The 121,896-nt window shown below is 48.7% G+C and overlaps 9 protein-coding genes, 1 long non-coding RNA gene and 8 other non-coding genes across 32 annotated transcripts; 15 read left to right on the plus strand and 3 right to left on the minus strand.

The window, feature by feature from the left end:
* The first annotated feature begins 15,284 nt into the window (after nt 1-15,284).
* Chrm1 (cholinergic receptor muscarinic 1) lies at nt 15,285-29,391 on the plus strand. Of its 2 annotated transcripts, XM_090347483.1 has the most exons (4): nt 15,285-15,772; nt 16,223-16,316; nt 25,604-25,712; nt 26,815-29,391. In XM_090347483.1, exon 4 carries the CDS (start codon nt 26,885-26,887, stop codon nt 28,265-28,267), a length of 1,383 nt encoding a protein of 460 aa, XP_090203609.1. In that variant the 5' UTR covers nt 15,285-15,772; nt 16,223-16,316; nt 25,604-25,712; nt 26,815-26,884; the 3' UTR covers nt 28,268-29,391. The 2 variants fall into 2 exon arrangements, with proteins under 2 accessions (XP_090203609.1, XP_090203610.1); XM_090347484.1 differs by lacking the exon at nt 25,604-25,712.
* Nucleotides 29,392-42,891: 13,500 nt separating this feature from the next.
* On the minus strand, nt 42,892-60,596 carry Slc3a2 (solute carrier family 3 member 2). The gene is made up of 10 exons (XM_090347485.1): nt 60,339-60,596; nt 51,270-51,695; nt 50,734-50,907; nt 50,125-50,219; nt 45,244-45,312; nt 45,070-45,128; nt 44,760-44,943; nt 44,551-44,688; nt 43,507-43,590; nt 42,892-43,407 (listed from the first exon to the last, which is right to left on the minus strand). The coding sequence occupies exons 1-10, from the start codon at nt 60,448-60,450 to the stop codon at nt 43,045-43,047; spliced, it is 1,704 nt and encodes a 567-aa protein (XP_090203611.1). The 5' UTR covers nt 60,451-60,596; the 3' UTR covers nt 42,892-43,044.
* A 186-nt stretch (nt 60,597-60,782) lies between these two features.
* On the plus strand, nt 60,783-63,444 carry LOC150052434 (uncharacterized). 3 transcript variants are annotated; one of them, XR_016538119.1, is made up of 7 exons: nt 60,783-60,840; nt 61,495-61,539; nt 61,749-62,054; nt 62,254-62,533; nt 62,735-62,767; nt 63,035-63,079; nt 63,312-63,444. It is a non-coding gene; the product is annotated as an uncharacterized LOC150052434 (long non-coding RNA). The 3 variants fall into 3 exon arrangements; XR_016538118.1 differs by lacking the exon at nt 60,783-60,840 and adding an exon at nt 60,849-61,081; XR_016538120.1 differs by lacking the exon at nt 60,783-60,840 and adding an exon at nt 60,849-61,071.
* Nucleotides 61,599-61,673, plus strand: LOC150052435 (small nucleolar RNA SNORD26). Its single transcript, XR_016538218.1, has one exon. It is a non-coding gene; the product is annotated as a small nucleolar RNA SNORD26 (small nucleolar RNA).
* LOC150052436 (small nucleolar RNA SNORD27) lies at nt 61,868-61,937 on the plus strand. The gene has a single exon (XR_016538214.1). It is a non-coding gene; the product is annotated as a small nucleolar RNA SNORD27 (small nucleolar RNA).
* Nucleotides 62,111-62,185, plus strand: LOC150052437 (small nucleolar RNA SNORD28). Its single transcript, XR_016538169.1, has one exon. It is a non-coding gene; the product is annotated as a small nucleolar RNA SNORD28 (small nucleolar RNA).
* On the plus strand, nt 62,368-62,432 carry LOC150052438 (small nucleolar RNA SNORD29). The gene has a single exon (XR_016538168.1). It is a non-coding gene; the product is annotated as a small nucleolar RNA SNORD29 (small nucleolar RNA).
* On the plus strand, nt 62,595-62,667 carry LOC150052439 (small nucleolar RNA SNORD30). The gene has a single exon (XR_016538217.1). It is a non-coding gene; the product is annotated as a small nucleolar RNA SNORD30 (small nucleolar RNA).
* LOC150052440 (small nucleolar RNA SNORD31) lies at nt 62,817-62,884 on the plus strand. Its single transcript, XR_016538212.1, has one exon. It is a non-coding gene; the product is annotated as a small nucleolar RNA SNORD31 (small nucleolar RNA).
* On the plus strand, nt 63,119-63,243 carry LOC150052441 (small nucleolar RNA SNORD22). Its single transcript, XR_016538216.1, has one exon. It is a non-coding gene; the product is annotated as a small nucleolar RNA SNORD22 (small nucleolar RNA).
* Nucleotides 63,445-64,720: 1,276 nt separating the features above from the next.
* Nucleotides 64,721-64,911, plus strand: LOC150052442 (U2 spliceosomal RNA). Its single transcript, XR_016538209.1, has one exon. It is a non-coding gene; the product is annotated as a U2 spliceosomal RNA (small nuclear RNA).
* Nucleotides 64,912-66,044: 1,133 nt separating this feature from the next.
* On the plus strand, nt 66,045-71,159 carry Wdr74 (WD repeat domain 74). The gene is made up of 11 exons (XM_090347490.1): nt 66,045-66,152; nt 66,232-66,338; nt 66,485-66,606; nt 67,642-67,717; nt 67,810-67,956; nt 68,062-68,163; nt 69,814-69,914; nt 70,008-70,063; nt 70,330-70,475; nt 70,621-70,677; nt 70,946-71,159. Exons 1-11 carry the CDS (start codon nt 66,089-66,091, stop codon nt 71,117-71,119), a joined length of 1,152 nt encoding a protein of 383 aa, XP_090203616.1. The 5' UTR covers nt 66,045-66,088; the 3' UTR covers nt 71,120-71,159.
* A 103-nt stretch (nt 71,160-71,262) lies between these two features.
* Tex54 (testis expressed 54) lies at nt 71,263-71,757 on the plus strand. Of its 2 annotated transcripts, none has more exons than XM_090347493.1 (2): nt 71,263-71,395; nt 71,497-71,757. In XM_090347493.1, the coding sequence occupies exons 1-2, from the start codon at nt 71,317-71,319 to the stop codon at nt 71,703-71,705; spliced, it is 288 nt and encodes a 95-aa protein (XP_090203619.1). In that variant the 5' UTR covers nt 71,263-71,316; the 3' UTR covers nt 71,706-71,757. The 2 variants fall into 2 exon arrangements, with proteins under 2 accessions (XP_090203619.1, XP_090203620.1); XM_090347494.1 differs by having other exon boundaries at nt 71,263-71,371.
* A 217-nt stretch (nt 71,758-71,974) lies between these two features.
* Nucleotides 71,975-88,339, plus strand: Stx5 (syntaxin 5). 2 transcript variants are annotated; one of them, XM_090347491.1, is made up of 11 exons: nt 71,975-72,124; nt 72,787-73,027; nt 75,272-75,342; nt 75,496-75,551; nt 75,791-75,861; nt 80,070-80,186; nt 82,559-82,615; nt 82,785-82,866; nt 83,349-83,455; nt 83,582-83,703; nt 87,624-88,339. In XM_090347491.1, exons 2-11 carry the CDS (start codon nt 72,806-72,808, stop codon nt 87,781-87,783), a joined length of 1,065 nt encoding a protein of 354 aa, XP_090203617.1. In that variant the 5' UTR covers nt 71,975-72,124; nt 72,787-72,805; the 3' UTR covers nt 87,784-88,339. The 2 variants fall into 2 exon arrangements, with proteins under 2 accessions (XP_090203617.1, XP_090203618.1); XM_090347492.1 differs by having other exon boundaries at nt 72,936-73,027.
* A 1,354-nt stretch (nt 88,340-89,693) lies between these two features.
* On the plus strand, nt 89,694-104,130 carry Nxf1 (nuclear RNA export factor 1). 3 transcript variants are annotated; one of them, XM_090347487.1, is made up of 21 exons: nt 89,694-89,840; nt 93,192-93,378; nt 93,522-93,675; nt 94,275-94,358; nt 94,478-94,582; nt 94,687-94,767; nt 94,852-94,921; nt 95,046-95,134; nt 95,257-95,364; nt 95,506-95,615; nt 97,423-97,459; nt 97,699-97,767; nt 98,196-98,251; nt 98,357-98,464; nt 98,562-98,620; nt 98,710-98,825; nt 98,957-98,999; nt 100,573-100,645; nt 102,272-102,472; nt 103,590-103,650; nt 103,767-104,130. In XM_090347487.1, exons 1-21 carry the CDS (start codon nt 89,813-89,815, stop codon nt 103,803-103,805), a joined length of 1,878 nt encoding a protein of 625 aa, XP_090203613.1. In that variant the 5' UTR covers nt 89,694-89,812; the 3' UTR covers nt 103,806-104,130. The 3 variants fall into 3 exon arrangements, with proteins under 3 accessions (XP_090203613.1, XP_090203614.1, XP_090203615.1); XM_090347488.1 differs by having other exon boundaries at nt 102,290-102,472; XM_090347489.1 differs by lacking the exon at nt 89,694-89,840 and adding an exon at nt 90,157-90,174.
* Nucleotides 104,131-104,241: 111 nt separating this feature from the next.
* Nucleotides 104,242-105,807, plus strand: Tmem223 (transmembrane protein 223). Its single transcript, XM_090347505.1, has 2 exons — nt 104,242-104,561; nt 105,515-105,807. The coding sequence occupies exons 1-2, from the start codon at nt 104,246-104,248 to the stop codon at nt 105,805-105,807; spliced, it is 609 nt and encodes a 202-aa protein (XP_090203631.1). The 5' UTR covers nt 104,242-104,245.
* A 233-nt stretch (nt 105,808-106,040) lies between these two features.
* On the minus strand, nt 106,041-108,225 carry Tmem179b (transmembrane protein 179B). Of its 6 annotated transcripts, none has more exons than XM_090347500.1 (5): nt 108,040-108,225; nt 106,998-107,188; nt 106,824-106,916; nt 106,558-106,636; nt 106,041-106,375 (listed from the first exon to the last, which is right to left on the minus strand). In XM_090347500.1, exons 1-5 carry the CDS (start codon nt 108,133-108,135, stop codon nt 106,184-106,186), a joined length of 651 nt encoding a protein of 216 aa, XP_090203626.1. In that variant the 5' UTR covers nt 108,136-108,225; the 3' UTR covers nt 106,041-106,183. The 6 variants fall into 6 exon arrangements, with proteins under 6 accessions (XP_090203626.1, XP_090203624.1, XP_090203628.1 ...); XM_090347498.1 differs by having other exon boundaries at nt 106,782-106,916; XM_090347502.1 differs by having other exon boundaries at nt 106,782-106,916; nt 107,968-108,052.
* On the minus strand, nt 108,167-120,234 carry Taf6l (TATA-box binding protein associated factor 6 like). 3 transcript variants are annotated; one of them, XM_090347495.1, is made up of 11 exons: nt 120,160-120,234; nt 116,528-116,681; nt 116,047-116,133; nt 115,214-115,364; nt 115,013-115,063; nt 113,978-114,072; nt 112,776-112,850; nt 112,418-112,638; nt 111,807-111,939; nt 109,153-109,281; nt 108,167-109,038 (listed from the first exon to the last, which is right to left on the minus strand). In XM_090347495.1, exons 2-11 carry the CDS (start codon nt 116,672-116,674, stop codon nt 108,262-108,264), a joined length of 1,866 nt encoding a protein of 621 aa, XP_090203621.1. In that variant the 5' UTR covers nt 116,675-116,681; nt 120,160-120,234; the 3' UTR covers nt 108,167-108,261. The 3 variants fall into 3 exon arrangements, with proteins under 3 accessions (XP_090203621.1, XP_090203623.1, XP_090203622.1); XM_090347497.1 differs by lacking the exon at nt 120,160-120,234 and adding an exon at nt 119,740-119,982; XM_090347496.1 differs by lacking the exon at nt 120,160-120,234 and adding an exon at nt 119,616-119,982.
* Between the last annotated feature and the right edge of the window lie 1,662 nt (nt 120,235-121,896).

A 121,896-nucleotide genomic window follows, 5' to 3' on the forward strand; every position in this document is an offset into this window, starting at 1 on the left:
CTATGTATGTGGTACTGAGGAATCGAACCCGGGTCTTCGTGCATCCTAGGCAAGCACTCTAGGCCAAACTCCCGGCCCCTGTGTGACTTTTTTAAAGAGTTAATTTAAACATTAATGATGATTACTGAGTTAATTTTTTGTACTCCTTTTTTGTTGTTGTTTTGTTTTGGTCAGTCATGGGGCTTGAACTCAGGACCTGAGTACTATCCCTGAGCTTTTTCACTCATGGCTGGTACTCGACTAGTCTGGGCCACAGCACCACTTCACCTTTTCCGGTGGGTAATTGGAGGTAAGAATCTTACAGGAACTTTTCTGCCCAGGCTAGCTTCAAACTGTGATCCTCAGATCTCAGCTTCCTGAGTAGCTAGGATCTGAGGTATGAGCTACCAGCACCTTTTTGTACTCCTTTAAATTCTGCTCCTAATCTTACTTCGTCCTAACCTTCCCTTGCATACACACCTTCCTTGACTCCTCCTGCATTCAGAAATTTATATAATCTGGATTCTCTATACATCCCACTGCCTCAACTTTTAGCCCTTTGCACAATCTCAATCATTTTCTTTCTTTTTTCTTTTGTTGCAAGCCTGGGACTCAAACTTGGTATCTGACTCTTTGCTCATTGGCTGGTTTTCTACCAACTGAGCCATACATCCATCCCCAAATCTCCATCATTTTATCTGTGGAAATATGATGCTTTATTTCCTCTCATCTGGACAAGAGTAACAGTAGTGCAACATCCTAGAAGCCAGAAAACGCTTGGCATGCGGTAGAAATAGCAAGGCCAGGGTGGCTGGGACAGAGTGAGAGGCAATGGCTGAAATGAGGAGACAGAGGCTGCTCCTAGAACTGTGCAGGTCATATGGACTCTGAGAAAGACAGGGAGTCAGATCAGAGGAGAACCATGACTTGTCTATCAACAAAGAACCTTCTGGATGCTGCCTTGAGAACAGATGTGTTGATGGGTATGGGTAGACACCGGGAGACAAGAAGCAGATGCAGTAATCCGAGAGAGAGAGAGAGAGAGAGAGAGAGAGAGAGAGAGAGAGAGAGAGAGAGAGAGAGAGAGAGAGAGAGAGAGAGGAGAGAGAGAGAGAATGAGGCAGAGACCAGAGACCACACTTTGTATGTGGTAAGGAAGAGGCAACAAGATTTCTTAATGAATTTGATTTGGGACTGGAGAGCAGGAATAAAATCAGGATAATTCCAACATATTGGACCTGAGCTGCTGGAAGGACAAAACTTCCCTCTATTGAGACAGACAATGCTAACTGCAGATCATGCAAGTAAGCGCAAGGGTTGGGGATGAGTCATGGCTGAGATGATTCTAGACGTCCAGATGAAGCTGGTGAGCTGAAAACGACAACAGTGATTGCAGCTGAGCCACAGACTGACTCTCTCGGGCTGGGGGAGTGGAGGAGGAATGGATAGCTCAGAGTAGAATATTTGCAGAACATGTGTGAAGCCTGGGGTTTGGTCCCCAGCACTGCAAACACCCCAAAAAGAAGAAAGAAGAAAGAATGCACACTCTGAACCAGGCACTTTTCCAACACTTGGTATGACTGAATGCACTGATCTTTATAACGGTCTTATGTCATACATCTATTATTAGTCCCATTTAACAGATAAGGAAATCTGAAAATCTGGTTTTCAGCGGAAAGCCCAGGCTAGAGATATAAATAGGAGAGCCACCAGCCTGTAGATAGCATAAGCTCACCTGGAAGTAGGTGTGTGGCGTCCAAGACTGAAGTCAGACACTGGGGAATTTAGAAAGAGGGAAGATGAGTAGCATACAGCCAAGGAACCAGGAGTTTCTAACAGGAAGAAACGATGTGAGATGGGAGGGAGAGGAAAGCAGGCAGGTGGGTGGGAGGGAGGGAGGGGAGAAGGAAGGGAGGGAGTAGAAGGGGATAATGGAGGGAAGGGAAAGGAAGGGAGGGGGAGGGAGGGAGGGGAGGGAAGAGAGAAAGAAATATTAAAAGGAAAAAGAAAGCATTTAGCTGAGTGCCAGTGGCTTATACTTGTAATCTTAGCTACTCAGAAGACGGGGACTCTGAGGACGGTGGTTCAAAGGCAGCCTTTACCACCAAAAAAGCTAGAAGTGGTGCTGCAGCTCAAGTGGCAGAGCACTAGCCTTGAGCCAAAAAAAAAAAAAAAAGTACAGGTACAGTGCCCAGGCCTGACCAGCGCGCGTGCGCGCGCACACACACACACACACACACACACACACACACACACACACACACACGCACACACACAGATGTGTGTCTTGGAGATTTAGTCTCCACACTGGGGATGTGAGAGTTGCAATCTTGGAGAGATGGCGTTAAGTAGGAAGTTCTTCCAAGGGTACTGGAGAGACTACCCACCAGAGAGATGAAGACCTTCTCACAGGACGCCAGTGAGATGGCTGCTGTTTAAGCTTCACTCTGAACCAGCCACTCTCCCCCTGGCTTCTCATCTGGCAATGTGATCTCTCCCCCTCATACAGAATCCTGCCATTGCTACTCACTAAGAAATTATGCTAGCCAGGCACTGGTAGCTCATGCCTGTAATCCTAGCTTCTCAGGAGGCTGAGATCTAAGGATCATCTGGTTCAAAACCAGTCTGGGTACTAAAGTCCACGAGACTGTTATCTCCAACTAACCACCAGAAAACCGGAAGTGGTACTGTGGCTCAAGTGGTAGAGACTTAGCCTTGAGTTGAAGAGCTCAGGAACAACACCCAGGCCCAGAGTTCAAGCCCTACAAGTGTGTGGGGGCGGGGGGAAGGAATGATGCTAGATGTGGAGGGGAAATATGCCACCCTGCTTGGATCATCAGCATCTAGAACTATTTAGTTTTAAGAAGTATCTTTTTTGTGGGCCAGGAGTTTGGCCTACTGGTAGAGTGCTTGCCTAGCATGCATGAAGACCCAGGTTCAATTCCTTAGTACCACATACATAGAAAAATGCCAGCAATGGTGCTGTGGCTCAAGTGATAAAGCACTAGCCTTGAGAAAGCCCAAGGACAATGCTAAGACCCAGAGCTCAAGCCCCAGACTGGCAAAAAAAAAAAAAAAGTGTCTTTTCTGGCCTGGGGTGGAGGAAAGTATGACTCAAGTAGTATAGCATTTGCCTAGTAAATATAAGGCCCTGAGTTCAAATCACTCCCCCCCAAAAAAGCCTCTTCTTTGAGTTGGTGGTGGTAGTGGTGGTGGGGCTTGAACTCAGGGCCTGGGTGCTGTCCTGAGCTCTTTTGCTCAGGGCCAGTGGTCTACACTTTGAGCCACAGTACCTCTTCCTGTTTTCTGGTATTAATTGGAAATAAGAGTCCCAGACTTTTCTGCCCAGGCTAGCTTTGAACCTTGATCCTTAGATCTCAGCTTCCTGAGTAGCTAGGATTACAGGGGCAAGGCACCAGTGCCAAAAAGAAAAAGGGAGGGGGGGAATTCTTTTCTTTATAGTATTAGCCTGCCTCTGGTATTCCATGATAATAAGAAAAACCCGACTAAATATAGAAAATCAGTAAGAGAAGTAAGGCTGTCGCTAATAATAAATGCCTGAACACATAGAAGTATCTTTGAACTGTGTTACAGGCAGTGGTTGGAAGAGTGTGGAGCCTAGAAATAAAAAACCTAGAATGCTGGGAATGGAGTATTATGGGTAATTTCAATGAGAGCGAGGAAGACAAGGACACTGGGGACCTACTCTCAGATGCAAATGAGGATTCTACTGGAAGGTGCACTAGAGGGAATTCTTGTTACACATAGCAAGTTCCTTGGATGCATTGCCTCCATGCCTAAGAATTCATGGAAGACCTAACTGAACAATCAACTAGGCCACTTAGCAAAATTTCAAAACAACAATCAGGCTATAGCTGGGATATTACTGGCTTCTTATAGTTGGAACTTCAACTACAAGAGATGAAAAGCAAGGAGAAAATCTTTAGAAAACTCACACCTTAGCCAAGGGAAAGTGGGCAGGAAGTATATTCAAAAGGCTGAGATCTAAGAATCATGATTCAAAACCAGCCTGAGCAGGAAAGTTCCCAAGACTTCTATCATTGATTAACAACCAGAAATAGAGATGTAGCTCAAGCCATAGAGGAATAACATTGGGAGAAAAGTACACAGGTTCTGAGTTCAAGCTTACGCACACACACACACACACACACACACACACACACACACACACACTAAAAAATTTTTTTAATTCAGAACAGGAGGCTTCCCACATACTAAATGAAAAGACCATTAGATAAAGAATTCAAAGGTGAATCAGAAATTTTCAAGGCTATCTGCTCCTCCCATCACAGTCCCCAGAGGCATAGAAATATACTTTCCTATCAAGGACTGACTGAGCCCTGGTGCGTCTGGCAGCCTCGCTGCCCCCTGATCACAGCTTTTCAGAACAGTGCTGTTACTTCTGCATCCATGATTCAGACAGGCCCAGGTGAGTGTGCACAGGCCACCGACTTTGGTTTTTAGATGGAGGCTCACAGAATGCCAAGAGCCAGGGGGTCATGGCAGCTTCCACCTAGATTTCACAGGAAGGCCAAACCAAAGTGTGCGACATGGATGTGGAGCTGTGGCTCAGAGTGGTAGAGGGCTACAATGCTTAAGCAAAAAGAACTCAGCAACACTGCCTAGCCCCTGCATCCCCACGACCAACTTAACAAAAGCACATGAGTTTACCACAATGTTGGTGCAGAGAGCTGCCAATAAAGGGTGAAAATGGAGGCATAATGGGGAACTCCAAAAAATAGGATGCACAACAACATACCACACCCACCCAGAAGACCACTGACGTCACCAGGCAACCCCAGATAATAAGTAGCCATGCCGCACTGTAGGGGTCCACCCGTGGCCACAGCGGAGACAAGAAACCACACTTGGGACATCTGCTCTGCTAGATGTCAGTCTGACCGAGGGTGACTATGCCTTTCTACTTACCTTTTTAGTCTTCTCTTGGGATGGGAATGTATGCCTTGGGCTTGTTCTCTCATTCACTACTGGAAGTAGATAACGTTGACTATTTTTTAACCTAATTAGCTCTACTAGGAGATAGTTCATGATGACACTCTCACATACGTGTGTACACAATGTATTCCAGTCACTCCTCTCCCCTCACTCCCTCATCCTCAACTGATCTGTCGTACAGTCTCAAGAACTGAAAGATGATTGCCTTGAGTCTCAGTCTCCTGAACTGATACTGGAACAAGTTAAGACATAAGGCCGTCCCCAAAGAGTTTGTACTTGAGTGGGGTGACAGTGAGGAATGTCTGGAGACAATGAGGAGGTAGTAGATGCCATAAAGAAGCTGTTGATGAGCTGGGAGCTGGTGGCTCATGCTTGTTGATCTTTTGTGTTCGAGGCTAGTGCTGTACCCCTTGAGCCGCAGATCTACTTCTAGCTTTTTGGTAGTTAGTCAGGTTGTATTATGAATAAGCTCAATTGCTTAGTTTTTTTCTGATACAGCTTATTATCATTATTATTATTACTATTAAGCTATTTTCTTGCTTGCTAGACAGGAGTTATACCTCCTTCAATTTCAACCCTCCCATTCAGCCATGACTTAATTTGATAAATTCATGATCTTATTTTTCTGATGGACAGCTGGGTTTATTCATATAAAGAAGATGCAGTCATTTGGCTGGAGAGTTTGCACTCAAAATGAAGTATAGGGTAGAGGGAAAGTGGGAGAAAATGTAGGAGGAGGGTCACAATGTTCCAGAAGAAATGTACTCACTATCTTGTCCTGGGGCTTGAACTCTACCAGTTGAGCCACAGCATCATTTCTGGCTTTTCCTGTGTATGTGGTACTGAGGAATCAAACCAGGGGCTTCATGCATGCTAAGCAAGCACTCTACCAGTAGGCCATCCTCCAGACCCCTCACTATCTTATGTATGTAACTGTAACCCCTCTTTACATCATCTTGACAATAATTTTCGTTTCTTGGGTCAATGGTGGGGCTTGAACTCTGGGCCTGGACGCCATCCCTAAACTCTTCAATTCAAGGCTACTGCTCTACCACTTGATCCACACTGCCATTTCTGATTTTCTGGTGGTTAATTGGAGATAAGAGTCTCAGGACTTCCCTGCCTGGGCTGACTTTGAACTGCAATCCTCAGATCTCAGTCTTCTGAGTAGCTAGGATTATAGGCGTGAGCCACCAGTGCCTGAGCCAATAATTAAAAAGAAAATGCAGTCTAGTCACTCAGGACAGGGAATCTTGATCTCTATAGCATCCTTGCTTGACCACAAAACTCCTTGTCTAGTCTGTCTTCCCTACTCTACCATGTAACCTATGCTCTGTATTACAAAAAGAAGGAAAGGGCTCACAAGGCACTTGACTTAATTCCTCAAATCAAAGCTATTTTTGATTATTAAAAGACAGCCTAGGGCCGAGAGTTTGGCCTAGTGGTAGAGTGCTTGCCTAGCACAAAGACCCAGATTCGATTCCTTGGTACCACATACATAGAAAAGTGGTGCTGGGGCTCAAGTGGTAGAGCTCCATCCTTGAGAAAGTCCAAGGACAGTCAGTGCTCAGGCCCTGAGTTCAAACCCAGGACTGGCCAAAAAAACAATAAAGACAGTCTAAATTTAACCAGGAATGGTAGTGTATTCCTATATCCCAGCTATCAGGAGGCTGAAGAAAGTTTGAGATCAAACTGTGACATAACAAGACCCAGCTGGAAGGAAGCAAGGAAGGAAGGAGAGAGAAGAGGAAGGAAAAGAAGGGGAGAAAGGAAGGGACAAACAGATGTGGCCGCTAGACCACAGAAACATGACCTTCAGAAACATGAGCCATTTTCTTTGTTATTCATCCATTTTCTGACACCAGAAAATGGACTAATATACCTCCCACTAATATACCACCGCTTACCTCCCGGGAACATTCCTGCTTGTAATCTGTGCTTTCATCTCTGAGGGGATCCCTCACCTGAAACCAGCATGGGGGATGGGGCAACAGTACTGTAAATACTTGTCCTCCTCTCCTGGGGTTCACTCCTCATCCTGCCAATAGCCCGATTGCTCTTCTCTGGCCCAAACTCCTGGCTCAGGCCCAAAAATCAAGTAGGTTGCAGCTGCAGCTGGAGAGTGGAAAGGGGCTTCCTCTTAACCCTTGAGAACCCAGAATTTCAGAAACTGCTTTGGAGAGGAAGCATGGAAGCTATGAGTGGGAATTGACTTGGAGCTGCAGTTAAGACGCAAGACCTAGTGACTTAGGAGGCTGAGATCTGACAATTATATTTAAAGCTGGCCCATGCAGAAAAGTCCATGAGACACTTATCTCCAATTAACTAGCAAAAAAGTTAGAAGTGGAAAAGTGGTTCAAGAAATAGACTACCAGCTTGCTAGAAGTATGGGGGTCATGTGAAAACCCACCATGTGGCCAAGATGGCAAAAAAAAATCAGGGGGTACAAAAATTTGGTGGAGCTGAGCATGGTGGCTCAGGCCTGTAATCCCAGCTACTCAGAAGGCTGAGATCTGAGGGCACTAAAGTCCATGCGACTCTTATCGCCAATTAACCACTAGAAAAGCAGTAGAGACACTGTGGCTTAAGGGGTAGGGTGGTAGTCTTGAGTTGAAGAACTTAAGGATAGCGTGCAGGCCCAGAGTTCAAGCCCCATGACAGACAAAACTAAAAATAAATTGGTGGAGCTTTATTAAGTAAACAAGTGAGCAGACAGGCATCAGACAAACAGACGAGCAGGAAGGCCAGGGCACACAGTCACAGTGAGAGTGCTCTGAAGCAGAGACAGAGAGAAACGGTTTAGCTAAGAGAACTCAAGCCAGGATGGCTAGCCTTTAAAAAGGAACTCACTTTCAAGGTCACAAGCAGAGAGAAAGATGGGGGAAAGGAAGGGAAAGGGAGAGAGGAGATTGAACTTCTACAAGACAAGCAAAGCTTCTAGAGGAGATGCCTGGGAGGTTTCTGAGGCAAGAGACAGACAGAGGACAAGCAAGCATAGCCTGAACATAAAGAACTTTTACCACTGCATTAGCAGAAACTGTAAGATGTTTGAGCTTTACGGAGTCCTTTAGTGAAAAGAACATCTGGAGAGCACAGGAGAAACCCCAAAGGAGTGTCCCAGCTTGGAAAGGAACAAAAAACACGGGGAGTCTGGTGAGTGTAAAGAGGTTATAGATGGAAGGTGTCTCTATCTATCCATTGTGCCTCTTTTAGAGTGCGGGTCAGATTCGCAGATTTCCCTGAAGCAGGAAATGATCCGCCAACAAGGTATAGGAACTCACTGGCACAGCACCATATCTGGAGAGGGAAAGTCAGAGGGCTTGAAGAATAGACACCAAAAGTAGAGAGAGGGTGGTGGGAGACCAGTGTGGCATGGATACAAGGCCAGCAATGGTAAAGGTGGGGAGTCCGGCATAGAGTTCCTAGGGCAGTTCGGTTAGTAAAGAATGGTCAGGATGGGAATTCGCCCTCAGAAAAGGAAAAGCAGAGGGAATCCTGCCATTCCTGACACTGGCCCTTTCTAGGTATTTGGCACCAGATCTAAGGTTTGGTGAAGGGAAACTGCCACGTAGTTCAGACAGAAAAGAATTTTTTCGGGGTAGAGCAGACTGCCAACATTACGGAGGTGTGCAGGGGATACAAGAGATGTGGGGAAGGGAATTAGGGAAAGAGGCAAGGGGCAAGGGACAGACTGCAAGCAGGGCCAGGGGGAAAACAAGAAGGGGTGGAACAAATGATAGAGACTGATATATAGGGAGAGGGCAGAGGGGAGGTATGGCCACAGAGAAAATCTCAGAGCCTAGGGAACCTCCCACTGCCTCCAGGTGACCAGTTACCTGGGTTACCAGTGCTAGGTGGGGATTTCTAGGGAAGGGCGACATGTACGCCCAGCAAGAATAAGGAGACGGAGCACAACTAACACCTGTCCCATAGCCTCTGGACTATGGCTTCTCCTATTCCCTTCCCAATATTGAATCCAGTATCGGACATAGGCTCCAGGTCAATCAGAAGGAAGTTAAACACTCTATAGGACTTTCATCTTACTGACATTCTGGAAGCCTGTATCCCAGAACCCGTGTCAAAGGGCAAAGAGTCCCCAGAAAGAGGACTGGAGATGGGGAGTTGTAGAATCACCCCCCTAGCTGTTGTGGCAAGAAAGCAAAATCATACCAGGAAATGTGCTTAAGAGGGAAGCTGTTCACAAGCCTAGGGAGAAGACACAGAAACAAACTCACCCCAGAAAGTAAGTGGGAGGCTGAGAGTTTGGCCTAGTGGTAGAGTGCTTACCTAGCATGCACAAACACCCGGGTTTGATTCCTTGATACCACATACATAGAAAAAGCCGGTATGGTGCTGTGGCTCAAGTTGTAGAGCTCTAGCCTTGAGAAAGCCCAAGGACAGTGCTCAGGCCCTGAGCTCAAGACCCAGGACTGGCAAAGAAAGAAAGAGAAAGAAAGAAGAAAGAAAGAAAGAAAGAAAGAAAGAAGGAAAGAAAGAAAGAAAGAAAGAAAGAAAGAAAGAAAGAAAGAAAGGAAGAAAGAAAGGAAGAAAGAAAGGAAGAAAGAAAGGAAGAAAGAAAGAGAAAAGTTGGGGATGCAACTAGATTCATCTCACACCTTCTAAATCCAGACAGACACGGCAGCTCCCTATCTCTCTCCCTGCCCTTGCTGTCAAATCCTGTTGAGAGATCATCCTCAGGAAAGGGTTTCTGTCCTTTCTTGGAGATGGGCCTGGAACACACACAAACCCAGCCCCAGATCTATGTTAGAAGAGTTGGGGAGTCCCCTCTGTGCTGGCTGAGCACAGACCTTCTTAGGACCCCCAGCCTCTTGAAAACCCAAAGCAGCCGCAGGAAGCCTCAGCTCCAGCTGCCAGGCCTTTCCCTCCCCTGACTCCAGCCTGGGAGCTGGGGCCCTAACTTAATTGTACAGGGATAATCATGGTATGTATGGACAGCCAGGGTAAACAGGAGAGCTGAGGTCCTCTTGGTCTCATCAATCCCTGCCCTGGTCAGGCTTGTGTCAGCACTGAGGACATCAAGTGGCGCCAAGGGAGGGAGGAAGTTGTGGGGGGAGGCAGGGCAATAGGACAAGAGTCTCTTGGGCTTTAGTAAAATGGCTTGTGACCCCAGTTGGGGTTAGAGAGGAAGAGGAAGAAGGGCAGGTGATGTGAATACATTGACAAAGGAAATAGCTGGGACTCAACGAGATTTGTTTCTATACCTCTCCTGTGTGATCTTTGTACATGTCTGAACCTCTCAGTGCCTCAATTTCCTTTTAGAAAGCAAAAAGAGTACTTCTACGTACTCCATTAGGTTATTAAGAAAAGAAATGAGATGAATTAAGACCTGTAAAACACCTAGCCAGTGCATTGTAGATATCTTACAAGTCTTTTGTTAATTAAAGGCTATCTCCCAGAATATCCTTCTCTTACAGGTGGCCCAGAGGGCGTTCAGCTAGCTTCACAACTCACACAAGAGCAGATGGAAGCCAGGCTCAGAAGACTTAAATTCATCATCCTATCTACTCGGGAGATTGAGACCTAAGGATCACAGTTCAAAGCATGCCTGAGCAGGAAAGTCCATGAGACTCTTGTCTCTAAGAAAACTAAGGAGTGGTGCTGTGGCTCAAAGGGGTAAGTGCTAGCTTTGAGCAAAAAAAAAAAAAAAAAAGCTGAGAGAGAGCACTCAGACCCTGAGTGACACACACACACACACAGAGAGAAGATGGAAAGCCAGGACATTGGAGGAAAACCCCCTGCCACTCCACCCCTAACCCCACTAACCTTCAAAAGGTGAGATATGAAGATCTCAAGTCTAGGGTCAACCTGGACTACACTGGGATAAGACAGAGAGAAGGAGTTAACCTAACCTCCCTGGGCCTCAGTTATCTGTTTAGGAACAGGGATTATAATTAGCCCTCTATCATGAGACTGTTGAAAACATTAAATTAGAGGGTGCAGCTGAGAACTTCAGCAATGCAGTAGCCAGTGCTACACCCAATAAAGGGTTAAACTGCTAGAACATTCTGAGTAAGGAAGCACCCTTTATCACATCTACCAAGAAAAGGCCTGCATTGTAAGGCCTTGAGGGAGTGTGGGTCACTTCTTTCCCTCTGAAGGGAATGGGTGCTTGGTACTACATCCTCCAACTCCTATGGGCAGGAAGCTGAGGAGGCCAACAGCAGGCAATGTGGGAAGCCCAGAGGGTCTCCCCACACCTCTGGAGCAGCTGCAGGCCTTAGACAAGAGGCCAAGAATCACAGGACGACAATGGTCACAGGCAGGGTGAGGAAGCCAGCGCCCATAATCCTAGCTACTCAGGAAGCTGAGATCTGAAGATCACAGTTGGAGACCAGCTGTTAAGTCTGTGAGATTCTTATCTCCAATTAACCAGGAAAAAGCCATGCCTGGTGGCCCTCCAAGCTTCAATCTCTACTTTGGTGGGGTCTCAAGAACAGAACATCCACAGAAGCAGGTGGGAGGGAGGGGAGTTAGGGGAGAAGGGGAGTATGAAGAAAGGAAGCAAACACGGCTGGAGCCAGGGCAATGCTCCAGGTAGCAATCCTTCAAGCCACACATCATGCTTCTGGATGCAAGACTGCTATGCACAGTCAAGGAGGAAGCTTTGGGTTGCAGGTTGAGACTCAGGTGAAAATTCCCACCCCTGAGGCACCAAGGGAGTCTTTTTTTTTTTTTTACAAGTCCTGGGGCTTGAACTCAGGGCCTGAGCACTGTCCTTGGACTCTTTTTTTTTTTTTTTTGCCAGTCCTGGGCTTGGGCTCAGGGCCTGAGCACTGTCCCTGGATTTTTTCTCAAGGATAGGGCTCTATCACTTGAGCCACAGCACCACTTCTGGCATTTTGATAGTACCGAGGAATCGAACCCAGGTCTTCGTGCATGCTAGGCAAGCACTCTACCACTAGGCCAAACTCCCGGCCCACCAAGGGAGTCTTGTCCCACAATTCCACCCATGACTGAGCCCGAGCCAGGACACGGCTACCCTGTGTGGAAACTTTGGGTGCCTAATGTCTGCTGGCCAAGCAAAATGAACTCTGAAGTCTTGTCCTCAGAGGCCAGGAGAGAGGATGATTAGGAACTGGCTGTGGAAACACAGAATTTCACTGAGGTCCTGTTTGATATTTAGCTCCATTTCCACATCCTGGGACCCCCTGGAATTGGATCCCAGGTGCCTCATCAACTCAGCAGGAACTTAAAATGAACAAGATGTTCACGGATCTGGCTGCCTCATTGTTATCCTTCCATCCCAAATCTCCCTGTGCAAGACCCCAGCCTCCATGACCGGGTAAGAGCACAACCAGCAAAAATGAACTGTGTCTACCTACAGCTGACTCAACTGAGCAACCAGACTGGAAAGCTTCGATTTCCTGTCCCAAGAAGAAGGTTTTAAGGCTGTATATGTCCTAACCCTCCACAGCAGGGACTCTGAGCCCCCTTGCTGGACTAGCTCTTTCCTCTTCCCTGTCCTGGATTATACTTTCTCCTTTTAAATAGGAGAATTCTTCTCTTGCAGGGGAAAGTGGAGTGGCACAGAATAGGACTGAAGACCTAAAGGCAAAGGAGAAGTGTCTTTTAGGCTGCCTGGATGCCTTCTAGCCTGTCTCAGATTGGAGATGATTTCTTTTCTTTTCTTTTTTTGGTACTGGTCATGGGACTTGAACTCAGGGCCTGGGCACTGCCCTTGAGCTCCCCCCCTCCCCTTCAATGTTAACACTCTAACACTGGAGCCACAGCTCCAGCTTCCAGCTTTTTGGTGGTTAATTGAAGATAAGAGTCTCAGATTTTTCTGCCTGGGCTGGCTTCCAACTGTAATCCTCGGATCTCAGCCTCCAGAGTAGCTAGGATTAAAGTGGGAGCCGCCCAGTGTCCTGCTTCTATCTGGCTCTTTGAAATCTGCCTCCAGACAGCCAGTCCGTAAACAGCCAGCCCTTCCAAAGGTTTCATTTTTTATTTATTTTTTACATCCCCCCCACCCCTGTCCCTGAGAAACTGAGCACTCACTTGCCTAGGGTGGATTCCACTGATCAAAGTAAATGTGGATTCAGCACTCAGGGCCCCAACAACCGCTCTTCCACCCCTAGAGGGACGAGAGGAAGCCAAGCCGCCCAACGGCGGTGACCCCAAGTCCCCTTAGTGGCCTGAAGGGCCTGGGCACCTGGCCGGGGAGGGAGCCCCACAGCTGGGGGGGCGGGGAGGTGATCAGGGCGGCCGGGCGGGGGGGGGCGCTGGGCGGGGCCGGACCCCCACGTGCCGCCTGCCTGGTCTCCACGAAGCCCTTTGTCGCCAGCAGCCGCGTTCGTGCCGCACTCGGCGGCTTAAAATAAAGACAATGTTCCCAGCCTCCCTGCGGCTAAATCGGGCGCGGGTGCGGGGGTGGCGAGCGCGCCGGGCGGCAGCGCTCCTCCCCCCCGCCGCTCCCTCCCTGCCTCCCCCCCCCGGCCTCAGTTTCCCCATCTGGTAAGGGGACCTAGCCAAGTCTAGGAAAGGAGGAAAAGCGGGGTGGGAGGGGGGATAATAACCAGATTGAAGGAGGGGGGGCTGTTGCACCCCTGCCTCCGCGCGGCTGCACAGACTTAAGGACAGAGCAGGGCGGGTGGAAGGCCCTGGCAGGAGACGGGCCGGGGGGGCGCTGGACACCCTCCCCTCCCGCCCACAAAATAAGTGTCTTTATTTCTAAAGGGACGTGTGCAGAGGCGGTGGGAGAAATGAAAAGGGAGCCCAGGAGATGGAGGGTGGGGGTGGGGAGAAGGGGCCACGAGGGAGCCTGATTCAGACTCGGAAATGGGTGTCGAGCGTGGAGGCCTGACACCCCCACTCTCGGCCGCGGGGACGCGCGCGTGCGCACGAACCCCACGCGGAAATCCCCCACGGCCTGGCCGGCGGACAGCCAGCCCATCCTGGGGCCGGCCCCAGGTCTGATCCCGCCTGGACCCCTGGAGTGGCCCTGGGGTGGGACAGGGAGCTGCTCAGACCCTCCCAAACTACAACTCTCTGTCCAACCTCAGAAAAGGGCGCCCTGGGTGACTGCTTGAGCCCTGACTTCTCAAGAAGTTTGTGTACCTGCCACCGGCGCCCACCTCTGGGGGACCCCCCTCCTGTGGCGCTGCCCCAGGAGGCATCAACATTACAAAGGGGTATTGGGTGGGAGATGAGAAATGGCAGTGAGACAGAGTCCTGACCCTGAGCCCCAAACTCCAGAACTCTGGGCTTAGCACGGCAGACCAAATAGCTCCCCATCCAGAGTTTATTGACACTTTTGCCTTCGGGTTTTCTCCTTTCTCCTCTACACAAGGAAGATGAGGATTTCAGTCCCTCTCAAAGCTTCAGCCCCGGTCCAAGGGGGCAAAGAACCACACCTCAGACCCAGTGGGTAGCCTCCCCAAATTCTGCCTCTTGGTCTGCTCCGCAGGAGGTCTCTAGGACCTGTTAAGGTTATCTGAGTCTCCATGGCAAATGGCCCCCCAAGGGCTCCATCTCCCCGGAAACTCAACACAGAAATCCAAACCTGCCTGGGGGGGAGGAGGGAGAATGCGAGGGGGGAGAGGAGGGGAGAGGAGGAAGAGTGGCTCCTTCCATCCAGGTATGCACACCTGTGAGCTCTGAGTGGGAGTCAAGGGAGACAAGAGTTTGACAAGCTGGGAGGAGAGCTTGTCTGTCTGCCTGTCTGTCTGTCTTCCAAGGGGAAGCTGGGGGTGGAGCAGGCAGGGAGGTAGAGGCTGTTTCACTTATCCGAATGAACAAATTCCACAGTTGGGCAACAGTCAGACATACATTAAATAGAGATGCAAGGTGCACAAGCATGCATGCACGCATGCGTCCTTCCTTGAGATCCGCAGGCTCTCACCTGTATTTATGCAAGCCAGCTGCAGATGAGTACACAGGGACACATGCATGCCGAGATCTCCAAGCACACACACACACACACACACACACACAGAGGCTCATCCCCCACTACCCCCAACCAGACACCCATATACTCCTGGCCCCAGGGCTTTGCCGAGCTCCACAGATGAACCGTCCGTCAGCCCTAGGGCAGGCGTGCCAGCCCTCTGGGTCTGTTCCAAGTTAGAGCCTCTCACGTGAGACCCAATGTGTCATTTCCAAACAGAAGGAATCTAGCTTCCTTGCAGCAGGGAGGAAGAGCAGGGTGTGTGGCTGGGTGGGTGGGCGCGTGGGCGCGCGGAGAAAGCATGTGTGCGAATGAAGCGGGCATGTGAATACCAGGGCATGGGTGTTGGGACCTGGTGCACATGGGTTGTTTTTTTTTTTTTGCAGGGGGGGGCTCTAAAGGGACAGAGCCCAGAGAAACAGAGTGTGCCTTTGTGCTGGGGTGTGTCTGTGTGTGTGTGTGTCTGTGTGTCTGTGTGCAATGGGTGTGGGTGTTTGTCTCCCTGTATCCGCCTTCTCTCCCCATCCTGGACTTTCAGTCTTCCGGGGCTCACCCCTCCTGGTATCTTGCCTTCTCCCTCTCGGGGTTCAAAGTGGGTGCCCCGGTGGATGAGAGGGACACACTCCAGGACCTGTTCCAACCCCAGATGCTGCCTGAGGCTTCCCTCCAGCTCCCCCTCCCTTCCTTTCTCTCCTTTCCTCCCTCCCTCCCTCTCTTTCTCTTCCTCCTCCCCCCCCCAGGCTGGCGTGCCAGGGGGTGGGACATGCCAATCACTGGCTGTGCCTCTCCTGCTGCCAGCACAGGGTGCAGCTCCCCCCGGGAGCCAGGTGTTTGGGTCCCAGAAGACACCACCGGCCCCCCGAGGCACAGATGAACTGAAGCCCCTACAGACCCCTCTTCAACCCCATGGTGAGTACATTTTGGAGGGCTTGGGAGGGGCTTTGCGGAGCCCAGGAGCAGGAGGAGCAGGGTCCACAAGAGTAGGGACCAGCGAAGAGAGAAATGGGGTGAGCCCTGGAGAAAAGAGGCAGTGAGAAGAAGTCTGGAGGCCAAGAGGGCTCGGTAGGACTGCACATTTGCCATCCGAGCTCTCCATCTCTTGGTTTTTGAGTGGATGCATCTGATGTTTTTCTGGGTTTCAGCTGGCACAGGAGATGGAAAGCAACCCCCCCATTAGAAAACTGGACCTGGAGCCCAGAGGGGATTAGGCTGTTAGGGAGTGGGCACAGAGCACCCAGTAGCCCAAGAGCAGAGTGGAAAGGACAGGTAGCAGCCTTGAGCTCTAGGATCTTGTGAAAGGTTGACCCCCCCACACGCTCTGGGAGGGGCACCAGTCCCAGTTCCTCCTTCTCTCCTCAGGGTACTCCAGATCCCACCACCCCAAACCACCTTCAGCCCCCCCCAAGATGGACTGAGCCAAGCTGCTGACCAGATGGATGAGCTGGATACCAAGGTGGGTGTTGGGCCAGGAGCCAGGAAGAGACCAGGCACAGAGCTCCTGGGTTCCTTAGGGACAAATAAGCACATGACCGCCACACCACCCAGGGAATGTGGTCCTGACATGTGCGGGGCCCCAGAGGCCCCTCCCTATGTTTTTTAGTATGATACACTCACAAGGGCCCAAGGTCCAAGCAAGAGAGGGATACTAGGACATAAGGATTCTGTGACTGGCCATGCTGATTGTATTACCAGCACCCGGACAGATAGCTGGGGAAGGGGCTGTCAGCACCCACTAGATCATTTGGACTTGGGTAGTTTGGGGGTCCTTCCCTTCCCATAAAATCCACCTGCAGCCCTCCTACTCAACTGGCTGGAGGGAATCAGGCAGTCTCTGGCAGTGAGATAATCTCTCAAATGAGAGTTCTCTGCCTCAGCTACTTTAGCAAAGATCAAATGATCCAAGCTGAATGAAATATGAAAGGGAAGGAGATGGTAAAATGGGGGTAACAGGTGTGATTCTTGGCTCCCTTGCTGGGCTGGTGGCTGGAAATCTGAGAAGTGGATCTTGAATGCTATGAGATATTCAAAGTGTCAAGGAAGGAAGCGAGGTAGTACCTGCCCATTGTGTGGATGAAGAAACTGAGGCTGAGAAAGGGGAACAGACAAATTCATGACCACAGAAGGGGGATTTAGAAATCCTCGTGGGGCTTGGTCCCTATTCTCTTCATTCTCAGCACAACACTATGCTACCACCTCCATGAGCCGGATGGTAGAATGGTAGAGAAGGGGGCGCAGCAAGCTTTGGGAGGCAGAAGCTTAGGCTGCAGGCAGGCAGGCAGGCAGGCAGGCAGGCAGGCAGGCGGGCGGGTGGGGAAGAGGTGGGTGAATCTCCCTGGGTTTCTGCTGTGCTGTGATGCCATGGTGATGCCTAGGAGAATGGGGGAGGAGGGAGAGAGAAGAAAGGGAAAGGGGAGGGAGTACAAGGACTGAGGATCTGGGGGTACATGGAGAAGAAAATGAGGTTGTCACACCAGCCTAGAGAAGTCCAGGATCCAGCCTGCTCAGGGACAGATTTTGACATGATCTGGCTAAAGATGGGCCATTGTCAAAGGTACATCCAGGGTGCAAAGATTTGGCAATGGTTCTAGGACAAAGAACCTCTTCTAGCCCAGCAGTGTATTCCTAAAGCATTTAACAGATGATACCTGCTGCCTACCACAGCAGGGCAGCCTGGCACCCCTACTGGCGAGTTGGCACTGAAAATAGGGTTCATTCTTTTTTTTTTTGCCAGTCCAGGGCTTGAACTCGGGGCCTAGGCATTGTTCCTGAGCTTCTTTTGCTCAAGGCTAGCGCTCTACCACTTGAGCCACAGCTCCATCTCCAGCTTTTTGTGTGTCTGTGGTACTGTGGAATCAAACCCAGGCTTTGTGCATGCTAGGCAAGCTCTACCACTAAGCCACATTCCCAGCCCTGAAAATGGCATTTGTTCTGTTTGTCTGCTCCCTCATTCCCAAGGCCAGGTATCAAGGCTGGAAGGCTTGTGCATCCTTATGGATCAGAGAGGGAAAGAGGTACCTGGGAAGATGGTTTCTGGACTAAGGCACCAGCAACAGAGACCAGTGAGAAGCTGGGCACTGGTGGCTCACTCCTATAATTCTAGCTACTCAGGAGATTGAGCTCTGAGGATCCAGGTTCAAAGCCAACCCAGGCAGGAAAGTCCATGTGACTCATATGTCCAATTAACCACCCAAAAGCCAGCAGTAAAATTGTATTTCAAGTGATAGAATGCCAGCCTTGAGCAAAAAAGGTCAGAGACAGCATCCGGCTCTGAGTTCCAAGCTCTAGTAATGGCACAAAACAAAGCAAAATACTGTGAGGCATGCCCAGGGGTGACGTGCCCCCCTCCAAGTATTGTCCTTTGCCTCAGTCAGGGTTGTCTGCCAGCTTCCATGCTCAGAATGGCAAGATGGCTCCACACCTCTCTCCTAAATCCCTTCCCCAACAGACTACTGTCCTCCCAATCTCCCCTGTCTACTCTCCCAGAGGAACAGGGGCTCAGGAAGGCCAATCTCATTCCTGCCTCCCCGAGCACTTCTCTTCCCTCCCCCTTCCTGGCACCAGCCAGATCCCCGCCCTGAGGGATTGGTCCAGGGCGCTGTGGTCAACAGCCTGCCTGGCTTGCCTGGTGGAATGGACTCTGACTTCATCCCTTAACTCTTTTAGCCCAAGCTGACTGACTTACACACACACAACACACACACACACACACACACACACACACACACACACACACACACACTGACAGGACAGGTACCATCCTACATCCACACACATTCTGAACCCCACCTGGCTCCCCTGCATGTCAGGTAAGGCAAGGTTTCCTTGGTCCACTCCTACAGATAAGGATGCCTTGGTTTCTTCTCCTGTGTTTTCATGCCAGGCAGGGCCTCATCAACCCACAAACAAAACCTAGAGGTATGGCAGATGAGGGACTAGAGGAACCGAGAGGAGTCCCTAGACCCTACTCTGGAGTGGACCCTGAGACCTCTCAGGCTCATCGTCATGCGCCCAGGCCTGAAGTCAATAGGAAGATCCCATGTACACACTTACATAGTTAGTCCACAAATATTTATCAAGCAACTACTATCTGAGCCCTGCAATAAAGCAGCAGGAGAAGCCAACTGAATCTTTACCCAGCCTCTTACTCACAGAACTATGGCTAGCCCTCTCCCATGCTCAGTGCTGTCATCTTACATCACATGGATAGATGGCAGACACACGCAGGCAGGCAGACACACACACGCAGACACGCAGACACACACACACACACACACACACACACACACACACACGCCTGATTTGAAAGGAAAAACTGATTCCTCATTGTCGACTGATTCAAACTAAGATTTAGCCAAGTCAGTGGAGATAGACAAAGAGACTGAAGAGCCCCTCCTCCATGCTCTCAAGAACAGTTTAGAGGGGGGTGGGAGAGGCGCATCCTCAGGGACAGACTGATGGGGTCCAGATCCTGCCTGCATTGCTGCTGGACTATAAGGTCTTAAGGTCTAGAACTTTAGTCGCCTCTTTTCCAAATTGGGGGTAATAGAACGCATTGCATAAGGAGATGTAACAGGTAAATTAAATCATGTACATAATGCATAGAGCCATGTCTGGTATATTCAGGCAGTCAGTAAATAGCAGTTGCTATGATAATATTAGTAATGCTATTAAAAAGCTCCCAGCAGTCTTCATCAGGAGGCCAGAGTCCTGGACAGAAAAGCTTCTTCCTGCTTCCTTGACAACTTCCTGTGACCCCAGACATGACACCCTCCAAGAACAGAGTCTCATCCTATCCGGACAAAGCAATGGAATCACCCCCACCACTCCCTAGTCTTGCTCAGCAATGCACACACTCTCACACACAAACATTAGTGCTAGGAGTTTGTACCCATCCATTCCAAGGGTTCCTGGGGCAGACTGATTTGCCCAAGGTCAACCCAAGGTCATATGTGAGACAAGAGCTCGAAGCTCAGAATAGCTTTGGGGTGTCTTCCTCCAACCCAGTGTCCTCCCGCTGGACCTTGCAGATTTTCTTTTGTATGTGTGCCAATACTGGGATTCGAATTCAGCATTTGGATACTGTTGCTTGGCTTTTTCATTCAAAACTGGCAGTCTGTCCAACAGGTTCTGTTACCCCCATTCAAAAATGAAATTATCCCAGGTATGGTGCTGTGTCTGTAATCCAAGCTACTCAGGAAGATTACAGTTGGATGCCAACCCAGGCAAAAAGTTCATAAACCCATCATCTCAACAAATAAAAGCTGAGTGTGGTGATATGTGTCTGTTGTCCCAGCTATATAAGAAGCTTAAATAGGGAGAAATCACAGCTCAGGCATAAAATTAAGACCTTGTCTTAAAAATAACGGGCCAGGAGTGTAGCCTAGTGGTAGAGTGCTCGCCTAGCATGCATGAGCCCTGGGTTCTGTTCTTCAGTACCACATACTCAGAAAATGCCAGAAGTGGTGCTGTGACTCAAGTGGCAGGGCGCAAGCCTTGAGCAAAAAGTGTTCAAGAACAGTGCCCAGGCCCTGAGTTCAAGCTCCAAGACTGGCAAAATAAAATAAGTAAATAATAACTGCAAAAAGGATGGAGGGTATGGCATAAATGTTCAAACACCTGCCTGGCAAGCACAAGGACCCTGAGTTCAAACCCCAAATCCAACATTAATTAATTAATTACCTTCCAGCTCTCTTCATGAATTAAAGAGAGCTGGAAGGTATTTCTAGCCATCAAGAAAGGCAAAGAATTGCCAGCCTCCTTACCTCAAAGGATCCTTGGGTTACTTTTTCTCACAAATTCTCCTGTCCTGAAAGCATTTGCTTAATAGATCACTGCTGTCGCTAATACCCAGCAAGAGCTTGTGTTCTTATGTAGTTAATGTTACTCCACCTTGAGTGAGCCCAAGTAAATCTCCAGCCACACCTCAGGGTAGCATCTAGGGATGGTGGTTTCAGGACTCCTCAGAAGTTAGGCTGGTCTAACACATTGGAGCAGGCAGAGAACTAGGGAGGGCCTGGGCTAGAGCTGGGGACTGGAAAGACCTTCAGAAGTGGATCAGGAAAAATAGCAGAGGCCTTTAATTGCGCATGTCTGCTTTGGAACCTCATGCTCATTGGCTGCGGGCAGATTGGGAGGGCGGGATGACAGGGAAATAAAAGGTTGAGTGGTTACACCTGGTCACACAGCTAAGCAGGAACAACACTGGGCTTCAGCATCAGGACTGGGTGAGAGGCACACATACCACACAGAGACTGGAAGTGTAGCTGTGTGGTAGAATATAGTCTCAGGAGGCATGGGGCCCTGGGTACCTTCAGTACCCTCAAAAAGAAAAGAGAAGGAAAACAAAGAACCCTTCACTTACCTGGAGAAATATATCTTTTTTTTTTTTTTTTTTTTTTGCCAGTCTTGGGGCTTGAACTCAGGGCCTGAGCACTGCCCCTGGTCTTCTTTTGCTCAAGGCTAGCACTCTACCACTAGAGCCACAATGCCATTTCCAGCTTTTTCAGTGTATGTGGTACTGAGGAATCAAACCTGGGTCTTCGTGCATGCTAGGCAAGCACTCTACCACTAAGCCACATTCCCAGCCGCATTACATCATTTTTAAATTAAGTAACAGACTACACAGGGTGACACATGCCTGCAATCCCAGCACTTGGGAGACTAATGCAGGAAGATGGTGAATTCAAGACCAGCCTAGGCTATATAGTGAGAGCTTTTCTCAGAAAATAATAATAATAATAATAATAATAATAATAATAATAATGCCAGGTGTTGTAGTCCTCGCTACTCACGAGACTGAGATCTTGTGATCAAGGTTCAAAGAAAAGTCTATAGAAAAGTCTGCAAGATTTTATTTCCACACATGAGAAGGGGTATCAATGTGTGAGAAGTAATGCACCTTCTATCTGGTGATTATAACTGTAACCCCTCTATACATTAAAATAAAAAATAAAGAGAAAAAATGCATTTGCAATTACCTAGCAAAAAGCAGGAGGTGGAACTGTGTCTCCAAGTGGTAGAGCACTAGCCTTGAGTGAAAAAAATCAAGTGAGACTGAAGCTCTGAGTTCAAACCCCCGTACCAGCACACCAAAAAGACAAAGAAAAGAGAATAACATCATCAAATAACAAATTACAACCCACAGGCTGGCTGTCTCTTTTTATAAATAAAGTTCCATGGGAACAAGTACTGAATGTACAAGGGTAAAATAATTGAGACAGGGCTGGGTCCTATCTTTTTTTTTTTTTTTTTGCTAGTCCTGGGGCTTGAACTCAGGGCCTGAGCACTGGCCTTGGGCTTTCCTCAAGGCTAGCACTCCACCACTTGAGCCACAGCACCACTTCCGGCTTTTCTATATATGTAGTACTGAGGAATGGAATCCCGGTCTTTGTGCGTGCTAGGCAAGCACTCTCCCACTAGATCAAACTCTGGGCCTGGGTCTTATCTTTGACACTGTGGTAATCATTCATTTTTGCACTGATTCCTTTTGTTGTTGTTAATATTAGTTTTTTGATTACTGAAATTTTGTAGTGACTCACCACACTCTAAGTCCTAACCTAGGCTGGACTAAGGGTCAACCTTCGAAGCAGACAGAGGCCCCTGCTATCTGGAGATGCAACCTCTCACCCCACAGAGCAATCCCTTCCCCCATCTGGCTGTGTTTTTGCAAGTCTTTGTCTAGGGCCCATGGGGCAGCAGACCCCTTGGTACCTGGGAGAAGGGGTATGATATGGGGTCGGTGGTCAAGGGATCAAGAAACTTTGAGCTAGATGAAGACTTCTTATCCTCCTTTTCCGTGCACCTCAGTTACTCCCTTTAGACAATGGATATTAAACAGCCCTTATTTCAGAAAACTTAAGGGACAACTGTTGGGCAGAACAAATACTGATGGGAAGTTCTCCCAGTAGCTTCCCCTGAGAAAGCCTGGTCATAGTCTCTAGCCCCAGGTCTGACTTTTAGTTAGGGGAGAATGCAACAACATTCAGTAATCAAGATAAATTATATTCTAAGTCAATGTGGCTTTTTTTTCTAATACAAATTGGTAAACTCCAGCCTCCTCACCAGTCAGTCCTCAGCTCTTATAAATGAAGTTTCATTGGGACAAAGTACTTGGGCTCTCAGCCCAGCCCCTCCCTCACTTGTACCATCCAGGGCAAACTGTCTTGCTTTAACTTGGCCTCTGCTTCTTCATCTATAAAACAGTCCTAGTCCCTGTTAACATCAAATGTACTATCTGGCTTGGAAAGGGAGTGTTGGAGATCAAATCTAGTGTCTTACAAATGTTAGGTAAGTGCTTTACCACTGAGCCCTCTATCACAGACTCACTTGCCCCACTGTGGGTATTAAACCCGGGACATGTCTGATGCTCAGGTTTGTTTGGTTTGTGCCCATACTGGGACTTTAACTCAAGGCCTCATGCTCTTGCTCTGCTTTTCCTTTTCAAGATGTGATCTACTATTTGAGCCACAACTCCACTTCCAGGGTTTGTTGCGGTTTTTGTTGTTGTTTTATTTTATTGCTGGTTAATTGAAGATAGAGTCTCACAGCCTGAACCCATGCTGGCTTCAAGCATTGATCCCTAGTGGGAATGTGGTAGAGTGCTTGCCTGGCATGCATGAAGCCCTGGGTTCGATTCCTCAGTACCACAGAAACAGAAGTGGCCAGAAGTGGCACTGTGGCTCAAGTGGTAGAATGCTAGCCTTGAGCAAAAGAAGCTCAGGGACAGTGCCCAGGCCTGAGTTCAAGCCCCAGGACTAGCAAAAAAAAAAATGATCCTAGATATCATCCTCCTGAGTTGTTAGCAACTAGGATTTGGACCTAAGCCACTAGCACCTGACCACAGGGGTGTGTGTGTGTGTGTGTGTGTGTGTGTGTGTGTGTGTGTGTATGCATGCGTGTGCATGTGTGCAGAGCTTGCTGCAGCCTGAACTCAGTGCCTGGGCACTGTCCTTGAGCCTTTTTGCTCAAGGCTGTTCTTTCTACCACTTAAACCACAGTGCCACTTCTAGCTTTTTGGCGGTTAAGTGGAGAGAAGGATTTCACAGACTTTCCTGCCAAGGCTGGCTTTGAACCTTACTCCTCAGATCACAGACTTCTGAGTAGCTAGGATTTATAGGCATGAGCCACCAGCACCAACCACAGATATTTTAATAAAAGTAAAAACTGCAGTAGACAACTCTGTTTATCCCTACATACACAAAGAATTAATGTGCGTCAGAGACTATTATAAGCATTTGACATTTATTCACTCATTTAATTCCCCCAATAATTTCTAAAGATATTAGCTACAAGCTGATAGGCATTATCATTACAATTAAGGAAACTGAGACATAAACCTGTTACATCACTAGCAACAATCATATATCCAGTAAATTGTGAAGCCTGAATTCAAATCCGGACAGTCTGGCTTCAGAATGCCTTTTTTTGGGGGGGAGGTGTTATTGTTTGGAATTTTTTGTCTTGTTCCAGGTTTTTGGTTTATTTTGTGGTTTTTGCCAGAATCAGGGCTTGAATTCAAGGGGTCTTAGGTTTGTTCACTCACAACTGATACTCTACCCCTTGAACAATTCTCCCAGGCAAGCATTTTGGCAATGGAGTCTCTCAGACTTTTCTGCCCTGGCTGGCTTCAAACCATGGTCTTCCAGGTCTCAGCCTTATGAGTAGCTACGATTATAGGTATGAGCCCCTGGCTTCCCACCAAAGCTGAACCCTTCTTTTCACCCCAGTACTCAAGTATGGACTCAGGCCCTTGTGCTTCCTAGCAGGCGCTCTACTGCTTGAGCCAGGCCCTTCCACCAAGATGTTACTCGTGCCTCCTCCCAGGGGAACTATCTGGACACAGCAATGCACACTGACATCCATGGCCTTTGCATGTGCTGTCACACGCTGGCTCCTCTACACTGAGAGCTCATTGCTCTTGGTGAACTGCTGACAGTTCACCCGGCCACACACACTGCCCACATCCTCTGTCACAGGGACAATACCATCATCCAGGTTCCCCAAGGAGCACCAGGGCTTGGTAGGCCCTTACCTAAAAATCTCTTCCTGGAAATTGTTCTAAAAATACAACCCTGCACCAGTGGCTCACGCCTGTCATCTTAGCTATTCAGGAGGCTGAGATCTGAGGATCATGGTTCAAAGCCAGCCTGGGCAGGAAAGTCCCTGAGACTCTTATCTCTAACCACCAAAGAGCTGGAAGTGGAGCTGGAAGTGGCTTAAAATGGTAAGAGTACTAGACTTGGGGGGGAGGGGAGGGGGGAGAGGAGGGGGGAGGAGGTTGCTCAGAGACAGCTCCCTGGCTCCAAGTTCAAAACAAAACAAAACAAAAAGCCTTGAAGGCCATACATGTGGGTTGCGAGGATGCCCAACCTCTCCAATGGATGGATATCTGAGGCCAGAAAGGAAGCAATGCACAAAATCACTAAATCACAGCCAGCCCATGGCTCAGGTGGCACATCAGTTTCAGCCTGGCTCTGCCTTGGCCTGGCCGCGGGATCTTCCCCAACCACTCAGGAGGTTGCTGTCCTGGGTGTTCCTTTTCTGCAGCCTTCGTTTCTGGGCCAGATGCCAGATCCCAGAAAAGTCTGGGGGATCGTCCCGTTCCCCTTGCTACCCCCTCCTCAGCTGGGACAAAGCTGGGAGATGGAAGGGGGCCACCCACGACCCATCTGGGGCCAGCCCCTCCCACACACTTAGCTTAGGAGCTGAGGCCTTCATCCCTGTTGCCTGTTTTTCCTTCAGACCGAACACACCACCAGCGTATGGGGACCCAGCATAACCTGCCCCCCACTCCCTGCCCCCTGCCCGCTGCTGCCACCGAAGAGTTCCAATACATGCTCGCAGATAAAAGGTATGGGTATAAACAGACATACATTCTGCCCCCCCCCCACTTCCTTCTCTTCTCTTTTCTCTAAAGTTCTGGCTTTTCTTATGAAGTTCTTATCTATCTATGGAAGGATGGATAGATAGATTTTTTTTTTGCCAGTCCTGAGGCTTGAACACTGCCCCTGAGCTTCTTTTGCTACCATTCTACTACTTGAGCCACAATACCACTTCCTTTTTTTTTTCTGTTGAAGTAGTACTGAGGAATCAAACCCAGGGCTTCATGCATGCTAGGCAAGCCCTCTACCACTAAGCCAAATTCCCAGCCCTATCTCTCTATATTTGATGGAAGAATCTCACTGGATTAAACTCAGGGCCTGGGGCTGTCCCTGACCTCCCTCCTCACTCTGTGTCTCCTCCCCACCCACCCCAAGATTAGAGTTCTCCATGCACATTAAAAGCAAAATCTGAGTTTTGATCCTATTCACCACTTTGTCCTGGTATCCAAGAATTAGAACCATCACCTCCTCCTGTGAAATGAACGAAATAAAGACCCGCCTCTATGAGATGCACCTCCATTAAATTAGATAACCCCATTAAGTGCTTTAGCACTGTGTCTGGCTGTCAGTCATCAAAGGTTTTAATAAGGTTGGATGAAATGCTTTGGAAATTTGGCAGGACTGTGTAAATAAAGTGAGTCTCTTCATGAGCCTTGAGCAAAAAGAAACTCAGAGACAGCACCCAGGCCCTGAGTTCACGCCCCAGGTCTGGAATAAAAAATTAAATTAAATTAAAAAAGTGAGTCTCCCGGTTTTTGCCCACATGCGTTAAGTAAGACAGGAACTAGGAATCATCTTCCAACGACAAAATGGAGGTCCAGCATGTGAATGGTGATGCTGGAATGAGTGAAAAGTGAGATGTCAGGATCTCCAAGCTACCCCGTGATGCTGGGAAAGCTCCTGATGGCTCACGAAGTACACCGGAAATGACCTGGGTGTAGGCACCAGAGGGAAGGAAGGGTGATGGTATCTGTCTCCAACAGGGCTCTAGGGTCAAGTCCTCTGCCCTTCCACTTGGGTCAACCAGAGATGCCCAGGGGCTCAACCAGAGTTCATGTTCTCTGTCTGCAGGTGAAGCCCCTTCTCTGAGGAACCGCTTACCTTGACCGAAGGAAGGAGCCCTCCCTCTCACCCAACCATCATGAACACCTCAGCGCCCCCTGCTGTCAGCCCCAACATCACCGTCCTGGCCCCGGGAAAAGGTCCCTGGCAAGTGGCCTTTATTGGAATCACCACAGGCCTCCTGTCTTTGGCCACAGTGACAGGCAACTTGCTGGTTCTCATCTCCTTCAAGGTCAACACTGAGCTCAAGACCGTCAATAATTACTTTCTGCTTAGTCTGGCCTGCGCAGACCTCATCATTGGCACCTTCTCCATGAACCTCTACACCACATACCTGCTCATGGGCCACTGGGCCCTGGGCACCCTGGCCTGTGACCTCTGGCTGGCCTTGGACTATGTGGCCAGCAACGCCTCCGTCATGAATCTGCTGCTCATCAGTTTTGATCGCTATTTCTCGGTGACCCGGCCCTTGAGCTACCGTGCAAAGCGCACCCCTCGTCGGGCGGCTCTTATGATTAGCCTGGCCTGGCTGGTTTCCTTTGTCCTCTGGGCTCCAGCTATCCTTTTCTGGCAGTACCTAGTAGGAAAGCGGACAGTACTGGCTGGGGAGTGCTATATCCAGTTTCTCTCCCAACCCATCATCACCTTCGGCACAGCAATGGCCGCCTTCTACCTCCCTGTCACCGTCATGTGCACACTCTACTGGCGCATTTACCGGGAGACAGAGAACCGGGCACGGGAGCTGGCAGCCCTGCAGGGCTCCGAGACCCCAGGCAAAGGGGGTGGCAGCAGCAGCAGCTCAGAGAGATCTCAGCCAGGGGCTGAGGGCTCCCCAGACACCCCTCCCAGCCGCTGCTGCCCATGCTGCCGCACCCCCAGGCTGCTGCAGGCCTACAGCTGGAAGGAAGAAGAGGAAGAGGATGAAGGCTCCATGGAGTCCCTCACGTCCTCCGAAGGGGAGGAGCCTGGCTCCGAAGTAGTGATCAAGATGCCCATGGTGGACCCCGAAGCCCAGGCTCCCACCAAACAGCCCCCCAAGACCTCCCCAAATACAATCAAGAGGCCCACCCGGAAAGGGAGGGATCGATCCGGCAAAAGCCAGAAGCCCCGTGGGAAGGAACAGCTGAGCAAGCGGAAGACTTTCTCCCTGGTCAAGGAGAAGAAGGCGGCTCGGACCCTGAGCGCCATCCTGCTGGCCTTCATCCTCACCTGGACACCCTACAACATCATGGTGCTGGTGTCCACTTTCTGCAAGGACTGTGTCCCCGAGACCCTGTGGGAGCTGGGCTACTGGCTGTGCTATGTCAACAGCACCATCAACCCCATGTGCTACGCACTCTGTAACAAAGCCTTCCGGGACACTTTCCGCCTGCTGCTGCTCTGCCGCTGGGACAAGCGACGCTGGCGCAAGATCCCCAAACGCCCTGGCTCTGTGCACCGCACCCCCTCCCGCCAGTGCTGATTGGGGGGGATTCCCCCCAATACACACTCTCTCCTGGCATCCCTCCACCCCAGCCTCAGGGAGAGGCCGGTGGCAAGTGGGCAGGTGGCTGGGTGTCCTCAGACCCAGAGTCCCTGCTCAGGTCTCACCCAGCCCCCACCCCGCTTCCCCTGGGTCACCTTCTTGAAACAGACCTGCCAACGTTTTCAAACTTTGCTGTTCCCAAGCAGGGAATGTAACCCGGGGAACTGGCTTGCTTTTTTTTTTTTTTTCTTTTCTTTTCTTTTTTCTTTTTTTTTCCTTCTGTTCCCTGCTGTGTGGGAATAGACATTGCCAGGAAGAAAGCCTGGGAGGAGGATCCGGGCTTTGCACTCCTTGTTTGCAGTTTGCAGAGTTAAGGCAGGAAGTGAGGAGCCGGCAGGACGGGCCAGGAGATTAAAGCGACAATCTTCCTTCCCCCAGCAGGGAGTCCAGAGTGGAGGGAGAGAGGCTGCCCCTCTCACCTAGGGCTAGAGAGGGGGTACTGAGAAGAGCCAGGGAATGCCTTGCTGGAGAGTCTCCCTGCACAGGCTCCGCATGTCTAGCGAGACCCCCTAGATGCTTTCTTGGGAAGTGTCTGCCCCCCCTACAAACGTCCTCCAGAACATCTCCAAAGCAGATGATCCACTGCACATCAGCCAGAGAAAGGCACCAGATCAGCTTAGCTGATCGCACATCGAGTCCCAAAACTAGGCAGCAGCAGGACTAGTCACCAGGTGTCCCAACTGTCCCACTCTGTCATTTCCCTGGGTGGGGAGGGGGGAAAGGGCTGCCTGCTATTTGTCTCACACCCATCCACCACCCTTCTCCCTCGGCCCCAGAATAACCTCAGCCCCTCCCTCCTGGCTCACAGCCCCCACCTGGGTGGATTTGCTCCGTGCGGATCTAGTCAGGGCCTCCTGCATGCTGCCTGCCTCCAGCCGTGCCCCACACAGGCCTGGCCCAGCCAGCAGCTTCTCCTCCTGTGAGCTCCCCCTCATCCAACCTCTGCATGGCCTCCTAAGCCACCCTGCACTCCAGGCCCAGCCTTGCCCCCAAATGTTCTTTCCTTCCATCCTCAGCGTGTGCTGAGTCTGTGAATAAACCACATAACCAGCAGGCACTAAGCAGCCTTCCTCCCTGTGTTGGCTCAAGGCCCTGACCTCAAGGCCAGGTCAGGATCGGGCAGGGAGGGCCCAAGTACTGTGGAATGCGGGCTGCTGCCCTGAGGTGGTTCTTGGAGGGGGAACACGGAATGGCTAGATCTGTCAGAGCCTGTGCGATCCAGGACCCCAGGGCCTGTGGCTCAGCAAAGGAGGCTGCACCAGGGAGAACCTGGAATGGGGCAACTGGGTGAAATGGACTACTCAGGGTCTGGTGGGTCCCTGCACATTCTCTGATGGTGCTGCCAGAAGTGATTTCTGCAGGCCCTTGTCATACCCCGGGAGAACAGAAATGTCTCCAAGCCCCCATCTGAAAATGAGGAAATAGCTGGGTTCTACGAGTCCACGCCTGTAATTCTACCTACTCAAGAGATCTGAGGATTGTGGTTCCTAGCTAGCCTGGGCAGAAAAGTCAGCGGCACTCTTATCTCCAATTAACCAGCAAAAGCCAGGAAGTAGATCTGTGCTTCAAGTGGTTGCCCATCAGCCTTGAGTGAAAAACCATGCAAGGCAGCAAGTTCCTGAGTTCAAGCCCAAGCCCCAGTACCAGCAAGGAGGGATGGGGAATGAAGAGGGGGGAGGAGTAGAAAAATGAGGAAAGTGAAGCTCAGAGACCCAGGAGAACTGTTCAGAATTAACACCACCAAACAATACCTAGACAATTCACAGCCTCCTGACCCCTAGTCTGTGGAGACAACAGGCCTGGGGTACTCTAGGCCACTCTAGGCCAAAGAGCTCCTTCAGTGGAGCTCATTGGTGAGAGGTCCCCAAAGCCCCACATAAAGGAACCTAGAGAAGTTAATCACACAGCCTAGAGCAGTGCCTTATTAAAGGATTAGGTCAGTGAATGGGAGATGGGGGGAAGGGTGCTCCCAAATTGTTAAAGGAAACCACAGAACTCAGCAAAGAGTCAGTTACAGTTTATTAGAGTAAAGAAACTCAAAGTAAAAGAGCACCGGGAGAGAAGCACACAGGACAGAGTCCAGGAGAGGGCAAGTGCAAATCTCCAGCTGCCCTGGCTATGTGGAACCACTTAGGCAGGGCCTTATTCTCCCAGCCATGAGGTGTGACAAATATAGGACATGCTGGCAACCCCTCCCCCCAGCTCCTGTGCCCAGGGTTAAGAATACTAGGGGGCCAGGAGTTTGGCCTAGTGGTAGAGTGCTTGCCTAGCATGCACGAAGACCTGGCTTGATTCCTCAATACTACAAACATAGAAAAAGCCAGAGGTGGTGCTGGGCTCAAGTGGTAGAGCTCTAGTCTTGAGAAAGCCCAAGGACAGTGCTCAGGCCCTGAGTTCAAGCCCCAGGACTGGCAAAAAAAAAAAAAAAAAAGAATACTAGAGATTCGGGCCAGGCTCATCAGCTGTAATCCTAGCTACTCAAGTTGCTGAGATCTGAGGTTCAAAGCCAGCCTGGGCACTATAAAGTCTGTGAGACTCTTATCTCCAATTAACCACCAGAAAACTGGAAGTAGTGCTGTGGCTCAAGGGGTAGGGTGGTAGCCTTGAGCTGAAGAGCTCAGGGACAGCACCCAGGCCCAGAGTCAAAGGCCCACGACCAACCAAAAATAAAACCCAATACTAGAGATTCTCTGGGTTACTTCTAGGGGTCTCCAGCAACTTCCACAGGTTAAATGAGCACGGTACAACCTAAGCCTTCTCCTTGGAATTGACATTTGTTAGCACAGATGACCTGGTGTAGTCCAAGATGCACAGGTAAGCAAAGGCTGTCTTCCTGCCATTATCAACCAGGTAGCCAGACAAGGCCCTACTTTTCTTTAAACTATGCAGGGCTTGAACAACATGCTGTGGGAACCGTGGTCTAGAGCAGCAGCACAGCTGTCACCTGAAAAGCCTGATGGCTAAGTTACATCTTGGTGCCATCCCTGATTGGCTAACATGGAAACCAGCCATCCATTTTGATTTTTGTCTTTGTTGTTGTGAACGGGACTCAGGTTTGGCTGCAAGTCCTCATGACAGGCCGGTGTTCTACCACCAGAACTACAACCCCAAGGCCTTTGTGCTTTAGTTATTTTTCAAGTAGACACTTGTTGCCTTTGGGGATTTTGTGTGTGTGTGTGTGTGTGTGTGTGTGTGTGTGAGAGAGAGAGAGAGAGAGAGAGAGAGAGAGAGAGAGAGAGAGAGAGAGAGAGAGAGCGCTTTAGTGCTCAAGATTAGCATTCTAGGGGCTGCGAGTTTGGCCTAGTGGTACAGTTGCTTGCCTCGCATGCATGAAGACCTGGGTTCCATTCCTCAGTACCACATACATAGGAAAAAAAAAAAGCCAGAGGTGGTGTTTTGGCTCAAGTGGTAGAGCTCTAGCCTTGAGAAAGCCCAAGGACAGTACTCAGGCCCTGAGTTCAAGGCCCAGGACTGTCCAAAAAAAAAATAAAAGATTAGCATTCTACCACTTGAGCCACAGCTCCACATCCCATTTATTGGTGGTTAACTGGAAATAAGTCTCATGAACTTTCCTGTCTGGTCTGGCTTCAAACCCTGATCCTCAGATCTCAGCCTCCTGAGTAGCTAGGATTACAGGCGTGAGTCACTGGCGCCCAACTTATATCTGGTGCAGAACTGGACTCCTATAATCCTCCTACCCATCTGTGGTTACCAGCATAGCTGGGAATACATCTTTATTGAGAGAAGTCTTACTTTTAGGCAGCATTAGTCTCCCTCATACTACATTTCTCCTAAGCTATGCCTCCTGAATAGCTGGGATTACAGAGATAAACGGCCACACCTGGCCTCAAACTTCTCTTTTAATATCATACTCTCAGTGATTATAAAGTCAGATCGAGTTTGAGGAAAAACTCACCTCGGATGAGATCCTAGGTGGAGCTTAACCCTTTCAGAATGAGTGGCAAGAAGTCACCCCACACACGGCTGCCAAAGATTCCCAGAAGCCTTTGCGAAGGAATTTTCCAATACCGTGGGCCAGGGAAATCCATTGAAGAGGTGGACAGGAGAGGCTAGCCAGAGCCAGCAGGAAGTGCTGCAAAGACAAACCCTGTTCCTGTCCCTACAGCACAGCTCTTTGATTGCCAGCACAACCCCTCCCTTCCTCCTGCTCCTTCATGGACCTGTGCCCCCTTTAGAACAGGAGAGTCAACTGACTGAAGCCCAGCAGTGGACGGGTGCAAGCCAGTACTAGCATCAGGAAAAGGGGCTAGCAGCTCACGCTTGTCCTACAGGCCTCCCAGAGCATCGTGCCTGCCACATCCCACAGCCTCAGGCCTGTCTCCTAGCCTCTGAAAGAAGAATGGTCCCTTGCCCAAGAGCCAGGAGGATGACACGGACTAGGGAGGGGGGGAGGTGGAGGAATGGGTGGCTCTCTGGTATCACCACAGGTATAGGCCAAACCCAGCTCTTTTTCTCCACATCCATCCTAGTTTTGGAAATCCCAGACACAAGAAACCTGAATCTTGACATGACTGGACAGGAGAGGGTACACAAAGAGAGGCTTCCCAGAATTGGGGTCTGTGCCCTGAAGGCCTCTGAAGTAGGATTTCTACAGACCCAGAGGCCAGAAAATGGAGGAAATGACAGAAGCTGAAAGGGAGGAGGGCTGCACGGGTACCCCTCCACTCCAGATACCACATCCACCCTTGCCCTGAAGGAGTCTTTGCCCCAGAAACAAAGGCCTATTCTTCCCTAAACACGCAGTACAGAGAAAGACATGGATGCCACCCCCTTTCCTGCTACTACCACCTGGTTGAAACAGAACTGAGCCTCTCACCTCCTTCACCCCTAACTCAGCCTCTGCCTCTACTCCCACCATGGCACTTTAGCGCCACCTGCTGACAAACAATGGCATAGCCTTGCCAAGAAGCCTGCATCCCAAGGCAAACAGGCCAGGAGAAAAATGATGATGCTTTTAGCCACTCCAACTCTGCCCCAGAAGTTTATCAGGAACCTAAAGCCCCAGAAGTGTCTTTTTTATTCAGTTTCTGTCCTAAACATACACAGTAGGCCAATCTCACCAACTAAGCAACATTCAAGGGGCCTCAGCTCCTACACAGCTCCATTTTGGAAACAGTGCTTTCTCTTCCTCCCAGTCCCTGCCTTTCACCAGCTGCTGAGTTCCCCTATCCTCCCGGTTGTTCTTGGACTGCCTGGCATCAGTATTTACACAGTTGCTCACACCAGAGTGCTAGGAGTCTGCCTAGACTCCTTTGTCCTCCATGTACTCAGTCTACCTCTGAACAATTCTCAGATTCATCCGGTTTGCTCCAGCCCACACTGCTGTTATCCCATGGCAGGCAGTTCTAAAACTGTGCCGGAAGTTCTAAAACAATCCCTTCTTTAAAGGCAAGTAGTTTAGATTCTACAAGCCAAGAAAGAAAATCAAGACTATTGTGTCAGAGCCCACACAGTGTACTAAGTGTGTAGTCTGCCATTGCAGTCCAAGCAGAAATCAGGAAGGGCCTATCTGGCAGAAGGAAGTCCTAAAGGTTATCTGAGTATCAGATGGCCTCACCCATCTTACCAACCAAATCACTGTCTACAGATTAGGAGTCCCTGAACGAACATGATCACGTGTATTTAACCCAGCCCAGAGTGTAAAGGCTATACCCAGGAACTGCTGCTCTGAATCTTTTACCCCCATAGCTTGAGTGGGAAGCAGGAAATGTTTCTCTTTTCCACTTCTCCCTACTTTTACCTGCTTTAGTAAATTTTTGCTCAAGTTTGTGTGTGTGTGCACACACGCACACATCAGTGGGGAGGGGGTGTTGAAGTCAGAGCCTAGGGGCTTTCCTTTATCTTTTTCACTCAGGGCTAGCACTCTACCACTTGAGCCACAGCAATAATTCTGGATTTTTGGTGGTTAATTGGAGATAAGATATAATCTCATGGATTTTCTTGCCTGGATTGGCTTCAAGCTACAATTCTCAGACCAAAGTCTTCTTAGTAGCTAGGATTGGAGGCATGAAGCACTGTCACCTGTCCCTAGAAAAGAGGTGGGGGGAGAAGGGGAGGGAAGGAGGGAGAATAATTTAAGCTATATATATAAGCTAATGAACAACATACCTGTATTTCAGTACAATTTGTTTGAATTTCACATGATTTTCATGAGTCACCAAATTTTTTTTTTGATTTTTTTTTTGATCATGGGGCTTGAACTTTGGGTCTGGGTGTTATCTTTGAGCTCTTCCGCTCAAGACTAGTGCTCTACCACTTGAACGACAGCACACTTCTGGTTTTCTGGTGGTTAACTGGAGATAAGAGTCTCCCGGACTTTCATGCCTGGGCTGGCTTTGAACTGTGAGGATCCTCCGGTCTCAGCCTCCTGAGTAGCTAGGATTACAAGCAAGAGCCACTGACACCTGGCTATTCTTTTATTTGTCAACCCCTTTCCTCCTCTTTTGTTTTGGGGGCATCATGGTAATACAGCATCTGCCTAACAAGCACAAAGCCCTAAGTTCAAAACCCAAGTTCTGCAAGATGAAATAAATACAAAGCCCTGCCTGTAATTCTAGCTACTCAAGAACCTAAGATCTGAAGATACTGATTCAAAGCCAACCTTTGCAAAAAAAAAAAAAAGTTCAGGGACAGTGTCTAGGTCCTGAGTTCAAGGCTCAATACTGGCACATACACACAATCAGCGGGGTGCAGTGGCATAGGCCTATAATCTCAGTCATTTGTGACACTGAGACATAAATTGGAAGCCAGTCTGGCTACCTCATGACATTTATATCCCCAAAATAAAGAAATAAATGTAAAACCCATTTTAGCTCACAACTGATGCAGAAACAGGCCCAACAGCTATTATTGTCAACATTTTTTTTTTTTGCCAGTCCTGGGCTTAAGCTCAGGGCCTGAGCACTGTCCTTGGATTTTCTCAAGGCTAGAGCTCTACCACTTGAGCCTCAGCACCACTTCCAGCTTTTTTCTATGTATGTGGTACCGAGGAATCAAACCCGGGTCTTCATGCATGCTAGGCAAGCACTTTAACCACTAGGCCAAACTCCCGGCCCTATAGTCAACTTTTGCATTAATCATCCTCACTCTCATTCCTTCCCCAAGCTCCAGCCAAAGTGATATGGCAACACACAGATTTGATACTTTCAGTTTCTTGTTTTAAAATGTTTTCAAAGCAATCCTGTTGAAGGGTGTGGTTCAATGGTAAGGGACTTGCCAGGGGCAGATCCAAGATGGTAGCCCTAGCATGCAAGAGAATCTGGGTTTGAGTCCTAAGCCAAAAGCTTTCACAGTCAACTTCTTCAGTGACACTTCTTCACAGAGACCCTGAAGTTCTCTTGGTCCTCCAAGAGCTCACTCCATACTTTTCCAGTTCTTTTGGAATATTTTTGTCCCATTTAGAGCCAAGTATCAGTATTCACACCTGTAATCCTAGTTACCCAGGATGCAAAGATCTGAGGATCTTGGTTTATAGCCAGCTTGGGCAGAAAAGTACATGAGACTCTCACTTCCAATTAATCTGGAAATGACATTATGGTTCAAGTGGTAAACCATTAACCTTGAGTGAAAAATCCAAGGGAGAACACAAGACCTTAAGTTCAAGCCATAAGTATTGGCATTAAAAAAAAAATCCCCCCCCCCCCGAAAAGATCCAAAGAGAGAAAGAGAAGAAAATAGCACCAGTAAACACACTACCTTAGTACCGACCTAAGGGCTACCTTAGTAAGTAGTTGAAGGCCATGGGTAGAGGAAGTGGTCAGAGGAAGCTACGAAGCAGGAGCAATGAAAGGCCACTGAAGAGAGAGGGGATGGTGCAGTGTTCTGATAGGAAGGGCCAGGCAGAGCAGGGAGATGATGTGTGAGATGGTAGGGAGATGGCAGTTTAAGGAGAGATAGTTTCCCAGAACCTCTTTTCCTCTTTTCCTCTACTGGCCTTCCTTGAAGACCTGTCCTGAGGAGTTTGGTATGTTGGGCTAGCTCCTGAGTCATGGAGTTTGTCTTCTCATGGCTCTTCATTCCTCTGCTTCACCCCCAATGACATTCTGTCACATTTCCTCAGGCTTTCTCTGGGGCCAGAAGGAGTCTGGTTACCAGGAGGGACACCTGCTAAGGTAATCACCCAAGGGTGCACACCTGGATAGCATAGAGTCCCCAGAGGCGTTCCCTGACTCAACAGCAGTGGTGCCTTCTTGGAACCAGACTAGTCATGGCAGGACTCGGAGTCAGAGCCAAACGAAAGTTTTATCTCAGTTCTAATTCCCCTACCTAGGAGCTGGGTGATTTGGGGTAACTTATTAAACATCCCTGAAGTTTCTTACCTGGAAAGTAGAGTTGTTATATCTACCTGGCTGGCTGGAAGTTCAATTACAGTTAGACACTGGCTGAGTCACTCTTCTGTTCTACGGGCTAGAACAGATTCAGAAGTAAATTGGGAGGTGATCTGCTATCCTCTAAGACAGTTTCTTTCCTTCTTCCTCTCTTTCCTTCTTTTCTTTAATCTTTTTTTTTCTTTTTTTGGCCAGTCATAGGACTTGAACTCAGGGTCTGGGCACTGTCCTTGGACAGTTTTTGTTCAAGATTAGTGTTCTGCCTCTTGAGCCACAGTGCCACTTCTGGCATTTCCTGTATATGTGATACTAAGGAATCAAACCCAGGGCTTTATGCAAGCTAGACAAGCACTCTACGTCTACACCACACTCCCAGCCTGCCTTTCTTTCTTTCTTTCTTCCTTTCTTTCTTTCTTCCTTTTGTTTTGCCAATCCTGGACTTGGGCTCAGGGCCTGAGCACTGTCCCTGGGTTTTTCTCAAAGCTAGAATTCTACCACTTGAGCCACATCTGGCTTTTTTTTTTATGTATGTGGTACCGAGGAATCAAACCCAGGTCTTCGTGCATGCTAGGCAAGCACTCTACTACTAGGCCAAACTCCGGGCTTAGCCCTCTTTCTTTTTAAGATATGTTTGTATTAGGGCTTGAACTCAGGGCCTTGCACTTTTGCTTGTTTTTGTTTTTTTGCTCAAGATTGTCACCAAGCCACTTGATCCATACCTTCACTTCTGGCTTTTTGGCTGGTTAATTAGACATAAGTGCCTCACAGACTATTCTGCTAGGGCTGGCTTAAAACAGTGATCCTCAGATCTCAGCCTCCCGAGTAGTTAGGAATAAGGGCATAAGACCCCGGTCCTCAGCTGTAGAGTACTTCAAATGGTGGTATACAGCACAGGGAGTTTTGAAAAGCTCTGGCAAAGAATCAGGGTCACAGCTCACTTCCCTAGGACTGCTGTAACAAAGCACCACACACACAGAGTGTTTTAGAACAACAGAAGTTGATTGTCTCACAGCTCTGGCTGCCAGAAGTCTAAGCTGAAGGACTGGCAGGGCCTAGCTCCCTCAAAGCCTATAGAGAAGAATCCTTCCTTTTTTCTTTTCTTTTTTTTCCCCCAGCTTCCAGTGGCCCCAGGCACTCCTTGTCCTGAAGCTGTAGCCTGCTGACCTCTGTCCTTCCCTGCATTCTACCCTCCTGTACCTGCCTCTGTTTAATCCTTTTCTCACAGGGACACCAGGTGTCCTGGATTGGAGGCCACCTCCTCCAGTACGACCCCCATCCTAAGAGAGGACATAATTCAATCTGTAACAGTACAGGTCAATGTGCAGCATCGTGCCAGGCTTCCAGGGAGTCCATCAGGACTGTCTCTTCAGGGAGCCACCTGGGAATGAAGATGGAGAGGACTCCAGAGCTTCTAGTCTGGGTGTCTCAAGCAGGGACATCTCAAAGCACCAGGACCTCAAGTTTCCCCTTCTGATTGCCTATTGTAAAATCCTCACTGGGCACAAAGCATTGTGCCATGATGCCCTTCAAAAAGCACATCATATCTTGAGGCTCTTTTGCCTGAGTACAAGCTTCTTATGTCAAACTTCTCTGATACTGGCTCCCCTCTTTTTCCTCTCTGCTTCTGGTGTTAGCAATACGTCAGTGGCAGGAGCTAGGCACTGGTAGTTCATAGCTATTCAAGAGGCTGAGATCTGAGGGTCTCAGACTCAGCCCAGGCAGAAAAAATGTAGACTTTTTTTTGTTTTGTTTTGCCAGTCCTAGGGCTTGAACTCAGGGCCTGGATACTGTCCCTGAGCTTCTTTGGGAATTTTTGTGTGTATGTATGCCAGTCCTGGGGCTTGAATTCAGGACCTAGGTACTGTCCCTGAGCTTTCTCAAAGCTAGCACTCTTACCACTTGAGCCATAGCACTAGTTCTAGCTTTTTCTGTTATGTGGTATTGAGAAATTGAAGAGAGAAAACAGACAGAAGAAAGGAAGAAAGGGAGGGAGGAGGGAGGAGGGAGAACAGAGGCTGACCTCAAGCGACTGCCCTGCTATCCACTGCCTGGCAATCCATTTTAACAGTTCCCTCAAATAGTAGTTCTTGGGGATGGGAGTTTGGCCTAGTAGTAGAATGCTTGCTTAGCAGGCACAAAGACCTGGGCTGGAAGAGGTGCTGTGGCTCAAGGGGTAGAGCTCTAGCCTTGAGAAAACCCAAGGACAGTGCTCAGGCCCCTGAGCTCAAACCCGGGACTGGCAAAAAAAAAAGTGGTTCTCTACTCTCCCACATCAGAGCTCATCCAATTCAGCGCACATCCACTGGGTTTTGGGTGAAATGCAGATTTTGATTCAATAGGTCTGGGGCAGACCCGAGAGTCTGCATTTCCAACAAGTTGTTGCCAAGGTTACACACGAACACTGGCCTAAGAAGATCCTCTCTCCTTAAACTTCCAACACTTAAGAGGCATGAATCCTCACTCTCAGCTGACAACCTTGTCTCCTGCTTCATGGAGAAAATACAAACCATCTGAAACTTGTATAGATAATGTTTGTATCCCATAAACATAGTTATTAGTTATCAATTTTTAAAAAGTCCTGTGTCCATGGCTCATAAATATAATCCTAGCTATACAGGGGCTGAAATCTGAAGATAGCATTTTAAAGCCAGCCTGGGCAGGAAAGTCCGTTAGATCCTATCTCTAATAAACTACCATGAAAGCCAGAAGTGGCACTATGACTTAAATGATGAGCAGCAGCCTTGAGCGAAGAAGCTCAGGAACAGTGCCCAGGCCTACCCACACCACACTAGTATGCCCAGCGAATCTCTTCTCATTCCCACCCTAAATTCTCCAAGACATTCTAGCCTAAACTGAGCTGTGGCTTCCTCTCTAATCCCACTCCTGCAGTTATGCCATCATTTTAAATGGCAAAGTCCATTCTTCTATTGGACTTACTTTATTCTATTGGATTTTTTTTTTCTCCAGCGAAAAGTCCTTAAAATTCACTTCTGATTCTTCCATTTCTAGGGCAAGCTAATCTCACCCCTACCATGATGTGAGTTGGAACAGGCGCCCCTCCACTGGGACGGAACATGCCCTTAGTCCCGGGATTCAGGATGCACCAGGATGGTGACAAGCAGAACACGTTGTAAATCTCAGCACTTCCCACACCCCACCCAGGACAGCCGATGCCTTTGTGCCCAGCCACACAAATCTTGGCAGCATGGCCCCCTGTGGCAGCATCCCAGGCTGTTCCAGTTAAAATACAATTGTACTTCCTGCTTCTTGGCGCCTGCTTCCTGCCTATTTTCCAAATCTGGTCCAGCTTCTTCTGGCAGAAAAGTTCTTTTGCTGCTTAAGGTCAGGTTCTCCAACTGACACCATCTAGAAACATACCCAGATAGTTCTGTGTGTATGGGCAGGTGTGTGGGGAGTGTTATGCGCTCATCCTGGGGCTTGAACCTTGGACCTGGGCTCTGTCCCTGAGCCTCTCTGTGCTCAAGGCTAGAGTTCTCCCACTTGAGCCATAATGCCACTTCTGGCATTTTCTGTGTATGTGGTACTGCAGAATCGAACCCATGCATGCTAGGCAAGCACTCTACCACAAGGCCACATTCCCAGCCCCTTCCCTTACATCTTAGAAGCAAAATATAGGCATGTACATAAATACCGCAGTGATAGCCACTGCAATTTATACAATTTAAAAAATTAATGATAATGAGCTGGAGTCAGTGATTCACACCTGTGATCCTACTCAAAAGGCTGAGGCCTGAGGATCAGGGTTCAAAAGTCTGTGACTCTTAACTCTAATTACCAAAAAGCTGGAAATGGAGCAATAGCTCAATACCAACTTTGAGCTGAAAGACAGCACCCAGGCCCTGAATTCAAGTTCCAGTACCAACATTAAAAATAAATAAAAGCCAGGTGCTGGTGGCTCCCAGTCTGTAGTCATAGCTACTCAGGAGACTGAAACCTGGGGGGAAAGAGCCATTAGAGTTGTAGCTCAACTGACTCACATGAGTGCTTATCTTGAGCAAAAAACTTCAGGGACAGTGCTCAGGCCTAAAAAAAGGAACTGTCATGAAAGAAGAAAGAAAGAGAAAGAATGAAAAAAAGAAAGAGAGAGAGAGAGAGAGAGAGAGAGAGAGAGAGAGAGAGAGAGAGAGAGAAGGGGGGAGGGAAGGAGGGAAGGAGGGAAGGAAGGAAGGAAGGAAGGAAGGAAGGAAGGAAGGAAGGAAGGTAGGAAGGAAGGAAGAGAAAGAGAGAAAGGGAAGGAGGGAGAGAGAAAAGAAATTAGGGAAAAAAGAAAGGAAGGAAAGAAGAAGCAAGCAAACAGGCTGAAAATGTAGCTTGGTAATAAGAGTGCTTCCCTACCTAGCAGGCATGAAGCCCTGGGTTGGATTCCTCAGTAAACATAAACAGAAAAAGCCAGAAATGGTACTGCAGCTCAAGTGGTAGTGTTAGTCTCAAGCAAAAGAAGCTCACAGACAGAGCCCAGATCCTGAGTTCAAACACCAGGACTGGCAGAAGAGACAAAGAGAAAAGCAAAAAGCAAACTATCCAAATTCCACTATACTCCTTATCAACCTATGTGCAGTCAGGATTGACCCTTGCCCGTCTGGCCTTTGTCCTCAGCTGCAAGGTATCTCTAGGTCCCAGGAATGTACTAACAGCTGCCTCAGTCTGACCTTGAGTCCTCCTCCCGCTCCACCCATACCAGCTAACAACCATTAGGTTCCTAAGAGCTTCCAGATAAGAAGCCTCCTCAAGAAATGGAGTCTCAAGTATTAGCCCCCAGGGAGGGACTAAAGGTCAGCTACACAGGTGCTGTGATTAGTCTGCAAAAGCTGTAAGTTTCCTACCCTCAGGTATCAGTCAGAAGGTGCTGGATGCTGGATGCCACTGGAAGAGGACAACAGATTCCACTTGGACGCCACCAGGCTGCCCTTTGCCTGGCCATGTAAACACTGAAACATTCTCACCCGAGGGTGCTCCTGGGCTTACAGTGCATGTGTGAGGGGCAGACAGTCTCTTAGGAATTGTGCCTCCTAATCCTACAGTTCATTTATTTGGGGTTGGAACTCGGGAATGGGCAGTCTTCCTTTGCTTTTTTGCTCAAGGCTGGTTTTCTATCACTCGAGCCATACCTCCATATCCAGATTGTTGGTGCTTAACTGGAGTCTCATGGACTTTTCTACCCAGGCTGCGTCCCACCTCCATCGTAGCTAAGATTGCTGGTGTGAGCCACTGGTGCTTAGTAACCCTAGTTTAGTGAAATCCCTGTCCTATGCCCCTCATGACCCGACAGTTTGCTGATTAGACTTCTTACACTCCCACTGCAGGGCATTTCATAGGTCTTCTCAACACACCAACCTGATTCCCTCACTCTAGGCCTTTTATTCAAATCTGGTCCACCAGAGATCTTCTCTGTCTCCACATCAGACTCTCCCCAAACATGTTTCCTCTTTCATCTTTTCCTCCTTAAGCATTCATTGCTCATCGCGCTCCTCATACTCTTAAATGTCTATTTTGTGCCAGTACTGAGGCTTCCATTTAAAGCCTTCCATTCTTTGTCAATCAGGGGGCTTGAACTCAGGGCCTGAGCACTGTCCTTGGGCTTCCTTTTGCATAAGGCTAGCACTCTACCACCTGAGCCACAGCACCTCTGGCTTTTTCCGATACTGAGGAACTGAACCCAGGGCTTTGTGGCTGCTAGGCAAGCTCTCCATCACTAAGCTACATTCCCAGCACACAGACATTGTTTTGGGGAGGTGAGGTGGACTTGCAGTGCTTCACTGGTATGAGGGTAACACCCTACCACTGAGCTTTCCCCTAAGGACAGGGCCTTCTGCTCTGGGCTCCCGGTACTATTGCTGATGAAGGATCTGATCACTAGTGTGGTATAGGTGGACCTCTAGGAAACCAGGGCATCCTCTCTCCATTCTATCTCCATGAAAAGCCAAGTCCAAAATACAAGAATTTGAACACACCTGGCTGGTTATTTTCCCTGAGGAGATGTGTAAGAGCTAGTGAGGTAAAACCTATGACTTCCAGAATAACTCCAGCCCGAGTGCAGAGCCACCGATGCTGCTCTTGACCTTGGCTGGGCCTTTCTCTGGGCTGTGGTCCCTAAGTGACAAATGTAGGCATTGGACACTTTGGCTGAGATGAGTATGGGAAAGTCCCGGGAGAGAAGAGAAATCCCTGCTGTGACAGATGGGAAATGAGACGTCACCAGACAGGTGTACATTTATTTCATGGCAGAAAACACCCTATTAGGAAGTTCATCTGTAATCTGCAAAGTTTATAAAAAGAGAAGGAAAAGCCAGCACTCAAAAGGGCCTGGGAAGGACGGGGAGAGTGACAGGTCCTGGCTAGGTGGGCTCAGGCTACATAAGGGAAACGCAACAGTAGCCCCTCATGAGGATTCAGGTTCAACTTCTCCAGCTCAAGGGAGATGCCTTCCTCACGGTCTGGCTGGGTACTGAGCAACAGCTCAGCCGTGGCTGGTAGGCTGGTGCTAGCTGGCAGGTTGTAGGCTCTTAGCTGGGCTGGCAGGCCCACATTGCCAAAGTTGAGGACCACCAGGAAACGCTCGTTCTGATCCCAGTGGCGGACGTAGGAGAAGAAGCCAGACCCTGAGGAGATGACGTGGAAGTCCCCGTGTAGCAAGGAGCGTTCCTTACCCCGCTGGTCACTTAGCCTCCGGAACATGGAAAGGAGGGAGGCAGGGTCTTCACTCTGGCCCTGAGAATGATGGAAACACAGGAAGAACAGGTGAGGTACTGTCCTGGGTACAGACTTCTACAAGCCTCCGCGCCCTCTCTGGTCATCTAACCCCCTTACCTTCACAGTCATGTTAGCAGTCACAAGCCCTGTGGTGCCAGGGAGGCTTGACTCGTTCCACAGCATGATGGGAGCCTCCATAGGCTGAAGAACAGAGAGAAGAGGACTTTTACAAGACCAGTTCAGGGCTGGGAGCATGGCCTAAAGATAAGAGTGCCCACCTAGCTTGCCCGAAGCCCTGGGTTTGATTCCTTGGTACCACATACACAGAAAAAGTCAGAAGCGGCACTGTGGCTCAAGTGGCAGAGTGCTAGCCTTGAGCAAAATGTGTCCAAGGACAGTGTCCAGGCCCCGAGTTCAAGTGCCAGGACTGGCAAAAAACAACAACAACCAGGTTCAGGGCCGGGAGTTTGGCCTAGTGGTAGAGTGCTTGCCTAGCATGCACAAAGAGCCAGGTTTGATTCCTTGATACCACATACATGGAAAAAAAGCCAGAAGTGGTGCTGAGGCTCAAGTGGTAGAGCTCTAGTCTTGAGAAAGTCCAAGGACAGTGCTCAGGCCCTGAGCTCAAGCCTAGGACTGGCCAAAAAAAAAGAAAAAGCTTAGGGAGATTGTTTAGGGGCCCTGAGTTCTAGCCCCTGGACCAGCACACATGCACATATGGGTACACGCACACACATACACACTTCAAAACAACCAAACGAGGTCAAGAACAGTCAGATACCGCCAGACACAGTGGCTCACGCCTATAATCTTAGCTACTCAGGAGGCTGACTTCTGAGTATCAAAATTCTAAGCCAGCCCAGGCACAAACAGACCTGAGACCATTACCTCTAATTAACCCCTAGAAAATGGGAAATGGGGCTTGGCTCAAGGGTAGGGCGGTAGACTTGAGCTGAGGAGCTCAGGGACAGTGCCCAGGCTGAGTTCAAGTCCTATGACCCACAAAAAAAAAAAAAAAAAAAAAAAGATAGTGACAAGGAGATTGACTAAGAATTAAAAATATTTGTGCCCAAAGCCTGGTGTCTGCTGCCATCCACAGAACCATCACAGCCTCACAGATACCATCTCCCCCACCTACACTGGGCAAAGAGCAAGCAGTACCTGTCCTGGAGCTGCTTGCAGGCCAATCTCATCCCCATAGCTGAAAACAGGGGTCCCAGGCAGGGTAAAGAACAGCAGCTGGTAGAGTCGGAGGAGCGGAGCCGGGATGAAGGTGGTCATGGGTCCTGCCTGAGACAACTGCAAAGACAGACAAACTCACGACCCTTTCCTTGCAGAGGACCCTCGCCCCCAGCCAGCATAGTACTTACACTCCAACTGCACCAGCGATTATCAGTGGCATTCAGGAACTGGGTAACTAGGAATCTGGCATTCGCCACTGTATCACTGGGCTGTGACAGGTATGAGCTAGTCAGCAACAGATGATCCTTGGTGTCATCCAGCAGGCTCACGATCTGCTGCAGGTTGGAGGACTGGGTTCCTGCAATCAACAGTCTGCACAGGGCAGGGGCAGGGGTGTCAGGTCCTCAGAATGGAATAAACTTCCTTTCTCAGATTCTAACACTTGAAGGCAGGGTCCCACAATGGAAGCTGGGTCAGGGAAAGGGGCCTGGCACTTACTTGTCTTCACTGAAGCTCTTAGTGATATTATGCCATTCAGTCAAGTGTGAGGATGCATCCTAGAACAGGGAAGAAGAAAAAAAACAGGCCTCAGACCGGAAAGGAACATTATACCATCTGGCCCAATCCCTCTGTTCTCACTCAGGCTTTGCCTATCAAGTAAAGTGTGCTCACCGTCAGATTCCCCACATCGAGAACCTGGAACCCATCCACACCTTCCTTCAGCCAAAATTCTAGAGCTTCCTGGAAGAAGTGTGAGAACAAAGAAAGATCAATACCCAGGCAGGCACCACCCACTCACTTCCCCATCTCCAGCCTTGTCTGGGTCTCTCTCCCCCGAAGTCACAAGGGCTCAGCAATCCCTCCAGTTCTAACCCCCTAGCGTGCTACAGTGTTTCACTTTTTTTATAATGTTTTACTTCTCTAATAGTACAGGAAAAGCTTAAACTACACTTCCAAGTATGTAACACCATTTAACACTTAGCATCTAGAATAACCTCTATTTTTTTTTTCTTTTGGTCATGCTTGAATTCTGGACCTGGGCGCTGTCCCTGAGCTCTTCAGCTCAAGGCTACCACCCTACTCCTTGAGCCACAGCACCACATCCAATTTTCTAGTGGTTCACTGGAGATCAGTCTCACGGACTTTAGTACCCAGGCTGGCTTTGAACCTTGATCCTCAGATTTCAGCCTCCTGAGTAGCTAGGATTACAGGCGGGAGCCACCACACCTGGCAATAGCCTCTATTTTGGAAAAGAGGAATGCATCTCAGAGAAGCAAAGAGACATGTCTAAGATCACAATATGTAGCAGAGACCAGCTAGTGAAGACCTCAAAAGAAATATACTTGCTCCCCTCCTACCTTCCTGAGGCCTGGGGAGAGCTGGAGCACAAAAGCTTGTGGGCTATAAGGCCAAGAAGAAAATTCAAAGCACAGCCCCAGATTTGAAAGGAGTGTAGGTCTGTAGAACAGGCCCCAGGCTGAACCTCTGGATTCTTCAGCATACATTATGAAGTTCCCTCCACCTTTTCTTCCCTTTCTCAGTTCTACCTGACCTCTCCTTTGGTTTCCATTTCCATCTGAGGTTTATCTTCTCTCCCTGAAACTAGCATACTTTCATTGTAACTTAGGATAGGAATCTGTTTTCATTATTCAATATTGCTCCCATTGCTTGGCCAACTGTCTTCCCTTCCCCTAGGGGATTTTCCCCATACTTTCCCCACAGCCCCAGGCAATAGGCACCTGAACTCCTTGCCCCATAAGTCCTAGAGACTTTCAACTCACCAAACTCTGAACCTTCAACTTCCTGTGACCCTGCTCCCTAGCCATTACTCTCCTTAAGCCCCTCCATCCCTGCTGCCATTGCTCATGCCTCAAGTCTCCCCAGCTCTCTCCAGGAGTCTCTCAACTCTCCACTCAAGTTGAGCTGGTCTGTTGAGATTATTTTCTGCTTTCTTTCTTTTTATGGTCGGGCATGGGGCTTGAACTCTGGGGCCTGAGCACTGTCCCTGAGCTCTTCAGCTCAAGGCTACCACCCTACTCCTTGAGCCACAGCACCACATCCAATTTTCTAGTGGTTCACTGGAGATCAGAGTCTCACAGACTTTAGCACCCGGGCTGGCTTTGAACTGTGATGCTCAGATCTCAGCTTCCTGAATAGTTAGGAGTACAGGCGTGAGCCACTGTGCCCAGCATTCATCATTCCATTTTCATACATGCAAATAAACTATCTGGATTGCATATCCCCATTTCACCATCTCCAACTGGTAGACACATCAACCCTCAACAGAGCTTGGTTTACATTTTTCTGTTATTCTTATTCCCGTGTGTATCAATTGTACCTAGGGGTTTCTCATGGAATTTGAGATGTGTATGTATTATATTTTGATCAGAATAGTTCTATTTCTTTTTGCCTGTTCTTCCCCTCCCCACCAAAACTTTTTTTTTTTCCCTAGTCCTGAGGCTTGAACTCAGGGCCTGAGCACTGAGCACTGTCCTTGGGCTTTTTCCTCAAGGCTAGAGCTCTACCACTTGAGCCACAGCACCACTTCCAGTTTTTTCTATGTATGTGGTACCAAAGAATTGAACCTGGGTCTTCGTGCATGCTAGGCAAGCACTCTACCACTAGGCCACACTCCTGGCCCCACCAGTAATTTTTGCAAGATTTGCCTCAACTGGAGACAGTTACCAACTAAAGGTCCAGATCTGCCTCCCTCTTTTGTTCTGCCCTTTAAGGACCCATAAGTGCCGTAGACTTCAGGCTACAACAACTGAGGTGACACTACTCTGGAGGCTAGAATCTCAGAGTTGAGGTTCAAAGTCAACTCGGGCCAAGAAAGTCCAAGAGTTCTCCCCCTCGCCCCCAATTCCTGAGGCTTGAAGTCAAAGCCTGTGCCCTGCCCTTGGTAGAGTACTCAAAGCTAGCACTCTACCACTTGAGCCACAGGGCCACACTTCTGGGCTTTTCTGTTTATATGGTACTGAAGAATTGAACCCAGAGCTTCATACATGCCAGATAAGCACTCTACCACTAAGCCATATTCCCAAGCCCAAGTTCAAGACTCTTATCTCCAATTAAGCACCAAAAGAGCCAAGAGTATAATTGTGGCACAACTGGTAGAGTGCTAATCTTGAGCAACAAAGCTCAGGAACAACATCTAGGTCCTGAGTTCAAGCCTCAGAATACAGCAAACAAACAAAAGGGAGTGGGGCCAGAGGGGAAAATTAGCAGTACAAAGGAGTGACCCTGTCCAAAAAGAAATGTAGTCATTTCCTGACTTATGAAACTGTAACTCCTGTGTATATCACCTTTATAGTAACTATTTTAAGCTTAAAAAAAATAAAGTGTTGGGGCTGGGAGTTTGGCCTAATGGTACAATGCTTGCCTAGCATGCATCAAGAGCCAGGTTCGATTCCTCAGTACCACATACATGGAAAAAAGCCGGAAGTGGTGTTGAGGCTCAAAGTGGTAGAATGCTAGCCTTGAGAAAGTCCAAAGACAGTGTTCAGACCATCAGCTGAAGTCCAGGACTGGCAAAAAAATAAAATAAAATAAAATAAATAAAGTACTCCACTTCTTGACTATTCTATCTTTTAAGAGATCAGGGCTGCAAAGGAGATAGATTATGTCAAGTAGTTGTATAAAGGGATTCTTACTTTGACAAGTCTGTGGACAAGGCACCATTTAAGGTGATAGAGCAGCCAAAGAATACCAAGGTCCAGGTGGAATGAGGCTTGGAACAGACCAGATGGAACTTGGATATGAAACCCAGGGTTCAAGGCACTGTCATAGGAGATTTTAATCATGATGTAAAAAAGAGACAGCCAATAGCTAATCAAAAGTTCTAACCAGGGCTGGGAATGTGGCTTGGTGGTAGAGTGCTTACCTAATATGCACAAAGCCCTGGGTTCAATTCCTCAAAATCACATAAACAGAAAAGGTCAGAAGTGGCACTGTGACTCAAGTGGTAGAGTGCTAGCCTTGAGCAAAAGAAGGCCAGTTCAAACCCTAGGACTGGCAAAACGAAAGTAATCTAACCACTGGGTGCTGGTGGCTCACGCCTACAATCCTAGCTACTCAGGAGACTTAGATCTGAGATCTAAGGAGTATAGAGCACGGTTCTAAGCCAGCCAAAACAGAAAAGTCCATGAGATTTTAACTACCAGAAAACTGGAAGGAGAGTGCCCAACAGGGAGTCCAAGCCCCATGACTAATCAAAACAATTTTTGAAAAGTAATCTAACCAAAGACCCACTCCCACCCGGCTGTTGTTGGTCGTTGCGCTCATTTGCCTGGGTAGCCTCCTCCTTTCTCTCTCTTGTGCCAGTGTTCAAAAAATAAAGAAAGAAAGAAAAAGTAAGTCCCACTGTCTGGGTTGGAAACATGGCTTAAATGGTTCAAGAGTGAGTACCTGAGTTTAAAGCCAAAGATTGGTTAGAGGAAAAAGAAAAAAAAAGGCCCATACTCAGCCCAGTAAGTAAAAGTTTGAGCCACCATTTGTGTGTGTGTGTGTGTGTGTGTGTGTGTGTGTGTGTGTCTGTCTGTCTGTCTGTGTGCACTTGTGCGCGCATAATGGTCCTAGAGCTTGAACCCTAGGCCTATGCACTGTCATTTAGCTTTAACACTCCAGACTGGCACTCTACCACTTGAGCCACAGTTCTACTTCTGGTTTTTGGTGGTTAACTGGAGTTAAGAGTCTCTAGGCTGGCTTAAAACCATAATCCTCAGTTCTCAGCCTCTAGGTAGCTAGGAAGAGAGCCACCAGCACCCAGTTTAACCTTAACTATCCTGAGAAAGGCAGGTTAGAAGGTAGGACTTCTTGGAACTTCAAATCTTGGGCACAAGAAGCTCCTGACCCTCACTCAGCTTCCTTATTTATAGATTAGGGATAATAAAAGTTGCTTGCTCTGGTTATAAAAAGAATTAGAAAACATCTGTAAAATACTTGGCATAGTCCCAGACAGAGTAAGACCCCAGTGCTTACCATCTCAGACTGGGCTCCACTCCAACCACATCAAACAAGAACTGGGAAAGCAGTTGGGACATGATTCCCACAGAGAAAGAAAGGACTTCCTATCCCAGAAAGAATAAAAGAATCAAACTTCAGACTGACATCTGAGAAATTCCTTTCTGGAATGGTCTTATTTCAAGTCAAAGAAATAAGAAAAATGAACAATGAAGAAAAGAAAGCCAGGACTGGGAAGGTGGTTTAGTGGTAAGAGTGCTTGCCTAGCATGCATGAGGCCCTGGGTTCTATTCTTCAGTACCACATAAACAGAAAAAACGAGAAACAGCTCTGTGGCTCCAAGTGGTAGTGATAGCCTTGAGCAAAAGAAGCTCAGGGACAGTGCCCAGACACTAGTTCAAGCCCCAGGACTACCCTCCTTCCCCTCACCCCCTCCCCCCAAAAAAGAAAGTCACAAGATATACAGTTCCTATCCTGGCTATGACAGATGGTCCTCCTCAGAACCAGGCTTGCTGTACAGATATTGATGTGAAAGGACTGGCACAACTCCAGCACATGGTCACCATCAGCCATTACCTCCAACATACTCACCTTCACCTTGATGGCCACTGTATTAACCTCAGTGGGGAGGAACCATGAGTTCTGGCCCCTATAATTGGGAGTGAGGTCCAGAATGATGCGAATGCCTAGAATAATGGAAGAAGAGGCAGTTGTGAAAAAGGGAGAACACATAATTCTGCTGAGTGTTTCCTCTTGTGTCTGAAAGAACACTGCCAAGTGGTTTGCTGCATAAGCAGAGAAGGTCCAGCTATAGGCCCTGGGCTTCTAGCCCCCACAGCCAACCCTTTCAAACATGTTTCTACAGAGTTGCATCACAGTATTGGCACTTTTTTGCTACAGGAAGGACCCAAAGTTTTACAAGTTTCAACACCAGTAAGTTGGGGGATGAGAAGGGATGGTGGGAAAATCCACAAACTTAGAAGAAAAAAAAAACTTACAAATTGCAAATAAAGGCACTAAAACCTAGAAATTCAATGGTCTGTCTGCTCAAGACTGTCCAGGCAAGTTAAAACCTCCTGTTCTAGCATGAAAAGCTAATCTCCCTCATGCCTGCCCTGGGGAAGTTCTGAGCCAGTTTTTCTTCTGGTCACATAGCCAAGTCCTTTCCTATTGTTTTCTTGGGGAGGCCAGGACACCCACTCTTTTTCTTGGCAGATTGTAGCAGGCTGTTAAAGTCTTCCTGGGTGCCGAAGGCAGGGTCGATCTGTTCCAAGTTGGTCGCAGCGAGATCATCTCTGTGGTTCTTGTGAATTGGGCCCAGCACGAGGCCCTTCACCTTCAGAGTGCTCAGGTAATCAAGATGCTTCTTCAGACCTGAGTTGGGAAAGGGAGTAATTCTAACTAGAGAGGCCACTCTGAGAGGTCCCCACCACCCCCATTCTTTCCCCCACCTTCCACCTAGAGGGTGTAAGGGGGGAGGGGTGGATCACAAGACCCAGAAGCTGATGCAAGGAGCCTGGCTGGTTACTTCAAAAACCGGTTGTAGCTGGTTGTGAGGCAGGGAGGGGTTGGGGGATGCTGAGTCAGCCCTCTGGGTGGAATAAAGGCGGAGTTGAGTTCCTTCAAAGAAAGGAGGGCACAGGGGAGGGGTAGTCCTGAGTAACCTGGTGCGGGGAGAAGGAGCACGCAGGAAGGGCCAGCGGGGAAGGGGACAGGGGGTAGGCGCGGGGACTCACCCTCCAGGTTGCCCGACTGGCCGGCCTCGAAGGCCTGCAGGCTGCCCACCCGATAGAGGGCGCCCTTGTGCCACCAGCGCTGTGTCGGCAGCTCGCGGCAGCGCGGCGCCCGCACGATGATGACCACGGCGCCCGCCAGCATGCCCAGCCAGCCGACCCAGAAGAGCACGAGCAGCGCCCAGCGCGTGCGCACCCAGCCGGGGCTGCTGGCCACCTTCAGCAGCTCCTCCTTGGACAGGCCCGTGAACTTGGACGCCGCCTCCGCGTCGTCCTCGGCCACCTTGATCTTCACCAGGCCATTCTTCTCCCCGCCGCCCGGCACGGCCACGGCCACGCCCGCCGCCGCATTCATGGGCTGCTTCTCGGGCTCCAGCTCGTTCAGCTCCACCTCCTTCAGGTCCACCTCGGCGTCTTGGCTCATGGTGCCTGCGGGATCACAGGACGAAGCAGGCTGCAAACGAGCGATCGAGTGGCAGCTAGACCACACCAGGACCTCTGCACTCGCCGGCGCGCGCGCGGGGATAGAGCCGCTCCTCGCGCTTCCGCCCGCCTCTGCCGCCAGACGGGTGCGGCCGCGGGGAAGTGGCGCGGAGCTCCGCCCCGGCCCGCCCCTCGGGGCGGAACCCCGGGAGCTGCCCCTGTATGGAAAACGAGCGCAGAGCCGGCTCTGCTCGCCGCCGGGTCGTTTCCGGGCTGGAAAGCCGTCTGCCCCAAAGGCCCCTTCAGCGGGAGTCCGGGAAGGCTGAGCGCGCGGGTGGCCGCCCCGTCCCCAAGGCCTCGCGCTGGCCTTCAGGCCCCTATCAGCCCATCCCGTAGACCGGCCGCCGCCTCCACATGGCCATCCACGACCACTGTAGTCAGGGCCTGTCAGGTCCAGCTTCTGTTCTACCCCAATCCCAGTCTACTTGGCGCTGGGCTTCACTTCCTCTCAGGGGTTAATTATTGGTCTTTCAACATTCATCCAGAGTTTCTGCTAATTCCTCATGCAGCAACTATTTACCAAGCATCCATTATAATCCTTTGCTTCATGAGCATTGCTGACTTACACTAATTCATTCTTCTCTGTGATTTAGGACGGATGTGTCTGGACAGGAGAGTTGAGGTGGATGCCCCCTCCCTCCCAGTTGCTGGCGCCAGGATGTCGGGTGGCTAGGAATCAGGCATCCAGAAGATACTAGACATGTACTAAACATTCTAATACTTCCAAGGCACCTTCTTCTAGAAGGGATCAGAGATTACAGCTAGACTTCTTCACCATCCTGGACCTGCCAATCACCCCAGGGGGCCAGAGTCCCCCAACCAAATTCCCTCCCAGAGGTCCCTGGGATGTGGGAAGGAGACACAGTTCCAATAGGACAACTGGACATCAACACTACCAGGTGCCAACACTCTCAGGAACTACTTGTTCCTGAGCAGAGTCAGCTGGGCTATTTTCAGAGCCAGGCTGAAGGAAATCAGTCCTTTCTCCCTCTCCCACCTAGGCTGGAAGCCAGGATTGCTGTGTATTTGGAGAAAATAGAACGTAAGATCTGACTAGCCAAGAAATGGATGTGAAAAGGCTTGTATTCACCCATTCCATTCTGCATTCTAAAGGATCCTCTCAAGGAGTTAGGTTTCAGACCAACCCTAACCCCCAGAACAGTAGATTATCTGCAACTAACCACCAGAGGCCCAACATGGAGCTGTGGCTACAGTGCTGGAACACCCAGGCTTAAGTGGAAAAGCTAAAGGACAACAGAGAATTCAAGCATCAACACAATAAATAAATAATCCTCTCCCACATTGTCCTAGGAAAGCTGACACTAGCTCCTAAAAGAAAAAGACAGGCTATGCTTCACCCTAGGGCTCAAATATAAGACATTGTCATTCAGGAGTTAAGACTAATCTCACAGCAGGACAACTATGGAGCCAAGAGGCACTGATGGCTCACGTCCATAATCCTAGCTACTCAAATCTGAGGACTATAGTTCAAAGCCAGCCTGGGCAAAAAAAATCTATGAGACTCTTCGCTCCAATTCACTAGCAAAAAACCAGATGTAGAGCTGTACCTCCAGTACAGCTCTTGTACAAAAAAGCTAAGGGACACCCAGGTCCTGAGATCAAACCCCAGTACTGGCACACACGCGCACACACACGAAAAAACTGTGAGATAAACTATCCTAGAGAAGGTTCAACATAAACACCTAGAAACAGTCATCTCACAGGTCCCCAGGGCTCTGGATGGCTGAAGCCAATTCCTTAAAGCACCTCAATTATCTTCCCCATCTTATCACCCGCAGCACCCTGCACAGGAACTGCCATCCAGCCACATCAGCCCTCAAACATCTGCCTCTCTCACCACTTGTTAGTAAGCCGCTGACCAGGAGTAATGGCGAAAAGAAAAGGGAACCTAAAAATGTATGATGACATCACAAGGTCTCAGAAATGAAATATTATAACCAAACTTCCTGACTCACAGGCAACCTCAGCCCTGTAGTTTGTAAAGAGCAATCTAAAAGCTGCTAGTAGGATATGAGCTAGGCAGCCAGCCTTCCCACTTTGCCATCTGTGCACTTTGACCTAAACTATTTTCTGCCATAGATCCTTGGGCCCAGGAAACACTGAATAAGCATCTCTGGCAAAGGGCAAAAGTATAATAAAGAAAGAAAGAAGACAAGAAGCTCAGGAGAACACTCACCTGGCTACTTGTTTCTAGGGTAAAGGACTGACAGACTCAGGAACTCCACAGAGATAAGGACTGCCCAAGTCACAAGGGTGATTTGGAACTGCTTTATCTATGCAAAAATTCCCCCAATTCTCCGTATTTAATCCGAGACCAATGTCTGTATCCCCACTCAAAACAGCCAAGGATGCCCATGGCCACCATGTGATAAAGCTCCTCAATCTTATGCCAAGTCTATTTGGCATATGAGGAACAGTGACAGGGGCTGGCATGAGACTCCTAGACTTGGGGATGGAATCTAAAAGTTTGGTTTCAGAATAGGAATAGAAATAGGAATTTCTGTCAATCTCAAGTATTCTGTTTTCACAGTAAAGCCAACTCACTTTAGGTGTGTTAAAACGGTGTTCTGAGTCAGCACCAGTGGCTCATGCTTGTAATCCTATCTACTTAGGAGGTTGAGATCTGAGGATCATGATTCAAAGCCAGACCAGGCAGCAAAATCCATGAGATTATTCAATTGGCCAGCCAAAAGTGGGGCTTTGAGCCAAAAAATAGCACTGAGTTAGACTCAGTACTGGCATACACAAACATACAAAAAAAAGTGTAAAGTATATAATTTGTCAAGCTTTTAAGATAAGAATGGAGCTGGTGCTGGTGGCTTGAACCTGTAATCCTAGCTACACAGGAGGCTAAGATCGAAAGCTTTGCTTGCCTAGCATGCACAGAGACCTGAGTTTGATTCCTTAGTTCCACATATATAGGGGGAAAAAAAGTAGGAAGTGGTGCTGTGGCTCAAGTGGTAAAGCACTAGCCTTGTGAAAGCCCAAGGACAGTGCTCAGGCCCTGAGCTCAAGGACCAGGACTGGCCAAAAAACTAAGACTTGTGGTTCCAAGCCAGCCCAAACAGGGAAGTATATGAGACTCTTTTCTCCAATTAACCAGAAAACCAGAAATGGAGCTGTAGCTCAATGTGGAAAAGCTAAGGGACAGTGCCTAGGCCCAGAGTTCAAGCTCCATGACCGACCAAAAAAAAAAAAAAAGCCAGGCACCGGTGGCTTACACCTGTAATCCCAGCTATTCATGAGGCTAAGATATGAGGATATGATCTGAAGCCAAACTGGGTGGAAGTCTATGAGACTCTTATCTCCAATTAGCCATCAGAAAACCAGAAGTGGCACTGTGGCTCAAGTGGGAGAGCAGTAGCTTTGAGCTGAAGAGCTCAGGCTTTTTCTGCACTGACTCACAGTTCCTTCCCAGTCAAGTACCACTCACTTGCATACTTCTTGTCCTTCACTTACAGGTAGTACCTCTTGTTACCATGAGGGGGCAGAGTTGCTCTTTCAACATACTAGCCTTTAAGAAAGCTCATCTGTTAACCTGACAATGTTAACTGAAGCTGGAAAAAGGTCATTCAGAAATATAGAAAACAACCTGTGGCTCAGGCCTGTAATCCTACCTACACAGGAGGTTGAGAAGTGAGGGTCAAGGTTCAAAGCCAATCCAGGCACCAAAGAACCTGAGGCTCTTATCTCCAATCAACCTCTAGAAAACGAAAGTGGGACTTGGGTCAAGGGCAGGGTGGTAGCCTTGAGCCTGAAGAGCTCAGGGACAATGCCCAGGCCCAGGGGTAGGGTGGTAGCCTTGAGCTGAAGAACTCAGGAACAGCCACAGGCCAAGTTCAAGCCTCATGATCCACAATGGCCCACACACCTATAATCCTAGCTATTGATAAGGCTGAGCTATAGAGGATCAAGGTTCATAGCTAGCACAGATAGAAAAGTCAATTGACTAGCACAGAAGGGACCAGCCTGGAGAGAAGTCAATTAACCAAACAGGAGAGAACAATATAAAGCTGAGTGATCCCAGCAGCACTCAGAGGCTGAGGTAGGAAAACTGACAGTTCAAGACCAGCCTAGGTTATATAGTAAGGTTCTGACTTAACCAAGGGTAGGGAGTTTGGCCTAGTGGTAGAGTGCTTGCCTAGCATGAATGAAGACCCGGGGTTCAGTTCCCCGGTACCACATATATAGAAAAAAGCTGGAAGTGGTGCTGAGGCTCAAGTGGCAGAGTGCTAGCCTTGAGGAAAAAGACCAAGGACAGTGCTCAGGCCCTGAGTTCAAGCCCAAGAATGACAAAAAAAAATTAAAAACAAACCAACCATGTGTCAGGGATTTTATGCCTATAATAAAAGCTACTTGGGAGGTTGAGATCTGGAGAAGCATGGTTCCAAGCCAGCCCAAATATATATATATACACACACACACACACAAGATCTCTCCTCAGCTAAGAGCTGGTATAACATGTCTGTCATCAGAACTGCAGTGTAGGCTGAAAATCGAGAGGACTGCAGTTCAGGCAGAAAAGTCCACAAGACGCCATCTCAATGGGAACTGTGCCACATGGCAGTGTCCTGTGACCTCAAATAGGTCAAGTATAGTCCAGGCACACACACCCAGGCAAGAGTCAAGACATCTCATCTAAGTAATAGCCAGTTCAGGCTAGACCACTGGTTTGTGCAGGCCTGTAATCCTGGTCTACTTAGGAGGCTGAAATCTGAGGTTCAAGGTTTAAAACCAGCCCAGGCAAGAAAGTCATACCTCCAATTACTCAGCAAAAAGCCAGAAGTGGAGGTGTGACTCCAAGGGTAGAGGATCAGCCTCCAGCAAAAGAGCTAAGTAGAGCCCTGAGTTCAAGTTCTAGTACCAACACACACGAAATACCTAACTAGTGCAAAACAAACAAACAGAGACTGGAGATTTGCTTGTGTAAAAGAAGCTCAGGGATAGTGTCCAGAACCTGAGCTCAGTCCCCAGGACTGGGGAAAAAAAAAAGCTGGCTGCAATGGCTCATCCCTGTAATCCTAGCTACTCAGGAGGCTGAGAGCTGAAGATCAAGTTTCAAAGCCAGCCCGGGTACAAAAGAACCTGAGACTCTTATCTCCAATTAACCTCTAGAAAAAGGGAAGTGGAGCTGCGGCTCTAGGGTACAGCGGTAGCTCAGGGACAATGCCCAGGCCCATCTGTAGGGCTGTAGCCTAGAGCTAAAGAGCTCAGGGACAGCACCCAGTCCAAGCCCTATGACCCACAAAAAAAAAAAAAAAAAAAAAAAAAAAAGAAAGATGGGGGAGGAGGGAAAGAGAGAATACAAAATGGAGCCAGGAGACACAGTGGCTCATACCTATTCTTTTTGCTCAAGGCTGGCACTCAACCACTTGAGCCACATGACCACTTCCAGTGTTTTCTGTTTATGTGGTACTGAGGAATCAAATCCAAGGCTTTGTGCATGTTATGCAATCACTCTACCACTAAGCCACATTTCCAGCTCCCAGGTACATATCTTAAATGAAAAAAAGTTACTCTGGGAAGGGAGCAGGTAATAGACAAGCAGCATTCACAAGAATGAAGAGGAAGCATGTAGGATGAGGATGCTCTGATGATACCTCAGTGTTCCTCTAGGTCCACTGGTGGCTCACCTGTTAATCCTAGCTACTCAGAAGGCTGAGATTTGAGGATGGCAGTTCAAAGCCAGCTTGGACTGTTAAGTCCACGGAGACTCTGATCTCTCATGAACTACTTTAAAAAAAATAGAGAAGGGGTATCAATGTGTGAGAAGTAATGCACCTACTACCTACCAAATGTAACTGTAACCCCTCTATATATTACCCTGATAATAATGAAAAAAAAAAAAAAAAGGTAGAAGTGGAGGTATGGCTCAAATGGTAGAGCACTAGCCTTGAGGAAAAGCAGCTTAGGAATATCATGTAGGTCTGAATTCAAGCCCTAGGATGGGTGCCCATAAAACAACAAAAGCAAAAACTTTCACTGACTTCCTTTTCTTCTTTTTTTTTTTGGGGGGGGGGGGAATCATGGGGCTTGATTTCAGCCAGGGCATTGTCCCTGAGCTCTTCAGCTCAAGGCTGCCACCCTACCCTTGAGCCAAGCCCCAATTCCCATTTTCTAGAAATTAATTGAATATAAGAGTCTCAGGTTCTTTTGAACCAGGGCTGGCTTTGAATCTTGATCCTCAGATCTCAGCCTCCTGAGTAGCTAGGATTACAGGTGTGGCGTGAGCCACCACTCTGGGCTTTCTTTCTTTCTTTTTTTTTTTTGAGGGGGGGGTTGGAGATGGTTAGAGGGCTTGAACTCAGGGCCTGTGCTATTTTGCTCAAGGCTAGTCCTCTACCACTTTAAGTCAGTGTCCCTTAGATTTTCTGGTAGTTAACTGGAAGTGAGTCTCATCGACTTTCCTGCTCCGGCTGGACACTGACTTACTTCTCGCTCTCCACAATTCAAATTAAATTATACATCTAAGCTCCACAAGCCCCAATAAATCTGTCCCTAGAATTTTTTTGTGTGCCAGTCCTAGGGCTTGAACTCAGGGCCTGGGCACTGTCCTGGAGCTTTTTTTTTTTCCTCCAAAAATTTTATTGAGATTGAATAACTACATGTCTCACAGTTGTGTGCCAGTTATTTTTAGCTCACTTTCAGAATAATAAGCATCATTATTCCAATCTACAAATGACAAAAAATACAAAAGCCTCAAGTTTTATGTAAGAAAAAAGTTCAACTCCTTGAATATTGACAATAAAACGATTTATTCTAGATTTTGTCCCTGAGTTTTTATACTCAAAGCTAGCACACTACTACTCAAGCCACAGCTCCCCTCCTGGTTTGTTTTAAAGGCTTTTTGTTTTCGGTCTTGGGGCTTGAACTCTGCCTGGGCACTGTCCCTGAGCTCTTCAACTCAACGTTAGCAGAGTACTATTTCTGGTTTTCTGGTGGTTAACTGGAGAGTCTCACAGAGTTTCATAACCAGGCTGGCTTTGAACCCTGATCCTGAAATCTCAGCCTCCTTAGGAGCTAGAATTACAGGTGTGAGTCACCTGCACCTGGCTCACTTCTGGCTTTTTAGTCGTTAATTGGACATAAGAATCTCACAGCCTTTCCTGCTGGCCTTGAAACCACGATCATCAGATCTTAGCCTTTTGGGCAGCTAGAATCACAGGTACATGATACCAGTACCTGGCTGCTACAGCTTTTCAGTCGTCACATTAGGCTATCTGGGTACACACTATAATTTCCTTGCCAGACCAAAATTCCCTTGAGAGCAGAATGACTCCTCTCTCTCCTCCCCCAGATTGTATCAGGCACAGAATAAATACGTCATAGATATTGAATAAATGGATTTATTCCACTCCACAACTTAATTCAAACTGAAATTCTCTCAGTATTTGTATGCAATGTTACTCATTAAGCTATCCTGGGGGCATGTTTGGGAACATTACTGGCTCCTAAGGAACATTAAAAGTTTCTAGCCATCCAAATGGCCAAATGCATAGATACATGGAATATTAGTATTAAAATGTCATGGGTGAGGGTAAACATAGTTGAAGTACTTTATATAAGCGTATGAAAATGGAAAAATTCAATCTGTTGTTTGGAAGAGAAAGGGAAAGTTAATGGAGAATGATAGAAGGGATGAGACTGATGGGGTACTTTGCATATATAGAAATGTTACAATAAAAACTCGGGGTTGGGGATTTAGCTTAGGGGAAGAGCAGCACTGGCATAGCAAATGCGTGACTCTCTGCTCAGTTCTCAAATCTGCCCTGCCCCTGAACACCTTAGGTTTTGGTTTTGTTTTGGCGTTTGCCAGTCCTGGGATTAGAACTCGGGGCCTGCGTGCTGGCCTTGGACTTTCTCAAAGCTAATGCTCTACCACTCGAGCCACAGCATCACTTCCGTTTTTTGTGTATGTGGCACTGAGGAATTGAACTCAGGGCTTCACACATCCTAGGCCAGCAAGCCCCTCAGGTCTCTATATTTGAAAGTACAAATTCCCAAATTTGTACAGGCTGGCCAATCTGCCTGCCTGGACTACTAACCTGGAATCAGCTATTGTATTGCTAACAGCAAGTTACTTCACATTCCCAGGTTCCTCTCTGAACGCATCACCTTAAAGCCTTCCTCCTAGGGTAGCAGTACCATTGGACCCAACCGAGATTAAATGGGCTTTCAGTAGCTGCAACCTTAGCCGGTCACTTAGGGAACAGTAAAAAGCTCTGCGCGAATCCTTTATACCTAAGGTCTCGTCTACCACTTGGGATTTCCGAGGATTTAAAGCAAATAAGGGAATGAAGTGTGATTTAAAATGGTGCTTCTCGGGCTAGGGAACACTGCTCAGGGGTAACTTAAAAAACAGTGCAACTTAAAAGAGAAAAACGTGTCTGCTTTACGTCGGGTGACTTGGGCCTTACCCCAGGCCTAGGAAAATGGGACCTGACTCAGGACGCAGGTGGCCAGACAGGAAACCCCGGGCCGGTTTACGAGGTCTGGGGAGCGTTGGCCGTCCCCGCGGGGCCCCATGGAGAGCGAACCTCCCCCCGAGCTCGGCCCGGGGCCCCGTACCTGAGTCGCCCCCGGCGTTGAGAGCCTGGGCTTCAGGTCCCGAGTGCGCGCCGGGCGGCAGGTGCGGAACCGAGACGACGCCGGCCGAGGCTTCAGGAGGCTGGGGATCCATAGCGCACGGGCGGAGTGTGAATTAACTCGGGACGGGATTAGGGATTGGCGGCTACGGCCGTGGGCGCAGGGCGGGGGCCCAAGCCAGAGGCGAAGGGCAGCAGTGGAACCCGCACGAAGTGGACGCCACCGAACCGCAGTAGGGTGCGCAGCGCGCCTGCGCATTCCCTAGAACGCATGCGCGTGTCTTTGGCGCCGCAAATTTAGGGGCGGAGCTCCCCGCACCCGCCTTCCCCGGAATTGGTTACCCACAATTCCCGCGGCTCCCTCTGTGCATTCCAGATGCGCGTGCGCTCGACACTGTCCCGCCCTCAAATCCCGTGAGCCTCTGCGCGACGATATTTAAGGTTCTTGCTCGACGGCCCTCGGCCTCATTTCTTCGTCGACCTTGGTGAGTGTGTTTTCCTACTTTCTCTTGAAATTGGTTTTTCTTTGTTGTCCTTTCGTTCTTGAGAGGTGTTTTTCGAAAAGACCACGTGGACTGGCACTCTGTAGTGCTCGTGTGTGTGCGCGCGCGCGTGTGCTGACCCGGGAGTTCGTACTCGGGACCTAGGCCCAATCCCTTTGCTAAAGCCTGGCACTTTCCCGCCTAGATCCCAGCCCCGCTCCTGGCATTCCGATGGTTAGTTGAGGTTAGTGTCCGGACTTCCATGCATAGGTTGGGTCTGAACAGCGATGCTGGGATGCAACCGCCCTGAGATCTAACAATAAGCGGGGGCCGGTATCCAGGGCGAGGGAGGGAGCGAGCGAGTCCGGGGTATTGAGACTTGGATGCCGTAGAGGGGATTGGAGGAGAAAAGGGATGGGGGCAGCGGTGTGGCCTGGCAGTCCTAGACCCGGACATCAAGCCCCAGGACTGGCAAAAAACAGCGGCGTCGCGCCGTGCTTGTGGGCCTGCCTGTGATGAACACTTTCACAGACCTGTACTGAGCTCCGTGAGGAAAAATGAAATCTGAGGAGACGGCCCTGCACATTCCATGGGCCACACCCTGCGTTTTAAAAAAACTACATTTTAGAAATGGTGCTGTCTTGAATTCTTTTTCAGGCTTGAGGAATCTTCACACGCTGAAAACGGGATCATTCTCTCTTAGTAAGTGCTTGTTAACATGTGCATGTGTCTTCATTAACTGTAGAATTATCCTAAGTGTGCTACATTGATGATTTCTCAGTTGAACTCTCTCTTTCTGATGGTTTAGTGGAGAAAGAACAAAGGTACTGAGTAGCACCCTACGGAGGAAGGGTCATCTTTGGAGTCTGATTTATCTATCAGGGTAGCAAGGACTGCTGCTTGTTTTTCAGATGTGGGCCCTGTCAAAGGAACGAACTAGGATAATGAGACAAGGACCAACATACAGTTCTATGCATGAAAGAATGTATCAGGTGAGTACATAGGACAGAGGGGAATTTTCTGTACGGCCATTCTGTGATGAATGTAAAATGACAAGCATATGGCTGAGTTTTAAGTGATGTCATCTTACTACTGAGAAAAGGCTTAATGGTACGGGAGAGGTTATTGAAATGGCTACCAGTTACTAATCATGGCTCCTCTGTTTGCAGCACGTGGTTACCTATTCTGAAGTGGTTCAATACCCAGGATAAATAAAGGTGATCTCTCAAAATGACCCTGTGCTACCTCTACAGAGTTCGTAGTTCTCATGACTGTCAGATGATTTGAATCAACAGACTGATGTTCAGTGAGGCACAACGATTAATAGCATGTTAGAGTTCTGATGGCAGTAGTTGACAAATAAAAGGACATTTGTGCATTCTCAAACTTCGAAACAAACTGTTTGTCTTTTCCCAGGTCATCTTGGTGATGGAAAATTTCCCCACATCTTATTTCCTGTATATAATGGGAAAGCTCAAGTACTTCCAAGAGGTTAGTATTGGCTCTTTCCCCACCTTAAGTAGTCAGCAGTTTCTATGATGAATCAAACTAGCTCACTATGACTATTAATGAAAACACATGAACACCTGAGAAACTAAAGTTGATGGATGGAGCAGTGGAACGTCCTAGAGTACGTTTTTACACAAGATTTTGTCTTTTACAGGTTGACCAGTGAGAATCCTTTGGTGATCTGAAGGTAAGTGAGGTCAGTGTATACATTGGGCCTTGGTAGGCAGAGAAGGGCCTCTTTAGGCCGTGTGCATGATGACTTCCTTGATGGAATCTCGTTCGGCTGATGACTTGCTGTTGAGACTCGGAAATCTGATATTCAAGGAAAAAACATAGGGATGCAATCTAATACCTTCTTTTTAGTGACCATCTCTTTTTGATGTTTCAGAACTGGTCTTACGTGGAGCCTGGGAATGATGAGGTAAATGCCTTTACAATGTTTACAGTTACTATGACTGAAAAAATTCCTGCTCACAGTGATGAATTGATTACCGCCCCAGTCTGATCACAGTGACTGAAGGGTATTTTCTGAGTTGTGAGCTTGTACTTCACTAGAAGAATAAGTACTTAGAAGAGATGTTTTTCAGGCAAGGTAGATTCTCTAAACTATGTGTTGACCAGTCTAAGTAGAATAGCTTTCCTTCAGGACCACAGAAATAATCTTAATTCCCAATATTTGCTTTTACAGGATAATTAAACCATGTAGCTGCTCCACTCCTGGCTAAGATTATAGGTGAGTGAGTTTAATGCCCAGATAAAAAGATAAGTGTTTTCCCGATGAAGAAACACTCACATGTCTTATTTCCTGTCTAAGCCTCAGAGCCTGTAAAGGTGAACCCACTGGGGCTGGCTGGAAGAGAGGAGGAAAGTTGTTCCAGAAGGAACTGTCTGAGGGATCAAGATCAGCAATGAGGGATTAGAAATGAAACTTGGGGCTTTCTAATGTGACTGTCTTACCTCAATAGGAAGATCAACCTTGAAGGCGATCAGAACACTGTCAGAGGAAGATTTCAAACATCTCTGCAATCCAGCTTCAATTTACTGTTATTTCTCTAAGGCTATGTTATGACCTGCGTGTGGTTCTGCTTTAAATAAACTTAAGTTCATATGCGTGTTTTTGAGCATCAATTAAATGTTACCATATCACAAAGGGAGGTTCAGGAATGCACACATCTTCAGTGTTATCCTTAATCAGATACTCGCAGGCCCCCATACTCGGTATTTAGTAATGCAAACTGTTAAAAGATGGCTGAAGAGGCAGTGTGAAAAACTGCTGACATTCATTTCCTGGTTTATTGCTGACATGCCACATTATTTTGGGGCTTGGACTCTGCCTAGGAACTGTCCTTACGCTTTGACGAAACTGCTCTAATACACCAGGCTTTGTCTTACTTCAGTAGTACTAAGTAATCGGTGCATGCTAGGAAACCACTCCCTACTGGTCCTCACTCCGCCTTCATTTTTTTTTTCAGTATTTTTTTGTGTGATAAAACGGTTACATGATATTTCCCAGGTTGAAGATGCATTAATTCCCATATTGATACCCTTTCACATGTCTTGGTCCCCATTACCCTCCCCTCCACTCCCCCACTCTGCCTTGATCTCATACTGCTAAATAATTTAGGCTTCTAGGCAATCGATGGAGGAAGGGCAAGGCTAGGGCATAAAAGCATGGAAACCCTTTTCCTGTATAGTCCAAGTCCTCATAACCACTACAGTAGCGAATCCTCTCCTGGTCGTGCAGCACGTGGGGTGTCCATCGAAAAGTCTCTGGATGGCTAAGGAACTACGGGTGAGGCTTCCACGCCTCCAGCACCGCCAGTCCCTAGTCCAGGACTCTGAGCCCCAGAAATGCTTTTCCCAGAGCATCTTTGCTCTTGGTGAGAGCTGGCAAGTGTGTATGAAGGCTGGGCAGGGCGAAGGCGTCCTCCGAGCCCCCGCCCTCTCATGCAAAGGGGAGACCAGGCCACCTTCCGAGACCAACCATACGACAGCCGAGGGCGTCGCCCTAATGTCCCGCCCCAATTTTCACGATTCCCTCTTTCCTCTACCCCAACCCTTCAAGCCAAAAGAAAAAAAGGACTCTGGTGTGAGAGCTGACATCATTAAGTGCAACCAATCCCAGGATTGTAAAGGCGGGAAGGGGCGGGATTATGCAAAGTAAGTAAGCCTTTGCCCGGCAGAGCCAAGTCGAAAGGGGATATATTTCAGGAATTTTCGATTTAAAAGCCTTTATTAGGAAGATATGGTGATCCAGATTTGAGAGGAAGAAAGACAAAATTGGGGAATGATTTGACTTTGGGCGCCAGGTAAGTCACCACAATTGTGAAATGCAGTGCAAGGATAAGGACGTCGGGAGCCCGACCTAGACGGTATCGCTTCTCGGCCTTTTGGCTAAGATCAAGTGTAGTATCTGTTCTTATCAGTTTAATATCTGATACGTCCTCTATCCGAGGACAATATATTAAATGGATTTTTGGAAATAGGAGATGGAATAGGAGCTTGCTCCGTCCACTCCACGCATCGACCTGGTATTGCAGTACTTCCAGAAACGGTGCACTCCCCTCCGGGGGAAACCAGGATGGTTAAAAGAAAGACTTTTATAAAGAAAGATATTGGTTTTGCATGTTTTGTGGAGGGGAAAGCAGCTCTATTCTGCGTTTGTATATAGTGTTCGCTCTTGCAGAGCGATTTTCAGTTTGCTTTCTCTTGTACAATACTTAAGACTACTAGTCAATCTTTTCATTTATCGACGAAAACTTATGAGGAGTGGTTTCCGGGATCCGGGCCCTTCCTCACATATTTCGCACGGAGTTTTGTGATCCAGGGAGGTTTCTGTGGAGAACACAGTATCTTTGTCCGAAGCCTAAATAGGCTCCGCGTGGAGCGCAAATACTGCAGTAAAACGATTACGTTTTGTGCGAGTGAAGCCACTCATCATCACGAAGGCACGAGGCTACACTGTTTATGCGAATCAAATTGGGGCAGGCAGGGAGCATAACTCTGGATTCGATTCCCCAGTAGTACATACACAGAAAAAGCTGGAAGTGGCGCTGTGGCTCAAGTGGGAGTGGTTGCTAGCCTTGAACAAAAGCAGCTCAAGAAAAAAAAAAGTGAATTTATTAAATTAGGTCATGGCTGCTTAGGAGTCCGAAGCTGAAAGGAGGCAGAGTCTGTATTAGAAGAGGGCGCTAGAGCGCCAGCCTTGAGCAGAAGCTGCGCAGGGACAGCTCTCACGCCATGGACGGGGGAGGGGGATGGAATCAAAATAGACCCCAGAACGCTGTGAGCCAGCCAGCTCCGCCCTTCCTAGCTCTGCCTAATGCCCTGCAGGGACTCATAGTCAGCTCTTTGCCCTCGATCATTGTGCGAGGTGGTGTGTGATCACAGTGAACCTTGACGGCCCAAGACTCCGGCGGTCCAGTGAAATGAGTACTTGGTGATTGCTGTGGCTGGCGAATTTACTATCATTCAATGAATGAGCGCTGGCGTTATAACTCGCGCAAGACAGATGCACTTCCAGCCAGCGTAAAACGACCTAGTTACTCTTCGCCTCTTCCTAAGCAAGCATCATCCCCCGATTTCATTTCCTGAATCAAAACAAGGTGGACCGGCAGAGGCTCCTCCTTCAACCTTCGGGCTTTTCCACGCCTTCCCAGGCCCGGCGCGCCGACTCTGACCGTCGCTCCCGGATGACGCGCGCCGCGCGCCGGAAGTGCGGGCCCGGGCTTCGGGTTCCGTCATGGCGGCTGCCACAGCGCGGTGGAGCCATGTGTGGGTCGGCACCGAGACCGGCATCCTGAAAGGTGGGTGGCTGGGTCTGGCGTCTGCACGTGCAGGGGTGGCCCGCCGGATGGGTGCACGACTGACGCCCTCATCCTGCAGGGGTGAACCTTCAGCGAAAACAGGCAGCGAACTTCACGGCGACGGGACAGCCGCGGCGAGAAGAGGCGGTGAGCGCCCTGTGCTGGGGCGCGGGCGGCGAGGCCCAGGTGAGCGGCCGCGGGCCGGGCTGGAGCTGGGGTCGGGGCGCCCTGGGCCGGGCGCGGGCGGCGGGGGCCGGGCTGGAGCTGGGCCCCAGGCCCCCGCGTCAGCCTCGCCCTCGCCATCCAGTCCTTGTGCCTCTCCTTACTCGCAGATTCTGGTGGGCTGCGCGGACGCGACAGTGAAGCGCTTCGACATTGCTGATGGCGTTTTCCAAGGCCAGAGACACTGTCCAGGCGGGGAGGGCACGTTCCGAGGTCTTGCCCAGGCCGATGGGTAAACTGATCCCCTTGCTGAACGTTCGTTCACCTCACAGGGAGAGGGTTGAGGTACCCCTGAGGATAACAGAATAAAGGCGTTAAACCATTGGGTGATACTGGCTTGGGATAGAATGCGGACCAAGGTTCCTGTCTTTCCTCTTTCGTTTCTATGATCACACATTTACTGAATACCAGCTGAGTGTAGTTTTCACCTGCAGTGAGCAAACAAAATGGATCTCTTCATAAAGTTTTTGTTCTATAGAACTTCCTTCTGTTTCCATTATACTTGAGGCAACACAGGAAGTCGTGAAGTAGTCCTGTAATATTCATGTAATAAGTCATACTGGGGGTGGGGGCAGCCCTGGAACTTGAAGTCAGGGACTGGGTGCTGTCCTTGAGCTTTTTGGTTTTGTTTTTCCCAAAGCTGGGGTTCTACCAGTTGAACCACAGCTCCACTTCTGGCTTTTTGGTGGTTAATTGGATATTAGAGTCTCATAGAGTTTTGTGCTCTGGCTTCAAACTATGATCCTCTGCTCTGCTCTCAGTCTCCTTAGCTAGGATTATAGACATTAACTAGTGAAGCCTGGCAAGAGCATACTTGCGTCACTCCCTTCCTCCTAGTTGTGTTGCTTGAACTGAGGTCCTGAATGCTGTCCCTAAGCTCTTTTGCTCAAGGCTAGCACACTACTTGGAGCTACAGTGCTACTTGCGCTTTTCTGGTGGCTAATTGTAGATAGGTGACTCAGACTTTCTTTCCTGGGCTGACTTCCTGAGGCTGAAATCCTTAGATCTTAGCCCCCAGAGTAGCTAGGATTACAGACATGAGCCAACAGCACTCAGCCTCATCTTTCCTTTTTTCTGTCAGTTGTGGGATTTGTACTCTGTCCTTCACCTTTTATTTTGGAGATAGGTTTTCACTATGTTGGCCAGTCCTAAACTGATGGGTTCACGTAATCCTCTCATCTCAGCCTTCTCAGTGGTGGGACTATATGTGCACTTCACCGTACCTAGCTTCTTACTTTAAATTTGTTATTTCCTCCCCGGTTTGCAGCAACCTCATCACATGTGTGGATTCCGGGATCCTCAGAGTCTGGAGTGGCAATGAGATTGAGGCATCATCAGACCCTGTGAGGCTCTAGACTAATAGTTGAGAAGGGTGCGAGTCAGCATGGGGCATGTGGAATGTTTGGAAGATTAAGGATTCTGTCATTTCTTTCAGCTCTTGGAACTGAGGGTGGGTCCTGAGGTATATAGGATGCGCCAAGACCCAGCTCGCCCCAACATGGTTGCCACCGGTGGGAAGGAGAATGCTTTGAAAGTGTGGGACCTGCAGGGATCTGAGGAACCTGTATTCAAAGCCAAGAATGTGAGTGATGGGCCAGATGAGCTTTAGGGTGTGATGAGGGACTAAAGGAAGTGGCACCAGAAGCCTGCCTATACCTCATCTTCCTAACCTATTTCCTCCCCCTAGGTGCGGAACGATTGGCTCAATCTACGGGTTCCCATTTGGGAACGGGATATACAGTTCCTCCCTGGTTCACAGAAGCTTGTCACATGCACAGGATACCACCAGGTGAGGCAGCAGCTCACTGCTGCCTACTGTTGGGTTAAGGCAGCTTCCTGGACAGAATAGACTTTGTAGTATGCCACAGCCACCTTCACACTGTCCCCTCATGAGCTTCCTCATCTAGATTAGCCCTAGCACTCAATCTACAGCATTTCCTTACTGCATTCTAGGATGGAATTTCCTAAATTATTGGTGTTGCGGGTTTTGGTGGTGGTGGTGCTAGTCCTGGGGCTTAAACTCAGGGCCTGGGCACTTCCCTCGAGCTTTTTGCTCAAGGCTAGTGCTCTACCACTTGAGCCACAACTCCACTTCCAGCTTTTTGGTCATCTCTAATTAACCACCAGAATGCTGGAAGTGGAGCTGTGTCTCAGTGGTAGACCATCAAGCTTGAGTAAAGAAGCTTAGAGGACAGCACCTAGGCCTTGAGTTCATGCCCCAGGACTGGTAGGGAAATGTCATCTCATGGACTTCCCTTCCTGGAATGGCTTTGTACCAGCCATCATATCTCTCAGGTGAGTAAGAAGGCAGGTTGTGGACCTGAAGCTAGGTGTCATAAAGCTATTATGCTTCTGGTATCTCTGCTCTGATTTGCTGTGCTATCCAGGTATGACACTTCTTTGGCCCCAACATATTGCAATGTGCTGATCTTGATAGACTTGTACTCAAAATATGAGCGCCAGGCACCAGTGGCTCACACGTGTAATCCTAGCTACACAGAAGGGTGAGATCTTAAGGATTTTGGTTCCAAGGCAGGCTGGTTAGGAATGTGACTCTAATCTCCATTTAACCAACAAAAAGCCAAAAACTGGAGCTGTTGTTCAAGTAGTAGAGCACTAGCCTTGAGTAAAACAGCTAAGGGACAATGCTCAGGCAATGAGTTCAAGCCTCAATACACGCACCACAAAACAAAAGATAAAAAATAACATTCTCTTCCCCTCCTTCTCTTCTTCCTCTTTCCCCTCCCCCTCTTCTTCTTCTTCTTCTTCTGCTGCTGCTGCTGCTGCTTCTTGTTTTGCCAGCCCAGTTGGGTCACATTGCTTTTCCATCCCTCCACTCCCCCAAATGAGAGAACAGAATGTTCACCTTCCCCATCCTCTCCAGCCCCCCAACAGGGGAGACCTTTTCCCTTCTCTGCCCATTGATGCGCCTAAGCAGGTCTGCCTACCCCTACCCTTCCATTCCTGCCTCTCAAAGTTAAGGTCCATATCTTTTCTTATTGGTCATGGGGCTTGAACTCTGGGCCTAGGTGCTGTCCCTGTGCTCTTCAGTTCAAGGCTAACACTCTACCACTTTGAGCCACAGGACCACTTTCAGTTTTCTAATGGTTATTCTCTCTCTCTCTCTCTCTCTCTCTCTCTCTATATATATATATATATATATATAGAGAGAGAGAGAGAGAGAGAGAGAGAGAGAGAGAGAGAGAGAGAGAGAGTGTGAGTGTGTCAGTTATGGGGCTTGAACTCTGAGGCCTGGGTGTTGTTCCTGAGCTCTTCAGCTCATGGCTAGCACCACAGCGCCACTTCCCTGAGGTACATATCTTAAATGAAAAAGTTACTCTGAGGAAGGGAGCAGATGATAGACAAGCAGTATTCAGAAGAATGAGGAGAAAGCATGTGGGGGTGAGGATGCCCTAGTGATGTCTCAGTGTTCCTCTAGATCCGTATCTATGATCCAGCCTCCCCCCAGCGCAGGCCAGTGCTAGAGACCACCTATGGGGAGTATCCACTGACTGCCATGACCCTCACTCCTGAGGGCAAGTGAGTATTTAAAGGGGAAGGGGCAGGGTTCAGGAGGGAATCTAAGAGGTGCTGCTGATCACAACCTGCCTCTGGCTCTGGTCTCCTTCTCAGTTCTGTCATTGTTGGAAACACTCATGGGCAGCTGGCAGAAATTGATTTTCGCCAAGGTAAGTGAATTAGAGAATGCTCTGAATGAGGAAGTCCTTTCCCTCTGTGTTGGAATAGAGAGGTACTACAGCGTCAGGGAGTTCATTTTAGAAAAAGCTAACTAACCCCCTGCTTTCATTTCTTCATCTGTAAGGTGGAAATAGGCAACCTCTGTCTTGGAGGATAAAATTTTGACATGTAAAGGGGTCTGAACAACAAGCATTCAACATTCAAGAAATAGTTGTTGGCTGACCAGCTGGCACTGGTGCCTCCCTCTGTTTTCCAGGGCGCCTACTGGGTTGTCTGAAAGGGCTGGCAGGCAGTGTCCGAAGTCTGCAGTGCCACCCTTCAAAGCCACTACTAGCTTCCTGTGGCTTGGACAGAGTCTTGAGGATACATAGGATCCGGAATCCACGTGGCTTAGAGCATAAGGTATCAGTCCAGCCCCCATCCCTCATCCCCTTTGCTCAGTTCATTTCTTTGAAGCCCCCACTTTTGTGCCTGTATTTTTTGTTTTGTTTTTTGTTTTTTAAATCTCAGCTTTCTCTGGCTCCTTTATGCCCCTTGTCTTTTTCAGGTTTATCTCAAGTCGCCACTGAACTGCCTCCTCCTGTCAGGCAGGGATAACTGGGAGGTGAGCTGTCAGGTCTGGGAATGTGGGATTCAAGGGCATATGATTTCCCTGTGGAGAAAAGAGGCAGCTGGAACAGAACCAGGGCTGTTTAGTTTGCCTGTGGTGTCACTTAAACTGTCTAAGAGGTGCTAACAAAGTCCTGGCAGAATTATCACCTAAAGTGCCAGGCATAGTGACAGTAGTTACTAGATAAAGGTGATAGTGGTGCTCACAAGGGATTATTTCCCAACAAGCATTTCCTTCCTATTTCTGACCCTTCCCCACTCAGGATGAGCCACAAGAACAAGAGCCCAATAAGGAACCCTTAGAAGACACAGAGACAGATGAACTTTGGGCCTCCTTGGAGGCAGCAGCAAAGCGGAAGCTTCCTGGTTTGGACCAGACTCAAGGGCCTCATCAAACCAGGAGGAAAAAGAAAAGGCCCGGATCTACCAGCTCGTGAAGACCCTGTGCCCACTATGTAAATAAACAGCTAACACCTACCTGGACTCTGAGCCTTTTATGATGGGAGAAAGAAAAGGGGCGGCTTGTAGGCGCTCTCTGAGCTAAGGAGGTGGGTTATCTGACGTCACAAACGCCCACCTAGGGTTAGCAGGCAGGCTGGCGTCCGCCACACGGAGTCCCTGGCCGCGCGGGGCCATGGGCTGCTGCCAAGACAAGGACTTTCAGACTTCAGATGAGCGGTTCAAGGACGGTGTGTCAGAGGAAGAAAAGGGAGGTGGGCGCCGCATCAGGAAAGGAGGGTGCCCTGAAGGGACTGCCCTGGAGGGTGGACCTGGGAGGGGAAGGCTGAGTTCAGCAGCCTCCTAACCCTCACAGACGCTGAAGAAACTGGCTTGGACACTAGAGGCCACACGAGCCGCAGGTCCAACGAAAGCCTTCTGATCACTGTGCTGTGGCGCCGGATATCCATGTTCAGCAGTCGCTCGACGCGGTCAACAAAGAGGCACTCGGAACAGGTTCAAAAGCAGGAGGAAATCATCCCTGAGGGCAAACATGAGGCTTCGGAGGAGCCGGAGAAGGGGTGACCTGATCTCAGTCCGCCCCAACCTCCAGACAATAAAATTTCTAACGTGGGTTTTGTCCGCAGCACTCAGGACTGTTTGCTGGCCCGGCCCGCCGGCCTGCCCGGCTGGCCCCGCGGGCTCTTTAAGGCTCCTCCCGTGAGGCCGCCCCGGCAGGATCTGGCTTCGGGGGCGGGATCACAGCGCGGCTTAGCCAATAGAAAGATGGGGTCTCGCTGACGTTGGGAAGGGGCGTGTCTTGGGTCCCTGCGCTAGAAAAGGCGTGGCGCAGCCATCGCGTCACGGGGGTGGGGTTACGTGTAGGTGACGTGGCGGCTGAGTCTCAGACAGTCCGGTTTCGGCGACTCTTAAGCCTCTGGGGCGGAGGCGGTGACGGCTTTGGAGATTGTGGCGGTGCCGCGGCGGTAGGCGACAAAGAGGAGGTAGGAGCCCCTGTGAAAGTGGCGCCCGACCGTCGAGTCAGGATGTTCACCGGCGGCGACGGGCGGGGGAGGGGAAGGGAACTGGGGTGAGGGGGCAAGTCCTGCCCCCCGGCTCCGGGTGAGCGAATACCACTCCATCCAATCAGGAAAGCCCATGGTGAGACAGACATCGCCGCTAGCTAATCAGTGGCGCCTGCCTTCCAGAAGTCCGAACTTTGGCTGGGCGGGACTTCCTGCTTCAAATAAACACCTTAGAGGTTTCCCCCTCCGCCCACCGAAGTATCTTCCCCACCTGGGAGGTTTGTCACGGTTTCTCTGTGAGGGCTTGAAGGCAGTCACGGGTAGGAAGAGCTGCCGGTAGGGTCTGGGGCAGTTATTTAGGGCGAGCTGGAGCTTCTGGGCCCGGAAACCTGGTTCTGGTTGACTTCAGCCCCCCCCCCCCCCGGCCCGGGATTTGGCCGCCACAGCCAACTTGGAAGAAAAGTCTGAGGAGGCTTCTTGTTGGGCCCGGAAGAAATCGGCGAGTGGAACCCAGGATCTGCTAGTTCCCTTGGGCGCGAAAGTCTGCCGAGTGCGAGAAGGGCCCAAGGACTTGATGGTTGAGGAGGGAGCTTCTGGGGAAGGAGCCCGGCTGGGGAATGACACTCTCCCCTCCACCGCAGTGCGAGGTTATGCGACTCAATGATCCCGCGGAAACGCTACGGGTCTAAGAACACGGATCAGGGTGTCTACCTGGGTCTCTCAAAGACACAGGTCCTGCCTGCGACTGCTGGCAGTAGCAGCAGCGACATCACCCCTCTGCCCCCTCCAGTGGTCCTGATCCCTCCCCCTCCCGACACCATGTCCTGCCGGGATCGGACCCAGGAGTTCCTGTCCGCCTGCAAGTCCCTGCAAAGCCGTCAGGTAAGGACCATCTGGAGTGGGAAAAGCTAGAGCCTGGGCAGAGCTGTGTGCGCGCGAGTACTGCTACATGAAGTAATTCCTGGGGAAACTTGATAAAAAGCTTCGTAGGACCTACTAAGAGAAGTAATGAACTTGCGAAGAGCCAAGGTCCTAAGACCTGTGTGTGCGTGTGTGTGTGTGTGTGATTCCCAAGAGTGTAGGATTGCTATTTGTGTGTATGTGTGCACTGCACACAGGTGTGTTGTGTGCGTGGGTACTGTGACTTGAACTTGGGGCCTGGGTACTCTCCCTTTGCTCAAGAAAGATACTCTACCACTAGAACCACAGCTCCCCTTCGGGTTCTTTAGTGGTTAAGTTAATTGGAGATAAGAATCTCACAGACTTTTTTGCCTGAGCTGGCTTCAAATTGTGATCCTCTGATTTCACCCAAGTACCAACACCCATCAGATTTCTAATCATGGGGCTTGAACCTCAGGGTCTGGGCACCATCCCTGAGCTTTTTTAGCTCAAGGCTAGCTCTCTACCACTTTGAACTACAGCTCCACTTACAGTTTTCTGGTAGTTAATTGGAGATTATAGTTTCACAGACTTTCTTACGACTGCTAGCTTCCAACCACCATCCTGAGAACTCAGCCTGTTGAGTAGGATTAAAGCCTGTTGAGCTATCAGTGCCCACCCTAGGATTTCTATTCTTGTAGGAGTATTTTAAGGCTAGCAATGTTTGTGTGCCTGTAAGATATTTGGATTGAGTAAGAAACAACTTCTGTAGCCTTTAACTGAGAAACAAGCACCACGTTTTCTCTGGGACAAGAACCCAGTTGAACCTCAGTTTTTCTAATCTTATAATACAGTATGGGACAGGTGAAGATTTTGTAGATTAGTAATTTTTTATCAAAATAACTTTGCATACCTCACCTTTTTTTTTTTTTTAATGCAGTCCTGGGGCTAACCTCAGGATCTACACACTCTCCCCAAGCTTTTTTGCTCAAGGCTAACATACCAATTGAGCCACTGCTCCACTTTCAGCTTATGGTTAATTAGACATAATAGTCTCACAGATTTTCCTGCCTGGCTGGCTCTGAATTTTAGTCCTCAGATTTCAGTCTCTGGAATAGCTAGCATTATAGGCATGAAACAATGGCTCCCAGTACTGTTCTCAAAAAATATATATTAAAAAATATATAAAAATATATTAATATATATATTAACATGTTTGTTGTACAAGGGGATTTCATTTTGACATCTGTATATACATAGTGCAACTTGATCAAGCTCACTCTTTTCTCTACTATGAAAGGATAATAGCAAGTTTTGGTGGGAAGATTGTCTTCATTTTATAGAAGAGCTTATAAAATTCAAAATAGGAGCTAGGTGCCCGTGGTTCACTCCTGTAATTCTAGTTACTCAGAAGGCTGAGAGCTGAGGATCATGTTTCAAAGCCAGTGACACTCTTATCCCCATTAACCACCAGAAAATTGGAAGTGGCACTTTGGCTCAAAGTGATAGAATACTAGCCTTGAGTGCAAAAGCTCAGAGACAGACAGTTCACAGACCAAAAAAAATGCTCCACAACCAAAATAAAAAATGCCATTCATATTCTGATTTCTTCATGAAATTAATCTTTTTATTTTATGGAAAATCTTTAAGGCCAATTAATCTTAACTGCAGTGTATTTGAATTAACATTTATATTAATAAACACATTCAATGAATGCAAAAAAAAAAATCCAAGGGGACTGGGAATGTGGCTTAGTTGGTAGAATGCCTGTCTGGCATGCATGAAGCTCTGGTTTCGATTCTTCAATACCACACAAACAGAAAAAGACAGAAGTGGCACTATGGCTCAAATGGTAGAGAACTAGTCTTAAGCAAAAGAAGTTCAGGGGCAGTGCCCAGGCCAGAAGTGACACTGCAGCTCAAAGTGGTAAAGTACTAGCCTTATACATAAAAGCTTAGAGACTGTGCCTAAGACCTGAATTTAAACCTTGTGACCAACCAAAATATTTTAAGAATTCAAAATAATTCAACTCCCTCAGTTCCTCCAGTTTCTAAAGTAGTGGAGTCAAGATTTGAACCCAGCTCTGATTTTCTATTTGGCTTCAAACTACTGATAGATCTAGATTGTCCAATAGATGTCTGCCAGTCATCAGTATAAAGAGAATTTTGTGAAGAAGTGAGCAGCAACAAAGCTGGAAATGAAGAATGCGGGAAGCTAAAATCACGACTTCTTGGTATTACTTTTCAGAATGGAATCCAGACTAATAAGCCTGCTCTTCGAGCAGCCCGACAGCGCAGTGAATTTACTCTCATGGCCAAGTGAGTTGAGGGCTTTGTGATAATGTGATACAATGAATGTCCAAGGAAAAGTAGGCTTGCCTCTAGTGGCTGGGTTCTGAAGGCTGGGGTGGTGGTGGTAGAGCTAATGTGGGAATAGATCTTCCTTCTCCAGTATTCTCTCATTGTCTGCAGGCGCATTGGGAAGGACCTCAGCAATACATTTGCCAAGCTGGAAAAGCTGACAATCTGTGAGTGTTCTTGGACTCTGTCTCACACAGATAAGGCAGTGAAATGGGTCTGAGGAACACACGTTCCTTGAGCTTCATTTTTTTTGGTGGGGGGGGGGAGGGAGGAGGAGGGATGTAAGAGATGCTAGGGATGGAATCCAGGGCCTTGGGCATATGGGCAAATGCTCTACCCCGAGCTACACCCCTAGCTCCCCAAGGCATGCCCTTAACCTACTATAACTTCTTATTTGTCTTGACAGTGGCAAAGCGCAAGTCCCTCTTTGATGATAAAGCAGTAGAAATTGAGGAGCTAACATATATCATCAAACAGGTGAGGAAATCCCATTCAAGGCTAAGGCTCTCCCACGTAAACCATGTCTCCATTTTGGGTTTTCCTTGGTTAATTAGAGGTAACAGTCTGTAGGATTTGAACCAGTGCTGGTGGCTCAGGCTTGTAATCCTAACTACTCAGGAGGTTAAGATCTAAGGGTCAGGTTCTCAGATTTGTCTTCCCAAGTTAGCTTCAAACCATAATTGTCAGATCTCAACCTCCCAAGTAGCTAGTATTATAGATTATAATATGAGCCCCTAGATTCTTGCCACATTTTTTGTGGTTTTGGTTTTTGGTTTTTTTTGGGGGGGAGGGGGGTTATGGGGCTTGAACTCTGCCTGGGTGCTGTCCCTGAGCTCTTCAGCTCAAGGCTACCACCCTACCCTTGAGCCAAGCCCCACTTCCCATTTTCTAGGGGTTAGAGATAAGAGTCTTAGGTCCTTTTGTGCCCCAGCTGGCTTTTGAAGCTTGATCCTCAGATCTCAGCCTCCTGAGTAGCTAGGGTTATAGGCATAAGCCACCAGGCGCAGCTACTTTTTTTTTTTCTTTTCTTTCCAATCCTGGGGCTTGAACTCAAGTCCTGACCACTGTCCTTGGACACTTTCTGCTCAAGGTTAGAGCTCTGCCACTTGAGCCACAGCACCACTTCCAGCTTTTTCTGAGTATGTGGTACCAAGGAATTGAACTCAGGGGTTTGTGCATGCTAGGCCAGCACTCTACCACTAGGCTATGCTCCCGGCCCTACTTCCTTCATTTTCTGTGGAGTTCTAGAGGAAGTGTCTAGACATATCCCCAATGTCCTACTCTGATTACCCACCACATACAAAGCCCTGCACTGGGTACTAGTCAAACAAACATGAACCAGGATTCTTTCTTGCCTTTCAAGGGCTTCTTTTCTAGAAGAGACATTGACTCCACAAGCACATACTTTAGCAGTTACTAGGAGGTGAGTGGGATGGTATAGAAAAGATGAATGAGTGGGTCCCTGGTGGCTCACACCTACCTGTAGTACTAGCTACGCAGGAGACTGAGATCTAAGGATCACAGTTTGAAGCCAGTCCAGACAGGAAGAAAAGACTCTTATCTCCAATTAACCACCAAAAAAGCTGGAAGTGAAACTGGCTCCAATGGTAGTTTGTGTTGAACACAAAAGCTCAAGGACTGACTGCACCTAGGCCCTGAGTTTAAGTCCCAAGACTGTTACACAAACAAAAAGAAGACGCAAAAAGAATAAAATCTAGGCTAGATACACATCTTGTTTAGGAGCAATGGAAGAGCATAATAAGCAGAGGAAACTGCAAAGATGGTTTGTAAAGATGGGGAAAAAATACCTCTTTCTGGCCGGGAGTTTGGCCTAGTGGTAGAGTGCTTGCCTAGCATGCACGAAGACCCGGGTTAGATTCCTCGGTACCACATACATAGAAAAAAGCTGGAAGTGGTGCCAAGGCTCAAGTAGTAGAGCTCTGGCCTTGAGAAAGCCCAAGGACAGTGCTCAGGCCCTGAGCTTAAACCCAGGACTGGGGAAAAAAAAAAACCTCTTTCCTCAGCTATTACCTGTTCAAGGCAACTTACTCTGATCATGGCGTTTAATACTCCATCACCCAAACTTTGCTCCTCCTTATTTTGCTGTATTTTCTTTTTGTGTAGCTTTTGAACTTTCTAACATTCTCTAGAATTAGTTTAGTTATGTTTATTTTTTCTCTGTGTTCTCTCATCCCTCCCCTCAAAGAAAGATAGATAAACATGATCACAAGAGCTCTATAGCCTGTGATGCTCTAGAAGTCAAGGTTCTCCTGGCTCAGTCCCACTAGTGCTGGGGTTGCACAGGTCTAGCACCATACCTGGCCAAGATGGGATTTTTTTTCTCATAAATGTGTCCTAATTCTGCATGTTCATAAATGTATCTTAAACCAGCACTGGTAGCTCACACTTGTAGCCCTAGCAACTCAGGAGGCTAAAATCTAAGGATAGTAGTTCAAAGCCAATTGGGGCAGATAAGTCCCTGGGAGACCTTATCTGCATTTTTGGCTATTGGTGGATTGAGTGACTGAATGAATGATTGGCAGGAAGCTGGCAGTGTAAGCTAGTGGCGGCCATGAAAAGCATTGTGAACCTTGCTAATGAGCTCTATTATCCTGAGTATTTGGGGTAACACATTTCAAACCGAGCAGAGTTTAAGGAGGAGGCTGCCACTGTTTAGTACAAAGATGATGACAGAAGCCAAAGGGCAGACTCATTCAAGAGATGCTGTGATAGGAAAATAAAGTTCTATTAATTGCTTAGCTGTTCAATAGCTGGCCCACAGATTCAGTACTATCTGAAATTTATCTATTTATTGCCAGTCCTGGGCTTGAGCTCAAGGCCTGAGCACTGTCCTTGGACTTTCTCAATGCTACAGCTCTACCACTTGAGCCTCAGCACCACTTCTGGCTTTTTTCTATGTATGTGGTATGGAGGAATCGAACCCGGATCTTTGTGCATGCTAGGCAAGCACTCTACCACTAGGCCAAACTCCTGGCTACTTTTTTTCTTAATTCATTTTATTTTATTGTAAGGATGATGCACAGAGGGGTTATAGTTACATAAGTAAGGTAATAAATACATTTCTTGTTTCTCGTTTTCTCCCACTTTCTCTATCCCCCTACACTCCTAATTCTTTTTTGTCAGTTGTGAGACATGAACTCTGGGCCTGGGTACTGTCCCTGGGCTCTTCAGCGCAAGTCTACCACCCTACCCTTGGATCACAGAGCCACTTCCAGTTTTCTGGTGATTAATTGGAAATAAGAGTCTCAAGGACTTTAGTCCCCATGCTGGCTTTGAACCACCATCCTCAGATCTCAGCCTCCTGAGTAGCTAGGATTACAGGTGTGAGCCACTGTGCCCAACTATACTCCTAATTCTTGATGACTCTTCTTCTGGTCCTTTACTGGTTCTGGGATAGGCATTCTGTGCCACCTCCTTCCTCTTCTGTCTCATTTGTCCATTGACAGACTCAATTAGGAACAAGATGAAACTCAAAGCTTGACCATGCAACTCAAGTACACATGTATGTGACCTTGAATAAGAACTTTTACTCTTTAGCCATAATAAGGATTCTTTGTATAAAAATCATTTTGTTGCCAGGTGCCAGAGGCTCATGCTTATAATTTTAGCTATTTAGGAGACCAAGATCTAAGGATCTTGGTCCAAAGCCATCTAGGCAAGGAAGTCTGTTACTCTTGTTACACTCTCATCTCCAGTTAACTGTGGCTCAAGTGGTAGAGCTCTAGCCTTGATGAAAGAGAGAGAGAGAGAGGGAAACAGAGAGAGAGAGAGAGAGAGAGAGAGAGAGAGAGAGAGAGAGAGAGAGAGAGAAAGAAGCTCAGGGACAGCACCCAGGCCATGTCTCAATCCCTCAATCCCTAGAACTGGCACCCCCCCCCCAAAAAAAAAAATTCTTGTTGATGCCTTTAAGAAATTGATAATATCCAGATTTTTTTTTCCCCAGAATTGTTCAGCCACTTAGTTGATTAGTATGCTCCAAGATTTTGACTAGTAAAAGGATTTTGTGGCCTCAACAGAATGCAATAGGGCATCAAGGTGGAGAGGTAAACAAATTGTTCATTTACAAATGCTGAGCCCTCACTTTTAGTCTTTCTAGCTCTTCTCTGGTGGAATAAGAGCAAACACCAGAATACCAGAGCTTGGAAAATCCTAGAAGGCCCTTCTTTTTTTCTTTTGGCCAGTCCAGGGCCTAGGCACTGTCCTTGAGCTTTCTCAAGGTTAGCGCTCTACTACTTGAGCCACAGCAACACCACTTCCAGCTTTTGTGTGTGTGAATGGTACCATGGAATTGAGCCCAGGGCTTCATGCATGCTAGACAAGCACTCTACCACTAGGCCACAGTCTAGGCCCAATCCCTTCTCATCTGACTGTCTAGGATACTAACCTTATTTTTTTTAACTGGTCCTGGAACTTGAACTCAGTTCCATTTCTGGCTTTTTGGTGGTTCAGTGTCTCACACCGACTTTCTTTCCTGGGTTGGTTTTGAATTATGATCCTTAAATCTCAGTCTCCTAAACAGCTAGAATTACAAAGGGTACTAGTACCCACCATAGTGGGCAGTACTCTTCATCTTGCTCTTCCTGCCAGAGAATGACTGCAGGCTAATAACTCCCTAGTTAACACTCCATTTTTCTGTGGGCTCTTTTTTTTTTTTTTTTAACCAGGACATCAATAGCCTCAACAAACAAATTGCGCAGCTTCAAGATTTTGTAAGAGCCAAGGGCAGCCAGAGCGGCCGGCATCTACAGACCCATTCCAATACTATTGTGGTCTCTTTGCAGGTAAGATTTGGGGGATGGAGGAAAAGAGACAAGCAAAGTATGATTTTTATTTACTTTTTAAATGTTGATTGAAGGAACCAGGAGCATGGCCTAGCTCACCTAGCATGCGCGAAGTACAATTCCTCAGTACCACATACACAGAAAAAGCCACAAGTGGCACTGTGGCTCAAGTGGTAAAGCACTAGCCTTGAGAAAGCTCAAGGACAGAGCCCAGGCCCTGAGTTAAAGCCACAGGACTGGCAAAGAAAAAAAATGTTGATTGACAATCATTATTGTTTTATTCTTTTTTTAGTGATCTTTGCATTTGAACTGACTTAAAGCAGCAGCTCACTTGCTTGACAGATACTTTACTACTTGAGCCACACACACGTGTCAGCCCATTTTGCTTTAGTATTTCTCAGATAGTCTGTTATATTTTTACATGGACTGGCCTAGACACGGTGCTCCTGTTTTATTTCTCTCTTGAAGCTTGGATGGCTCAGCTCATTTATTGTATTGACATGGTTTTGCCAACCATCTAGGATGGCTAGGAACTGCAGTCTGCCTGCCTGGTGTCCACCTCTTGGCTGGCTGGAATCATAAGTGCACCCTCCTGACCAACGAAGTATTTTAAAAAAAAAAATTTTTTTTCATAGGTTGGCCTAGTGGAAGAGTGCTGGCTTAGCATGCACAAAGCCCTGGGTTCGACTCCTTGGTACCAAATATACAGAAAAGGCCAGAAGTGGTGCTGTGGCTCAATTGGCAGAGTGCTAGCCTTGGGCAAAATAAAGTCCAAGGACAGGCCCAGGCTCTAAGTTCAAGCCCCAGGACTGGCATAAGAAAAAAAAAAGTTTTTTTCCTTAAATGATACTAGAATTTGAACTCAATGGTATATGCCACACACCCTCAGCTCCTGTCTTTCTTTTTTCTCTTCTTTTCTTTTTTTTTCTTTTCTCTTCTCTTCTTTTCTCTCTCTTTCTTTCTTTCTTTCTTTCTTTCTTTCTTTCTTTCTTTCTTTCTTATGCCAGACCTGAACTCATGGCTTAGGCATGTCCTTCTATCATTCCTTCCTTCCTCTTTCCTTTTTTTTTTTTTTTTTTTTTTGTCAGTAGTAGGGCTTGAACCCTGGGCTTGGACACTGTAGCTAAGCTCTTCAGCTCAAGGCTATTGCTCTTCCAGTTAAGCCACAGTGACACTTCTGGTTTTCTGGGGGTTAATTGGAGATAAGAATCTCAGGGTCTTTAGTGCTTGAGCTGCCTTTGAACCATCCTCCTCCTCAGATCTTGGCCTCCTGAGTAGCTAGGATTACAAACATGAGCCACTGGCGTCCAGGCTTTTTCTTTTTTTTGCCTATCCTGTACCTTGAACACAGATCCTACATGCCTAGCTTTTTTACTCAAAGCTAGTGCTCTACCACTTGAGCCATAGCTCCTTTTCCAGCTTTTTGGGGATAGATAAGACTCTTACAGGGAGTCTTATTTTCTGCCTGGCTGGCTTGGATCTCCGCCATCTGACAGATGTGAGCCATTAGCGCCCATCTTGTTTTTATTTATTTTTTCCCCCCAGGTCTGGGACTTGAACTCAGGGCTTGGGACACTGTCCCTGAGCCTCTCTGTGTTCAATTCTAGTGCTCTGTCACTTAAGTCACAGCACCACTTCTGGCTTTTTTTGTGCATGTGAGAGCAGACCCAGGGCTTCATGCCTAGTACTGTACCACTGAGCCACTTTCCTATCCACATTTTTACTTTTTTTTTTTTTTTGAGACGAGATCTCACAATGTAGCCAGGCTGTTTTAGCCCAGAACTTGCAGTCTTTCAGCCTCAGCCTCCTGAGTGCTGGCTAGAGGCTCCCTATGAATCCCAGGCTAGTTTGATTCTCTTATCTCCAAACCTCCTGGTGGATATTCATATTACAGGAATATGCCACCATGCACAGCTGAAATGTCTTTCCTTTCTCCACTCCTTTTATTTTTTGTTGGTACCAGAGCTTGAACCTTAAAGGGTATGTGTGTATACCAGTATTGAGGCTTGAATTCAGGGCCTAAGCTTTTGTGCTCAAGGTTAGTGTTGTGCCACTTGAGCCACAGCTCCACTCCAGAAGAGACTCATGGCCTTGCCTTCCCAAGCTAGTTTCAAACCTCTGTTCTCAGATCTCAGCCTCCTGAATAACTCACCCGTGCTTTCTTGCTAATAGCTGGCGTTCTACCACTTGAGCTGTGTTTCTAATCTAACACTTTGCTGGTTAATCAAAGATACAAACTCTTGGACCTTATTGTCCAGCTAACTCAACTGTGGTCATCTTTGTTTCAGTCTCCTGAGTAGCTAGGATCATAGGCATGAGCCATGGGTTCCTGACTTATATGCCATTATTGACTTTTTCTCCTTTCCTTCTAGTCAAAACTGGCATCCATGTCCAACGACTTCAAATCTGTTTTAGAAGTGAGGACAGAGGTAAGAGGAATCTGTGTATGGTGGTAGGATTGGAGTGTGGGGGGAGGATATGCAGTAGGAAAAGGGAAAGAAGGAAGATTCCTAGAGTTATGGGCCAATAAGAGGGATCACCTTAACATATCTGCTTTCCAGAGGCCTCAGGACCTTTGCATTTCTTCCCCAACCCCAGAATCTGAAACAGCAGAAGAGCCGAAGGGAACAGTTTTCCCGGGCACCTGTGTCAGCCCTGCCCCTCGCCCCTGACCACTTAGGTAAGTCACCAGCAGAGGCCTAGAAGGCCATGGGTGCAGGGGGTGGTTAACATTATTTCTGGGGCTGATAGCATCCTCTAAAGGCAGGTTTGGGGTAAGGAAATAGAGGGCTTATGAAGTTGGTAGACTTACCTGGCAAAGGTCAAACCTGGTTATGGGGGTTCCCTTGTGTGGGAGCCTGGGGGGAAGGGGATATGCGTGCATGCATCAGGTGTGGGTCTTGAATTCATGGTCTGGGGCTCTGTCCCTGAGATTTTTTGATCAAGGCTAGTACTCTGCCACTTTATAGCTCTACTTCTAGCCTGTGTGTGTTTGTGTGTGTATTTAAATGGAGATAAGAGTCTCAGGACTTTCCTGGCTTCAAACTGCAATCTTCAACTCTCAGCCTTCTGAGTAGCTAAGGTTATAGGAATGAGCCAGCAGCACCCAGCTTGACTGTTTTTTTAACCCTTAAGATGTGGCATGTCCTCTGTCTTCCTCAGGAGGTGGTCCTGCGGTTTTGGGGGCTGAGTCCTGTGCCTCCAGGGATGTGGCCATTGACATGGTGGACTCTAGGACAAGCCAGCAGTTACAGCTCATCGACGAGCAGGTAGTCAGGCCCCAACTCTCCGCCCCTCTCCATGGTGGAATCACAAGCTGAGAGGGTCTTAAAGTTCACGTTCTACCTACCCTGAAGAAGCTGATGATGAATTTATGCTTTATCCCTCTCCTGAAGGATTCCTACATCCAAAGTCGGGCAGACACCATGCAGAACATAGAGTCTACAATTGTCGAGCTGGGCTCCATCTTTCAACAGTTGGCACACATGGTTAAAGAACAGGAGGAAACGATTCAGAGGTGAGATACTTTCTCTCTCTCCACAGATTGGAGCCAAGGACAAGCAGCTTGGTGTCCTCCTGAAGAGTAGAATGAATCTTCCAACCATTGAGCACCTGTTCCAAGTCAGGCTCTGGTCCTGGTGCTAGAAGGAACAGTGAGGAATAGAATAATGAAGCCTGTACTTAATAGAATTCGTTTTGTAGTGTTCCTATGAAAAATTTGATAGGACAGATGTTGACAGCCATTAAAAAAACAACAAGCAAATTCTAAGCACTAAAAAATGGCTGTATAGAGAATTAAGTAAGACAGTGTGTTAAGAAAGTGACTAGGGAGCTGGAAGTATAGCCTAATTGTTGAGTGCTCGCCTAGCAGGCACAAAGTTCTGGGTTCAATTCCTCAGTACCACGTACACAGAAAAAGCCAGAAGTGGCACTGTGGCTTAAGTGTCAGAGCATTAGCCTTGAGCAGAAAGTGTCCAAGGACAGTGCCCAGGCCCTGAGTTGAAGCCCCAGGACTGAAAAAGAAAGAAAAGAGAGAAAGAAAGACTGTGGAGGAGCCAGGAGTTTGGCCTAGTGGTAGCGTGCTTGCCTAGCGTGCACGAAGACCTGGATTGGATTCCTTGGTACCACATGCATAGAAAAAAGCTAGAAGAGATGCTGAGGCTCAAGTGCTAGAGCTCTAGCCTTGAGAAAGTCCACAGACAGTGTTCAGGCCCTGAGCTCAAGCCCAGAACTGGAATGAAAGAAAGAGAGAAAGAAAGAAAGAAAGAAAGAAAGAAAGAAAGAAAGAAAGAAAGAAAGAAAGAAAGAAAGAAAGAAAGAAAGAAAGACTGAGGAGACAAGCACCAGTGGCTCACACCTGTAATCCTAGTTACCCAGGAGGCTGAGATCTGGGGCTCAAGGTTCAAAGCCAAAGCACAAAAGGACCTGAGACTCTTATCTGCAATTAACCTCTAGAAAAATGGGAAGTAGGGCTTGGCTCAAGGATAGGGTGGGTATCCTTGAGCTGAAGAGCTCAGGGATAGCACCTAGGCCGAGTTCAAGCCCCATGACCCACCCCCCCCCCCAAAAAAAAGTATAAATTAAGAGCTTGCTATATCTCTCAGTAGAATACTTGTCTAGCATTTGCAAGGCCATGGGTTCTGTCCCCAAAGACTCTAAAAAATACAAATAAAATATAAAAGATAGTAAGTGAAATATAATGGGTCAGATATGAGTGGCTCACCTTGTATTCCTAGCTACGCGAAGGCTACGATCTGAGGAGAATGATTCAAAGCCAGCCTTGTCAGGAAAGGTTCTTTATTTTTATTTATTTATTTTTGCCAGTCCTTGGGATTGGATTCAGGGACTGAGAGCACTGTTGGGCTTTCCTCAAGGCTATCGCTCTGCCACTTGAACCACAGCACTACTTCCGGCTTTTTCTGTGTGTGTGGCACCGAGAAATCAAACCCAGGCCTTCATGCATAGTAGGCAAGCACTCTATCATTAGGCCATGCTCCCCAGGAAACATTCTTATCTCCAGTTAACCACCAAAAGTCCCGTAGAGCTGTGGTTCCATTGCTAGAGTATTAACCTTGAATAAAAAAGCTCAAGATCAACATGCAGGTCCTGAGTACTGGCAGAAAAATAAAGGCAGGGGGAAAAAATTGAGTAGCCAGTCAGATTGGGAGAAAGGCAGAGGAAGGGGGCTGGGAGTAGCCTAGTGGGAGAGTATTTGCCTAGCATGCACAAAGCCCTGGGTTCAATTCCTTCATACCACAGAAAAAGCCAGAAGTGGGGCTGTGGCTCAAGTGGTAGAATACTAGCCTTGAACAAAAGTGCTCAAGGACAGTGCCCAGGCTCTCAGTTTAAGCTCTGGGACTGGCAAAAAAAAAGAAAAAAAGTAAAGAAGGCTGCTCTGAAGAGGAAATACTTAACTGAATAACAGGAGGTTATCCAACCATATAAAGAAGTGAGAAGACAGGACAGCTGGAGCTATCAGTCTTGTTCCATTCAAGGATCAAGTCCAGCGTGTCTAGAAATGGAATTAAGAGATAGAGGGTACTATCAGAAGATAGTCAGAGGCCCAACCAATGTAAAGACTTCTGTTCTCTGGATCCATTTGCTACTGAAGAGGCATTTTATCTGCTCCTTTGGTGTTTATCTAGTCAGTTTTGGAGATATAGAACTGTGGAAAACAGGTCCAAAATCCACATCTTTGTAGAAAGCCTAGTAGGGAGAAAGATTATGAGGAAAGAAACTAAGTAAATGTTCAAAGCTTGCTGAAGTTTCACATTAGGAGAATCAAGAGATCCAGGCCAGACTAGCCTATGCAGTAAACTTGTCTCAAAAACGCAACGAAGTGCCAGGGTGGTGGCTTACGCCTGTCATCCTAGCTACTCAGGAGGCTGAGATCTGAGGATCACAGTTCAAAGCCAGCCCCAGGCAAAAAGGACCTGAGATGCCTATCTCCAATTAACCTCTAGAAAATGGGAAGTGGGATTTGGCTCCAGGGTAAGGTGGTAACCTTGAACTGTAGAGCTCTGGGACAGTATCCTGGCTGAGTTCAAGCCCCATGACCCACCAAAAAAAAAAGGGGGGGGGCCGGGAATTTGGCCTAGTGGTTAAAGTGCTTGCCTAGCATGCATGAAGACCCGGGTTCAATTCCTCGGTACCACATACATAGAAAAAAGCCGGAAGTGGTGCTGAGGCTCAAGTGGTAGAGCTCTAGCCTTGAGAAAGTCCAAGGACAGTGCTCAGGCCCTGAGCTCAAACCCAGGACTGGTGAAAAAAAAAAAAAAAAAGCTGGGATGTAGCTCCTTGGCAAACATCCTAGGTTCAATCCCCAGTACAAAAAAAAAAAGAAAAAAAGATTTGTGCCAGGCGCTGGAGGTTCATACCTGTAGTTGTAATCCTAGCTACTCAGGAGGCTAAGATCTGAGGATCAGAGTTCAAAGCCAGCCTGGGCAGAAAAGTTTGAGGCTTTTTTTTTGTCTGTTGTGGGACTTGAACTCTGGGCCTAGGTGCTGTAGCTAGGTAGGTGCTAGGTAGGTTGGCTAGCGTTCTACCCCTGAAGCCACATCTCTATTTCTGATTTTCTGGAGATAAGAATCTTGTGGACTTTCGGGCTGGGAGTTTGGCCTAGTGATAGAGTGCTTGCCTAACATGCACAAAGACCCGAGTTCCATTCCTAGCTACCACATACATAGAAAAAAAAGCCAGAAATGGTGCTGTAGCTCAAGTGGCAGAGTGCTAGCCTTGAGGAAAAACCCAAGGACATTGTTAAATCCCAGGACTGGCTAAAAAAAAAAAAAAAAAAAAGAAGAGAGTCTTATGAACTTTCTTGCTGGTCCTCAGATCTCAGCCTCCTGAGCAGCCAGTATTACAGGTGTAAGCCACCCGCACCCAGCTTCCAGGAGTCTTTTTATATACAAATTTATGAACATAAAAATACCAGTATACACATACATGGTATATTTACAACTGCCTGTTGTGATCATCTCACCTTTCTATGTCAAATAGATTTTTTTTTCTTTTTTGGGGGACAGTCCTGGGGCTTGAGCCTCAGGGTCTGGGCACTGTCCTTGGGCTTCCTCAAGGCGAGAGCTCTACCACTTGATCCACAGCACCACTTCTGCAATTAACTGAGGAATTGAACCTGGGTCTTCGTGCTTGCACTCCAGGCCCCTCAAACAGATTTTATTTTTTGCCAGTCCTGGGGCTTGAACTCAGGGATTAAGCACTGTCCTTAGGTGTTCTCAAGACTAGCAATCTACCAATCAAACTGCAGTACTACTTCCAGCTTTTTCTGTGTATGTGATACCGAGGAATCAAACCTTGATCTTATGCGTGCAAGGCAAGCAGTCTACCACTGAGCAAAATTCCTGGCCCCTCAAATAGATTTCTGTAGCATCCTTTTTAACCCATGCCCTCTGTGTCTCTTCCTGACCCTGTTTCCAGGATCGACGAGAATGTGCTTGGAGCCCAGCTGGATGTGGAAGCTGCCCATTCAGAGATCCTCAAGTACTTCCAGTCAGTCACCTCTAACCGGTGGCTCATGGTCAAAATTTTCCTCATCCTCATTGTCTTCTTCATCATCTTTGTGGTCTTCCTTGCGTGAGCCCTCTGCATTTGGAGGCACTCCATGAGGGTTTGGGGCCCTCCAGGGAGGGAAGGTGGCCATGGCTGCCACTGAGCCTGCACAGGGTGCTTGGGAGAAAGGCCATTTTCCTGGAACTGCTAAGAATGGCCAATACCCCTGATGCCCTACTCTTGCCTCTGGCCATCTTGTCCTCCTCTTACACCCTCTGGCCCATGAAAACCACACTCTTCGGGATTTGGACTCTACCATGAAGTGGCTGGAAGGGGAGGTTGTTGCTACCAGGGGATTTTTTAATAAGCCCTGGTCAGCCTCTCCTAAAAGAAACTGTCAGCAAGGAGCGATGACGCCCCTCCCTGCCTTTGTGAGTGAGGAGAAGAAGAAAAAGTGCCCCAAGGACCAACTTCCCCATCTGGGTTAGAACTTGACCTTCTTTCTCTCTTCACCATCTGAGGCAGGGGTCTCTGAGCCCTTTAGCTGCCTACATAACCCCCCACCTTTGGCTGCTGGTGACTTTCAATCTGCCAAATGTGTTGCAGCCTATATCCTTCCAATTACAGAGAGACTGTCAGCCTCATTAGCCATGTTGTCATTTGTAGGTGGGAGGGTCAAAGGTGTATGACAGCCCAGAACCAGAACTGAAAGGGCTGGGCTAGTGGCTCTGAGGGTCTCACTGATGACCTGGCCACAGAAACTTTCAAGCTGGGGGATAATTTAGTGCAACTAAATTAGCATGGAATTTTCTTTCTGAAAGAGGAGCCTGAGCCAGTACTGATAGCTCACTCCTGTAATCCTACCTCAAGGGGCTGAGATCAGAATCGGTTTGAAGCCAACCTGGGCAGAAAACTCTTATAAGATTTATCTCTAATAAGCTACGCAGGAAAAGCTGTAAGTAGTACTGTAGCTCAAGTGGGAGAACCTTGGGCAAAAGAAGCTCAGGGGCAGTGCCCAAGCCCTGGACCAGCCTGAAGACCTTTCCAGGAATGTTGCCTTCATCCAGGGAGGTGAATGTGTCCCCATCAGGGCTCCCAACCACACTATTCAGAGATGGCTGGAGTGGCTCCGTGGAAAATATAGGATCCCATCACTGTAAGGGTCAGCTCCTCCACGGGGCTGCCATTTTAAAACCATTTTCAGCTGGGCTTCGGGTGGCGGCTCCTGTGTGTAATCCTAGCTACTCAGGAGGCTGAGATCTGAGGATTCCAGCTGGGGCGGGAAAGTCCCAAGAGTCATCACCAATGAACCACCCAAAAAGTGAATCTGTGGTGCCAGTGGTAGAGCCCTGGCCTTGATCAACACCTCCCGGGACAGCAGCCAGGCCCTGGGTCTGCCCCAGAGCTCCCCTCCTTCCCGTTTGCCCAGCAGACCGGCACCTGGGGGAAGGCGCAGGCCGGGGACGTGCGTTTATTTCTACGAGTATGTGTTGCCTTTCAACTACGTGCCCGGCCCACCGAGTCGGGCACCAGAGAAGAGAAAGTTCCGAATTGGCCAGGGTTCCTGCTCCCGTGAGCCGTACACTCCTTTTCTATTTCGTCACAATCTGTTTTCTAGCCTAGGAAAACTACGCACATAGCCGCGGCTGCCGAAGGGCGGAGCAGGTAGTGGAGCCGTGGCTGGGCCCCAGAGGGGACCCTGAGCGATCTCATCCTAGCCCCAGGGCTCCGGCTCCCGCGTTGGGAGCCACAGCAGCTCGCTCGGCTCCAGCCGGAACTCGGGCCGGCGGAGACCGCGTCAGCCGGGCCCAGCGGATAAACGAGAGGCGGGGCGAAGCGGACTTGCGCCTTCGCGCCACCGCGCCGCGAGCTCGGCCTGGGGGCGGGGCGCAGGGCGGAACCCGCGGCCGCGGCGCGAGTGCGCAGGCGTGGAGGGCGTGCCCCAGCCCGGCGGCCCCGCCCGCTGCCCCAGGACGTCTACTGCGCGCGACGTGCTTCGCCGGATAAATGCGGTGGCGCCGGGGCCGTGGAGAGCTTCGTTCCTGAGCGCCTGGGCGTTCGGACGTCTGGTGGCGTCTGGGCCCGCGCCTGAGCCCGCCCCTGTTCTTCGCTGTGCCATGGCGGACGAGGGGAAGTCGTACAACGGTCAGTGCTGGTTCTTGGGTCGGGAACGGGCCGGCGATCTGGGCCCCGGTGGGCGGCACCGGCCTAGGCCGCAGCACCGGAGCGGGAGGCCACGAGAGGCCCGGCTTCCGTGGGCAGCGGCGACGGCGCGGGCCCGGCCGGGCTGGAGGCGAGGGAGCCTCGGGCACCCGCAGGACTCGAGGTGGGCGCCCGAGTTGTTGACTCGGAGAACCCTGGCGTTGGAGGACCTGTGGCTCGGAGCGGGCGGCTGGGGGTGGGGTGACGAGATTCCTTTGAACTTTGAAGGTGGCTGGTGCCTGTCAGTTCGGTTTGGCGGCCTGACTCTTCCTTTAATGTGAGTCAGTCCCTTGCTCGTGGGTTGCCCTGGTGCCCCATTTTTTTTTTTTAATCGCGTTTCGTAGGTCTTGCCCCCACCCCCACCGCTAAGCTTTGACTACACAGTTGAACCCTACGCACCAACTTTCTGTACTGCCTTGGCTTCTTAGTTTATCGCAGGGAATAGAAATGTGTGATAGTTGAGATTTGAATCCTGAGCTGGCCACGCCAGGCTTCAAGGAGTTAAAACTTTGAGACCTCCCTTTCTACCCTCTTCGCGTGGGTTGTAACAGTATCTGTCTCCTAAATTTGTTTCTGATTGTGATAAGATGAGGTGATTCCTATCAAATGCCTCCAGAATAGTGACTACAACGCCCCGTGACCATTGGTTGGCCCTTCAACTCATGTATTTTTTCCCCTTAGGGTCATTGTTTACAGTGTAGTAAACGTTAGACTTCTTTGAAAGTCTGGATTTGTGTGTATGTAGTGCTGGGATCAACCCAGACCCTAGCAAATGCTAGGCAGGTAGGTATTCGACCACCAAGCTACACACCTCAATCCCATAACTAAGTCCTAAACTGAGGCTGGCCCTCTGCCCCCCTCCCCACCCCCCCAGTCCTGGGCTTGGTTTCAGGGCCTGAGCACTGTTGTGGGGTTTTTCTCAAAGCTAGAGCTCTACCACTTGAGCCACAGCACCACTTCTGGCGTTTTTCTGTGTATGTGATACCAAGGAATCAAACCCAGGTCTTTGTGCCTGCTAGGCAAGCATTCTACCACTAGACCACCAAACTCCTGGCCCCTGGTCCTCTGCTACGAGTCACACCTCCAGCCTTGCTTTTGTGGGTGGGTGTGGGTGTGAGTGTGTTGGTTCTGAGGCTTGAACTCAAGGTCTGGTTGCTATCCCTGAGACTATGTTCAAGGCTATGTGCTCTACCACTTGAACCACAGCTCCACTTCTGGCTTTTGTAGCACTTAATTGAAGGTAAGGATCTTACAGATTTTCCTGCCAGGGCTGACTTCTTTCTGTAAGGTTTTAATTGGGTAAGAAGGTAGACTTTACAGCTCCAAACCCAGATGATCAGATCTCATAATCCTGAGTAGCTAAAGATTGTAGGGGTGAGCCACAGGAGCCTTTTCCTCCACTACCACCACCACCACCGCTGCTGCTGCTGTTTCTTCTTCTCCTTTTCCTTTCTCCTTCATTATGGGACTTGAACACTGGGCCTGGGTGCTGTCCCTGAGCTCTTCAGCTCAAGGCTAGCGTTCTAGCCCTTTGAGCCACAACACCACTTCCGGTTTTCTGGTGGTTAATTGGAGGTAAGAGTCTCACGGACTTTGGTGTTCAGGCCGACTTTGAATTGTAATCCTCAGACCTCAACCTCCTGGGTAGCTAGGTTAACAGGTGTGAGCCAGTGGCATCCAGCTTTATCTTCTTCTTGAATGAAACCTTTAAGTAGTGGGATCAGCCATTGTTTGGGTCCAGCTTCTAGGTAGCCATGTAACCTAGCAAGTGTTCTCCCTGCTTCCATTCCATGTCCACATATGTGTAAATATGTGAACATAAATATCTGATATTGAGGGGCTGGTAGTTTGGCCTAGTGGTAGAGCGCTTGCCTAGCATGCACGAAGACCCGGGTTCAATTCCTCGGTACCACATGTAGCAAAAAGCCAGAAGTGGTGCTGTGGCTCAAGTGGTAGAGCCCTAGCCTTGAGAAAAAAAATCCAGGGACAGTGCTCAAGCTCTGAGCCCAAGCCCAGGACTGGCAAAAAATAAATAAAAAGTAAATCTGATATTGAGGCAGTATTTCTGGCAATGTAGCTCTCTGTGTGTGTGAGAGAGACAGAGAGAGAGAGAGATTAGAGATAAACTAGGGTTCTCAAACTCTAGTCCTCAAATCTGTTTCCCAGAGCACAAGTCTATTGTTTCCTGCATTAAAGAACATTTCTGGTTGGGCCTAGCATACACAAAGCCCTGGGTTTGATTCTTTGGTACCACATACACAGAAAAAGCTGAAAGTGGTGCTATGGCTCAAGTGGCAGAGCAAAAGTGCTCAAGGACAGTGCCCAAGCCTTGTGTTTAAGCCCCAGGACTGGCAAAAGAAAAAAAAAAAATTCTAGGGCTGGAGTTTGGCCTAGTGCTTGCCTAGCATGCATGAAGACCCGGGTTCGATTCCTCGGTACCACATACATAGAAAAAAGCTGGAAGTGGTGCTGAGGCTCAAGTGGTAGAGCTCTAGCCTTGAGAAAAATTCCAAGGACAGTGCTCAGGCCCTGAGCTCAAGCCCAGGACTGGCAAAAAAAAAAAAAAATTCTGGTCAAAGAAACAGAACATTTCACAAACTTAAGTGGCTCTGAGTTTAAGAACAGTAAGACTTCCCCCAACCCCCCTTAGGAGGCCCTTAAATTTTTTTTTGTTTTTTGTTTTTTTGGTCACTGACATTTGTACAATGGAGGCAAAAATGATGGAAGCCTTTTAAGGTTCCATGGCCATTTAAATTTTTGAGTTGTTCACACTTCTACTTTCTGCTTCTCTTTGTAGTTCTCGTTTCCCCATCATTTTCAGAAGCTCTGCACAGGGCAGGGAATATGGTTTAGTGGTGGAGTGCTTAAGCAAAAGAAGCTCAGGGCCCAGTTCCCTAGGTTAAGCCCCAGGACCTGGGGGGGGGGGCGGGGAACGGCGAGGGGGGTTGAGCTCTGGGCCAGGAGTTTGGTCTAATGGTAGAGTGGTTGCCTAGCATGTATGAAGACCCAGGTTCAGTTCTTCAGTACCACGTATACAGGGGGGAAAAAAAGCTCTACACTATAATTGTTCCCTGGTGCTGCTATTACAGAACAGGCTCGTTCCCCTGGACAAGGAGCTTACAAGGAAGTGGCTTGTAAAGATTTAGTATGGATGTCCTCCAAAAAGTGCAGGCTGTTAGAAGCTTGTGATTGCCTTCCCAAAGCAGCTAGAACAATGATTTCTTGGTTTATAATTTAATAATTTCATGATTAATTTAATGATTTATTTGATATGTGGTATCTTTCCTATTCCAGAGCATGATGACCGTGTTAGTTTCCCTCAGAGAAGAAAGAAGGGCCGGGGTCCTTTCCGTTGGAAGTATGGTGAAGGAGGGAACCGTCGATCTGGAAGAGGCGGTTCTGGTATTCGAACTTCCCGAGTTGAGGAAGATGATGGAGATGTGGCAATGAGTGATGCCCAGGACGGTCCCCGAGTACGATAGTAAGTGATTTGAATTTCACAATTTCTTTTCCCACCTAGAAGACTAAGACATGGCAGTCGGCTTAAAAGTGTGCAGTCTCACTTGTGGTCTCATTGTCTGATCAGGACAGAGTTGATGGACATTTAATGTTGTTTTCCCTCAGCAACCCCTACGCCACCCGACCTAACCGTCGGGGTGATACTTGGCATGATCGAGATCGAATTCATGTTACCGTACGAAGGGACAGAGCTCCTCCTGAGAGAGGAGGGGCTGGCGCCAGCCAAGACGGGACTTCAAAAAATTGGTTCAAAATTACAGTGAGTACCTTGGGAAAGCAGAAGGGTTGGGGAATTAGATTAAGGTGTTTCCTTTTTTTTTTTTTTTTTTTATTAAGCCGAGTGTATGTCTAGGAGTCCCTAGAGTTCTCTGAGTGACAGGCAAGGTACAGATGATACCTTAGAACTTCTAAAACTAATGTTTTATTCTTTTTTCTTTTCTTTTCTTTTTTTTTTTTTTGGTGCTATTCCTGGGGCTTGAACTCAGGGCCTGGACACTGTCCTTGGTATTTTGTTGCCTAAGGCTAACTCTTTACCACTTGAGCCACAGCACTACTTCAGGCTTTTTCTGTGTATGCGGTACCTGGGAATCAAACGCAGGGCTTCCTGCGTGTTAGGCAAGCACTCTTATCATGAAGCCACATTCCCAGCCCCTAGTGGTAGAGTGCTTGCCTAGCATGCACAAAGATCCTGGTTCCATTCCTCAGTACCACATACATAGAAAAGGCGGAAGGGATGCTATGGCTCAAGTGGTAGAGCGCTAGCCTTGAGGAAAGCCCCAGGACTGGCCAAAAAAAAGTGTGCAAGATTATGTGGTCTGTGCAAGGTTATTTACAATAATCCGTGTGTTTCATTTCTAGATTCCTTATGGCAGAAAGTATGACAAGGCATGGCTCCTGAGCATGATTCAGAGCAAATGCAGTGTCCCTTTTACCCCCATTGAGGTAAGACAAGGTCCAAGCAGCTTGGCTGGCTGTATATCAGGAAAGGCAGAGAACTGGGGAGCAGCTGTAAAGGGGGCTGTGGGCTCCAGGTCTAAGGCTCTTGTTTCTTCCTCTTACAGTTTCATTATGAGAACACACGGGCCCTGTTCTTTGTGGAGGACGCTAGTACTGCTTCTGCTTTAAAGGCTGTCAATTATAAGATCCAGGATCAAGAGAACAGAAGGGTGTGTATGTGGCTAGAGGTACAGACAGGGCAGGGGAACTCAGTCTGAGTTCTAGAGCTTTGGCTTGATTGGGCTATACTTTGCCTTTTATGTCTTCTCTCCAGATATCTATCATCATCAATTCTTCTGCCCCACCTCTTACTGTACAGAATGAATTGAAGCCTGAACAAATTGAGCAACTCAAGGTAAAACTGGTTCAAATAATATGTGTTCCAAACCCAGTCTTTCACAGTGCCAGTGACCACTGAACCCTTTGTCTTCCTCCGCAGCTGATTATGAGCAAACGATACGATGGTTCCCAGCAAGCGCTTGACCTCAAGGGTCTCCGTTCAGACCCAGGTATGGCTGACAGCAGTGATTTTCCACTAGATGGAGACAGGGATTCTCAGAGCAATTTAAGAATGATTTAGTGCTCACACTACCTAGGCAAGCCTTCTCAAACTTTCCTTTCTACTTCCCGAAGATTTGGTGGCCCAAAACATTGATGTTATCCTGAATCGGAGAAGCTGCATGGCAGCTACCCTACGAATCATTGAAGAGAACATTCCTGAGGTGAGGCTGTGGCCCAGTGTTTGGCTTAACAAGGTGGAGTGGGACAGATAGGATGGGGTGAGGGGCCAGATCTGTCCCTGACCCTACTCACTGATGAGATTTCCTCTGAACTCTACCCACAGCTATTGTCTCTGAACTTGAGCAACAACAGGCTATATAGACTGGATGACATGTCCAGCATTGTCCAGAAGGCACCTAACCTGAAGATCCTGAACCTCTCCGGCAATGAAGTGAGAATGGATGGCCTGCCTATGTTTTGGATGGGGAGGAGCTTGACTGGCCATGTAGGAAGTAAAAGCTGAGAGACCCGTGGTTTGACAAGCAGCAATCTATCTACTCACAAGGGCTTCTTCTCTTTCTATCCTTGTCAGTTGAAGTCTGAGCGGGAGTTGGACAAGATAAAAGGGCTGAAGCTTGAAGAGTTATGGCTTGATGGAAATGCCCTTTGTGACACCTTCCGAGACCAATCCACTTACATCAGGTCAGTTGTAGGCTCTGACTCCCCTCCTGGGGACCTTCCCCCTGGGAGGCTTAGCTAATGCACCCTGACCAGTGCCCATCTGCAGGAGACATGCAACCCTGAGCTGGAACCACCTAAACTTTGGGAGGACCACGTGTTCTTTCTTTTCCTCTGTCTGTGTGTCCTAGCTTGGTCCCAAACTCTCTTCTCCTTTTTTCTCATGAGAGTATTGTCTTCTGGTCTGTGGTCTTTCGCCTTCCTTCCTGAACATAGCCTTTTCTAGAATCTCCCTACCCTATTGTTCCAGGAAGGATACTTCCCCTTTTCTAATCTAACGAGGGAAGTGTCTTATGTGCCCCATCTGTGGGGTTGCCATTAGCTAAGTACCCTGTGTCCTTGGGCTAAGAAAGCCCTCTGTGACTGGGGCTTCCTGATGACATGGACCATCCCTGTTTGCCCTTTAATGGCCCCTCTTGCCTTTGTGCCAAGAGGGACCCTCTTCTCAAAATCTACTTGTCCAAGGCTGTGGCCTGGGCATTCCTCCCCATGCTGAGGTTGTGGTCTCATTGAAGGCTGGTACAATGCCATCTGTGTCTGGCCCAGTGCTGTGAACTGGGCCCTCCCTGGCAAAGAAACCTGGGTTCCCCAAGACATGTGACCAAAGCCGGGGCCCTGCCAGCAGGCAAGAGGCTCCCGAGGCGGGCGCTGGGCGTGGAGGCCACGGGGGCATATGCAGCCAAGGAGACGAGAACTGAGCTTCTTGGGGGGCTTTGCCCCTTCCTCACTCACACACCTCACATCACCCTGCTTGGCCCCGGAGGATGGCTGGTTAGCCAGAGACGGGTAAGATTCCTCAGGGAAGGAACAACCTAAGACAGGCACAGTCGCATAGGGGCCATCAGGAGAGAGCTCGGGGGTCAACAGAGGTGGGGCACAGACCCTCACCCCCCCAACTTTTCAGGGGCCTGAACCCTGACCCTTTCGGAGAGAGGTCTCCTGCCCCCATGGCTGTTTGCTTCCCACGCCCAGCTCAGAGTGGGACCCAGGTAGCAGACAGAGACCTGACCAACAGCAACTCTGAACTGCAGCAGGGGTTGTTTCTGTCATTATCTACCTTGGACCACGGGGCAAGTGGAAGCTGAAGGAAAAGGCTGTGTCTGGGGCATTTTTCTCGCCGTTCCCCACCCCTTTTTTTTCTCAATTCTTCTTTGCCTGTAGCTCTTCACCACTTGCTTTGCATTGTCTTTCCTTTTCATCTTTCCTTTTCAACTTCGCTTTGCCTGTAGCTCCGCACTACTCCCTCTCGCTTCTCTGCTTTATTCTCTTCTACCCTTTTCTCTCTTCCTTTGCCTTTTTTCCTCCCGAGCCCCGTCTTGCTCATCTCCCTGCCCCATCATCCTGTGCCATCCTTGTGGTGTGTTCTGGTCTTGGCCAAGGCCAGACCTCGCAGAACTGATGGATACCTGGTGAGGCAGCGGAGCCCCTGGGCTCCCACCCCATTCCCTCCTCCCGGGGCTGCTCAGGTGAGTAGGTGGAAGGTAAGGGGGGCCAGGAGGGGAAGGAGAGCCTGGGCTTAAAGCCTGAGCTGGGAGTGCTGCTGCTTAGTGGCATTTGGGGTCAGGCAGAGAGAGAAGAGACAAACCGCCTTCAAGGCAGTCCAGACAGGGTGCCCCGAGTGAGGTGGGGAATGGGGACACTTTGGGGAGGAGCGGGGTGATAAGCAGGAGGGAATGGGCTGTCCCTCGGGTGTTGGTATATTTGCTCCTAGAGCAGCCCAGGAGGCATGGTGGCTCTGAAGCATCACTCACTCCTGTCCCGTTCTTGACAGCGCCATTCGCGAACGATTCCCCAAGCTATTACGCCTGGTAAGTCCAGATAATTTTGTTTTTCCTTTTTTTTTTTTAATTTTCAAGAACTTATTTTTGTCTGTTGTACTGGGTGTAGCATCTTGTACTCCCAGTAGTATGTTTTTAAATAATGACCCTTGACCTGGAAACATATCTCTTTGGGAATCAGATAAAGGCAATAATAGTCTACCAGGAAAAATGCTTGCAGGTAAAAAAGTTGGTCCTCAAGTTTACAACGTAAATTTTACTTTTGGCAGGATGGCCATGAGTTACCCCCACCAATTGCCTTTGATGTTGAAGCCCCCACAACGTTACCGCCCTGCAAGGTGAGAAGTCCAGGGAGACCCGCGGCATGGTTGTGGGAGGAGTGCTGTTCGTGTGTGTGTGTGTGTGTGTGTGTGTGTGTGTGTGTGTGTGTGTGTGTGACAGTGTGACAGACTACTACATTTACTACAGTTCTGTACCAGTCATGGGGCTTTGAACTCAGGACCTGAGCTGCTGCTGCTCAAGGCTTACCATTTGAGCCACAGCTGTACTTCTGGCTTTTTCTTTTTTTTTTTTTTTCTATGGTAGTTTATTGGAGATTGAGTCTCACAGACTTTCCTGCCCAGGCTAGATTCGAACTGCATTGACCAGCTGGGATTATTGGCATGAGCCACAGGCACTGGGATGAGATTTTTTTTGTCGAGGAATGGTTATAATTTCATAAGTGAGGTGTAATGAGTGCAATTCTTCTTTACAATGTCACCCCCAGGGGAGCTATTTTGGAACAGAAAACCTGAAGAGTCTGGTCCTGCACTTCCTACAGCAGTACGTATCCCGGGCCCCTGCCCACGGCTCGTTCAGGGGGGCGGCTGTGAGCCTTTGTGGCTCTGGAACTCAGGGCTGAGGCATTTGTTTTTTGTGTGCCCACAGGTACTATGCAATTTATGACTCTGGAGACCGGCAAGGGCTCTTGGATGCCTACCATGATGGGGCCTGCTGTTCACTGAGCATTCCTTTCATCCCCCAGAATCCTGCCCGGTGAGTGTCACCTCCCAGAGCCTCCCCGGGCCACAGGGTTGCCGGCATTCACAGGCTCCCTACCCTGTTCTGACTGCCACCTCTTTTCCTCTTCCAGAAGCAACTTGGCAGAGTACTTTAAAGACAGCAGAAATGTGAAGAAGCTGAAAGACCCCAGTAAGTGGGATGGGAGGGAAGATGGCAAGGACTCGGGGCTCAGGAGTGCCAAGCTACCCAACCTCACTTTCTTCTCCTTTTGCCCACAGCCCTGCGGTTCCGTCTACTGAAGCATACACGTCTCAATGTTGTTGCCTTCCTCAATGAGTTGCCCAAAACTCAGCATGACATCAATTCCTTTGTGGTAGACATAAGTGCCCAGACAGTAAGCACCTGTTTCTGAATCAACAGAAGTTTGGAATCAGGGCTGGGGGCAGGGTAGGGACAGCATTGATTGAGGGGGTCGCTGAGGCTCTGACTGGGAAGCCTACATTGTACCTGGTACTTCTCTTTCAGAGTACATTGCTGTGTTTTTCTGTCAATGGGGTCTTCAAAGAAGGTAAGTATCTTGAGTACTGAATTTATGGTGTAGTCCCCCCTCAGACTTCCTCATCCCTTTTCCACTCTGCCCTAAGTCTTTTTTGTTTGTTTGTTTGTTTCCATGTTAGTTATGGGGCTTGAACTCTGGACCTGGGCATTGTCACTGAGCTCTTCAGCCCAAGGCTAGGGCTCTACCATGTTGAACCACAGCAGCACTTCCAGTTTTCTGGTGGTTTAATTGCAGATAAGAATCCCACAGACTTTCATACCCACGCTGGCTTTGAACTGCAGTTGAGCTGACTTTGAGCTGCAATGATCAGATCTAGGATTATAGTAGGCATGAGCACCCGGCAAAAAGTATTTTGATCTTTTTTTTTTTTTTTTTTGCCAGTCCTGGGGCTTGAACTCAGGACCTGGGCACTGTCCTTGAGCTTTCTCAAGGCTGGCGTTCTACCCTTGAGCCACAGCACCACTTTTGGCTCTTTCTGTATATGTGGTACCAAGGAATAGAGCTCAGGGCTTTGTGCATGCTGGGCAAGAGCTGTGCCACTAGGCCATGCTCCTGGCCCCTTTTTTAATGCACTGTCCTTGGACTTTCTCAAGGCTAGAGCTCTACCCCTTGAGCCTCAGCACCACTTCTGGCTTTTTTCTAGGTATGTGGTACCAAGGAATCGAACCCGGGTCTTCATGCATGCTAGGCAAGCACTTTAACCACTAGGCCAAACTCCCGGCCCCCCTTTTTTAATTTTTTAAAAAATATGTGTCTGTGTGCCTGTCCTGGGGCTTAAACTTGGCCTGGTCACTCTCCCTGAACTTCTTTTGCTCAAGACTAACACTCTACCACTTTAGCCACAGCCCTACTTCTCTCATACTGTTTTATTTGTAAAAAAGAAAACACATCCTAGAGTGTGCAGTAGAAGTCAGTGAAGCTACTGAGCCATTCAGTAACTTAGTCATAGTACTGTAATTCTCTTTCAGGTGTGACCCTTCCCTCACATCTGCTCTACTATATTTAACATAATCATTCCTGATTAGCTCACTTTGAGTTCTTTTTTATTTGTTTATTTTGGTTGGTCCTGAGGCTTGGACTCTGGGTCTAGGCACTGTTCCTGAGCTCTTCAGCCCTATCCCTGGAGCCACAATACCACTTCCAGTTTTCTAGTGGTTAATTGGAGATAAGAGTCTCATGTTCTTGGAGCCAGGAGTTTAGCCTAGTGGTAGAGTGCTTGCCTAGCATGCACTAAGTCCCAGGATCCATTCCTCGGTACCACATACATAGAAAAAGCCAGAACTGGTGCTGTGGCTCATGTGGCAGAGTGCTAGCCTTAAGGAACGAGGACAGTGCTCAGGCCCTGAGTTCAAGGCCCAGGACTGGCAAAAAAAAAAAGTCCATGTTTTTTAGTACTGGGGCTGGTGGCTTGGCGTTGAACGTCAGTCCTCAGATCTCAGCCTCCTGAGTAGCTAGGATGACAGGCGTGAGCCACTGCACCCGGCTTAGGGTTCTTTTTATTCAAGACCAGGATGTGAGAACCTGTCTGTATATGTAAGGCATTAATAATTGCAAAGGCTCCTTGCTGCTCTTCTCGTTGCAGTGGATGGGAAGTCCAGGGATTCTTTGCGAGCTTTTACCAGGACCTTCATCGCTGTTCCTGCCAGCAATTCAGGGTAAGTGTTGTGCCTATCGCATTGGCCATGGCCAGTGGTGTGAAAATTCTCCCCATTCTTGGGGAATTTTCAGCATTGCAGAAAGGCAACAGAAATCACAACAAAGGGAGCCAGGATTGTGGCCTACTTGTAGAGTGTTTGCCTACCATGTACAAAGACCCAGTTTCAATTCCTTAGTATCACATACATAGAAAAAAGCCAGAAGTGGTGCTATAGCTCAAGTGGCAGAGCGGAAAGAAAGAAAAGAAGTCACAGCAAAGGCTTACAGGAGTGGTTAAAAGCTTGATGCTGGGTAAGACTTTGGCTATCCTTTTGACACTGTGTATTCTTCCAGTACTTTCAGCTTTAGTCCAGTTTCATAATCTGTATCTTATTATTGCTTGGGTGTTGTTTTCCTAGATAGAATGTCCTTTCAACTCAGCAGCCCTCCTTTTTTTTTTCCCCCCCCCCAGTCGTGGGCTCGAACTCAGGGCCTGAGCACTGTCCTTGGGTTTCTCAAGGCTGGAGCTCTACCACTTGAGCCTCAGCACCACTTTCGGCTTTTTTCTATGTATGTGGTACCAAGGAATCGAACCCAAATCTTTGTACATGCTAGGCAAGCACTCTACCACTAAGCCAAACTACCAGCCAGCAGCCCTCCTCTCTTAACCTAAAGTGCCAAGATGTGTGTCACCATTCTTAGCTTTTCATCTGAAGATGTGTATAGATATATTCACATCCTAAGTTTCTTATGACTATAAATAGAAAAGAAAAAGGATAACAACTAAAATAGTATGGTGTGGTACACATCATAAAATCTCAATACTTGAGAACTGAGACAGGAAGATTGTGAATTTGAGGCCAACTTGGGCAATATAGTAAGTACCAGGCCAGCTTAGTTTAACCTATAGCAAGACCCAAATACACACACACACACACACGCACGCACGCACGCACACAAATAACAGTTGTCCATTGGTTGTGAGTGTCTATCTCATTCTTGATGTTTGAGTTCTCCTAAATATGGAATGCATGGGGGGAGGGGTAACTCAGAAGGGAATAGCTAAAAGTTGAAAAGAGGCACCATGTGGTTGTATTAAGAGTGTATATGACATGCCAAGAGTCTAAAAACTTGGAAGAATGGCTGGGTGCTGGTAGCTCATGCCTGAAATCCTAACAACTCAGGAGGCTGAGATCTAGGATCTTGGTTCAAAACCAACTCAGCTGTATTTTGGCTCTGAATAATAGAGTACTTGCCTAACATGCATGAAGCCTTGGGTTCAGTTCCTCAGTACCACATACACAGAAAAGGCCAAAAGTGGTACTGTGGCTCAATTGGTAGAGGGCTAAGCAAAAGAAGCTCAGGGCAGTGTTCAGGCCCTGAGTTTAAGCCCCAGGGCTGGCAAAATTAAAAAAGTAAATTTAGAAAATAACCCAAGCAAGGGAAAAAGGCTGTGAGACTCTTGTATCCAATTAAATACCAAAAAGAAAAGTTGGAAGTAGAGCTGTGGCTTTAGTGTTTGACCACTAGCCTTGAGCAGAAAAGTTGAAGGATAGCAGCACCCACACCCTGAGTTCAAACACTAACACAAAAAGAGGAAGAAAAAAAGAATTAGAAGGATGAGGTTGTTTGTCCAACTGTTTAAGGCGCTGTTTGTCCTCAAGGCTATGTATTGTGAACGACGAGCTGTTTGTGCGGAATGCCAGCCCTGAAGAGATCCAAAGAGCCTTTGCCATGCCTGCACCCACACCTTCCTCCAGCCCAGTGCCTACCCTGTCCCCAGAACAGCAGGAAATGTTACAAGCATTTTCGACACAGTCTGGCATGAACCTGGAGTGGTCCCAGAAGTGAGTACTGAGCATGTGCAGGACTAAGCGGTAACTGAGATGAGGGTCATGGGGCGTGAGCTAGTCTTGGGCACTGTCCTTGAGCTCTTCAGCTCAAGGCTACCACCCTACCCTTGAATCATGCCCCACTTCCCGTTTTCTAGAAGTTAATTGGAGATAAGTATCTCAGGTCCTTTTGTGCCCCGGCTGGCGTTGAACCTTGATCCTCAGATCTCAGCCTCTTGAGTAGCTAGGATTACAGGCGTGAGCCACTGGGGCCAGCTTTCAAGTACATTTTTTTATTATCTCTGTAAAATATGTAGATACATTCCTGAGGAGAAGAAAAATGGAAGGAAAATAAGTCATTGTTACTTTGAAAAGAAATAATGGCTTGAGGTCTGAAAGTGTGGCTTAGTGGTAAAGTGCTTGCCTGGCATGTATGAAGCCTTGGATTTGATTCCTCAATACCACATAAACAGAGTAAGGCAGAAGTAGTGCTAAGGCTCAATTGGTAGAGTATCAGCCTTGAGTAAAAAGAAGCTCAGAGCAGTATCCAGGCTCTGAATTCAAGCCCCAGGACTAACCAAAAAATAAAGATTAATTTGAAATGAGCACTGCTTCTTTGCTGATAAGTCTCAAGGAGGACTTTAAAAACTTTTTCTGAAACCAAAATGAAGTCCCTTTTAGAAAATTTTATTCAAGTAGATTCCTGCTATACAGTCAGGGTACTGGTATTCTTGTACCCTTGGGGTCTAGTGATCCTCCTTCTCAAATCCCAGAGGTGGACCTCTGGTGCATGTCATTATGCCTGACTCCAAAGTCTTTGTAATTCCTTCCATACCAATGTAAAAACTTTTCTTCTTAAGGAATATTGAATACTTTGCTGTACTATTGGTAGGTATTTTGATATTTATTTGCCATCCAGAGGCTTGAACTCAGGGCCTGGGGCTCTGTCCTGAGCTCCTTCTTTTGCTGGAAGATGATGCTCTACCACTTAAGCCACAGCTCCACTTCGAGCAACAGTAATATATGTATACATATAGCAAACACTCTTAGAGGATAGATTCTAGAGGGACCTTCAGTAGTGGGTAAGGGTTCTCACGCTGCTGTCTCCTTCTCTGCCTCCCCCCCACCCCAGGTGCCTTCAGGACAACAACTGGGACTACAATAGATCTGCACAGGCCTTCACTCATCTCAAGGTAGGGCTGGGAATACCGGGCTGGGAATCGCTTGGCCTTCTGGAGGGTTGGATCCAGAGAGCCATCCTGAGCCTCCAGAAAAGGACTGGCTCCAGTGACCTTTCCTTTTCCTCCAGGCCAAGGGTAAGATCCCAGAAGTGGCATTCATGAAGTGATCCACAGTCCGACCCACAAGAAGCCCCAGTGTAAATAGCCCGTGGACATGATCCTATGGTTGCCATCTGTTGTCTCCTGTCTGGCCGGAGGCCACCTGTGACTGTGACCGAGGGGGGGAGCTCCGCCGAGCACCTCTCCTCACCCGCCTTCTGGAAGACTGCAGGAAGACTTCCGGGAGATTGAGCCTCTTGGTGCCAGGAAGCCAAAGCTTACTTTGTAGAACTGACACTAAACTACCCGAAGGACTTAGGTGCTTTGTGTACTTAGCCCCAGGATACCCCTTCCTTTTTAAGATAAAGAGTGATATTGTATTTTGTCTCTTGATACTGTCTCAGTTCCTGGCTGAGTGCGGGCTTGGCGGGTAGGGCGGGCGGGCCCTTTCGCGGGGGGGGCGTGGTCTTGTGGCCGGAAGTCCTGCCCCGGAAGAGGCACACAGGCCATGGCTGCGCCCTGGATGCACAGGCTTCCCGGCCTGAGGGTCGCCCTGCGATTGCTGCCTGCGCGCCGGCCTCTGCACGACGCGGCCCCGTCACGAGACTTGCTGCTCTTCAAGCACGAGCGGGGCCGCTTTTTCACCATCCTTGGGCTGTTCTGCGCAGGCCAGAGTGTCTTTTGGGCATCCCTGACCGTGGCAGCCTTATCCCCACCTCCAGTCTCCGCACCACCTCAAGTCGCTGGGACCCCCAAACAGGGCCGCTTCGACCTGCGCTCCGCGCTCTGGCGGTACGCACTGGCTGTCGGCTGCAGTGCCATCGGTAAGGCATAAACTGGCTTCCCAGCCGCGCGTGGGATAACAGGTACACAAGACCCTTTTAGGGCGGGAGTTTGGCCTAGTGGTAGTGTTTGCCTAGCATGCACAAAGACCTGGGTGGATACCTGTATACACAGAAAAAAGCCAGAAGTGGTGCTGTGGCTCAAGCGGTGGAGTTCTAGCCCTGAGAAAAAGTCCAAGGACAGTGCTCAGGCTCTGAGTTTAAGGCCCAAAACTGGCAAAAAAAAAAAAAAAAAAAAAAACTTTTTCAAGGGCTTGGGATAGGGTGCTTGCTTAGCATGCAAGCCCTAGGTTCGATTCCTCAGTACCACATACAGTGCCAGAAATGGCACTATGGTTCAAGTGGTAGAGCACTAGTCTTGAGCAAAACATGAACTTAGGTTCAAGCCCCAGGACTGGCAAGCAAAAAACAACAAAAAAACCTTATTCGGGGCCGGGAGTTTGGCCTAGTGGTAGGATGCTTGCCTAGCATGCACGAACACCAGGGTTCCATTCCTTGGTACCCCACATACATAGCAAAAAAAGCCGGAAGTGGTGCTGAGGCTCAAGTGGTAGAGTGCTAGCCTTGAGAAAGTCCAAGGACAGTGCTCAAGCCCTGAGCTCAAGCCCAGGACTGGCAAAAAAAAAAAAAAAAAAAAAAACACCTCATTCAAGAAAGGGGAGGGCGGAGGTTGTGCCTCATTAGCAGGGCAGTAGGTGATCTGTCTGAGAATGTGGAACACCTATGGCCCTAAACCCAAGGCTGTTGCTGTGGCTCAAGTGGTAGCGCGCTAGTTGAGGGAAAAAAAAAGCCCAAAGACAGTGCCCAGGCCCTGAGTTCAAACCCCAGGACTGGCAAAATTTAAAAGAAAAAGAAAAAGCTCAAATAAGACACTGGAAGTAATCCAGCCCTACAGTGAAAACTCACGCCTCACTCTTTGATTTGTTCTGCTGCAGGAACCTTGATACTTGGTGGTGGTCTTCTCTTTTCTCTCCGATCTGTGCGTTCAGTGATGCTTCGAGCTGGAGGGCAGCAGGTGACTTTCACTACTCATGGTCCTTTTGGCCTGGGGACTCACCTCACTGTTCCACTGAACCAGGTATCTTGCATGGCTCACCGAGGGGAAGTCCCTGCTATGTTACCTCTGAAAGTCAAAGGCCGGCGCTTCTACTTCCTGCTAGATAAAGCTGGACACTTTCCCAATGCTCAGCTCTTTGACAACACAGTGGGTGCCTATCGGAACCTGTGAGAAAAACCACCTGGGTTTATTCCCCACTCCTGGAAGAGGATGAAAACATAAGGGCTTCACAGGGGTCACAAAAGAGTAGCCAAAATTCATTAACAGCTAATAAAGGATCTTCCAAACCTAATCCACGCCCATGTGAGCATTCATTCCTTCTTCCAGTTTATTTTCGTTATACCAATGAGTGAGTATCAGGATGAAGACAGTGTCATATTTTGCTACCAAACAGCTACTGGAAGAGGTGTGAGGTGACTGTCCCATTTTCCTTTTTAAGGGAAAACTGAGGCTCCCAGCATAAATGATTATAGGCACTTGGGTGTAGAATCTGGCTGCAGAAAGCACTCTGGTGACCAGAAATTCAACAGGTATCTCAGAGGTCCATTCAGGGCCATGATTCTTCAAAGTATAATACTGAGTCACTCCAGCTCCACAGGTGTGATTCAGAAGGTGCCTCAAAGCTCCTATAAGAGCCACTACTTTCCAGATCCTGGGATTGGGTAGATTTGAGATTGCACTGCATTATCTGGAGCACTAGGACCACACACCACAATACCAGATTCACCCAAGAAGAGGTCTGTAAGAGAGAAGAGGAATGTGAGGATTGCAACTCAGATCTAGTCTTTCCACCCACCCACACACACCACCCGCCTTTGTATGTTGTGTCAAAATGACACCAACTCCTCTCAGCCAACAGCTGATGAGCAAGCACTCCTACAACTGCAGGTACTTATATGAATCAGTACAGCTGAGTCTCACTTCAGCATTATGTAGGTTGGAGTAAAACTGAAGAGCCATTCCAGGGGGTGTCCATGGAATTTTCTGGGCTTCAGAACAGCTGTGAGGTCAAAAAAGACAGTTGTGAGCAAAGGGAAACAAAACCTAAGCACTGTCCTGCCTAGAAGATTGGAAAATGGGAAATTACATCATTTGCCCCTGCAGAAGTAAGGCAGACCTTGCAGGCCTCCCTCCCTGTCTTTTACCTAATTATATGCTTCAGGGAGATAACAGAATCACAGAGAGACCTGGTACCATATCGAAGGACACAAGCAGCCACTAAGAGCAGGAAGGCTGCAGTAGCAGAGATGGGCAATCCAATGCAGACCCCACTTGGACCTCTGGGGAAGAGGAAACAGGCCTTGTGTTTGAGATGGAATTCATCCCACTTCAACCCCTAGTCCTCAGAGTAGGGCAGTCACCTGTGGAAATCCTTCGTGTAGCTGCAATAGGTCCAGAAGATCAGATGCAGGAGGCAGTAGAGGGCCAGGAAGACAGAAATCCCAGTTACAAAGTAGCAGAGGGATGGAGCTGAGGGACAGGATAAAGCCAGGGAAGAGCCATTCATGACAGCTACCCCCCCATACAAGGGACAGCTGCCACTGAAGAAGCCCTGTGAAGAGAAGTTGATCCAAGATTTATAAGCCAGTGCCTCCGAAGGCAGACCTGAAATGTGTCTGGGATAACTTGGGCCAGAGTTATTTTCAGTTTCTAATCCTGGGACAGGGTTGGAAAGTGAAACCTACAGTACTCAGAAGCATCAGCAAATAGGCACTAGTTACAAAATAAGTCACAAGTTGTAGAATCATGGAATAACCTCATACCTATGTTAATAATCATCTCAGTGTCTGAAAAACAGGCACACTAACACTTTTTTTTTTTTTTTGGCCAGTCCTGGGGCTTGAACTTAGGGCCTGGACACCATCCTGAGCTTTTTGCTTAAGGCTAGCACTCCACCACTTGAGTTATAGCACCACTTCCAGCTTTCATCTTGAGACAGTCTCACCTCTGTAGCACAGACTATCCTTGAACTTTGATCCTCCTGTAAGGTCTCTCAGGTGGGACCACAGGTGTGAGCCCACATCACTAGTACCTACTTCAATGACTAGCTGCATCCGTGGCAGTAATAAACACAACTTCATTAGTTTTTGTCACTAGAAAAATAAATGGCATCCTGATCATATATACCACACAGCTTTATTTCTCAGGATGTCAATACAAATGGCTTCTGACTTAATAGATGGGCTCCAGGCCTGAGCCCACGGTGCAGCCTTAGGTGGTGCAACAGGAAACACTCGCTCTGACGCTAACAGACTACCAATCCTTTGGGCGAGCAGACGTCGCGGGGTGCACAGCCAGGGTAGCACTTCACTACTTCCTAACAGCGCTTACCGGGACCAGAACGCAGCCAGAAGACCCCCCACTCCCAGGACCTGAAGGCTAGCCAACGCCCTACAGCCACACCTGGATCCTGGCCATCGACCCGGCCGCCACGGCTCCGCACAGGGAGCAGGCAGCGAGGAGCACGAGCTCCACATAATGCAAACAGCGGTCCGCCATGGTCCCCAGGGCACCAGAAACCCGCGCCGCGGTGGCTAGGCCCTGGCCCCGCCCCCGGAGGGGCGGCTTCGTCACTTCCGGGTGCGTCGGAGGAAGGAAGTGGAGGAGCCGAGGCGGCGCCCCGCTTCACAGCGGCAGGTACAGCGAGTAGTCCGAGAGCGCCCAGCGGCGGGCCGGGCGGCCGGTGCGGCCGATCATGGGCAGCTTCTGCACGTAGCGGGACGCCGGGCTCGGCCCGTACGGGGCGGGGAACGCAGTCTGGAAGAGGCGCCCGCGGCAGCGCCTCCCGGCCTGCCGCCCCGCGATGATGAAGCGGAAGTGGGGGGCGCCGCGCGGGGCGAAGCGGCTCTTCTGGAAGACGTCGCGGGTGCCGGCGCCCGGGCCCTGCTGCCGCGGCGCCCCGCGAGCCCGGTGCACGCGAGGCAGCGGCCGGCCCTCCGAGGCCAGCGCCGAGGCCGACGCGGCGGCCCCGCTGCCACCGCCTCGGGGGCTCTCGTCCCCCTGCGGGCTGACCATGGCGCTGGCCGTCAGCTGCGGCATTTTCCGCACCGAGTCTGGGGCGGCGGCCGGCTCCTTCTTGTCCCCGGGCGGGCGCGGGGCCGCGGGCGCGGGCTGGCCGGTGCCGAAGCGAGTAGCCAAGCTATCGCCGAAGAAGGCGTAGAGCTCTCGGTAGGTGTCCGCCAGGCTCACGGAGGGAGTAGGGTCTTCCGGGCCCGCGCCCCCCGGCGGCAGCGGGAGGCCAGGCCCAAAGCCCGGTTCCGCGCCGCCCCCCGACGGCGACTCCTGTAGGAGAAGGCTGTCCCAAGGCAGCTCGTCCGGACGCCCGCAGCCCCTGACGCCAGGGCCACCGCGGTTGGGCTCCGCTGCCTGGGCCTTCATCTTAATAAGTCGCTCTACAGCCACCTGGAAGGGCGAGAGACTCGTGTGGACAAGATCCCGGAGGAACCTGGCCCAGCAAGTGCCCTAAATAGGCCTTAGTTCACCCAGGACAAGGAAGCTGAAGCAGAGAGCACTCACCAGAATGGCCCCGTACACTTTGTGGCCGTCTGCCTTGACCTGGGCATTAGACACCGAGTAATCATCTAGCACTGCCTGCAGGTTTGTCCAGTAAGTGGACAGGTGTGGGTACAGTACTCGTTCTACCGCCTGAAAGGAGAGAGAGAGCAGGTTCAGTAAGCAGCTGTGTGCTCATTACCACTTCACCCTTTGCCATGAGAGACTTTCACTTCTGATCACCAATAGAGCTCGATCCTAAATTCCTTCCTTAGGATATTCACCCACTGTATGCCCACGCTTTTGCTAAGCACTGAAAATAAGTACAAAGATAGACCCACTAAATCCCTGCTGTATAGCAGGGGGTATAGGGCATGCATAAGTAATAGTCTGCTAACAACACAGACATTTACAGTGTGCAAATTGCTACTGAACACAATTCATAAGGAACTACTGTTCTCACTTAGATGTGAACAGAAACTCATTTCAAACCAAATACATAATCAGAGCCCAACACTCTTGCTTACATAATTAAAATCCTGTAATTCATGTGAAGAAAAGCAACTAAGAGAGCCAGGGAGTTTAGCCTAGTGGTAGAGTGCTTCCCTAGCACACAAAGACCAGGGATCGATTCCTTGGTACCACATACATAGAAAAAGCTGTAAGTGGTGATGTGGCTCAACTGATAAGAGCACTAGGCTTAAAGAAAAAGCCCAAGGACAGTGCTCAGGCCCTGAGTTCAAGCCCCAGGACTGAGAGGAAACATCAGCTAAGATTTCACAGAAATGACATTTGTGATTTTTATTTTTTTGCCACTCCTGGGACTTGAAGTCAGAGTCTGAGCACTGCCCATTGGTTTTCTCAAAACTAGCAGCCCCCTGTGATAGGTTTTGACAAATAACATAGCAGACTTTTTATGGTCCATTATCCACAGAATGAATACTTGAAAAGGTTGATGAGATTATTCAACTCCTAGAAAAGTATATGATTGGTTATCAAAGAAATATAAAAGCATTTTAAAATAGTTATATTACCAAGAAAACACCATGCTAGAACTTACAAAGGTCTTTGCCTACAAGCAGGAGGCCCAAATTAAAACTCAATATTTAAAAACAAAAAAACAAAGGCGGGGGAGGGGGGTATGCTGGGAATGTGGTTTGGTGACATGCATGAAATAACGCATTAAGTGCTGGGTTCGGTTCCTCAGTACCACAAACAGAAAAAGCCAGAGGTGGTGGTGTGGCTAAAGTGGTAGAGTGTTAGCTTTGAGCAAAAAAACAGCTCAGGGACAGCACCTAGTTCCTGGACTGGCAAAAAAAAAAAAAAGGACATCTGTAGGGACCAGGAGCTTGGTAGCGTGGCACACACCGAAGCCCTAGGTTTGATTCCCAGAACCACACGCACAGAAAAAGCCCAAATTGGCACTGTGACAAAAGTACCAATGGTAGCCTTGAGCTAAAAGTATCCAAGGTCAGTGCTGAGGCCCTGCGTTCAAGCCCCAAGAGTGGCAAAAAATAAAAAAAAAAGTAAATCTGTATTCAACAAAGGCTATTTCAACCTTATAAAACAAAAAAATTTCCTCATTCTGTGAGGCCAATATAACCCTAATAGCTTAGATTAAGTACAATACATGAAGCTGGGCCCAGTGGCTTCCACCTATAATCCTGGCTACTCAGGGGGGCTTAGATCTGAGGATCAAGGTTCAAAGCCAGCCCAGGTACTACTAGATTCCGGGCACTACTAGAGTCCGTGAGACTCTTATCTCCAATTAACCACTAGAAAACTGGAAGTGATGCTGTGGCTCAAGGGGTAGGGCAGTAGCCTTGAGCTTAAGAGCTCAAGGACAGCACCCAGGCCCAGAGTTCAAGTCCCACAACCACCACCACCACCACCACCACCAACAACAACAACAACAAAATACAGGAAAGGAAAGAGAAATGATCTCAGTCATTTCATTCAAGAATCTAGTTGGGCGAGGTGGCTCATGCCTGTAATCCTGGCTACTCAGTGGGGCTGAGATCTGAGGACAGAGGTTCAAAGTCAGCCCAGTCCATGAGACTCTTATCTGCAATTAACCATAGGCATAGGGTGGTAGCCTTGAGCTAAAGAGTTGAGGGACAGCACCCAGGCCCAGAGTTCAAGCCCCATGAACCACAAAGAAAAAAAGATTTCATTCATGAATCTAAACAAATGATTTTTTTCTTTTTTTTTCTTTTGCCAATCCTGGGGCTTGAACTCGGGGCCTGAGCACTGTCCTTTGGACTTTCTTCAAAGCTAGCGCTCTACCACTTGAGCCACAGCACCACTTGTGGCTTTTCTATGTATATGGAACCAGGGAATGAAACCTGGGTCTTCCTGCATGCTAAGCAAGCACTCTACCACTAGGCCAAACTCCAGGTCCCAACTTTTGACTCTTAAGCAAAGTCAGACTGGATCTCGGCACCATTGGCTCATGCCTTTAATCCTAGTTCCTCAGGACACAGATCTAGGGATCAAGGTTTGAAGCCTGCCAAGGCAGAGAAATCCAAGAGACTTTTATCTCCATTAGCCAGTAAAAAGCCAGAAATGCAGCTGAAGCTCCAAGTGGTGGGGAGCTAGCCTGGAGAGAAAAAGCGAAGCAAGAGTATGAAGCCGAGTTCAAGCCTCAGTACCAACACAAATAAAGTCAAGGTCCTCACCTTCCAGCCAAGAGCATGCAGCCCAACCACAGCACCATAGTGAGAACACAGAGGCCGCACAGGGTCTGCCAGGACCTTCTGTAGGGAAAGCAGGATCTGCTGATAGAGGCCACTCACGAGGTCCCCGTGAGTCCTGTGGAAATACAGAGGCAGGGAAAGCAATAAGGCATAATGCTGCCCAAATGGCTCAACCACTTACATGGCCTAGCACCTACATGGAACTATGGGCTACAATAGGTTCTGTGGACGAGGCTACCAGGTTGGCTGACCGAGGACTCTAGACCCCGGCCTTAGTATATTTGACTGTCGTGAGACTAGGTCCTTACGTAGCTCACCTTGCTGTATCTACTGCCTACACTGACTGCAAATTTGTGACCCGCCATCACACTCTCAAGTACTGGGATCGTGGCTCAAAGCCATTCCAGGCAGAAAAGTCCCTGTGAGACTTTTATCTCCAACTAACCCAGAACTGGCTTTGTGGCTCAAAGTAGTAGAGTACTAGTCTTAAGCAAAAAGAGCTCAGAAACAGTGCCTGAGCCCTGTTCTCAAAACCCACCTCCCACCCCATCCACCCAATACTGCAGCAACCCCACTCCGTCTTAAGTAGCTACCAGAAGATATGGCTGAGTAGGAGGGCAGCCCCATCCCGCAGAGTCCAGTGGTCATTCAGGGGATTGATGGAGGCAGCCAGTGGCTCGAGGACACAGTAGAGAACACTGCCCACCAGAGAGCGGACATAGGGCCCCAGGCAGAGGTGTGGGTTCCGAACCAGGCTGCGTGCCACCTGCAGCAATCGGTGCAGCTGCTCCAAGTCATGGCTTACAGACTTCACCTATGGATAAAACAAGATGGCTTCGGGGTACAGGGGGAGCAGAAAGGAGCTGCCATTCTGCTAGCACCTGCTGTGAGCCTCACTCACTGTCGCTGGCTCATCTCCCCACAAAACCCTTCCCAACCCAGATCACTTACCCCACTGACCACATAAACAAAGTAAGGCAAGAGTGCTGCAATCTTGGAGTTTGTCTGAAGGTCCTGCAGCGCCACCTAAAAGGAAAGGTCCAAAATACACTGGAACCATCTCCCCAAGAATAAACTGCCACTGTTCTAGAGGACAGTTTAGCACTGCAATCATGAATTTTCTTTAGTGTTCACACCATCTCAACAATTCTACAGTTTAACTATACAAACCCATTCATATACACACATCATGTCTGTTAACAAAGTAAATACAGCTCAGGACCATGGCTCACGCCTGTAAATCCTAGCTACTCAGGAGAATGAGACTGGGAGGAGCTCAGTTCAAAGCCAGCTAGAACAGAAAAGTCCATGAGACCCCCACACTGAACCAGCAAAATGCCAAACCAGAGGCATGGCTTAAATGCAAGTGCCAAACATGAGCAAGAAAGCCAAGCAAGAACATGGCGGGCACAGTATCCTAGCTACTCAGGAAGCTAAGATCTGAAAATCAAGGTTCTAAGCCAGCCCAGCACAAAAGGACCCGAGACTCTTATCTCCAATTAATCTGTAGAAAATGGGAAGTGGGGCTTGGTTCAAGGGTAAGGCTGTAGCATTGAGTTGAAGAGCTCAGGGACAATGCCCAGGCACAGGGTTAGGGCAGTAGCCTTGAGCTGAATTGCTCAGGGACAGTGCCCAGGCCAGAGTTCAAGCCTTATGACCCACCAAAAAAAAAAAAAAAAAAGCTAGGTGGTACATGCCTGTAATCCTGGCTATTTAGGAATCTGAGATCTGAGAAGTGTGGTTCAAAGCTAACCTAGGCAGGAAAATCCATAAGACGCTTCTCCAATTAACCACCAAAAACCAGAAATGACACTGTGCCTCAAATAGTAGAGCACTAGCTTTGAGCTGAAGAGCTCAGGGACAAGGTACTGGCCCAGAATTCAAGCCACATGACTGACAAAAAAAAGTCAAACCAGGAGTTTGGCTTAGTGGTAGAGTGCTTGCCTAGCATGCACAAAGACCCAGATTCAATTCCTCAGTACCATATACATAGAAGAAGCCGGAAGTAGTGCTGTGGCTCAAGTGGTAGAATACTAGCCTTGAGAAACCCGATGGACAGTGCTCAGGCCTTGAGTTCAAGACCCAGGACTGACAAAAAAAAAAAAAAAAAAAAAAAGTCAAATGTGTGCCTCAGCTCAGGCCCACTCACTCACCTTCATCAGCTGTGGGTCATCCCCTAGCACAGCCCGTGTTACTTGCTGATAGTACTTCAGCAGGTCATCTGTCAGTGAAGACACTGCACTGGGTACTGTGGGAGGTTGAGCAGGAAGTGGTCAGAGGTGGAAAAGATCTCCCCAGTCTGACCCTTATACCCAACACTGCACAACCCCAGGTGAAGCTTGGACAGGAAAACCACAGCACAGAGGCTCTAGCTGCAATCAGAAGGCTGCTCTGCCCAGCCCAGGCAGGCACTACATGCCTCACAGCTATCTGCTCTCTAACAGCAGCTTCCTGCTCAGTCCTCAGACCACAGGTTCCCAAACCTACTCAGGAGGCTGAGATATACAGGTCACAGATCACAGCTAGCCCAGACTTACGTCTCCAATTACCACCAAAAGGATAAGATGGATGTGGAGCTGTGGTTCAAGGGGCAGAGCCAGCCTTGAACAAAAAAAGCTCAGGGGCAATGCCCAGCCCTGAGTTCAAGCCCCAGGATAAGCACAAAAAATAAAATTACACCCAAGCCTCACACTCTGGAAAGCTCTGTTCAGAATATCCCAAAAGTAGGTGGGTGCTAGTGGCTCACGCTGTAAATCCTAGCTACTCAGGAGGCTGAGATCTGAAGAACAAGGTTCAAAGCCAGGCAGAAAAGTAATACTCATCTCCAATTAAACCAGAAAACCAGGAGTAGAGCTGTGGCTCAAAATGGTAGAGTGCCAGCCTTGAGTTAAAGAGCTCAGGGACAGCGCTTAGGCCCTCAGATCAAGCCCCATTACCACCAACAACAAAAACACCCTGACATGAGACACGACCTAGCCTAACACCTAGTCTGTGGCCTGGCACACACTGCATCATGATGATTACAGGCCGGGCTCTAACCCTAAGCTACCTGGGCAGGGACTAGTTCCTGCTCAGAGCCTCCATACAAGTCAGGCTTTGGAAAAATGCAGACAGAGAGGCACAGAAGACCTATCCTCACACCTAAGGAGCAAAGTTCTCCCAGAGAACGATGCCCATCTACAGCTTACCTGATCCTTGAGGTGCCAAGTTTCCTTTGCCATCCAGGTAGGAGACATGAACTAAAACCAGGGTGGACAAATGTCAGCCTGGGGCTATATTCCCCTCACAGCACCACCTGCCCCTCCAAATTCTGCCCCATGTGCACCTTTACCCATGCACTTGAACCATCCCACTCCTGTCATCACCCCAAGAAGGACCCCAGCAGCCACCTCTGACAGCTGTCTCAGCACAGCCTTTGGGAATGTTGGTTGTCAGTGCCAGCTCCACCAAGTTCACCTCTCGGTCTTCAGGAAAGTAGAGCTCACCCTCCCGGGCAGGGCGCATGGGGAGCGCCTCCTGGGACCCATAACCGCATACAGCCTGAGGAAAGGGAGAAATACAAAGAAGGGAAATCAAAGTCAGCCCAGGCAGGAGTCTGGGACTCCTCCAATTAACTTTTCCCAGGTGTTTGTTCTCCTCACTCACACTCACCAAACTCTGAAAACTCACTATTCTCTCCTGTTCATAACCTTCCTTATTGTTCCAGAACCATTATATGAGGATATGCTAATACCCATCATTACTCAGGCTCCTCCTTACCCAGCATGCCCTTGTGTCCAGCCGGAGCACTTTAAGGACAAGCTCAAGTCCTTCAATACTCTTGGGGAACCCACTTTTATTCTCTCTCAGAAGAAGCCCCCTGAGGGGCCAGGAGTTTGGCCTAGTGGTTAAAGTGCTTGCCTAGCATGCACGAAGACCTGGGTTCGATTCCTTGGTACCACATACATAAAAAAAAGCTGGAAGGGGTGCTGAGGCTCAAGTGGTAGAGCTCCAACCTTGAGAAAATCCAAGGACGGTGCTCAGGCCCTGAGCTCAAGCCTAGGACTGGCAAAAAAAAAAAAAAAGAAGAAGCCCCCTGTACCCCAGGATCTCCAGGGGCCTCCACTCCCTCTAGGAATTCATGCTCCTTTAGCCTGGGCCCAACACCTGACACCAGCCAACTGATGCTGGATGCTTTGCTCTTCATGTCTCGCCGCCATGAGGCCCATGGCTGGCCACTCACCTCCACACTGCTCCACCGGAGGGCCCTGTTGAAGTCCTCCACCGTCAGTCTCCGCCGTTTGGTGTGCTTCATGAACTGAGAGCTATTCTGAGAGGACAGAAGCCACAATCCGGAGACAAGGAAGAGCAGATGTGGTGACCCCCAAAGTGAAGCAGGTCAGACAGGGGAGAGACAAAGGAGAATCTGAAACCTTGGATTCCCACTTGCTTCTTACACAACCTCTCCAGGGTCATGGCCCCACTGTGCCTCAGTTTCCCAAGTGAATTATGGGACTGTCAGGGAAACCAGCGCTGTTGGGAAGAGCACATGAGAAAATGCCTGGCATGACCCATTTCCTACAAGCCCAGCAGACTTGGCAGGAGCTCTGAAAAGGGCCTGGACTACTTCCGTGCTCTTGAAGCACAGGCAGGGACCAATATGGACTTGTGGAGTAAGTCAGTGTGGAAGAAAGTGAGTACAGAGAGGGACCGGGGGAACTCACCTGGGTGGCCTCTCGGAGGCGGTAGCACACATCCTCTGCAAGCAAAGCTGCTACCTCGTCGCTCAGCTCCAGGCCTGTGCTCTCAGCCATAAGCCGCACCGACTCTCGAGGGATCTCCACGAACCGCCGCTCCTCTCGCTCCGCCATGGTGGAGCTAGAAGTAAAGAGGGCAGCATGGATGAAGATCCTCTCAGCCAGGCTTCCTGCTGTCGCTCCACTACCATCACACAGCGTGCCAGAGGACCCAGGTGAGGAAACTGGGGCTCAGGGAAGAAAAGCAGACCAACCACAGGGAAGGTCAGACACTGTGTGAACTTGACCAAGGCTCCACCTGAAATCTGGTGCTCCGAGGGGCAAAGTGGGGACACTGATTAATCCCTCTACCTTCCAGAGTGGCTATAAGGGTAACATGAGAGGACATCAGGGACTATTCCAGCACTGCTTCAGCGACTCAGCAGTAGATCACCATCCTCAACTCATGAGGAAAAAGTCCACATAAATAAGATCATCTATCTTGAATGACCAAAACATTCATGTCCTGCTTTTTTTTTTTTTTTTTTGCCAGTCCTGGGCTCGAGCTCAGAACTTGAGCACTGTCCTTGGGCTTTCTCAAGGCTAGAGCTCTACCACTTGAGCCATAGCACCACTTCCCGCTTTTTCTATGTATGTGGTACCGAGGAATCGAACCTGGGTCCTTGTGCATGCTAGGCAAGCACTCTACCACTAGGCCAAACTCCCGGCCTTTTATTTTGTTTTTTGGCTGGCCCTAGGGCTTGAACTCAGAACTTGGGCTCTTTCCCTGAATTTCACTTGCTCAAGGCTAGTGCTCTATCACTTGAGTCACAGCTCTCCAGTTCTGGCTTTTTTTTTTTTTTTTTTTGCGGGAGGTGGTTTCTTGGAGATAAGAGTCTCAGATTTTCCTACCTAGGCTGGCTTTGAACCATTATCCTCAGACTTTAGCCTCCAGAATAGCTACAATAACAGGCTTGAGCCAACAATGCTAAGCCATCAACTAAATTCTAATTCTTTTATCCAGCTTCCACTTTGTTCAAAAATCAATACCGGTGAGAACCAGTAGCTCACACCTATAAACCTAGCTACTGAGGATTGCAGTTCAAAGCCAGTCTGGGAAGAAGATTTTTTTTTTTTGCCAGTCCTGGGCCTTGAACTCAGGGTCTGAGCCCTGTCCTTCAGCTTTTCTCAAGGCTGACACTCTACCACTTCAGCCACAGCACCACTTCCAGCTTTTTTCTATATATGTGGTACCAAGGTATTGAACCTGGGTCTTCGTGCATGCTAGGCAAGCACTCTACCACTAGGCCAAACTCCCAGCCCAAGAGAGAAGACTCTTAACTCCAATTAGCCACCAAAAAATAAAGTCAGAAATGGAGCTGTGGCTGACATGTAAAGCATCAGCCTTTAACAAAAAAGCTAAGGGACAGTGACCAGGAGTACTTGCCTAGCATGCACGAAGACCAAGGTTCAATTCCTCAGTACCAGGCCGCCCTGTTGGCTCATGCCTGTAATCTTAGCTACTCAGGAGGCTGAGATCTGAGGATCAAGGTTCAAAGCCATCCAGGGAACAAAAGGACCTGAGACTCTTATCTCCAATTAACCTCTAGAAAACGGGAAGTGGAGCTTGGCTCAAGGTAAGGGTGGGTAGCCTTGACCTGAAGAGCTCAGGGACAGCACCCAGGCTGAGTTCAAGCCCCATGACCCACAAAAAAGAGAGAGGGGGTGGGGGGGGAGAGAGAGTGAAAGAAGGAAAAGAAAAAAAAGGGCCGGGAGTTTGGCCTAGTAGTAGAGTGTTTGCCTACCATCGACCTGGGTTCAGCACCAGCCAGAACTGGTGCTGAAGCTCAAGTGGTAGAGCTTTAGCCTTGAAAAAGTCCAAGGGCAGTGCTCAGGCCCTGAGCTCAAGCCCAAGACTAGCCAAAAAAGAAAAGAAAAGAAAAAAGCTAGAAGTAGTGCTGTGGCTGAAGAGGTAGAGCTCTAACCTTGAGAAAGGCCCAAAACAGTGCCCAGGCCCTGAGTTCTGAGTTCAAGCCCCATGATTGGCAAAAAAAAAAAAAAAAAAAAAAAAGTTACATTTCTATAACTGCGTGTGTGTGCATGTGTGCGTGTGTGCATGTGTTTGTGTGTATGTATACCCATACCAGTGCCTCACACTTTTGCTTTGTACTTTTTGCTCAAGGCTCCACCACTTGAGCAAAAGTGCACTTTTTGTTGGTTAAAGTCTCAGAGACTTTTCTGCTCAGGCTGGCTTTGAAATATGATCCTCAGGGCTGGGAGTTTGGCCTAGTGGTTAAAGTGCTTACCTAGCATGCATGAAGACCCAGGTTCGATTCCTCGGTACCACATACATAGAAAAAAGCCGGAAGTGGTGCTGAGGCTCAAGTGGTAGAGCTCTAGCCTTGAGAAAGTCCAAGGACAGTGCTCAGGCCCTGAGCTCAAGCCCAAGACTGACAAAAAAAAAAGAAAGAAAGAAATATGATCCTCAGCTCTCAGTCTCCTGTGTAGCTAGGATTAAGGCCTGAGCCCTCAGTGTCAGAATTTTTTTCTTTTTTTTTGGCCACTCCTAGGGCTTGAACTCAGGGCTTGAACTTTCTCAAATCTAAGCATTCTTCCACTTGAGCCACAGCACCACTTCTGGCATCTTTCTGTGTACCTGGTACTGAGGAATCGAACCCAGGGCTTAGTGCATTCTAGGAAAGCACTTCACCACTAGGCCTCACTCCCAACCCCAGAACATTTCCTTAACTTTGTGACAAACATGTGCCTCCCTATTAGATTACACTCCCTGCTAACAAAGAACATTCTATTTGCTCATCTCAGCATCCCCAGGGTCCAGCACAGATTCAGCACATACAACTTCAATACACACTTGCTAAAAGAAGGAAGAACAGCTATTTTTCTCCTTACGTAAAAGCCTAAAGCACTGAACTGCGTTCTATGACTGCACTGTACCCTGATTACCAAGAAGATATTTATTTTTCTCTACTTCATTACCAAGAAAACCAAAGCTCACAGGTGTACAGATATACACACCCGCATATATGTGACTACGTACACCTCTATGTAAACCTACCTGTCTATAGACACAGATATCTTTATATCTCCCAGATCCTAGGATATGTGCAGAAGCAGCCAGAGGCTGGTGTGCAGAACGAGGCCTGGATTCCCAGCCCGAAGACCGGGTGTTGAGAACTCACCCCTCGGTGACCCTAGCCTGCAGCGGGTAACCGGGAAGCGTCAGGTTCCCATCCGTACCGTGGGAGCGCGCGGTCGCGCCTCGAGGGCGCTGCCGGGGCGCCCCTCAGAAAGTCTGCGCGGCGGTCAGGTCCCGCGTTCCTCTGCCTTCTCCCCGCGCACCCTCAGCCACAAGTCGCACTGGGAAGGAGGCGTGGGAAGCCACCTCCGCGGGCCCCGGGGACCGGCACCGCCCCCCCGACCCGCCGGACCCATCCCCGATCCTGAGGGCGTGAGGTAGGGTGCAAGAGGTCAGGGGTCACAGAACTTGGGTCACGTGGTCGGCGAGGGGGGCGGGCCCCAGCGGAGCGGGCTTCGAGGCCGGTAAGTGAGCAGCCTACAGCGGGAGCGGGAGTCCTTGGAGCCGGGCATGGCCTGCTCACCTGAAGGCTCCGGCGCGGCTAGGGAAGCTACTCAGGCGAAGGCGGTGGAGGAGGAGGTGGAGGTGGCGGTGGCGGCGGCGGCGAATCCACTCGCCCCGCTCACACTAATTCCCTCTCTCAAGGTCTAGGCCCCGCCCTTCTGGAGCGCAGCCAATAGGCAGTCGCCTTACAAACTTCCCGCCCAACGGGAAGCCTCACGCCAAGTGATTGGTTGTTGTGAACGTGCAGTAAAAGACCCCAGGGCGCCGATGATCACGTGATGCAATGATTGGCACTTCTTAAAGCAACAGCTCTTGCTAGTTCGGCGAGCAGGTGTGCGTGGTTTGGCATGCATTTAATAAGCATATTCTCAAGGGAAATTGGCTTCGTTGGCTTGATCTTGTCTGCTCCCCAGTTGCGATTGCAGTAAAGCTTTCAGACTTAACTTCCCTACTACAGCTACCTCTCCATCACACCTGCCACTTCTAGAGAGGACAGGTCTGCTTCCCTAGCCGGCCTGGGGGGAGGCAGGACCTTCTGACTGAGCAGAACTTCTTGTGAGACCTACGTCTGGCCCGGGCGCTGGTCCCTCACACCTCTAATCAGGAGGCTGAGATGTGAGGATTAAGGTTCAAAGCCAGCCCAGCAGAAAAGTCTGAAAGACTCATCTCTAATTAATCACCAGAAATCCGGAAGCGGAGCTGAGGCTTGAAGTGGTAGAGTGCTAGCCTTGGGTGAAAAAGCTCAGGGAAAGGACCCAGGCCTTCAGTTCAAGCCCCACGACCGACACACACACACACACACACACACAAATAAAAAGTATCCAAGGTCTTGGGCTGGGAGTTTGGCCTAGTGGTAGAGTGCTTGCCTAGCATACACGAAGACCCGGGTTCGATTCCTCAGTACCACATACTTAGAAAAAGCCAGAAGTGGTGCTGAGGCTCAAATGGTAGAGCACTAGCCTTGAGAAAAATCCAAGGACAGTGCTCAGGCCCTGAGCTTAAGCCCAGGACTGACAAAAAAAAAAAGTATCCAAGGTCAGGTCAGAGTCACTCTGACCACTTGTTATGAGCATGATGGATATAATAAATATGAAAATGGTATATGATAAATATATTGTGGAATGCTAAAATAGTGATATAATAATATGAGAAGAGTAGAGTAATTAAATGAAATACAGTAATGAAATGAAATGAAGAAATATATTGCCAATACAAACTTGTACCTAAAAGCTTATGGACATGGGAGCTAAACTATGATGTGAGGACCCATAATGACTGTAACCATAGGAACATAAGATGTAGTATCATAGGAGCCCAGACACCTGGGCAGAACAGATAGAGCAATAGCTAGAGTAAACACCCAGCACATCTCTGGACATCACTGGCCAAGGGTGTAACCAACCCAGACCAAGCAAGGACCAAGGCGTAACCAATCCGAATCAGGCAAGAAGTTTGGGCCGGAGGGGAGCAAGCCAAGGACTAATATAAGCAAAGGACCCAGAATGAGGGACGGCTCTTCTGCTAGCCTTAATGGAGACCTTGGTTCAAGGCCTGCAGAAGCTGCTCCTTATCAGAGAGAAGATCAAGGAGCTCCTGGTGCCCTGGAGCTCACACTGCAGCAGGACTGGGAGCTCCATCTAACACCTGATGGGCAGGCCCTGTTCGACTTTGGGACTAAGAGATGTGGAAGAGGTGAGTCCAGCGGGTGTGCTGGATAGGCAGATTAAGATTAGGCAAGTTAGGACTAGAAGATAGT

The sequence above is a fragment of the Megascapheus bottae genome, chromosome 16, assembly GCF_031878675.1.
Source record: "Megascapheus bottae isolate mThoBot1 chromosome 16, mThoBot2.hap1, whole genome shotgun sequence".
In the NCBI taxonomy this organism is placed as follows: domain Eukaryota; kingdom Metazoa; phylum Chordata; class Mammalia; order Rodentia; family Geomyidae; genus Megascapheus; species Megascapheus bottae.

Bases quoted from the DNA above. Each gene is read 5' to 3' on its own strand.
- Tex54 (XM_090347493.1), top strand. From the start codon at position 71,317: ATGGGCTGCTGCCAAGACAAGGACTTTCAGACTTCAGATGAGCGGTTC. The intron at 71,396-71,496 runs GTGGGCGCCGCA...TAACCCTCACAG, and splicing joins GTCAGAGGAAGAAAAGGGAG to ACGCTGAAGAAACTGGCTTG.
- Stx5 (XM_090347491.1), top strand. From the start codon at position 72,806: ATGATCCCGCGGAAACGCTACGGGTCTAAGAACACGGATCAGGGTGTC. The intron at 75,552-75,790 runs GTGAGTGTTCTT...TTGTCTTGACAG, and splicing joins GCTGGAAAAGCTGACAATCT to TGGCAAAGCGCAAGTCCCTC. The intron at 80,187-82,558 runs GTAAGATTTGGG...CTTTCCTTCTAG, and splicing joins CTATTGTGGTCTCTTTGCAG to TCAAAACTGGCATCCATGTC.
- Wdr74 (XM_090347490.1), top strand. From the start codon at position 66,089: ATGGCGGCTGCCACAGCGCGGTGGAGCCATGTGTGGGTCGGCACCGAG. The intron at 66,339-66,484 runs GTGAGCGGCCGC...CCTTACTCGCAG, and splicing joins GCGCGGGCGGCGAGGCCCAG to ATTCTGGTGGGCTGCGCGGA. The intron at 68,164-69,813 runs GTGAGGCAGCAG...GTGTTCCTCTAG, and splicing joins CATGCACAGGATACCACCAG to ATCCGTATCTATGATCCAGC.
- Taf6l (XM_090347495.1), bottom strand. From the start codon at position 116,674: ATGGCGGAGCGAGAGGAGCGGCGGTTCGTGGAGATCCCTCGAGAGTCG. The intron at 112,639-112,775 runs GTAAGTGATCTG...TTTTATCCATAG, and splicing joins TTGTTTATGTGGTCAGTGGG to GTGAAGTCTGTAAGCCATGA. The intron at 109,039-109,152 runs GTGAGTGCTCTC...TCGCCCTTCCAG, and splicing joins AAGTGTACGGGGCCATTCTG to GTGGCTGTAGAGCGACTTAT.
- Chrm1 (XM_090347483.1), top strand. From the start codon at position 26,885: ATGAACACCTCAGCGCCCCCTGCTGTCAGCCCCAACATCACCGTCCTG.
- Nxf1 (XM_090347487.1), top strand. From the start codon at position 89,813: ATGGCGGACGAGGGGAAGTCGTACAACG. The intron at 95,616-97,422 runs GTCAGTTGTAGG...CGTTCTTGACAG, and splicing joins GACCAATCCACTTACATCAG to CGCCATTCGCGAACGATTCC. The intron at 99,000-100,572 runs GTAAGTATCTTG...TTCTCGTTGCAG, and splicing joins CAATGGGGTCTTCAAAGAAG to TGGATGGGAAGTCCAGGGAT.
- Tmem223 (XM_090347505.1), top strand. From the start codon at position 104,246: ATGGCTGCGCCCTGGATGCACAGGCTTCCCGGCCTGAGGGTCGCCCTG. The intron at 104,562-105,514 runs GTAAGGCATAAA...GTTCTGCTGCAG, and splicing joins TGTCGGCTGCAGTGCCATCG to GAACCTTGATACTTGGTGGT.
- Slc3a2 (XM_090347485.1), bottom strand. From the start codon at position 60,450: ATGGATCCCCAGCCTCCTGAAGCCTCGGCCGGCGTCGTCTCGGTTCCG. The intron at 50,908-51,269 runs GTGAGTCCCCGC...TTCCCAACTCAG, and splicing joins CCAGTCGGGCAACCTGGAGG to GTCTGAAGAAGCATCTTGAT. The intron at 43,591-44,550 runs GTACTGCTTGCT...TCTGTTCTTCAG, and splicing joins TGCAAGCAGCTCCAGGACAG to CCTATGGAGGCTCCCATCAT.
- Tmem179b (XM_090347498.1), bottom strand. From the start codon at position 108,135: ATGGCGGACCGCTGTTTGCATTATGTGGAGCTCGTGCTCCTCGCTGCC. The intron at 107,189-108,039 runs GTGTGGCTGTAG...TTCTCTTCACAG, and splicing joins GGTCGATGGCCAGGATCCAG to GGCTTCTTCAGTGGCAGCTG. The intron at 106,376-106,557 runs GTGAGACTCAGC...TCTCTCTTACAG, and splicing joins CCAACCTACATAATGCTGAA to ACCTCTTCTTGGGTGAATCT.